The sequence below is a fragment of the Coloeus monedula genome (genome assembly GCF_965178545.1).
Source record: "Coloeus monedula genome assembly, chromosome: 10".
Lineage (NCBI taxonomy): Eukaryota > Metazoa > Chordata > Aves > Passeriformes > Corvidae > Coloeus > Coloeus monedula.
Genome location: NC_138790.1, coordinates 19,682,337 through 19,825,078, shown reverse-complemented (window position 1 = coordinate 19,825,078; position 142,742 = coordinate 19,682,337). Strand labels below are relative to the sequence as shown.

Sequence of the window (142,742 nt, the reverse complement as noted above, 5' to 3'; positions counted from 1 at the left end):
AGAACAAACACACACACCTTTTGAGTTTGTCTACAATTAAAAAGTTGCTTAACAAGTTTCTTGAATACTTCCATGTGGCCAAAAAGCTGTTACTCAAACAACCATCACCCCTAACATTTAAATCCTACATAACTTTGGATTTTTTGATGGTCCCTAGAACAGTCAAGTTCACATCAAGGAATGGAATTAAAACCCATCCTGAGATGGAAAAAGAAAGAGAAGGGAAAAGTCATCCAATATTGGTAGCTCTAGTTCAAAGGAGCATTTCATCTTTGCTCTATAAACACCCATGAGGCTTTGCCCAGGGAATGGCATGGCAGTGGGACACACCAATATCTGCTACCACAGTCCAGGCAGACCTGTTCTTCCAAGCAAGGGCTGCAGCCCAGAGACCAACGCTTGCTCTCTTCTATATCAATATGCAAGGAAATTACAGCTGACAGCTCCTTCCATCTATTCTCAACCTGACTCAGTCTAAGGCATAATCAGAGCACAGCACATCTCACCTGAGCAGGTTTGCTTTCCAGTTCATTTCATTAAGCCACTGAGATCCCCAGAGACTCTCTTCAGGGAGATGAGCTACACCCATGGTATATTAAGGTGTCCAGGCAACAATATCAAGAGCAGAACAGTATTTCTGAATGGGGCTAATCAGCTGAAATCCATGTCAGATGTTCAGAATGGAATCTGCACTGCAGAGGAAGCAGTAAGAGGCAAGACCCTCCAAGGAGGAGGGGTATGCACAGCCTTTCTACATGGATGTGGGAAGAACCTACTCTGGACTGTAATGGGGGCCAGAAGCAGCAAAGTGTGGACAAGTACACCACCTAATTCACACATCCACAGGCCCTGCTCCTGCCCCTCTTTTACAAGCTGCCATGAGATTCAGTCTGCTGTAGGGAGGCATTCTGGAGCACTGCTCTGTGGTGTGCTAAGAGGGGAGTGGGCTTTGCACATGGTCCACCCATGTGGTAGAACCACAGAAGTTCCCAGCACTTCTTGGGCTTTGCATATTCATGCAGAAGGCTGGGGAGAAGACACAGTTCCTCCCCGCCACTCAACACAATGAAGAGCCTTAGATAATTAGCAAACAAACACCAAAAACACTTCATGTCCTGCACAGCGTCATCCTGCCGACTATGACAGAAAAAAAATCTAACCATACCAGTAAGTTTGCAGGTGTTACATGTACAGCTCGAGAGCATACTCCTACCCAATGGAGCACAAAGCAGGGCATGTGGCAAACAGCAGGCGAGAGACAAGCTGCTCTAGTTGCAAACTACTACCGAGGGTGGCGCGTCATTGGACATAGCCCAGGTTCTCCATCTCGCTCCTGTACCGCTGCTCGGACACTTTGCTCTTGTGCTGTTTGCTCTCCAGGTGCTGCCTGAACTCCATCTCCTCGCTGGCGCCCGCGTTGCACATGGAGCAGTAGAACTGGCCGCTGGGCGTCACACACATGGCCAGGTCACGGGGGATCCTCTGGCGTGAGCGGGGGTTGAAGTAGGGACCTGGGGAGTCAACACAAAAGCCTGGTTTATCTGGAAGAAATCAAAGCTTCAGGCAGCTCAGTGACAATGCCTAAGTCCAATGAACGACTGAAAAGCAGACAAAGATTTGCTTCTTTATCTGCTTATAGTCAACCCTTATTCTCCCCACAACTGCTCTGCTGATTTCCAGATTTACAGAGGTGCAGCACACAGGGCAGCACTTGGAATTTTACAAAGTAGTAGAGTGGGCTTAGTGACCCAGTCTTATTGAAAATCCGGAGTTTAATCATTTAAGTAATGAATCAATTCTTTTTTTTTTCTTAACAATCTAATTCCAGAATTTGAACAGTCTTTTGATTAGAATAAGCTGCCTCAGTTTAAAACTCACAAGATGATATATAATAGAACTTCAGAAGATTTATCTTTTCCACATGACAGTGATCAGAATGACATGATTAAACCAAGCTTCACCAGGAATCAGGGTTTCAGCTAATGTGTGCTTGTAAAACAACTTAAAATGAAAAAGAGAAATAGATGCCTGGCTGTAGACTGCAATACACTCTTTAAATCATAGTAAAGAGGCAAAGTTAGTATCTAACACCTGAGGAAGGACTCTATGCTAGGAACAGATGGTCTTAGAGGGAGGCTAACATGCTCTCTCATTCTGGTCATGAGAATGCAAGTGCAGGTTGATGTGCCACAGTAGGAGTCAAAGCACCTGGCCACCTGCCAAGAAAATAAAGCAGGAAAATTGTCACCACTTAGGGCAGCCTTAGAGACAGGCAGATGGTAAATTAAGTTACAAACTGAGAAAAAGAACTAACAAGCAGGCTGACAAAACAAAGCAACTTTAGCAGCTGAGAAAAAAACCATGCAGACATGAAGGATCAGCAGAGCTTGGACCAGCTCCTTTCACAACCTGACTGTGATAAAACAGACCTCAGAAACAGAAGAAAAACAAGTCTGTTTATTATTAATTACTATTCCAACTACAGAATAGATGCAAGCTCCAAGTTACCTGTGTTGTTCTGAACCGTATACGTGTTTCTCCTGTTCTGCATCATCTTATATTCATTCCCTTCTTTCCTTGCCCTTCGTTTGCCCAGTTCTGATGCATCCCTGCAGATTAAACAAATATGAACAGCTGCAATTCAGAGTTTTCTGACAAAAGGACTGCCAGAGACACTGCCACACGCTTTCAGCCTGAGCATGAGGTTGAACAATACCTACGAGAATGAGTTATTCTGTGCCTCTGCAAGACGCAGCCGCTTGGCGTGATTTTTCCCTTGGTAGTGAGCCTGTGCCACAGCCGGAGAACTAAATGAGGCATCACAAAGCTTGCAGTAATCATTCTCTGTAGCCAAGATCACTCGGCCACCTGGTTTACTGGATCCCATCTAGCAGCAAAGGGAGAGACAGCATGTGAAACACAGGAAGGTTATATCGCTGAAGTATTTCAGTCACAGGGACTGAGACCAGTGTCATCCTCATCAGACAGCAGGAGAGCTGGAATTAAAGTGCATGGATTAGGACACTCTCAAGTTCTCCCCAAACTGTTCCTACAAGAACTTCATTTTTCCTGCCTCAGCCTCCAGGAGAGCCTGCAAGTTCCTGGTCTGAGGTGGAGAGAAAAGCAATCTGAACAAACAGCTCTGCAAGAGCCACAGAGGCTTGTTTACATCACAGCAATGATTTACTCGTCCTGACTGCTGGGAGCTGATGAAGAGTGACTTTCACACTGATGAAAACCCACTGAAAGGTAGAGGTGCTTCTCTCTCCTATTTACAGTCCACCTAATCTCTCCACAGTACCCTGTCTTTACACAGCTCCCTGACCACAGCAAGAAGAAAAAAAAAGCCAGCAGTGAAGCTGCCAAATCTCTGATCCTTAACCTTCAGGTAGGAGGACACCTGGATGCAGACTTCAAAGGAAGGAGCCACTCTCACATGAGTAGCTCCTGCTATACGAAGGACACCTTGTCTGTGGAATCAGACCACATACAGTGACCCAGGCAGGAATCATGCCTCCTCAACATCCAGGGAACAGTGTTTTGTAAACAGTGCAGCACCAGTGATTCATGCAGCCATGTCACTGCAGCACTTGACAAGCCGACTTCCTTTCACATCTCCTTTGATACTGCTCAGACTTAAGAGACACTCGTACACAATTCTGACTTCTAGCTTACAACATGAACGCTCACGTGGCCCCAGAGTGGTATTTTTATTGCCGTGGGCCGTTTCTCCATTAAAAACCACACCATCAGATACCCCAGCAGGTACAGCAGCCACGTCCCAGTGCCCCGGGCTGGACCCCACCCCATCCCAGTTCACATCCCTGAGCTGCAAAGCCAGTTCACACAGGGCCGAGTCTCCCTCTGGCGGCTCCGGCAGCCCCTGGAAACATTTGCCACTCCGCAAATTCTCTCTGCTTCCCTACAGACAACACAGGCTTATGTTGTGGGAACTGACAGGCACAGCTTCAATCCCTGTGGCCCAGCTGTGCTTCCCTGAACAGTCACAGGCAAAAGCCAGGTTAGCTGTCACATCCCATGACAAACCCAAGGGATGAATTCTGGAAGGAGAAAGCAAAAACCATCTCTTTTGCCTCTAACATGCCCAAAACAGAATTAATCTGGATCACTGAGGGAACAATCCATTCACTCTGCACACAGGAATGAGCACTTCAAAAGAAGCAACAAAAGAGGAATTAGCTAACAGCCCTGGGCAATGGGTGTAGGAGCACCAAAGCACTTTTTCCATGTAGGCTTCCCTCACACAACAGAGGGATGAGTGTGCAGAGCGGATGCCACACCCTCACATTCAAATCCAGTTTCAGCAATGTTGTTTTATACCTGCCCTTAAACAGATATAATCAGCAGCAAATCGGACTTACCTAGGAATCAAAGTATTTGCCAGGCAGAAATAGAACATTTGAAGTCCAATATTGTGCTGCAAGGGCAGATCAATATCTGCATCTTCAAAGGAAAGCAAACAGCTCACAACAGGCCATTTCCACCATCCTGTGCCATCACAAGGAAAATTCTTTCCCAACTCCTGTGGTAATCCTCAAAGCCTGAGATCTGGTTATTCTTACTGGGGGTTAGGTGACAAGAAAGCATGATCTCAGTCCCCTTCCCATGCCTTACCTGAGTTGGAAGGGAGACAACCTGAGGTGGGGCAGGCTCAACAGAATTACTCATCCTGGCAGGTGCCGGACAGCTGTTGGCAGCATAGTAATTCCGCAGTTTCTTACTGTGGTTTTTACCCTGCAAAGATAACCCAGATTAATCACTGCCCTAATAACAGGATCTTACTCTGAAAGACAAAGGATCCAGAGACTGAAATGAGAAAATGCCCATGAAGGTGGCAGCTCAGGTAAAGGAGCTGTCACTCAGAAAATAACACCTCTGAATTTAAGAGATGCAGGCATTCCTCCCTTTCTCCCAAATGCTCATTACTTAGAATGACTGGGCCTAATCTTCAGCTGATTTTCTCAATAAGGTTACAGTTAGTTTCTCAATCTGTTGACCATTTCACTTAAAACCAGTATTTTGTATTTTAAGCTTATCAACTGCTTTGCAGTTTCTTGATAAGCCTGAGCACACACACACAGATTTAATGAGACTGCAAGCTTAAGTTAAAACATGTGATTGAACATAAAAACCCACTTCATATTTTATTTTCTCTTAAAAAACATATACCACAATTCTTTCTGGTGTTCTGAAAACCTCACAGAGCAATATGAGACTATGTATATGCATTGTGGATGCAAGTTATGTACAAATTCACTTTCTGTCCCCTCATGGCAGAAATTCTGCAGCACTAACATGTTAAAAATGTAACACCAATTCAACCTACCCCTTCACTAGCAGGATACCACTTTTTCAGGGCCAACAGCAATTCTGAAATCTGGGTCTGGTGCCCTGAGGATATGGACATCCACCCTTTTGCATTCACTGGTGGAGAAAGTCACTATCTCCAGTACTCAAGCACTAGGCAGAGAGGGTGTAGGAAAATGGGGTAATGCAAGACTGACGTGTTCTGTCTCTCAGCAAGAAGCACATGCAGAGAGTCCCTATGCAATTTCAGACAAGTCAACAAAATCAGCTCAAACAAAATTAACTTGATCTGAGCAAACCCAGCTGATGAGAGAGTTTGCATAAAAGGCCCCACCAGATCAGTGGTGTGCATAGTGTCAGAAAGGAGACCCTGATAAACACATGGCAGCAGCCCCTGTCTTAATGGCACAGCTGGATCCAGCAGAAAACATCTATCAAGGCCTCACAAAATCATGTCTGGAATCAGGTCAGGTTTCCTGAACTAGTGTAGATGTGAAATACAGGTTGTATAAAACAAAGGAAAAAAATCACAAGTGTCTGCTTTTTCACCCATGGCACCACTTCTCTGTCCCTTTGGACAGAGTTTTTGCAAAAAGCTCCAGTAATAACATCTTAAATGAAAGTACTGCAGCATGTCTGGACAACCAGAAAATCCAAGCAGGGTGAAGACATGTCTACAGAGCAGTTCCAGTCCATGAGGTGGTGCAGAGGTAGCTCCAGATGAGCAACTCAAATGCTACTGCTGGTGTGCAGCACCCAAAACCCCCTCGAGAAGCTGAGTTAGTCCTTCTGCATTAGCCCACACTTCCCTCTGTGCTACCACAGCAACGCTGCTGGCAGTGCTCATGCTGGCACGGGAATGTCTCCACAAGCTGCAGATGCAGCAGCCCCAAAAGCTGAGCCTCCTGCTGCTCTCCTTACCTGGTAATGAGCCTGGGCTTGCTGGGCCGAATTCAGAGTGACATTGCAAAGCTTACAGCACAGGGGCTTACATAGTTCCTCCAGCATAGGGTCCTGCTCCACCACCTTGGCAAGTTCCTCTTCTTGAGAGTGATGAAAGGAAGGCCCCAGTCCAAGAGACTTTGGTGGGGACAGTGGTGAGCTGGCTCTTGGCCTTGTAGCCACTGACATAGGAAGGGATGAAGGCTTCTCAGGATGAGGAAGAAGTCCTGCTTGCTGTAGAAGAATCATTGGCCGCAAAGACTGTGGGCATGCTACTGCTGAAGGAGTCTTCTTCTTCAGATCTAGACCAGAAAGACACAAATGTTGAAACAAGCAACAGGAACAGGAACATCAAGGATGCAGGGGCAACTCCTGTAACTCCACTGCCTCTACTTCACGCCTTTTCAAAATGCCATGTGGGATAAAGTCAGTTTGCAACACTTTACCGCCCACAGGAACGGCAGCATCCCAGACAACCAGGGCCAGATTACAAGACACTTATATAAGAAGTGGGTGCCCTGACACCCTCCTGCAGGTGAAGATTCCTAACCACCCACAGCACCTGACAACACCACACACTCCCCACTGCTCTATGACCATGAGAAGTGGGGACATACAACATGCACAGCACACAAAGCTGTGTCAGTGGGGGGATACGACCTCTATCCACATCCTACTTTGTCCAAGGACAAGCTCACTTTCCAAGACCTAAACAAATATTACAGTGGATTACTGCAATGAACACTTAAAAAGAATCCAAATACTTCAGAGGAGATTTATTGTATATAGGTAGATACAAAATATACAAAGACATCTATCCCTCAAATACTCACAAAGACTTTCCTGAGGAAAAGCTTTTCTCCAGTGAGTCAACGAAAGACAAAGAGTGGGACTGAGCTGGAGCACACCTTGTTGTACACAGTCAGCTCCCAAGGGCTCTCTCCCATGGTCTTTTTGAATGACCTTGAGCTATTTTTCACATTTCCATTACTAACTACAACCAATGCAACATTTAAAACTACATCTTCTTCTGCAAAATGGAGAACTTATCTCATATTAACCTTTATTCAATTATTTCTCAGTTAATTCATGTTATTAGAACTAGCCTTACATTTCCAACAAGAGGTTCTGAGAGATTTATTTAATTAAAGTTTATAAATCACATCTACAGCCCAGATGAACATCCCTAGAATAATGCAGAGTAGTCGCCTTATGAATTAAGGCACAGCTACTTTTGTTAATGTCTTATTAGCTTCTTATCATAACAAATCCTGTTCAGTGCCACACTGGGATCAAGAGAAGCATTATCTTGGCCTTTGCAGATCATTCCCAGCTAGGGCTGCTTTGGTAGCAACCATGTTTATGCTCTGGGCTTTGTTCATTTGTTTAAGCAAATAATGAGACACATCTGCATTTTAAAACAACACTTGTGGAAAATTAGGGAAAAGTAAATGAAATGCCACCAAGGAATTTTGTTCCCAAGTCACTTTTGAAAATAGGGACTTCAAAGGCATTTAGGAACCTGGAGAAGCAGATAGCATTTATCTGTGATAACTTCCGGGATTTTCTATCTGCTAAAATTAGCTGAAGATAAATACCTTCTACACTCAACCTGGAAAATCCCAGTTGATGCCTGCAATTTTAGGTACTGTATTACCTTTGGATCACTCTTCCCAGAGAGATCTATGTTCTGTTAGGAAAAATAAAATATAATTTAAAAAAAAAAAAAGAAAGCCAGCAGGACTAAGCATTCAAGTGACAAAAACATTTCTGAAATGCTTATCTCAAACCCAAACTTACACTAATACAAGATTGGAGGCAGCTCAGTTATTTCTAGTAACTACAGGTAAAAAAAAAATTAAAAATTATTTTAAAAAAAGAACAGCATGGACTGGCTTGGGCACAATGTTTTGAGGCAGTAACAGAGCCACCAGGAGTTTTCATGTTTATAATAGTCCTCCAACACCAAGGCTCTGCAAAATTTCAGAGCTGGAATCCACCACAAAGAAGGAAGAGAACACACAGGAATGGTGCTGCAAATCATCCATCAGCAGTGTAAATTCTGTAGTGTTACCTAACCCCTCTCCTACTTTCAGCACACATGACCCTGGTTAAACAGAACAGAAGACAACTTTTTTATCTTTATTTTCCTCAACTAGGACTCTGCAGACAGTCTAATTAATTTCTGTGGGACTACAGATGGAACAAGTTCACATTCATGTTGCTTAAATACATCATAACACGGGCCTATCAAGGCAGTTTAAATCAACTATGCAAGCAGGTAAGCATGCCAGCTAATTTCAGAGTTTTATTACACGAGTATAATGGGCCTCTTACCTTAAAATGAGAGTAAATTATAGCCAAATACTTCACAGAGCAACATAAAGAGATGTACAGTAAACAGCAATTGAGATTCATCTGCTTAATTTTGCATGAGTGTTTGTTGCATCACATTTTCTTGCAACTGTCACAAATGGGATTTGTCATATAAGAGGACAGTGCTTACAGGATCTGTATCTACAGGAGAAAAGCTATAATGTAATATCCTTAGAAAATCTTTAATTGTAAGATCATTTAGTGTTTCTTAAAGTAAGCAGTTGTCTGAAGATAAAATTAAGGCTGCATGGGTAATTTCAATAGTAGGACTTCTTGATTTGGCTTATGCAATATATGTAATACTGATCTTCCTCTGACAGTGATCTTTAATCATTGAAATTGCTCAAAGTATGTTCATTTCTCTCTTACTGATATTATTTATAGGAAAAAAGAAATCACTCTTATTCAGCTTATTTACAGGTCCCTTTAATCCTCCACTGCTGGTTGTTACAGCTACCCTCCCCAGGAGAAGGAAAAAGGACATTTTTAACTCCTCCTCTCCCTTCACATGAGAAGCTGTAAAATCTTCACCCTACGACACAGCAAAGGAACAAGGCACATCCATCACCAAGGACCCCAAACAGCACAGCCTGAGGCTGGGTAAGAACCTGCAGCTCTCCAGGGTGAGCTGAGGAGCCAGTCTGCCTCAAGACAGCACCTCTCAGAGCTCAGCCCTACCTCCTCTGACATCCTAGGATACACTTCCATCCCATGCCAGTCGTCCTTGAGTGGATGAAAGCGGGACAGGCGCACAGCCCTTCTCCCTCCTTTCAGCTGGGGCATCCCAAGGGCAGCACTGAAGGGAGAGACCCAGGCTCCATGCCCCGAGTACCACAGCCTGGTACTGCCCAGGAAACAGGGAGCAACCTCCCCATCTGACAACAGCACAGTGCTGGGAAAGGAGCTGGTCCGGCCTCAAATCTAGGGATGGCGAAGGCACAGTGTGACTTTCCTTGGTGAAAAGCATAAGCCACAGCAAGAAATCTACGTGTTCTCGCCAGAATTGGTTTTTTAAATGCAGCTGAAGCAACTAATAACAGTGATGAAATCTGTAGAAATAATGAACAAGCTGTGAGCTTCACTGCTCTGTCTTCAAGACAGGAAGCGTTTCTTCTCAAGTTCACCTGTCTATCAATACATGGACATCCCTTAATGAAATTGTGCCAGAAAGTTTCCTTTGGCCACAGACTGGGCCTACACCCTTCAACCTGAAAGGCAGGTTGTTTTGTAACGCTGCAGGGACTGAAGGCAGCACCTAACAAACACACATCACGCACAGCTCTACCTTAAGGTGCACTGACCCTCCGCTGAACAGGATACACATTTAGCAACTCAGAACCATCCCTTACGTCAACGGGGGGTATCAGAAACCACGGTGTAAATCCCGACTCCTCGCAGGCATTCCTGCGAAGCTGCTTGCCTTGCAGTCTGGGGGATGGAGAACAAGGAAAAAAAAGCAAGCCCTGCTACCTTACTGCCTGGGAATCACCGCAACCTCACGGCACCACCGCACCATTCCGGGAAGGCAGAGACCACAGCGGAGAGGCAGGGACAGGCATCCGCATCTCCCGAGAGGCTGGGAATGCGGCGGCGGCACCAGGGCGAGATCCCCAGCACCGCCCCGACCCCGCGGCGGCCCCAGCCCTGCCAGACCCCCACGCACATCCCCGCATACCCCACACCTACCGCGGCCCCGGGGCGAGCGCAGGGCCGGGCCCGGGCTCGGGGCTCGGGCTCCCACTCAGCTGCGGGAAGTGACGGCGGCCGGGGGCGGGACGGGGCTGCGCCCGCCGGGCCGGGGCGGGGCCGCCGCCGCTCCAAACAGCCCCGCACGAACGCGCTCCTGGGCATCGCCGGGGAAAACACCCTTGAGGAGTTGCTTCAAATAGTCTGCAGTCCTAGCCCGTGGTTCTGCACAAGGCCATTTAGTATTTTTTTTTCTTTTTTTTTTAATATAATTATCTTTTTTTTTTTCCTACAGCAGACGTTACAATGAACCTGATTTGCATATATAAACATCTTCTTATTCATGCTGCTCGTAGCCAAAATGAGTAATGATTTCCCCTCGAGCTATCAAGGCCTCACCCGCGTGGTTGGGCCACCCCGTTTCAAAGCGTATGGAGTTTCTGTTGATTTTTCTCCCCTTTTGTTAGAACAGGAAAAGTGCTGAGAAGACACTATAGGCTGAAACCATCACCCAGATTTTACAGTAGCCATCAGCCAACCCACTTGGCAATCCACTGGTTAGACACACTGATTGTTACTAATTTTTGTTAGATCTTAAAAAAACCCCAAACATTAATCAGATTCATAGAATCATAGAACAGTTTGGGTTGGAAGAGACCTTAAAGATCATCTCATTCCAATCCCCCTGCCGTGGGCAGGGATGCCTCCCACTATCCCAGGTTGCTTCAAGCCCGGCCCAACCTGGCCTTGAACAATTCCAGGGATGGGGCAGCCACAGCTTCTCTGGGCAACCTGTGCTAGTGTCTCACCACCCTCACAGTCAAAAATTTCTTCCTAATATCTGAACTAAACCTGCCCTCTGTCAGTTTAAAGCCATTCCCCACTGTCCTATCACTACATGTCCTTGTCAAAAGTCCCTCTCTGTCTCTCTTGTAGGCTCCCTTTGGGAACGATGCTACAGGTCGGAATCACGAGCTGTGGAGCAGAAGCAGCAAAGGGACAGCTCACCACCAGAAATGCTCACAGAGACTGCTCTGCCCTGTGTTTGCTGGGTGCGTTCTGCCATGCCCTGCAAGACTGGTGCTCTCACCTATTGCAGTGTCACCTGCAGCATCTCAGCCTGGCCACGGCTGTGAACATGGTCCCACGCTGGACCCTGGGGCTTGGAGAAGTGTTCCAAGGAAGAGAATTCACCAACGCCCTCAATATGTTCACACCTGGCTCCAAAACTTGCTTATGCCATCTCTCCTGATGAAAGGATAAATATCCCTTGACAGTAGAGTGATTTGCCAAAACGCCTTAACAATTAATCACCCGGGTTTCCCCAGTCCCTCCTCCCCATCACCGTCTCAATGCCACCCTCACTTGTTGCATCTTGTTGGCTCTCACCAAGGCACCCCAGCCCGGCGCTCTCACTTCAGACCCTGAAAATCCACACCACTTGGGAGTGAGTATTTACAATGTTATTTTTCTTCGACCTCTAATTTGTACGGGCATTCACTTGGCGGGCCACTCTTTCAACAAAACACCGGACTCACGTACAGCGACTTGATCCCAGTGGCAGCTGGTTGTAAAGAAACCTGGTGATCCAACTGGGAAAAGGGTCAAGACTGGGTCAGACGCGCTGCGATGTGCGCGGAGCGCGGCGCGACCGCGGGCACGAGGGTGTCAATGACTTCACGGCAACAACCGGGGCAGGACGAGCCCGTGATTCCCCAGCACACCGCGTTCCCCGCGCCCGCTCCCCGCCACCGCCGGGCCCGCGCCCGCCTCCCCCCGCCGCGGTTCCCGTTCCGGCGGGCGGTGCCTTCCCCATCCGGGGTCAGCCCCGCTCCCTTCCTGTTATTCCCGTGCGGGAGGCGGCGGCTCTCGGGAGCGGCTGCCGGCGCCGCTGCCGCCCGCGCCCGGGGCACAGGCACCGGCCCAGGCGAGCGGGGCGGCCGCAGCGGCGGGAGGCGGCGGGCGCGGCCCGGGGCGCGGCGGGCGCGGGCCGGCCCGGGGAGGCCGCGGCCGGTGAGTGAGGCGAGCGCGGCGGGGGTCGCGGGGACCGTTCCCGGAGCGCCGCTCGCTGAGGGGGCTCCGGCAGCAGCGCGGGGCTGAGGGGCCGCGGGGCTGCGCTCGGCCGGGAGAGCTCCGCCACCGCCGCATCCCGCGTTCTGGGTGCTCGCGGGGAAGTGACCTGGGAGAGGAAGAATAGCGGCTTGTTGTTTTCCAGTGTGGGTGCCTCCACCCCTGGAGTGGAGCTGTTCGCTGTAAATGTGCTCCAGCAGTCCTGGGGATGGGGCTGGTTGATGCCGCTGGGAGCAGAGCCTCTCCCGATGGGCGTGTGTGTGGATCCTGGCACCCAACCTCCTGCTTCCAGATGCACTCGGCTGACAGTAGCAGTGTCTCATCCCTGCTACCTGTAAAACCTTCTTTCCTATTTCTTGCTACCCAGAGATCGGTTTGTACTGATGTTAAGTATGAAACTGCTATTTCTTACCAGTATTTGTGTCTTTTCTGGTAGACTCTATATTAGCAAAACTTTGGCTAAACTAACACAAACTGCCTGTTTGTTTTTCTTTGCACGTTTTGTGGCTCTTTTGAGTATTCCTTAAATTATTAAGATATCAAGCCAATTACTTCTGTTGCTATTATGGATGTGTCTCTAATTTTTTTTTTGTCTGTATTTCTTTTCTTGTTGACCAAAGATCTGATTGAACAAAGGTTTCTTTATAAGCGGTGCCTATTCAGAACAAGCAGGAGGCAAGTATATATACTTAAAAAGTAGACAGTAGGGAGTATGAAGCTTTCTTCATTTAATTCTGCAGCAAAGTTGTAAAGGAGTGGTGAATTGGGTTCTGAGTCTGGATTTTGTGGAACTTAATAGAAAACATCTATTCTGTTCTGTTAGTTATTTGTACCTTCACATCCCTGCTTTGAGCTATACCAGGAGTTCGGATTTATCGCATTGGATAAAGTTAGAAACTTTCCCATCGTGATGTGACTCATTCTTTAGTTTCTTCCACATCACAGTTAGTTTATAGGGGTGTACTCATACTTGTTGCTTCCATGCTGCAATTCTGTAATGCAGTATAATAAACAAAGTCCACTTCTTGTGTGGGAACTTTGTTAGTTCCTAGGAATATTCCAGTACTCAGGGTGATGGGATTTAATGGTTTGTCTGCTACGAGGAACTGACTGGATAAGCTGTTCTATAATCAAGCCCCATGTGAACTTAAAGCTTCACAATAAATAACTTTATTCTCAAAACAATAGCATTGGAAAACTTTTTCAGAGTTGTTACTTATTTAGAGGCATATTTTAGCCAATGTAGACAAACCACACATCAACCAAGCTCACAGTGTTCACAGAGGAATTTATGAAACCACGCAATTCCTATGGGATCCGTGAAATAGTCCACTTTTTCTTTAGGACAGTAAATGCAGCAAATCCAGAGCTGCAGTTGGAATTTGACTGGTGAGATGCCTTGCATTTCCTAGGTGTTAACTTAGTGCCATTCTTAGCAACCTGGAGACAGCATTTCGTGTTTTTTCAGGGCAGGCGAATCCCAGCCTACAAATCCATGCCAAAGTGTTTTAATTGTTTGGCTGCTCCAAATTGTCATTCTTTATCAATGACAAATTTGTTCTGTTTCTTGTTGAAGTTTACTGTGTGAATGATGGCTCTGAGAGTGTTTTTTTGCTTTTTTTTTCCCCCTTCTTTCTCGAGTATTCTCTGGGAAAGGGGGTGTAGCTGATTTGTTTACAAAGCAATTGTGCTTTATTGGAAGTCATAAAGTGGTTCAATACTTAGTTAACTGTTTCTCTGTTAATCAGGCTATTCCTGCTTTCTGTGAGCAAATGAAGGATACTTTTTCCTGGATAACTCACTTTTTTAGAAGTTGCTGAAAGCTTTAGAATATGAATTTCTGCAACCAGCAAGGAGTTCATGCTTTACCCTCATGCTGTCTCACAAGACCAATTAAGTAACCTCACAAGAGGTTTCCAGTTAATGGAAGAAAATCTCACCTTTAAAAGGTGGTGTGATACAAGGAATGGACTTCCTGATCCACAGATCCTCAGATTTTACTGTGTGGTGTGCTTTTTAATGGCTTGCTCATGCATAATACAACTTTGAACAACCTTGATGATCATCATAACTTTAATTTCTTTCTGAATTAAAACTATCAGTAAATGACTAGACAACAAGCCTAAGGCTCACATGCAGTCTGCAAAAACTGCTTTCTTATGTTTTGTACATAAAAAGTCAACTTCTTATGGAATCTTTGAGATTTCTGGTGCAGATTCTTCGGGTGTCAGAAATATCCTAAACATCTTGCAAATATCAGTCACTTCCAAATAGAAGACTGTTGCTATTGGTTTTGTTTGCCTGCTTGGGGGGAGAGGAAATTGGAATGATGATACACTAGTTCCAAATCATGGAAGAAATAATAGCACCTCTAGATTGGTATCATGTAGCTTTGCTTTGTTGAGTACATTAATGAAGGTTAACAAAGACTGTAGTTAATAGGACATTTGAGGAGTGTTGTGTTTGCATGAGGGGAAGCTAAGATGCTTTGTTTTGACTTCAATATTGATGCAGGACCTGATTTTGTTATTTATACCTGGACAAGAATAGTACTGCAAAACCAGTCTTTCCAGTTTAGTCTTCAAATACCATTCTAAAACTAAGTTTTGTCTTACTACTTACTGGTTTGTAATTACTGAAAAATATGCGAGATCTAGTAAATCCTCCCCACTGAGAAAGAGGGGGCCATATGTGCATTTTTTGTGTGTGTGATGCAGTTGGAGGGAAAGGATAAGAGTTTGGACTCTGGCTAACTGGAGAACAAATGTGGCTTCTAGTGTGAGCTAAGGTTTGGGGGGTTTGCAGCTTTTTATGCATTACATTCCTTTCTTGTGGGAGTTTTGTCTCATCCTTTTAAAAAGCCAGACATCCAGCTGCTCCAAGGGGATGATGCCTGTCTGTAGCTATGACTAAAAGAGGCCACAAAAATATTTTCACTAAAACTGGATGGGAATTTTCATTTGCTCTTGAAGTTGAATGTGTCATAGCAAAGAATTCTGTTACAATTGTCTCTTTGTAGTATCCTAATCCAAATGGGAGCAGTGGAGAGAATACATTTGTTTCTCTCTGTATTTAATTGGACAACAAATGTATGTGATTTGTTTTGATTACAGAGTTGGTCATGATAACCTCCAGAGGTTCCTCCCAACTGAATTTCTACAGATCTGTTTCTGAATGGTTAATGAAGTGTTAAATGAACCAGAAATAATACTCTGAGTATTAACTGCTGGGGTTGTTTTTTTTATTTTTCCTCTTGCAGCACTGGTATAGTATTAACTTTAACAAAATCAAAACAAACAAACCCACGCAATCAATCTAACAAACAAACAAACAAAAAACCCAGCACAAAATCAAGCCCAGCTAGGGGGTAGAAGGAATTAAATTGGTTTAAAAAAAGAAAAATAAGCATCTTTCTAAATCCTGTATGTTAACTTGTATTCATATGGAAATGCAGCAGTCAGTGCAGTTTGTGTAACTCTGGGTCTGACTTCTCGGTCTAAGCAATGCTTATTGGTTTTGCAGCACATATGTTGTTTTATATGGCATGTATCTACACTTGAATTCTAGAAAAGTATTTTTCTAGTTAATTCTGGGCACAGATTTTGTGCAAGGCAGTCTAAGATGCCTGTGTATTTCAAAGAAGAAATGTGAGGGACAGTAGACATCATCACTTGTTCTCTATTTCCAGTATTCTTAAAACCAGCAAAGCAGGGGATAAAAGCACTTGGTCAGTTGTGCCTGCTAAGTAAACTCCTTGGGAATAGGAGTTTATAGTTTATAGTCTGTCTTTTGAAAACAGTGCTCACATACCTGAGCTTCAGAAATGTAAAAACTAAATTCTAAGAGGCCAGCTTACCTTTGTCAAGTTGAACGGGAGAAGTGATGGAGCGCTGGTGAAACTTTTGCTTGACTCGCAGCAATAGAAGTTGCTACTTCAGTCTAGTTTAAGAACAAGCAGTTGTGCCCAACAGACAACTTTAGGTTCAGTGATCTCTGGTTTCATGGCCTGTTGCTTTTTACCAGTAGAGAGTTAGATGAATCCCAGAGACTGGGTTTTGTTGTTTGGGGCTTTTGTCTACTCGTTAACACATTTCCTTTCATTAACTTACCTTCATGGATTTTTATGCAGAAAAAACCTTGCCTATACCTTCTGATTAAACAAACATTTGCAAATGTAGCTTTTGAGGGTTGTGAACCACAAAGCTTGTTTGTTGAACACAGGAGACTTATTGAATTGACTAAGACTGACTGTAAATTCCCTGAAACTTTGAGACAGCTGAGTCACACTTATTGACTGTATATTCTGACCCTTTTCTAAGGCAAAGAAATGTAGAGAAGCATCCCTTGGGTTATTTTCTCTCCAATAGAAAGGAGAGAAAGCTGGATGGTTGCCTCCTAGATTGTACAACATGCCAAAAAACTTATCTGTCATTAAGACTTCACTGTTTTTCTTTTTTCCGTACTCGTTATTCAGTCTTTTGCCAATACTTAATCTAGCAGTTAATGGTGATGAATGACTCTTGCCCAATATGTTCCAAGACTGTTCCTGATTTTTAACTCTTGCTGTTAAATTGGGTCATGCTTCTTGCATGGAATTTCTGCTGAAATGGCATTTGTTGTCGTGGAAAAGTGTCTTAAACTGTCAGCTCCTTGCAGAGGACGCTAAATTGGTGAACGAAAAATTACTCCTTGTTGCAACCTTATTCCTTCTCTTAGCTATTAGCAGTCAACAAAGAAACAAATTCTTGAATGTCCTCGAAATGCAAGAAACTTTGAACATTACTGAAAGGAAAATAGTCAAGATTCAGCATTTCATCTGAGACTAATCAGCCATAAGTAGAAATACATGCCTGTTACGTGATGTGAATCTAATAGAACAAAATTTCCAGTGCCTTGAGACTTTGACATCTGACTTGCTGGAAAAGCGAGGAGATTGATTTCTGCAAAGACGTTGGCAAACTAAATGCGGAATGCTTGGAAATACAAGTGCAAAAGAGGGAGAACGAGCAAGAGGGTAAAGGCTTGTTTACCAGGCAAGCAGAGTGGAGAGGAATTGTTTGTTTCTCAAACTCAATAAATGTGCTTTCTGTGATGAGGAATGTTATGATCCATATTTGGTGCTTGTGCCATTAAGATACTTTTCATTAACGCTGGAAAACACTTAACTTGACTCTTGACTACAGGAGCAGTTTGAAAGATGGAAATTAATATTGCTAACATAAGCTTCTAGATAGAGCTAACTTCCTTTGTGAAAAGGAAAGTCAAAACTATCAGTCCAAATACTCCAAAATATGCCTGTGATGTCTTTAAACTACTTAGACTATAAAAATACCACTTATTCTTTATTTTTTTAATTTATATTCCCAGCTCTTAACAGAATAACCAGGAAATGCTGTGACTGGATTATAAAAGTGGAAGTGATACTAATAACACTGAAAATTGTTCTTCTGCCTTTGTGGATGTTGAACAACCAGTTCCACTTACCAGTTTATCAAGGCAGTCTCCACTGATGGGAGGGAAGTGATTAAAATATTGTATTTTATCTTCTTGCAGTTTCATGCTGTCACCTCTGAAATCTTCAATTTTAAGGTATTAAGTACTGTAAAAGAGAAGTTGTCCCAAGAATGCCTCTGGTGTTTAAGAGCTAGTTTTTAAGCAACAACTAGACATCTGGAATAGTCATGATTGTGGTGTATAATTGAGGATATGCCTGTGAGTTCCACTGCCAGTGTAGCAAGTTTTTTTGTGAAGATTGATTTATGATAAATTACATTTGTATTTTGGTTTAAAATGGTAATACGTGAAATTGTAAGGCAGTCATTGGAGAGGATAAACTTATACAGTTGCATAAAGTTTTGGATAAGAGATTGCTAGTTAAAAGAAAGGGCTCAAATTGGTTTTAACATTTGATTTGAGAAGGTAGAGATTAACTCTTTTGCTCGAGTTCAACCAAGGTTGAACATGTAAGATTCTAATAACTTGCCTTCCTCCTCATCTTGCTCTGAAATGGAGGATAAAGCACCGATGTTGTTATCACTGCTCAGCAGCACTCCTTTGATCTTAGATAGCTCCAGCTTGGAATGTTTTGACGGTTGGGGAGCGATGGCAAAACTACCACCAAAAGATAAAGGTGGAAACAGAAGCCAACAAGCAATAAAACGGCTGAGTTTATACATGAAGAAAAGGATAGCAAAACCTATTCCTGACTATGGAAACTCTTCTTAAATATGTTGTCAAATTGCTTTGTAATCCAGCTCTTCAACTCTTCTTTCATCACCTCTTTTCCAAGCTTTTCATTGTACATCAGCAGTTAGCACAGTATCACAAACAGCTTCAGGGGGATATGAGAAGTGTAACCATGGCTATAGATTCTAATCTCTTATTGTCCTGGTATGTGAGCAAGTTATTTTTTTAAACAACAAAAAAGATGCTTTGCAAAATAGATACGCTTCCCTAATGGTGCTTTTTAATGAGTGCTAATTAAATCCAAAACATTTGAACTTTTGTGGTCTTCTGGTCTATTCCAGGGTTAAACTTCACCAGGCTGAAAACTGATTTCAGTCTTTTTGAATATAGACACCTCTGAAAACACTAATGAAATGTTTCCAAAGAACCATCCATACATTTAAAAAATACTTCATTTTTTGTACAGTTGTGTAAAATTCTCTCAATAGCAGTGACTGATTACTACCAGTATCTTTTTGGCTTTTTAAAAATAAAGGCCTTTCAATTTAATATATCCCTCTTACAGAGCTCTGTAGTAGTAGGCTGCATGTGCCTTAGTCTCAAACCATTTAGTCTTGTTATGAAAGTGACTTTCTAAACTGGGAAGCTGGGAAATCCTGTAGTAACTACTGCAGAGATGTGACTGATAGTCACTGCTTAAATACCTGTGAGCTTATGTCACTTCTTTGGGAAGTTCATGTTCACTACAAACATTATCTATTTAGACAAACACTAGCCATTTCTTTCTGATGCATCAACCACAAATTGCTGGTACCTTGGCCTTGTCAGAGAAACAATTTGGGTTACAGCTTGAAGTGGAGGAAAGGGAGATGCACAGCACACAGCTTCATCTCAGTAGCCCCACGCTTACCATGCTTGTGTTGCATAACATGGTTTGCAAAGCAGATGCTGTAAGGAAAGAGTTAATAACATTTGCAGCATCTGGCTTAAACACTTGCTCAGTGGTGTAGCTTTTTGCAGGAACACCAGAGCTGCCCTGCAGAGGCCACAAAAAGGAACATTTTCAGTTCTGACCAAACGTGATGCTTTTCACAGCAACGCTCCATTGTGGTGTGTTACAGAACAAGTGTGTAACTGCACAAGCCAAGGAGGGGGGTCACAAAGAGGACACTTGGTTTGGGGGGGATGTGTGCCTTGTACGACCCCCAGAGCAGACCCTTAGTGACCACCACAATGAGACCTGACCATGTGTAATGGTGAGGCCACGCCCACTCTGACATCTCATGCTAATGAGGGACCAAAAACCCCTCCCACTCTGCCTTATGCTAATGAGGATCTGGAAAACCACTCCCACTCTCACATCCCATGCTAATGAGGAACCAATAACCCATCCTACTCACGCTTCTCATGCTAATGAGGGATGGTATAAAAGTGACTCGGAGTGAACCAAGCGGGATTCTGCCACCACTGCAAGGAAGCCCAGGGCACTGAAGGACCACCAGGACACCACAGGATCCATGGTGGTGACTATCTCCTGCTTGCACTCTCTTCTCTTTCCCTTATATGCTTAATGTGGCAGAATAATGTTGGTGCTGTTGAACAGGCATTTGATCTCATTTGCAGCCTAATTTGTGCAGAGGACTTTAACATCAAATCATAACAGCTGCTTCTAACAGTCATGTACTGGAATGATGAACATTTGATTAAAGACTGAAGAACCATGTCCCAGTTTACCAGAGCTGGTTTTCTGCTTCAGGCTGGAGCATGCAGGGCCTACTGACACACAGAGTCACAGTGAATCATGTTTGTTTCCACTTGTTGAACACAAATGCAAATGTATTGATGTCTTGAGCATCATGATTGTGATATCCAACCTGTAAGGGCAGAGAAAAGTGCTGTTCAACCAGGGCCACCAGCTAGAACAAGAATAAACACTTCTTAAAGTTTCAGAGAATCTTTGTTTTCTTTGTAACTTACATGAAGCAGTCAGATAAGTTTACAAAATCGGGATTTTAGTCTTGCAGTGTTGTTTCAAATAGAAGGCCCAGTTTTCCTATATGCTTAGGTGCAATGCATCCAATGTGATCTGTGACCTTTAGGGAGATGAAGCCTGATGGGAGCAATTAGTGGTGCCAAATTCTTTGCAGATGAGTATTATCCCCACTTGGTGGGGGGGGGGGGGGGGTTGGCAGGACAGTCTTGGTCTTTAGAAAATATTTTATGGAAAACTGTTGCTGTTTACCTCTCAGCAGGGTTATCATCTACTGCTAAATAAATATTTCGTTAATCACCATTGACGGTATCACAAACAAGTGATAGAGTAGGGCTTCATTTCTGACTGACCCTTTCCTGTTGTGATTGTAGCTGGTGTGGAAGTAGACAACAGCTTCCACAGGGCAGGGAACTGGCTTTGTTTGCTGCTATCTTACTCCATGTGTCTTTGTATAGGATAACCTGCTAGGAACTGTGTGAGTTTCAGCTGTTTATAGGACAAGTGGACTTAGCTGCAGAATTGAATTTTTTCATTACAGTGGCTGTGCCTTTGTGTTAACTCTGCCACAAACTTCCTTCTCTCAACAAATGGTTTTGGAAAGGGAGTTGAGGAGTAGCTCAGTGGAGAAAGCATTGTTTAAGTTTTTCAGTTTAGGACTTTAAACAAAGAGAAAAATAAAACAACCTACTTCCATGGCTTTTGCTGAGGCTTGTGGTTCCTTACTAGTCCTCTAACAAAAATGAAGTTGAATGCTATCCTCTGTTTGCCAGTAAATAAAAGATAATGATTCCTGCTAACTGAATTCAGTAAGTCCATGCAGACTAAACCCATACTCCTGTTAAGTGCTATTTGGCTACAGAAGTCAGTTAAGATAGAATAAATGGAAAGCTAATTTATATTTGGATTACAGAACTGAAACTTCAGTTTCCAGGCTTGCTATTAAAAATCTGTGGAGATGCAAGAACGGTGCTATCCACTGCCACTCCAAAAGCTTTCTCTGGTTTTATGCATTAGTTGCTTTCAGGGTCTGGAGTAACTTCGTACAACAGAAACATTTGATCTCAATTTAAAGTTGCTTCCAGACTGCATCCTAAGAAATGTTACATGGGAAGTAAACAAGATACTGTAAGTCAGAGTCTGATGTCTTTTTCAGCTGCTTCTTAGTAAAGAACGGGCTCACAGGGTGACTATTTGTGTAAAGATGAATGTAAATTAATAATTGAACCCTCTTGATACTGCTGCTTGTGGCAGAGAGGCAAGTGTAGCTGTGTGAGGTCTGCTGGACCTTCGGAGTTTTATTGCAGTTCTTTCCCTGCCTTTCTGAGTAGGGACAGTGGGAGAGGAAATCTTTGTTCCTCAACGCAACTGGAGGTTCATCGTGCTGCAGCAGTTGCTTCTAAAAGCCAAGGTGACAAATCTGGGGAGATCAGCACTGGGAAAGGCCCTGGATCTGAGTTACAGGTCTGCTACACAGCTGCTCCTGTTGGGTGGGGATTCAGACTAGAAGGGAGCTCAGAACACCTGGATTAACTCTGCTCTGGTTCCTTGTCTGTGTGCCAGCACTTCCTGTTTTTAAAGATCCTGTTTACTGTCTGCATTCCAAATATCCCAGGAAGGTGGGAGGATGGGAAGAAACATGGAAAGAAAAATAAACAGCATTATTTAAGGTGGAATTTTTATATATTTTTAATTATATAACCAGCATTTGTTACTTTTCAAACCTGGTTTCATTAGCTACATTCTAATGCAAGCTTTTGTTTACATCATCTTGCACTAATTTCCAAAAGCAGAACTGCATGGGAAAGCTGACATTGAAACCATTAATATTTGCAGAAAGGAGCAGAGTAAGACTTTGTGGTGTGCTTTGGCTTTGTGCTCTTCCTGATGTTCACATAAATCAGTATTTGTCAGCCATATGAAACGGAGTATTAAACAAAAGTATGTAATCAGAGGAACACCTTATTTCTATGGGTACAAAATGGCGTGTTGCTCTGATTTTGTTGCCAAACTTTAAAGCTCTGGATTTAACCAGCTTGAAAGAATTTGGGTGCTGCTCACTGACCTTCAGAGCTCACAGCCTACTGTGTAGGAACAGCTCTGACCAGCACAGAGCCAGGTGGGAAGGTAGTTCTCATTCTGCTGCACTACAAGCCAAGCTAATTGCTGAAATAATGAGTAAGCAGATATGTGAAGTGTAAATAGGTGATATGTTGCTTTTCTAATTCTTTGTTGTGCTTTATGACTACTAGTTCTGTATAAACAACAAAATCCTGTCCTTTGAGATAGAGCTAGAGATGGAATTACTGAATGATTTTGGACTAAAAAGGAAAATTTAATTCCAGGCTTTCCTTTGTTTAACAAACAGACAAAATTCTGCCTTTAGCTGGAAGAAAATGTACTAGGACAGATATTCTGCCTTCGCTATGTCATGGGATCCCTAGGGAAAAGGCACAGTCGTAGTGGGAGTTCTGGAGGTCACCAGCAACTTGAAAATGCTTCTTTCTCGTGATCCTGTTTTCATGGCTCCCAGACAGTGAGGGAAGCTGTAAACACTATGCCTGCATGGATGGGGGAGGGCGAGCAAGGGGATTTGAAAATAAGTATTCACAAAGGTCTTTTGGGTTCACTTGGAGAGGAAAAAATACTCCAGCAATAGTAAATCTTTTTAAACTGATCATCTTGGGTTTGTTTCAGCTGTTTGATCCTGTGGTTTTTTCAGCAACATAACACAGTTCTTCTTGGGCAATACTTTGTAGTGAGTTCTTCTTTTTTTCAGGATGACCTCACTATTAATTTTATTCATAGTATCTGAAAGTCACTAGGAGAGTATTGTATTCTGGAAAAAAAATCTGGACGTAAGATAACTTAAAAGAGAACAGCTCTGAAATGTAGCTGCCCCATATTCTCATATCTAAGTAAAGTGAAACTGCTTTTCACTAATTTCTAGTGAGGTTTTGCATTCACAGGAAATAATGATCTTGTATTTCTGCTGTGCTATTATTCTACAGATGTTGCCAATAATTTTAGGGGGCTTTAGCTCTGTCTAGAACAAGGCGAATGTACTCAGTGCTGTTTTTGAAGGGTGGGAGGAGTAGGTAACTACAAATAAAATTGGTAGTGTTTGGAAATACTTGCGTGTTTCAGAAGGAAACTAAATGCCAAGATGATTTTGACAGTGTTAAATCCTCCTGTTTGTTTCCCTTGGGCTGCTGTTTGTGATCAGATAAGGAGTTCCGGGTATCTGCACATTTTCTGGGAAATAAGAACGAAAGCAATACATATGAAATAAGACACGACTGCAATGCAACAGTCTGCTGTTTTCTATTCTGAACAAAGCAATATTTTTACCAATTAAATCTGTGTATAATAATTTTTTCATGGAGGACAGTTTCAGACATCTTTGTACTTGTCTTCCTGGATTCTGGAAGAGTGCCAGCTTGGCAAACAGGAAGAACAAAAGGACAGTACTGAACATATCTAGTCTGGGGCAGTCTTACTGTCACCACACAGCAGGTTTGGACAGCAGCAAAATTAGACAGACTACTCTGCCCAGTTCTCTTCATGTTTTAGAGTTCCTGATTTGTCTGATGGTGAGAGTAAAACATTTTGGCATTTAGAAAGGTTGAAATGTCTCTTCCATTTTGAAAAGTGTTGTTCCAGGAACTCATTTATTTGTAGAAATTCACAGCTTCTGTTTTGGGGATTCCACAGTACTTTATAAAAGGGGTCATACCTGTAATGGATACTTCTGCCAGTGTGATAGAGAATCAGGAGAATCATTTAACCTACATGTGAGTGCACAGTAAATCAAAATCATAAACAGTTGGATTATTTAATGAATAGAAGGCAGTGCTAGTAGTCTAGAGGAAACTTGTACCTGGAAAAGAAATCAATCCAGTCACAAATCTTAATGAGCAGCTCTCTGATACCAAAGATGCCACAAATTATTATAAAACATTGCTACATCCTGTCTATAAAAACAGTGTAATGGAGTTTGTCTTGTGACTGGAAAAACTAATGGACTTCAATTAAAGTGTAGCAGTTTACTGAATGACTCATTCAATTTCAAATGTGGGCTGATAAAATTGTATCGAGTGTTTAGTCTGTCCTTTTGAATGGGTTTTGAAACACTGGCTGATGTGTATAGCAGTGCAGATTATTCAGTTCTCAGTCACTGGGATGTGTGTACCTCTTTGCATAAGCATCCCATACTTTATACTTCAATGCAGTATTCCAGCACAGTGCTCTTCTTGCTTCCTTGTATGCTTGCTCCATTTCTTGCTGGTTGGTACTTTAGTGATGGAAGAACTTCCTTGCAGAGGCTGAAGAGTAACTGTAGGTGCTCGTGCTGATGACAGACAGGCTTAACTATAAGTCTGCTAAAGTGAACAATAATATTTTTTTCCCTTAGATTGCCCCCCTGGCATGCAGAGTGTGTCTTCATCTGTGAGGCGATAAAACTGTCATAGTTTACTGAAACCAAATTTTCTAAACTTGGAATCTCATATTCTTAATAAGGGACTATATCAGCTATGTCAGATGATAGCTAATTTCTATCCTACAAGAAAATAGGTTATATAAATTAGAATTCATATGGTATCTGGGAGCAAGTAGAAATCTGTATTATGGAAGGTATGTTGTTTATCTTCCTGCTGTCTTCCCTCATGTATGTTTATTCTTTTGGAATGGAATCTCAAAACCAGAGATTGTTTTGCACTAGTCCAGGTGTCCCAAAGCTTTTGGCAGGGAAAAATGTTTAAGGTGCTTTAGAAAGGTCAGGGATTGCAGGTGTGTCCATTTGAAGTGTTGGCATATCCCCTTAGTTTCATTTAAATGACATGTCTCTAGAATTCCCTTAAAATTACAGTCCTTTTACTGTCGAAGAACATAATTGATTCTATTTATTCCAGGCAACCTTCCAGATTTGAAAGTGTACACAGAAACACAAGCTGCCAGCTATACTTCAAAACTGTTTCTGTTTACATTCTTGCTTTCCAAATCCAAACCCTGGAGGCGTGCTTACATGTGCAAGTGAAATGAATGTGCACACAGAGAGACTGCATGCACTGTTCCAGCACATGCCTGTATCCCAGTTTAAAACAAAACCTGCTGTCTTGGTGCAGTTGCTCTAAAAATTGTAGATTTTGGGATGTCACATTGGACTGTTTGCAAGATTTTAAAGAAGAGATATTGAGTCGTCATTTAATGTTTGAATTCTTTAAGAAAGCCAAGGTTGATGTTTATTTTGAAGAGATGCTTGGCTAAAAAGATTTACATTTTTGATGTATGTGTGTCCCCCACTCCTGCCTCTGTTTCTGTGTTGGCAGTTGCTGGTGGGGAGGGAGGAAAGCTTGCAGTGGAACGAGGCACCGTCCTTGCAGCTGCTCTTGCCCAGCACTGCTGCAGTCAGGCAGCCCCCAGTGCTGACTCCATGGGGATCTCAGGAAGGAGCTAAAGCAGCAGAAGGCAGCACAAGAAAGGGAAAGTGAGTTGTTCTCTGCCTCTTTCATCCATCTGACCCGTAACCAGCTGGCTCAGGGAGCCCCAGTGCCAGCAGGGTGAGGAGTGAGAACACATGCCTTGGGCAGGGCAAAAATGGGCTCTCACAGTTCAGAGGAGCCTCAGCAGGATGGTGGAACTGAAATTAAAACACTGCTGGTATAAACTCAGTCTGTGTTGTGAATATTTAATTTGGTTGTGGTCCATCTATACTATCATTGTGTGTGTGTGGACAGGAAGCTGATATGACTGCATATTCTTGTTTGTTTGGGGGCTTTGTGCTGGTTTGTGCTGTGACAGTGATGTGCTTCTGCCTGTGTTTGCAGTTAAGAAATGTAAATAGGCATGTGATTCAGTGATATGGAGGGAGCCTCGTTCATGCTTTGCCTGATAAAAAAGATGCCATATAATTAGTGTATTTCTTTTTATCTGTGAGCTGAGGACAGTTAACGGTGGTTTGGAACCCTCCAAGTTATTCTAAATGGTGTTATTTGGGTTCACTGGTAATGTTTTGTAATTGGTAAGCTTCCCAAGTTTGTCTCTGTAAATACACTGTGTGTGCTGAGAACTTTCCATTTCAGCATCCGCTTGCTGAGGCTATTACAATGATGAGGGAAATGAAACAGCTTCTTTAAGCTCTTTCTTAAAAAGAAGTCAGTTGCAGTTGCAGAGCGTTTCTAAGTATGCATGAGGTGTTAGTGGGAAAGCATTTTTCTAAATCTGCAGTGGCACTTCAGTACTTTCGTGGATATTTTTAAAAACCCAAACTACAACTACAAAGGAGGGATTAAAAAAGACAACCCTATTGCTACTCAGAGTTGCTTAGGAAGCAGTGGATTTGGGAAAACATCATTTTCATTCTAATGTTTCTTTGTAAGAACTGATGTGTGGCAAAAGCAGGTACTGGATGTACTTGGAAGAAAACCTTTTAGAAAAGAAATGCTAGTGCATGAGGGAGGATCACTTTATTTTTTTACTTATATATAAAATATTGTATATTAATTTTATATATACATAATTTAGTTAATATATACAGAAATATATTTTTATATAAGTACATATTTTTAAAATTTGCTGAGCAAAGGGCAAGCATAGCATCCATTGCTTTTCCACAGTGAGAGCTTTCAGAAAGTTGATCCAATGGAAGAGAGGTGAAGCTGTTGGCTTGTGGGTTTCCCTTCCTTTCTGTTGTTAGAAAAACTGAGATACAGGGGCAGTCCTAAGAGGGTTTGTGACTGTAGTGGTAGAACAAGGAGTACTGGGTACAAACAGAACAAGGATAAATTTAGGGTAGGCAGATATGAGGAAGAAATTCTTGACTGTGAGGAAGGTGAGGCCCTGGCACAAGCTGCCCAGAGAAGCTGTGGCTGCCCCTTCCTTGAAGTGTCTAAGGCCAGGCTGGGCAGGGCTTGGAACAACCTGGGATAGTGGAGGGTGTCCCTGCCTCTGGCAGGGGAGCTGGAATGAGATGGTCTTTAAGGTCCCTTCCAACCCTTAACATTCTGTGGTTCTGTGATGGATCTCTTCAAAATTAAGAGCAATGAATGCACAGATGAACAACTTTGTTTCATTACAAAAAGAATCCAGGATACTGGCTGAAAGTATCAGACTTCCAGTAAAATGATGCCATGCACCGTAAGGATCCTTATTAAACACTGTGGTAAAAACCCCTTTTTCCATTAACCGTGTCTGGCTCTTAATTTTAAGACCAGGAAAAGGTATCAGAAGAAGACCAAATATTTTCTAACTTGAAGTGTTCTTCAGTCTTGTCACAGGATGCCAACAGTTTGTATGTGAAAACATTCTGAACAAACTGGATTTCTTTTGCAAATACACAAATATTGCCTCTGGTTAAGGAAATTAAAAATAGGTAGGGATTGGGAGTGTTTATTGGTGAAGTATCACTGTGTGCCTGCCATGTAGTTCTGCTCTCTTTTGTGGCGTCTCCCCTCTCCCACTGGGCTAAAAAACATCTCTGCTCTGTCCAGATTCTGGTTTTCTCTGTCTCATTCTCATTTTCTCTCTTTGTCATACTCATTTCCTCTGCTCTAAGATGGCATGAGCAGCACAGATAGGAGGTCACACGTGTTCCCCTCCTTTCCTTTGGCTTGGCAGAGACATTCATGCAGCTGCCAAAGGGAACTGGAACAGGGCATTGGCACTAAATAAAATGAGCCCAACTGCAAAGTGTTAGTGGGGCTCAATTCTTCTGTCCCATTCATGGAAAAAAGGGTTTGTTTTTGATGTAAATAGCTTACACTGATCTGAAACAGCTACGGCTAAATCTTACATGTAAATGGATTCTTAAAATCAAGTTTAGAGGTTTTAGTAAACATTTATAACTATTATGTAAGTGTTGTTTGAATATTTTAGAGGTTTGAGATGAGAAAAAACAAATACATTTTGGAAGCATTGGTTTAGCTAAACGTAAAAGAGCTGATGGTTTGTATCATCATTAAAACTGTGGAGAACTTGGCTTGAGATTTGGTTAAAAATTTCTGTAATAATTTGAGTATTAGATATTTTCATACCCCTGCTACTGGAGGGTTCTACTCATGAGTTATAGAGTTCAGATAAAAAAACCCCTCTGCTTTTAGACTATATGTATACTGGCATTTTTTCCAAATTAGTGTGATTCTATTAACTGTTTTGTTTGAGTAGATATTTAGATTCAAATACAAGTTCTCAGGCTTAGTTTTATCAAGTCTTTTTTATGAATGTAAAATATAGCTATGAATATTCATCTACAATTATAAGTGGCGTTTGAACCATTTTATCTGGAATTCCTGGTGATGTTTGTATTTTAAATTTTGACATTTAAATTTCTGATTTTTACTCAGGTTCACACGCACGAATCACTGCTTGAAAAGCTTGAAGTACAAAGTTATCCCAAGACTTAAAAATGCCTCCGCGGCCATCATCTGGTGAACTATGGGGCATCCACTTGATGCCCCCCAGGATCCTGGTGGAGTGTCTTCTCCCAAATGGAATGATAGTGACTCTAGAATGCCTCCGTGAGGCCACCTTACTGACTATTAAACATGAACTCTTTAAAGAAGCAAGGAAGTACCCTCTCTATCAGCTCCTTCAAGATGAATCTTCTTACATTTTTGTAAGTGTCACACAAGAAGCAGAAAGAGAAGAGTTTTTTGATGAAACACGGAGACTTTGTGACCTGCGACTGTTTCAGCCTTTCCTAAAAGTTATTGAACCAGTAGGTAACAGAGAAGAAAAGATTCTTAATAGAGAAATAGGTGAGATTATATATTTTTTTTTAAAACTGATTATCCTCCTCAAATACAAAGAATTGAAATGGGTCATATTTGTCACCTGTATCTGCCATGTTTCATAACTGCCAGTTGTTGCATCAAATCTCCAAAGGTGCTGATCATAGTAAAGCCAATATTTATAAACAGTGAGTTAAACTTGTTTTTTCTGGTCTGTTTCATTCACCTTGCCTTTGTGAAATGTATTTGTAGTTGCCTGTGGCTTAGAGGGTATCTTTTTGCTCATCTCTTATTAGCAGGATTTCATATTAGTACAGAGCAACACCTGTTCTATTGTTTGGGAAGTCAGTTTTAATTTATTTTGAAGTTTATAGAATTGTAAATTCTAGGTTTAACTACAAATTTTAAATTATATTTGTGGACACACATTTTAATACTGCTCTAACTTGCTTAGAAAGTCAAATTTCAGAAATGAGGTTTTTTTCAGCTGTCCCCTTCCCCCTTCTGACAAAAGAGCATAGGGAGAGGAGGCAAAAAAACACCTGAGGTTGGAGATGTGGAGGGGAGACAAATTGTGATGTTTTGAATTATCTCTGGAGTAGCTTATCATTTTCTGTGATCCATTGAGGAAGCACAGGGAATCTGGCATTTTTTCCAACATTTTGGTGAAGTATTAAATTGAGGCAGTACAAACATACCACTCCTGTTTCATTGCTAACAAATGTGAACTGCAGTGGCAGAGACTTGTCAACTGGAAATACTTGTTCTGATGTACTACTAATTGTTAAATGATTTAATTGTGATGAATGCATCATAAGTAAATGACTTCTGTTTTGTAAAGCTCAACGTGTTCAGGACTTGGAGAGAGCAGTGGTTAGGTAACCGTGCAACACGACAATTGAAAGTTTCCATTTGAACACTCATGCATAAATGATGATTTATCCAAGTAATCTCATTAAAGGGAATTACATCTGAGACTGAGGACCTGAAAGAAATGCACTGTTATATGAATCTGTGTTAAAGAGCTTAAGTTCAGTGTCTCTTGGAGTGCTTGCTGCAGTTCTTAAATAATGCAGGTCATTAAAAAAAAATTAATAGCTGTCATTCAGTTGTAAGCAAAGTTGATTATGGTCCTAATAGCTACCAATAATTCTGGCAGGGTTTGAGAAAAAAATCAGATTTCACAGCTTCTCTGGTCCCCTTAGGAAACTCTGTGCTGACTTCAAAGGAAGTTTAGTCCTGGTCCCTTTCCTTCAGGAGGAATGTTGACTGTGAGAGTGGTGATTTAAGGCTTCCAGGATCTTCAGAGAATGTACACCTGTTTTCTAACCTTTCCTGTGTCTGCTTGGTGCACTTAACTTCAGAACTGTGTAGTTCTTGAATGATATAAAACAGTTATGTGTACAAGTATGTTGGGGTTTAACACGGTTTGCTAAACCACCACAAAGTAGAAGCCAGCAAATATTTTAGGCTGTGTTTTGCTTAAAGTCGGCTTTTTATGTGACTGATTGAAGAAATCTTTAGCTCTACTTGTTAGTTATGATTATTTCCTCATCTGCTCCAATGCTGTAGGTTTTGCTATTGGCATGCCTGTCTGTGAGTTTGACATGGTCAAGGATCCAGAAGTACAAGACTTCAGAAGAAACATTCTTAATGTCTGTAAAGAAGCCGTGGATCTGCGAGATGCCAATGCACCGCACAGCAGAGCACTGTATGTCTATCCTCCAAATGTAGAGTCCTCAGCTGAACTCCCCAAACACATATACAACAAACTAGACAAAGGTAAGGGCAATATTTACAGCAGAAACATAATATATTTTCAGTGTTTGAAATCAAAGAGTACAGCTGTTGACTTAGGCAAATCACTATCTTACACCTTAAATTATTCAGAATAATTTTCTCGATGGACTGTACATTCAAAAGGATATTTAAAATTGTGCTATTCTAACTGAATCTTGAAATATAACTTGGTAAATAGAGGTGACTTTTTTAGTGGGTGGGAACAGCTTGTTGGCTTTGCAGTTTTCTATGGCATTCAGATATCTGGAATTAAATGATGCTGAATCACTGAGTTACCTTGCAGCCCTCAAATATGAAAGAGTTACTGCTGTTTCCTTGAAGGCCAAATCGTCAGTAGTCTTCAGTTACTGAAAATATTCTTAACCTCAGGGCTAAAAGTTTGAGTTTACACTAGAGTCAAAAATAAACTTAATGCATCTAGTTCCATGCAGAAGTTATAAACCCTCTCTCAGTTTGGGCTATGAATCTTGTTTGCATCTTCCTTTAATACTAAAAATGAATCTTTGTGTTGGGGAGGCATGGGAGTTGTTTGGTTTGGGGGTTATTTTGGGTTTGTGCTTTTTGTTTGGAAACTGTATTGGAAAGGATAAGCCTAACATTATTTTACATGTATTCCAGGGCAAATTATAGTGGTGATCTGGGTAATAGTCTCACCAAACAATGATAAGCAGAAATACACCCTAAAAATCAATCATGACTGCGTGCCTGAGCAAGTTATTGCTGAAGCAATCAGGAAGAAAACTCGAAGTATGTTGCTATCTTCTGAACAACTGAAACTTTGTGTCTTGGAGTACCAGGGCAAATATATTTTAAAAGTATGTGGCTGTGATGAATACTTGCTAGAAAAATGTCCACTGAGCCAGTATAAGGTGAGTAACATAAAGGATTTCTTTTGAACTACACTAAAATAATCTAAATTTGTGGGGGAGAAAAATGATCAGTATTAAGTCTGGCTTTTTCATTGAATTAATCCAAAACACTGGAAGTGACAGTGTCTGCACCTTTAAACAAATTGGCTAATCCATGTGCTTCAAAAGGGAGAGGGGGGAGAAAAGGTGGTTTGAACTGGGATTTGTATCACTAGTGTCATTTTTCTTCTTTGAATGTTTCCCTCTAACGTTAGTGCTAAATCAGAGGTAGGTACTTTCAGAAATCTCCTAGATTTTGATGGCAAGAGATGAACTACATTTGCATGGTGCTGATGTAATAAAACAGGAAATTTGATTAGATAGTAAATTGTGAAACAACCATTGCTACTGTAAATCCTGTCCCAAAGGTGTGGTAAAAGAGAAAATTGTTTTCCTGTTACACCTTTGTCGTTACTTTAATAAGATAAAAAATGTAGACTTCCAGCACTGCAGAAATCATTGCTGAGCCTTCCTTGTGTCTGTCTGTCCTTCACTGCCTGGGTTTGGTAGTGCTGGGAGTGTGAGGCAGAACATGATGGGAAAGAAGAGCATCTGAGCAGCTCTCTCTGGAGCAGACAATGTTACCCAGTCGACTTCCTGGCAGGCTGCTGCTGCTTCCTCTTGGAGGAATGTATTGTTGTAATAAACTGCTCCCATCCCTTTGGCTAAAATGGTTGACAATCTGATCTTCAGAGCAGTGGAGGAGAGAAGGAGGGGTGGGGGATCCTGAATAATGGGAAAAGTATCTCTATACTCTGGGAGCTGGGGAACAAGTGCAGGCATACATGAATAATTTTGCAGAGTCATCTGAAGATCAAACAGCAGATGTATTTGATCTAGCGTGGTTTCTTCAGAAGCATCTGGTCTGCCTTTGCTGTGCCCTGGCAGAGCTTACTCATTAACTCCAGGGCTGGACCTGTCCTAACACACTGTATTTTGTGGTAGTGTTGCCAGACTAAATGCTCTCAGCACTCAGACCTGAATGGACAGGTGAAGTGTGTCAGGATCAGTGCTGGGTGTAAGGTGGTGAGCACAACTGAACCGAAAATGAGCATGAGTGCTGCTTACCTTGTGCTCCCTGCCTGGGACTGGCAGTATCAGTCACCTGTGCTGCACTGCAGGCTGGTACAGCCCTTGCTGTTCCAAAACAGCTCAATTGCTTCCAGGAACAGTTCAGATCTATCTGCCCTGTGCTGCACTGTGCCGGGGCTAAGGAGCTCTACAAGAAACCTGGCTGGTGTTTTTGTCAGCTCCCTTCTCTCTCTCCAGTTCAGCCTCCCTCAAAATCTGCATGAGTGCAGCTGTGACCCTACCCAGCAATGTCTGCTGGATGCTGTACCTGTTATCAGTGTACAGGGTGTGCATGCATAATAAACTCTCTTAGTATGCTTTCACTTTTGTATCTTCCTGAGTATCTCTAGGTTTACATTCCCAAGAGTGTAGGCTTTGAAAAGACACAGCATCTTGGTTGTGTTTCCCTGCAGTACATAAGGAGCTGTATCATGCTTGGCCGCATGCCCAACCTGATGCTGATGGCAAAGGAGAGCCTGTACACCCAGCTGCCCCTGGACACCTTCACCATGCCATCCTACTCCAGGCGCATCTCCACAGCCACGCCCTACATGAATGGAGAAGCTACAACCAAATCCCTCTGGACTATAAACAGTGCTCTCAGAATAAGGATCCTCTGTGCCACCTATGTAAATGTGAACATTCGAGACATAGACAAGGTATGGCATCACACATGGCTTTTCAGCAACTCGTGGTTTCCTTCCTGAGTGTTCTGTTCTGTGTTGACATTGGAAAAGAATTGTTATTTAACACGTTAGAAAATGATACCACTCTTTACTTAAATTGGAGTGTTTATTTCTAAAGAACATACCCACGTTTTAGCATCGGGAAACTTTTGTATACTGCTTAAAAAGTGTGAGTTGTGGTAATTAGCTAAATACTCTGCCTGGTAGGAGCAGGAATCAGTTTGCATTGTACTTCAGCAGAGTATGTAATGGATAGAAAAAGAAAACCCATGTTGTTTTCTGTCTTTTAAGTGATTATGTTTAAGAATGTATTACAGTAATTGAGAGTGCTTTTGATGAGGGGGTGCTGTCTTTGTTTATGAAAATAAAGGTGTGGGGTGGTAAGGGGCAAAAGGCAGGTGTAGGGTTCAATCCCATTGAAGACACCTACAACCCTGGCTCTCTTTCCTCAGAAATTCTTTCACAATACCTTGGCACGGGAAGAATTGAGACTAAATTACAGGGGGTTTTCATAGTGTTCATTTCAAGTTTGTTACTGTATTTTTTAAGAACTAGTTTTGCAGTTAATGAGGCGAAAGACAAAAGCACTTTTTCTGGAAGGATATGCTTATAAACTGTGCTTCACACCTGACAAGGCATGAATTAATTTGGGCTGGGGAGTGGTGGGGCTGTTAGGTTTTCAGTTTCGTTTTTGTTTCTCGCTTGCTGAAACTGAAAGGATAATATGTTGTAATCATGGTATGTGTTGATTGCAATGAAAAAATGTGTTTATAGTAACATTTCAAAGACTAATATGGATGTTGTTTTCAGATCTATGTTAGAACAGGTATCTACCATGGAGGGGAACCTTTGTGTGACAATGTGAATACTCAGAGGGTACCTTGTTCTAATCCCAGGTAAGATGAATACCTGAGTGACTGTAGAGAACCTGACTTTAAGGGCATCATAAATGATAGCACTGAAGGAGCAAAAGCTCAAATTAGCCATTACTCAGGTAGAGCTCCTTGCTGGGAATCCTTTACCTTAAGTTTTGTAAAAATATATTACATAACCCTATATATATAAATAGCATTAATTTAATTCAAACACAAGCATTTTGTCTTGCACATAATAGTAACATTTCTTTACTGAACAGATCTGTTCTACACGTGCATTTACATTGCTGAAACACAAATATAATTCATATATATATAAATATAACTTATCATTCACACATGAGTACTGGGAAATCAGCAGAGCTCTAGGCAAGTGAACTCTGGTTTTGTCTGTGAACCAACAGCAGTTGTTCCAGTTGCAGGTCCAGATTTCACTTCCAGCATGAGGCAGTGTGATGTCCTGGAACCTGCAGATTGGTTTTGGTGGGGTTCCTTCTAAAGGAGAACCACTGAATGTGGAGAGAGGGTCTCACCTGCTAGCATGGAAATGACTGCCAGATCTGGACTGATTATTTTCAGGATTTTTGACAAACCATCAATATTACCTGGAAAAATAAATGACTTGAACCTATAAGTGCAACAAGAAGTTTTATATGAGCATATAAAAACATTGGGGACATCTTTTATCCACCTGTTCTCATGACTTGAACTAATGAAGAGGTGTGAAATTTCAGCACCTGCTAAGATAGATGCAAGGGATGTATGCAGAAGTAATTCTTTGCTTGCATTTTCTGACTTCATGTCTTCTATAATAATTTTTGAAATTCATTTTTTTATCTGTATGTTTTCTATTAATATGATTAGGTTTTATAATTAAAGGACTAATAATATACATAGTTGGTGAAAAATAGGCTCTCCTTCTGAGTTGCCCTGAATACAGCTGTACTTGAACTGATAGTTTAAACTATTTTAGAGAGAAAATATTGGAAAGGTGGTGAAGGTTATGCCTGGAAATCATGGATATAATCACACAGATCTGTATTATATGAAATGAACGCATAAGAAAAGTGAATAAAAGTTTATCTGCCAATTTCCTTATTCTTAGAGAAGGGCTTTCACAGTTATTTCTTTGTAAAATTGCTTTCAGTTGCTACACTGAAAAATTAATGCTGTCCTTGGAAGCTGCTGCCTCTTTCAACTGAGAAAATTCTGTACGACAATCCGCTTAGGGGAAGAAACTGGATTCAGAAGTTCCTCTTCAAAAGCACAGTTCTACCAGCTGAGAGCTAAATTCTACTTAGATGAGTTCATGAAAACAAAATTGAAGTATCCCTGTAGAACCAATCTGTGCTATTATTACTACAGTAAATAGAAAAATATTTGACTTAGGAATATTGCTTTGGGTTTCCACATTCTGTCCCCATCTTGCGGTTATCTTTTTATGTTCCAACAGTTCAAGTTTAGTTTGGTTTTCAAAGCTCTTTTTCCCAGTTGCTTTTTTCCCCTGAAGGGAAAAGTGTTTCACAAGCTAAACCTTACATCAGTGTAGCAGATATGCAAATCCATTATCTTCAGGTTCCAGGAATTGAACCTAACATGACTTTTTAAACAGTGTTTGGGCTAGAAGGCTGTTGGGGAAGTTTCCATTCCCAAAAGCAGTGAATGTGGTCAAATGCATGTATGGAAACCCTTTTTCAGTAAAAAAGTGTGTTCAAACTGTGTAAGCAAATACACAGTTTAGGAATATAACAAATGCCTTTTGGTTGAGTGAATGATGTTGGCTCCGTGCTCTCCTTTAACCTGGTTTAATTCTGCCTTTTGAATCTTTCAGGTGGAATGAATGGCTGTTGTATGACATGTACATTCCTGATCTCCCACGTGCTGCTCGGCTCTGCCTTTCCATCTGCTCTGTTAAAGGCAGGAAGGGTGCTAAGGAGGTAAAACACCTCATGGATTTATTACACTAATGAGCCAAAGCTACTTAAATCAAGTTTGGGAAGATATTTGGTAAATGCTGTCCTGGCAATGAGTCTTAGTGCAATGTTTGATTAAAATAGGGGTTTTTCTCTACTTGTGTTTTTTTTTTTGTTTGGAAATTAAACAACACAGAAAAAAGCTTATCAGTTCAGCACTGTAAATCATGTCCATGCTGCATTGCCAGACACGAAGACCAATGTTAGTGTTTTGAGGTGGAAGTGCTTTTAAAATTAATTTTCTAAACCCATGTTACTAACCTGTTTATTTTTAAAGGGCAGGGTTTTTACCTTTAGAGTTGAATTTTCAAGTAAAGAAAATCTGTATTCCTTTAGCATTTGATGCAAGATCTCAAACAGTAATTTTTAAGAATCTACATGCAACATTTAATTTTAGCCAGAAGAGCATCATTGCATTCTGGGTTTGAGTGTGTGTCACAGGTAATACATAGGGGGTTTGTCTATGAGCAGGTTTATGAACCTCACAGAATGATTTGGGTTAGAAGGGATCTTTAAAGATCATCCAGTTCCACCCCCCTTCTGCTAGCCTAGGTTGCTCCAAGCCCCATCCAACCTGGCCTTGAACCAGGGATGGGGCAGCCACAGCTTCTCTGGGTATCTTGTGCCAGTGCCTGACTACCCTTATCATAAAAAAATCTAATTCTTTTGTGCTATCTAAAAATATTGTCTTTAAGTTTAAAACTCTTGGCCCTTGTTCTGTCACTGCAGGCCTTGGTAAAAAATCTCTTTGTCAAAAAAACTTCTTCTGTCCTCTTGACTTACCCTGGTGTGAAGAAGATGTGTACATGTGTTTACAGTTCTTTTGGTATTATTTTGTAAAAGGACTGCCATGACAGCCATTCATAGAAAATTATGGTACAACTTCCACAACCTGCTTTCTGCTAATCTGGGAATGTAACTTGATCTGGGGTGAAAGTGCTGTTTCTCCTGACTTGCTCTTCAGTAATCCATAGATGACACTGAAAAAATCATGTTTTAATCTCTTTAAGGAGCACTGTCCATTGGCTTGGGGAAATATAAACATGTTCGATTACACAGACACTCTTGTATCTGGGAAAATGGCTTTGAATCTTTGGGCAGTACCTCATGGGCTGGAGGATTTGTTGAATCCTATTGGTGTTACTGGATCAAATCCAAATAAGGTATTTGCATGCCAGCTTCCCCCTTAAGAGTGCATTTTCAAAATATGCTGTATTCTGGTTGCTATCATTCAGCAGAAAAAGTAATTTGAATTCCCTTTACCTAGGAAACTCCATGCTTAGAGCTGGAATTTGATTGGTTTAGCAACCCTATAAAGTTCCCAGATATGACAGTTATTGAAGAACATGCAAACTGGACAATTTCACGGGAGCTGGGATTCAACTACAGCTATGCAGGGCAGGTAAGGCAAACTCCCCCTCCAGGATTAGCTATTCAAATATGAAAGTGTTATTTATTGCTTTATTTTACTCAGTATGTCAGTAGCAAAACTTATTTTTTTACATCCTCATTTAATGTAAAATCAAGAAATCAGTGTTTTGTTGCGTGTTTAGTAAAATGGGCAATATATTCATTCTGCTTTCTTTATATTACCAGTGAAGAAATGGTCTAATACTTCACTGACCAACCAAAACATTCCAAAGAGAAACTGTTTTACTGTGTTTTTGACATTTTGTATCACTAATTCGGGTGTTAACCTACTTAGTTTAACTTTTCAAAACCTGTAATTCTTCAATGATACTGTTTTTCTTTGTTGCAGTTTCATGCTTATTGGTAGCCTTTCTTGTGTAACCCAAAGCTGCTTAGAACACTTTCCTGGCTGTTTTATGGGCTAGTTATGACCACAAGTACAGGGAATTTTAAGGGAATTGGTGGACATACACATGGGTGTAGTCCTTTATCTCCCTTTTTCCACAAACAGAACTTGTGCATTACAACTGGCTTTTTGGTGAAGCTTGGAGCTTTCTTCAAAGCACTTGTTTGGATGATCAAAAGAAGTAAAAACAGAAAAGCAGTAAAGCTAAGAACGCTCTGTATTTACAGCCAAGGCTGTGAAATTGGTTGGTGTGTTTTACATTTTCTTCTGGAGGGTGGTTCAAAGCCTTGGGTTGCCCAAGAGAGCTCCGTGGTCTGTGTGAAGAAAAGCCTTGTGGTGGGAGTTTCGCTGTGCCGGAGAGCGCGTAGGTGGCAGTGAGCTTCCAGTTTGGGAATTCTGGGGTTATTTGTAGCAGTCCTGTGCCAGTGTGTCCTGAACAATGGCTTGTGGGCACTCGATTTGGCACTCAGCAGGAAGTCCACCATAGAGTAGCATTTCTGCTGTTTATGTTGGGACTGAGCAAGGCTCTTAATAAATGCTTAAGGACAGCTGTTTTCTTGGTAAATAGCATTCCCCAGCCTCTTACCTGGGCTTCTGTATGCTCAGCTCATTGTTTTGTTCCATCTGGCAAAAATAAAAAATGGTGAGGAGGATAAACTCACTTCACTGACAACGTAGTGATCTTTACAATTTAATAAAAAAAAAAAAAAAAGCAGAGGTAGAATAAGGTCTCAAATTATTATCTTGTCTTTTTTTTAGAATAAGGTCAGTAGTTAAATATGGAAAAGCTTGTTTACATCAGTGATGATGTTGGCAGGGAAACAAACTATATATCACTGCTTTGGTCTCACTCTCCCGTTGTTTATGCTGCTTTTCTTTCAGCCCTGCCTTGTTATCTGCCAAAATCCTCTTTTTACTTACCCTTTTGCAAATCATAGTTCATTAAATGTGTGCTCAGTTTGAACATCACTAGTTTTCTCTTACTGCTGTATTTGTCCCCTTTGTCTGTCACTGTGGGGTATGTTCAGGTCTGAAGCCAAGTTTTCTGTGTTCAGGTACCACACATATTTATAACTGTTTGTAATAATAGCTGTATCTAGGGAGTTAAAAGGCAACGTGTTAATTCAAAAATTGGATACCAGCTTGCTGTGTATCATTTCCCATGTCTGAAAGAGTTGAAAATTCCTCGTTTGAAATGGCCAAAATCAGCAAAGCAGTCACAGAGATTCAGTTTTGATATAATGTTTTTGTTATGATACAAAGAGCATAACTTGTTATTAATCTCGAAAAGCATAACACTGCATTTGAAATCAATCAATACATAAGACATAATTTATAGGTCTATAAACATCTCAAATATGAAAAAATTTACAAATATTAAATCCAATTTATTATCCTACAATCCCACAATTCATAGAATTCCAAGTTTTTGGTATTGACCACAGGATAAATGCATTTTCCCTCTCGGCTTGATTTAAACTATAATCTTTCTTTCTGTACAGGTGTATTTTTTTTACTTCTTTGACTTTCACTTACTATTTAGGATGACTCTTTCATATTCAAGATGAATGTGTACAACTAATCACTTGTTCCATATGAACTATTTGACCATATGTCAGGAGGAGGGTGAATAGAAAATAATTTATCCAATTATTCACTTGCAGAATGACTCTGGCTTTGCTACCTGCACTGTATCCAGTACCCAAATATTTAAGAATGTGCTAAAAAAATTTTTCTGTGCCACACGGAGAGCAGTTCTGAATAATTTCCCCTCACTTTGATGTGGAGTCCATGTGCTTTAGAAGAGATCACACTATCACACTGCCAACAGGGAAAGGCACTAAAAATCCTGTGAGGTGGTTGATTCATACCTCAATGGTAGATGTGAGCTTGAAGGTCAGAACATTCTTGTCCCATGTAGTAGTGAATCCATCATGAGAACCCATAATCTATGTAATTAGAGGTAATGTAAAACAGAGGACTTTGAAGTAGATATCATATCATGTGGTAAAACCTGGTAACTGTTTCTATAGTTGTGCATATTCTTAGAAATACGCCACATTTTAAAGGGTGCCTTGATCACCTACCTGGATATTTCTGATTGTTGTTTTCTTCAGCCTTTTTTTCTGTCAACAAAACTGGCAGACAAAGCTCAGTTCATTTTTGCTTATTATCTTATTTCATGTGCTCAGTAGAAATTGCCCAGGGAAAGAGAGAACAAGAGAGCAAATACTGTACTTCTGCAGTTGAAACATTTTGAAATTTGAGAAGAGTGGTCTTACTTTATTGTAGTAGTAGGTATCATACAGATGTGAAAATAGGAATTCAGTATAAAAATGCTGTTCAACTCCTTTAGAATATTTGAGATAGCTTCATCTTAACTGCTAATTGCAGTTGTATTTTAGACTAAAGTCAGTAATACAAGGTGATTAAGATTTCTCTTTTTTTGCAGTGCAATTGATTCTGTATGGAAAGCCTCAGAAACTGCCTCTTTTCATATGTTGCTTTGTGAAAAACATATTAAGCAAACTAAGAAATGGAAAGTGTAGGAACAAAAATGACCTTGGCACATGAGCTGTGAAAAATTGAGTAGTTTCAATACCTCTGCCATTGTTCTAAACTGCCTTTAGTAAATGAAGTCTTAAACAAAATTAATTTTTGCTTGTAGCAGTTCTGTTTTCTGTGCTCTTTGGGGAATGTCTTACACTAATTGTGATTTAATATCTTCCAGTCTTCCTGTTACTCAGGCTTTCCTACAGCATTCTACCCCTTATTTACCTATTTTCATCCCCCATGTTCTGCTTTTTCAGTTCTGAATTTTTCTCACTCTTGCAGCAGCTCTCAGCAATCTCATGCTAGGGTCAGAAATGACCAGTTTCACATTGTGTCGTTCATCAGATGTCAACTGCTGCTATTTCTCCACACAGCTGATTTATTTGAAATGTACTACTTCTTGTCCCAGTAGTGACTAAAAGCAGTTGTAGAGATCAAAGGCCTAGTCTTTCATCTCTCTTTCTAAATTTTAAGCTCTCAGTTACACCAAGTGGATACAAGAAGATAGTATTGCATGCCATAGGCTGTAGTGGTTGCTGTGCTGTTAAAATACCATATTTCATGTGTGTGGTTTGGCAACAGAAGGAGTTGTGTGGAGGGCTAATGTGCCACTGTCTCTGCAGAGTAACAGAATAGCTCGGGATAGTGAATTAACAGAGAGTGACAAGGAGCAACTGCGAGCCATATGTACCCGAGACCCTTTGTCTGAAATCACTGAGCAAGAGAAGGACTTCCTCTGGAGACACAGGTACTGCAAATCAAAAACCAAACCACAGAGAAACCCTTCTTGGAGTTATCAGACTTCACCCCATTCACTTCAAATTTGTCATGGGTTTTGCTCCCAGTTCTTCCGTGTTGTGGAATTGGTGTTTTGGACGAGACTTGTAAAGCATTTTGCATTGTGTGATTTGGTTATAATCCTGTGGAGAAAAGTAAGTTGTTGAATGAGTTCCCATTTTCCTTATTATTGCAGTTTTACCTGCATGGATGGATCCTGACAGCACCTTCCTGACAAAAGTAAAAGGTGCAAGGCTGTGGGGATGTGGCTGATGGTTATCAAAGCAAAAGTGATGTTTTGAACGTGCAACTTTCTCCTCTTTTGCAGACACTATTGTGTGAATACTCCAGAAATTCTACCCAAATTACTTTTGTCTGTCAAGTGGAATTCCAGAGATGAAGTGGCCCAGGTAATATAAAACACTGAAGCAGTTTTAAGTTTTGAAGAATCTTTAAAATACACTATTTTAAAGAAAACTTCTGGAAGTTAAAAACATGTTATGTGTGCATGATACATTGATTGAGTACTTGGAGTTGCCACTATGACTGACAGGTGTCTCTGGTCCATAGTTCTTGTTCTTTAGCTCAGTCTGGGTCTTAAGATTTAAATGCTGGCATTACTTAAATCCCTTTTACGTTGCCAATTTGTCAATTACAGTTAAATGTGAAGTTTTATTTTCATTCTTTTTAGAGTGGATAAAACAACAAAGTCAACTGGCAACTAATACCAGATTGTTGATTGAGAGGACCAGCAAGTAAACAGCTTCTACTCAGATGTAGTTTGTGTCTGACAATACCTTCTAATGGCTGTGTGTTACAGCTTCCTCCTAACCAGTGCAAAGGTGTAACCTGCTTGGACTTCTTGCCCACAGATGTACTGTTTGGTAAAGGACTGGCCCTCAATCAAGCCAGAGCAAGCCATGGAGCTCCTGGACTGCAATTACCCAGACCCAATGGTGCGAGCTTTTGCAGTTCGGTGTCTGGAGAAGTCCTTGACAGATGACAAACTGTCTCAGTATCTAATCCAGCTGGTACAGGTACAGAACATATTTTGGCATGTTTGTTGTCTTGTGTGTATTCAATGTTCACAGAGGCTTAAAACACAGCAAAAGTTAAGGTGTTGTGAAAAAGAGGTCATCAAAAGAATGTTTGCTTTGCGGATTATTTAGGAGGAGATGAAATGTTAATTTTTCTGTAATGCTGTGGTTTTGCTTGTTGGTACTAAATGCCAGGATTCTGCAGAGATGCAAAACTGTTCTACCAACTGGAACAGGCAGCTATTTCAGCTGTCCTAACATATGGGAAAGGATGAGCAGAAGCATCTTCTCAAAATTTTGAGCAAATTGAGGCTAAAATATTTGGTAACAGTAAAGCAAGCATCAGATGGTAAGTTCCTGAAATAGAGGCAGCCAGTGCACAGTTGGCATATATTGTTCAAAGCCTAGCACATGCAAGTATTAATACCAAGATCAGTAATTTCAGGAAAAAAAAATGTAAAACATAGATGGCTTTTTATTTGACTGCCTTTAGTCTGTACATTGTTCATAGAAATAATAACTGCATCTGATTTTTTAAAATTTTGTCTTTATCCTTAACTAGGTTCTGAAATATGAGCAATATTTAGATAATCAGCTTGTGAGATTTTTACTCAAGAAGGCACTGACCAATCAAAGGATAGGACACTTCTTCTTTTGGCATTTAAAGTAAGCGTAATATCATGTTAAGGGGTGGTGGGCTTCCTATGAGCTGTAAACAATTAGTTGTTCTAAAGGTTTGACATACTAAATGTCCTTCTTTAGAAAAATATTACCACTTAAAATAAAGATTGGGTTATATTGGTTAAGAGTTTGAATACATGGTTTGGTGATAGAAATCATGCCTGGCAGTTTCAAAAACTACTTAACAGTACTAAGACTTGTACTTCATTTTATGATGATTATTCTAAAAACAGGATTGTCTGAGATTGCTGAAGGGCTCCCATATTGTTAGCTGCCTAATTCCCCATCAGGTTTTCCATAAAGCTTTACAAACATATGAGGCCTAAAGAAAGCCACCCAATTAAAGTAAAGCTTTGAAAAAGACTAGTAAAAACTTAATTTTTACTTTCTTATTAAAGGCTTGTTATAGAGCTTGATAGCTCAGTGTACAACATTTTGGGTTGTAGCTAGAGGTCACCTAAAAATTCTGTTCTAAGCTGGTATAATCAGACACAGAAATAGAAGCAAAGCATCTTTGTTGTGCTCTCAGTTTTCTGCTTGCCTTGGTGTCATCAAGGATAAGGGAGGGGATTGTTTGAGGGGATGTATTTTAGGACTGTATGAAGATGTCACAAGTATAGCTTCATTTTTGGCACCTCTAAGTGGTCTTGTCTCTAAGCTGTAACTGTTCTTCCTCCCTGTGTAGATCTGAAATGCACAACAAAACTGTCAGTCAGAGGTTTGGTTTGCTTCTGGAGTCCTACTGCCGAGCGTGTGGAATGTACCTGAAACATCTGAGCAGGCAGGTGGAGGCTATGGAGAAGCTGATTAACCTCACAGATATTCTCAAGCAGGAAAAGAAGGATGAGACCCAGAAGGTATCAAAAGCTGTCCTTAAATCAAAACTGTTGCTGTTGAGTCACAGGAATTACTTAGAACTGTTCTATTTGATTAACTAGGAAAGTGTTAATGCTGATTTCAGTAGGTGGTGTGTTGTCCTAGGAGCTGCAGTGTTTTCTGTGCAATACCATTGTCCAGCTCTCAAGGCAGTACAACTAAAGATTTCAATTTGTGTAATATGTAGCTGAGCAAAGTTACTTACATTAGAACTGTGCAAAACCATGCTTGAAAACCAAAGCTAAAATCTGATACCTTCCTTTACATGTAAATAGTGTTCTCAAGACCTGAATGTGTGTATTTATCAGGTGCAGATGAAGTTTCTTGTTGAACAAATGAGACGGCCAGATTTTATGGATGCCTTGCAAGGTTTTATCTCTCCTCTTAATCCTGCACATCAACTGGGAAACCTTCGGTATTGTATCCAGTTTTGAAGTTTGTCTAGATACTTAAGTAAATGTTTAGTAATGGTAACAATAACAGTGTTGAGGTTGAGTGTTAACTTACTAAATGTTAGTATCTTCAAAGTTCACCGAATAGAATTTGTAGCAGAGTAATCCATAAAGAATACATCATTTCAATCTAATGATTTAACAAATCAGGGGGCAACATGACCTTTGGCTGTTCCTTTAAGGTGCCAGGAACTGCAGTCCTTTTCCCAGTTGTCAGGAGCTCATACTGCCAAAGGAATATTTACAATATTCCCTTAAACACAACTCTTCTGTTGGTCTTAGCAAATAGTTAACATACCACTTGCTAATTTAAGTTTGAGTCTGAAAAAATGGTGGATTGTCAGCTAACTTTGCATCTTTAATTTGGTGCTAGTTCAGAGTTTGCCCAAAACTGGGAGAACTTAGCAGTATTAGAGAAACATGGTATAAGAATCAAGTTATGCCTATTTCATAGAAATCTTATCTCTTTTAGGCTTGAGGAGTGCAGAATAATGTCATCAGCAAAAAGGCCGCTGTGGTTGAACTGGGAAAACCCAGATATTATGTCTGAATTGTTATTTCAGAACAACGAGATAATATTTAAAAATGGAGATGGTAAGGAAAGATAAGTGTAATTCAAAAGCTACATACCTGTTTATTTTCCTAACCTTTTACTTAGTGTTTTTTATAAGCATATAAAGTACATAAATTAAAAAAAAAAAATCAGCTGAGCAAAGCCATTTTCTTTTCCAGAAAAATTAAGCATAGACAAATAAGTATTTATCTCAGCCAAGTGCAAATTTTGTATGTTCTAAGATGCTCAGTCTGCCAAGGTGGAACATGATACTATTTAATATTTGTTCTTTTTACTTGAAAATATCTTCAAGATATTACACATGTGTAAACTGCGATTCCATTGTCCTGGTTTTAGTATTTGTTTTTAAAATCACCAGCACAAGTTTATATTAATTTTTACTATTTAAAACCTGCTTTTTTCTGCTGAGGGAACAAAACCTGCACTAAACTATGCAAATCTCATTACCTTTAGATGTATTTAGACACAGTTTTGGGGGGAAAAGTAAAGTAAGGTCTAACTAAGGGTTCTGGTGTTATGAAATTAGCAATCTTTATGTATTTGACTATTTCAGACTTGCGTCAGGACATGCTGACACTTCAGATAATTCGAATTATGGAAAACATCTGGCAAAATCAGGGTCTCGATCTTCGGTAAGCATTAGAGGTCATTCTCAAGCAATGCTGATCTTAATGGTTTTGGCATTGGTTTGTTCCCAGAGATTGCTTCTGTTTTCCCAAGGGTAATAAATGAAATGCTATAAATAGATGTTTTTGTGCATGTTAGAGCAATATTTAATTTTTTTAGTTAACTACTGAATTTTATAAACATAAGATCATATTTGAAAAATACTTAAGTCTCATTCAAGTGGGTCTGAGTGAGCTATGTACCAGGAATGGATACAAGAGCTAAGGTGCAGTAGCCACACTCTGGCCAAGTGAGTGTGTCTGTAGGTTTGGCTTTGAACAAGGTGCCAAACCCTCAGTCCTGCTGAGCAGTGACTCTTTGTAGTTGGTATCTTCACTTCAGTCCACATAGTAGGTATTGCCCGTTCTGCATGAGCTTCTCCACCTCCAGACAGTCTGTGGGTGCAGCAGCTTCTGCAGGGCATTCAGGGTAAACTGTTCTGCTTCTGGAAAACTGATCCTAGGCAGGTTACACCTTCGAATTTGTGATTGCTGTGTGGTACATTTTTAGGTGGGGACAAAGGAGCTGCCTTTGCACTGTCAAGAAACCCCCAGTTTTCATTTCCTAATCTAGACAAAAGGACCTGTTGGTCTATGCTGTCTCTCATGGGTCACAGTTTTGTCTCCAGTACTGTAATGAGTGGCAGAATTATGCCTTTGTCCAAGAATGGTTTGGAGAGTTACAGCTGCCCATGTCTTAAAGGGTAGCCAGATACAGGAACCTGCAAAAATACATCCTCTCCCACCTCTTGCCACCATTCTCTGTAAAGGAAGAAAAAAAAACCAATGAACCTTTGTCTTTCAGGATGCTGCCTTATGGTTGTTTGTCCATTGGTGACTGTGTGGGGCTCATCGAGGTCGTGAGGAGCTCTCACACCATCATGCAGATTCAGTGCAAAGGAGGCTTAAAAGGAGCACTGCAGTTCAACAGCCATACATTGCATCAGTGGCTCAAGGACAAGAACAAAGGAGACATGTGAGATTTCCTGTCCCTTGTTTTTTTTGTCCATGTGGTTCTTCTTGATGGAAACTTCAAGAGAACTGAAGTTCATCAAGTGGGAGATTATATCCATAATTATGTCCATCTGGTTTTGGTTTTGTTTTCTTTTTTACCTGTCCTTGTTTGCCTGGTAGCTTTTTTGCAAAAGAAAAACTTGCACTTCTGTGTCATTAGAATATCTGAGGAAAGTGTCTCCTTTTTTGTTTGAATAGGTATGATGCAGCTATTGACCTGTTTACACGTTCTTGTGCTGGCTACTGTGTTGCCACCTTTATCCTGGGCATTGGTGATCGCCACAACAGTAACATCATGGTCAAAGATGATGGACAAGTAAGAGATGTTTTTCTGAAACCGTATCCTAAGGTCATCCTCGCTTTGGTATAAGTTTGTTTTGGGGGAAAAAAAAATCTATCGGAACTATAAATGATCAATTTTACTGTGACTTCATTTAAACAAGGAGTTATTAATCTTAAAATACCTTTCTGTCTTTCCAAGCTGTTTCACATTGACTTTGGGCACTTCCTTGATCACAAGAAGAAAAAATTTGGTTACAAAAGAGAGCGTGTGCCATTTGTCTTAACACAAGACTTCTTAATAGTGATTAGTAAAGGAGCCCAAGAATGTACCAAAACAAGGGAGTTTGAAAGGTGAGCTTTCTTTTAAGCATTTAACCTCCAGAGTGTTTTGTACCTAAAATGAACTTTACTACTGGTGACTTTTAACAATTAGACCTTTTAACTGAAAAGTAGTATTTTAAGTGGCTTGCAGTGGCTATGTTCTAGTTCTTCAGTTGAAGATCAGCCATGCACTTGTAAATCAGTGGGGAATCTTAGCACTTACATGACCTTTGGTCCATGAAATCTCACTTGAGATTTGCAGGGTCAGCATACATGTGAATAGAGATGGTAATTTTTCAAACATCTAAAATTTCTTTGACTTAACACTTAAAATCCTCTGGAGACAGCAAAACTGCAGCTACTGAGAATTCTTAAATGTTGTGTGCGTCAGAGCATGCTGGTCATTCAGCCATACTTTTCTCTCCTATAGCTGCTCTGATATCAGCTCTTCAGCTGTCCTGTGTAGTTTGTGACAATGGCCAGAACCTGCTGAGAAAGAACTTTAAAATAATAACAGTAAAGAAATAAATCTCTTGCTGTAGTCATTCTTAATATCTCTTTCCAGCAATCCAGTCATTGAGAGGTTTCAATTTTAATCTTAATTTCATTATGTTGACAGCAAGAGAAGACAGATTTTGTATTATAATGTCTGTCTGAATGCTGCAGTGAAGCTTTTTTGCATTTTTTTCCTTAACCTGGGTATTTCTTATCCAGTGTGATACAGCAAATGCCCGTGTTTTCGATAACATTCTTCAGAGTATCTAAGGAGCAACAGCTGCTGCCCTCATAAAACTACAGGAGAAAGGCAACTCTAATAACCAGTAAAACACTGATTTTAGCAATGTATCAGGAAATATCTTTTGAAATCTGAAATGTCAGTAGCAGTGACAAAAATGGCTCTGTGAACTGACATAAATTTGTGTTGAACAGTTGCATGAACTGCAAAAGGGATTTAAGACCAGAAAGCCTGTCTTTGGACGTTGTGTTAGTCTGACCACTACTAATTCTTACACCAGTGAAGATAAACTAAGTAGGGAAATGAGTGCATCTTCTCAGCAACATTATGGTGTTCTTACTAGACTAAGACTGTCCATTTTTTTAGTGTCTGGTTACCTGTAAAACTGTTCTGGAAGCAGTAATATGCATCCAGTAGAGAAATACACTGAGCTTTTTCCCCCTGGTCTCTTCCAGGTTTCAGGAGATGTGTTATAAGGCTTACCTAGCAATTCGGCAGCATGCCAATCTCTTCATCAATCTTTTCTCCATGATGCTTGGCTCAGGAATGCCAGAACTGCAGTCCTTTGATGATATTGCATACATTCGAAAGACCCTTGCATTGGACAAAACTGAGCAGGAGGCTCTTGAGTACTTCATGAAGCAAATGAATGATGCTCACCATGGTGGCTGGACAACAAAAATGGACTGGATCTTCCACACAATAAAGCAACACGCTTTGAACTGAACTGACAGCAAAGAAAACAAGAACTGATACCCTGCTTTGTGGGTACTGCACTGTTAATACCTGTTAGCAGCAAAGACTGGTTGCATAGGAATTGCACAAACCATGAACAACATTAGAATTTATGGCAAGAAAAGAGATGAATTGTTCAGACAACTGTTGGAAAATAATGTAAAACAGGGTTTCAGATAGCACGAAAATTATACACTTCAAAAATTAAGCTTTAGTACGATGTGTGCAGAGAGACCTCAACAGATTAGAGAGATGGGCAACCACCAAGTGTATGAAGTTTATCAAGGGCAAGTGCCAGATTCTGCACCTGGAACGGGGCAATCCTGGTTGTGCGTATGGACTGGGGAGTGAGAGGCTGGACAGTAGCTGCAGAAAGGGACCTGGGGGTGCTGGTTGATGGCACGTGGAACATGAGCCAGCAGTGCCTTGCAGCCAGGAGGGCCAGCCCTGTCCTGGGGGCATCAGGCACAGCATTGACAGCCTGGCAAGGGAGGGCATTGTCCCGCTCTGCTCTGCACTGGGGTGGCCTCACCTTGAATATTGTGGGCAGTTTTGGGTGCCACAATATTAAAAAAAAATCAGCTATTAGAGAGTGTCCAAAGGAGGGCCACAAGGATGGTGAAGGGTCTGGAGGGGAAGCCGTATGAGGAGCAGCTGAGGTCACTTGGTCTGCTCAGCCTGGAGAAGAGGAGACTGAGGTCAGACCTCACTGGGGTCTGCAGCTTCCTCATGAGGGGAAGTGGAGGGGCAGGTACCGATCTCTGCTCTCTGGTGACCGGTGACAGGATTTGAGGGGATGGCATGGAGCTGAGTCAGGGGAGGTTTAGGTTGGATATCAGGAAAAGGTTCTTAAAAGGTTCTTCACCCAGAGGGTGGTTGGCACTGAACAAGCTCCCAGGGAAGTGGTCAGAGCCCCAAGCCTGTGAACAGAGTTCAAGGATTGTTTGGACAAGGCTCTCAGGCACATGGTGAGATTCTTGGGGTGTCCTGTGCAGGGCCAGGAGTTGGACTCTGTGATCCTTGTGGGTCCCTTCCAACTCAGCATATTCTATGATTTGATGATTCGTGTTATGCCTTAAGCTCAAAAGGGTAAACTTGGAAGAATGTTTCCTTTTCTCATTCGATAGGATAAATTAGAAGGAAAGAGAAAATAGCACTAGCATGAACGTAAGAGTCCATCACGTATTACCTTAGATCTGGTACAGCAGGTAGACACTATGCTGGATTGTGAAGAGTGGAAAGAGAATTCAAGTGATAGCAAATACTTAATGGCAGCATAGTTTAAAAGGAAGGAGTTTGAAGCTCAAATATCGAAAAACAATAGTGAAAGGACAGTGCCTTTTAAATGTGCTCGGAGGCATTAACATTTGCGGGGTTTGGGTGACCCTTCGATTTCTGGGTCCGTCATCTGCACAGTTTCTGAAAGCAGTAGGAAATAGGCCCACTCAGTATGGTGTTTCTTCTGCTCAGCATTTCTAGGGGTGCAATTCATACTTTCACAAAGAAACTCCCTATCATCCCCAAAAACTGACTAACCTGGAAATTGAATGGTCAGAATTGGGTTTAGTGCAACAGAGAGCTGTAGTGTTCATCTTAGGTTTGCTTTAATCTAACTTGAACTGAATAGATTTTTTTCATACATGTTTTCCAGAACCTAAAGAAAGGTGAGTTATTAAAATTATTGAAAGATTATTTTTTTATAAAGGCTATTTATATAATAGGAACTATTATTAATATATATTCTTTATTTACATGATTTGTCCAATATTAACTCTCTTAATTTTGCAACCCAGTTCTATCTGTCCAAGACTCCCATTTTCATTAACGTCACTGAAGGTGACCAGCCATACTCCTAGGACCAAATTCAGCCCTAGTGAAAGAGGACACAAGTACCAGTGAAGTTGTGGAGATATACCCACTAGAGCCAGAGGTGAACTTGGCCTAAGTCTCTAAAAATATTTTGGGAATCACTCTTCACATTACTTAAGTGATATGCTGGCTATTCCAAGAACACTCATTTAAACCCTCAAAATTTGGGTCTACTATTTCTCCTCTTTCTTCCTCCTTTGGAAGTGGTTGTTGAATCCAGTAAGATACACCAGAAATAGCAATTTAGATTTTCAATATGATCAATAATTAGCAGTTCAAGAGACAGATATGTTGGCTAGCTCAAAGCATGTGGAGTTACCAAACATTTTATAGCTTTGTCTGTTTTGTGCGTGTGTGTAATATATATTTGTAAATGTAGTTGTTGTCCTTTAACACGATTACAATGTGTGCAATCAATGAAATTGGCACCAGGTTTTGAGACTGTTCAGAGTACTGAGGATTTCAGATTGCCCTTATGCATAACTTCAGGTAGGACTGTTTTTCTAATTCTTAAACAGGTTTAAGTTAGTAAAGCCCATAATAGTTCTGCAGATGATGTTCACCTTAACATTTTAAACTTGCTAGATTGGCAGCACTTGAATTCCAAAGGTTTGGGGCTTTTGGGGGTTCAGCTTGTTCACTTGCAAACATGCACCGAGGTGCCACTCAGAAAGTGCAATACCACATGTAATATAAAATATGCTGACAGTTGGTGTTAGATTAGAGTGTAAGCATATAAATAAACTGTACTTTGTGCAGGCTGTACTGATGAGGTAATGAGTGGTTGGCTTCATTTAGCAAATTGTAATATATTAAAAATGTGCAATCCATTACGTTATGAAAGACTTTGGGGATTGTAAAGCCAAGGTTTTGGTGTTTCAAGACACTTTTAAAGTCAGGATCCTGCAGCTGATTACTGCATGCATGGATACTTGATGTTGTGGGGGGAAACCTGGTTTTGTGAACACTACAGAAGCTCCGAGAATAGTATGGGAAATGTGAAGTTTTATTTCCTTAGTTCTATGAAATATTGGAGTGGTCCAACAGACTTCCCATTGCTCTTTTTATTGACTGTTACATATTTCTTTTTGTTCATATGAATATTTTAACTCCTGCTAAGCTTGGTTGTACTTTCTAGAGAAAAGTTACCCTTGTATCTATTACTTTGCAGTCAACACACGCTGATGGTTTAGCTCTTAAAATGGGTTAGTTTCAGTTTAAGTTTAGATCACAAAATCTGAAACCCTGTTGGCTATAATTCTTAATTTAACTGAGTAAAACTGTTGCACAAACATCACATTAGGTGCTATGTTATCCATATTTATCTGGTGTTGAAACAATGCTTTACCTCATTTATCCAAGAAATGGTCAGCCCTTTCCAGCCTGGGTGAAAAGATCAACTCAAATTTATTGGATGTTATGATCCCAAATTTGTTTGTACTTTGTCCCTTCCTAGCCCTTCTGTAAATATGAGTATAAATGTCTTTCACTTCAAGCACAGTGTTCTGCACCCTTTTTGCCCAGACAGACGTATGAGGAATCGGGCTCTGTTTCCAGAATTTACTGCAATGAAATGTTGTGCATAAGCTGTAGAAGTTATTATGAGAATCAAATACTAAAAGAAACGTCAGAGTGGTACAGGCATAATACAGTTTGGGGTAATTGTAGCCTTTAAAAAAATTTTTTTTAAAGTAGGAGAAGCTCCTGGGCTTTAAGCAGTTCTTTGCATAACCAGGATGGGCATTTGAAAAACATTCTGCCAGTGTTTCACAAAAAACAAAAATCCTTTTCTCAGCTTCAAAGCGTTGAACCCTAATTACTGCATCCTGTCACGGCAGTTCTGCGCTGATGTAACTTCACTGAGGATAGAGGAGGTACTGTTTGCTTCCCCTGTTGGAAATGAGAGGATGTCATCTGCTCTCTGTATGAGAAAGAAGATTTGCTTACAGACCATGAGAGCACTTGTAACTGAGTCCTAGATTTTTACAGAAGTAGCTTGGAATTTGGCTTATTTTTAACTATTCCCAGTTCACGGAGATTTGAAAATAATTTGGGAATCAGCTGCACAAAACACTAAGGTAGTTTATTTTGAGCTTGAATTGAATCTGGACACCTTGCTCCTGCAGAACTTCTTGTAAGACTGCCAGAGCAAGGAGCCCAGGACTCAGCCATGTGTTTTATCACAAAGCATTAAGAAATGGTGTTTTAGTGAAACAAAATTTAAAACCAGTAACTTTTTCAACTGTGAAACTGTGTTGGATTTAATGACAGAACAGGCGGCTGCTGCTGCTGCTTAGTTTTACTTAGAATTACATTCATTGCTTTCCTAAAGGTAGCAGAAAAAGTACCTGTACTGACTTTATATATGCATACTTCTCTGTCTGAAAGGGTGCATTAGTAGTTTCTTCATAGGTGAAACAGACTTTCAGTGTAAGTTTTAAAAATTTTTTAAGAAAGGCTTTTAAATAAAACCAAAATTGTAAGTGGTTTGACATCTTGTGGAAAAGATAAGAACCTGCATATTAAGGACAATATAGAAATTACCAGGTTTGTAAGAACTTTGTATGTGATGACCCTGCTGTTGGTGGTTTGGTGAGTTGTTTGTGGGTTTTTATGCCAACTTTCCTTTTTCTGTAAAGTATTAAATGCCCTTCAGTGGTCAGTAGCCCATGCTTGTTGACAATTTGAAGGTATTGTCTTTGCTTTGTCATTATATAAGTGGCATGTTCAAACGTCTGTTCTTAACAGTAATTATGAATTCCTCCTGTTCTGCATGTCTGTACAGGTTGCAGACCTGGGCTGGACCCATTCAAAAAACAAGTATCAGAAAAGCCACTTGAAATTATTATTTTCGATGATGTCTTTGACATCTTGAAAATACTTCAAGTTAATGAAAATGGTGTGGTATTACAGAAAGAATTGTAACTTGCTGCTTCTAGGATTTTTTTTTTTTAACTTCTTTCTCTTGTTTTAGTTTTACTTGAATGGATGAACCACACTTGTTTTTTAAAAACATTATATAGCTGTGGATGTTGTTGCAGATTGTTGAATCCCAATTTAATTTTGCAATACATGTTTCATACAAATAATGAATTTGCATCTTCTTATTTTGTGCTGGAAGTTGTCTCAGTTTAGGTAAGGCTCTATCTGTGCAAAATGATGTGTAGCTCACCACCCCTACAGCTGGTGTTGGGGTTGAGGTTTTTTTCAACTCTTTGTTGAGTTTTACTTTCTTTTTACATCTGTGTTAATGAAGGGAAGCCAACTGGAAACTGGCTATAGAAGTTCTCTATTTGCATACACTAACCAGACCTACAGGTGCTTTGCTCTTTGAGAAATTCTGATTTCACTTTATGCTGATACAGCACTAACTTCATCAGAATTGCTCTGGATTCATGAGAGTATATGAAATCAGAATTAGGCTATATGTATATCAAAGTTCCAGATTATTTATTCCTATGATTCAGTATGAAAGGTTCTCATAAGGAGAGGAATGTTTACTAGCAGCCCAATTAAACACTTAATAATTTTACTTTGAAATAATCTTTATTAACGAAGTAGCCTTTTCAGCTCTCCAAAAGTACAGTAATCTCGTCTACAGTTTGCTTCATTCTTGAGACTTCCAATACTTTTGTTGCTTGCTAGCTTAAATGTTTCCTCTTCCTACTCTTTTGTAGCGTACAGACTTGTTGAACCCACACTCAGGAAAAATCCGTGTTCTTCATTTGCCATACAGTGTTCTGGACTTCTGAGCTTTATGGGATAGACTGAAAAGTCTGAGGTCTTGCTGTGTTCGTGCTCCTGACTCTAGGCCAGAGGTGAATCCCTCTCTCTCTCTTCTCTCTCCAACACCTCTCTGGGACATGCCCAGAGCAGAAGAACATCATCAAATATTTGTAAGAGAAGATCAACTGAAGCAATGTTCTGCCTGTACTTTGAAGTTACTGTCCCCCCTGGTTTGTGTAAGTGTGTTTTAAGTGTCCTTACTGTCACTTCTGTATGTGATGCCATATTCCTGCAGCAGAAGGAAGGCAAAAAATACACTATTCTGTCTTGATTCTTCTTGAAATTCTGGTGCCTGGTTCCCAGTAGTTATTAAACAGCTTCAGGAGCCATTCAGTTCAGTGTAACTGCATCCATTTTGTTAGGCTCCTGTTCCTGTTGCAGTAATAAAATTAATCACAGCTAAACCTGACTTAATTGTATTGCTGAAGTTACTGAAAGCCTAATTCAGGCAGAAGCTGTTTCTTTCAAGAGTCTTTATGTCTGTTGTAGTTAATTCTTGTGAGCCAAAATATGGATATTCATAGTTGGAATCTCATTCTGCCTTGTTTCTTTAACTATTTTATATCTGTTTTGAGGCTTTATTAATAGTGTTCTATATCCTGAATTATCAACTGCCCCAGGCTGTCCAAAGTTGTCTTACTGTTTCATTTGGGGCTGGGAAAAGAAAAGGAATAGATTAATCTTCTTGTCTTACAGCAGCTGTGTTCCAAATTCTTTTCTCTTGTGAAGATAAATGTATAATTCATTATCTGGGAATATCATCCGTTCTCTTTGCCCCCTTGCACCTCTTCAAGTTTTAACTGTGAATATCCACTACACTATCAAAATCTACTTCCCTGGTGGAGAAAAGGGCTTTAAATATATATGGCTGCAGTCTGATGTCCTGGATTCTTGGGTTTGAAATTTTGTTAAGTGGTGTTGTCATTGTAAATGGCAACACAGCTGCAGAATTTTCACAGAACCATTGGGGCTGGCAAAGACCTTTGGAGATCATATGGCCCAGACACCCTGTTCTAAGCAGGGTCAGCAACAGAACAGGATGCCCAGGACATTGTCCAGCTGGATTTCGAGTCTGTCTGAGAAAGAGGAATCCACAGTCAATTTTTTTTTTTTTTGTAATGTTTATATGAAATATCTTCTATTTCATTGCCTGATGTCCTTTCAGTGGGCAGCACTGAGAAAAGCCTTGTCTGTCTTTATTCCTCCCTATCAAGTATTTATGTACATTGACCACATGCCCCCTGGGCTTGCTCTTTGACCAGGATAACAATCCCAGCTCTCTCAGCCTCCTCTCCTATCCATCACCTTTATAGCCCTTCATGGACCCATTCCAGTACCTCCACATTAGGTTTGTACTGGGAACCCCAGTGCTCCAGGCGTGGCCTCACCAGTGCTGAGCAGAGGGGCAGGGTGAAGGCTCACCTCCCTTGACCTGCTCTTCCTAAGGCAGCCCAGGATCCTGTTGGTATTTTGGGGAAATAGAGCCCAGGAGGGTGTCAGTTCCCGAGGCCTCTGTGTAGCTTCATTGAAGCTGGGAGCAGCTACTGTCTGCATCAAAGGGAGAGTATAAACACCCACCAGTGCTTCAAATGTCTTTCAAAAATGAGACAATTACCTTTGAAATAACCACTACTGGGGCGGGGGGGATGTTGCCATATGTGTGTCATTCTGTGATAAAGGTCTGTGGTAAAGTAGGTAGAAAGCAAGACATTTTTAGTCATAATGGGCCAAAAAGTATTTAAGATGCAGCAAGATGCATGTGTTGTCATACTGAGAATAGTCTTGCAGTACTTTAAATAAAAAAACCCCACAACCCCTTTTTTAACCCTTCTGCTGTGCTACTCAAGTAACAAAAGTTTGACCTATGATACTTATTGTAGTTCATGTTCATGGGAAACTGTAAAAAGTCTGCTTTTTATTTATCTTCGCGGTCTGTATCATGCTGTTTATTAAAAAAAATACTTTTGTTTGGTTTTTATCACACTTTTGAGTGTTAATGTATATACTAACAACTAAATTAAAATGATATGGTTGGTACACTTGTGAATTCTGAAGTGAGAATTTAAGGAATATTCAGTCTTGGGGTGTGATTTGGTGTTGCAGCTCTGCCTTCATAAAAAGCTAGAAGAAAGGAGATGGAAATCGCATACCTCAGTTAATTTGTGGGGAACAGAAATAGAATTGCATTATTTATGGGTGAAAAGTCCAAGATGCATGTGGCATTTGTTCTTGTAAGCGCTGATCCTCAAAATAAGTAATTTTATTTTAGTTTTAGACGTGGGCTGTAAAAAGCTGTGACAAGAGAGATGATGTTATTGAAGAGTTTCAGCTGGATGGTTTACAGTCCCTGGTAAATCAATCTGGTTTTGAAAAATATGCTTTCATTACCAAAATTATGTTTTAAAAAAACAAACAAACAAAGTTATATTTTTGTATCTAATAATAATTTTGAAAGAGTGACAAACACATTTGGGGAAATTACTGGCAGTATAAGAGCATGAGGCTGCAAAGGAATTTCTTCTTTGGACATGTTGGCCTACTTTGGACTCCAGTTATTAACAAACTGTGAGGGATTTGAGTTCTCTTGCTGGGGATTTCACTTTTTTTTGGAGTGATGAGCAAGTGTCAGGGTTTTTAATCAGGCTCCTTCAAAACACTTCTGTCCCCAGTCAGCTCTGAACTTTGTACACTGGTCAGTTCTGTTTCAGGTCACACTGCCCAGCTTTGAGAAGGGCTGTGTTCCAGCAGGTGCTCAGTCTGTGCTGGATCAACTCCGTAATAAAAAATGGGAATCATCATCCTTATATTGAAGCTTCAGCAGAGCTGTGGCCTGAAAAGTATGGCTAGGGGTTTGGAAGTAGCTACTTCAATAACCTGAACTAACAGGTTAAACTTGTGTTTATTATACATAAGGTGAGTTTTACCTTTCCTAATAACTATGAAACGGCTGTGAGTGGCTACAACTGTGTGTTAATCGCACAGGGTGGTTCAGGAAAAGGTGATCATCAGCTCTTGTTCAAATACAGATTTTAGACTTTACTGCCATTTAGTGCCAGGGTGTGATTTTTGTGGTAGTTCTAAGTCTAAACATGAAAAATTACCAGAAAATTTGCAAAAATAATACTGGTGAAACAGAAGAAAGATTTGCAATGTGGGCAGTTTGCTTTAGCACGGGACTCTCAGTGAGCCCTCCTGATTTTATGCTCAGAAGTCAGTCTGTTTTCCAGCCTGCCTTGGAAAGACTCGATCTAGTCTGAACCCATGTAAAAAAAGAGCAAAGAACCTGATTCTGGACAAGATATCTCAGACAACCTCCTACATGTCCTTTTAAACACTAAAGAATCTACCTCTAGTGAAGGTTATCCTCATGAGCTATGCTAACTGCTTTCATTGTAGAAAGCATTTACCCCATGCTTATTTTGGTCAGGATACATCCCCACTAATTGAAATGAGCATCATCAATGTTGCCCATTTAAACAAGAATGTGGATATCGCATGGGCTTTTCTGTATTTCCAGCTGGAGTCTGTTCTGAGTGATTAAAACCTCACCCAGAGCTGTCTCAACATCCCAAGCACATGGTGGTTTAGAAAACAAGACTCATTTAGGCTTTTCTGTCTAAAGCATTGATAGCTCTGTTTGATGCGTGTGCCTTTGAACTGGATCTGCAGCTTCAAAGGGGATCCTCCTCAGATGTTTTTCTTTCACTTAAAGCCTTGTCTTTTTATCTGACAATAAGTGGTGTTGGGCTGTGCTGCTTTGGGTGGAGAATAAATCACTCAAAAGGTACAGAAGTTGCTTTGGTCCGTCTGAGTTTGCTTCACAAGCAGGAGTGAATTCAAAGCAAAAGCTTGGGCTTGGGTTTGGCTTTTTTTCCTCTCCCTTGGCAAAGTGTGGATTTTTACGTTCTCATCACTGCCCTCCGCTGGGAACTGGGGAAAGTGCTTTTCTGGAACACTTGCATGGACAACATTTTGGTGAATAGGGGGAGAAGTACGTGGTTATCCACCCATTTGGATGGCTGTAGCCAATTTCTGAGAGCTTTAACACAAGCCGTCCTGGGGAAACCTCAGCAACCATGGCTGGAATAAAAAGCAGAGAACAAAATGAACTGGGAGACAGGGTCTTGTTCGATTGGTAACTCAGCGCAGAAGATCATAGACATACATTTAATTTCTGAGGGCTCAGCAGTGTGCCAGCAAAAGGACACCTTTAGTTCTGTTTTGCTTCTTACCACCAAAACTCCTGCGTGATCACAGGATGAAGCTCTTTCCATCTGGCTCTAAGCAAATCACATTACCCTAAAGGCATGTTTCCAGCCTCAGGACAAAGGCTAAAGGTAGGATTTTATTGACAGAGTAAGCCCAGTTTCATCTGTCGGCTAATGATTAAAACTAAGGCCAGAAAAAGAATCTCATTTTTACTAATCAGTGGAGCAACACCATTAGGGATATTGTGGGTTCTCTGCTAATTCAAAACTTTTTCTTAGAACTAGGTAAATTCAGGCTAAGCCAGACCAAAATAATTCAATGAATGAAATGCTTAGCAAAATTCATATGCCGTTTTAAGTCATAGAAATAAGGGACTGTAGTGGCCTCCCTCATGTCTTCAAAGTTAATGAGGAATTTTTCAAAATAATAAGATGCTGTTTGAAATGTTCTGCTTTGTGAACCAATACAACTTGGTGCTTTTTCCTGTAGCATGATAAAAAGTGAAGATGAAATCAGCAAAAAGGGATGTGATTATAAATTTGGAAAAGGGAGAGTCACTTATTTTAATTTTCAAACCCTTATTTATACATGCATATTTCACAGAATCATGGAATTGTTCGTTTTTGAAGGGGCCTCTGCAGATCACCCAGTCCAAGTCATGGTCACCTGGAGCAGGTAACACAGGAACACATCCAGGTGGGTTTGGAATGTCTCCAGAGAGGGAGAATCCATGACCTCCTTGGGCAGCTGTTCAGTGCTCTGCCACCCTCAGTGTGAAGTTTTTCCTCACATAAACTTACTGTGTTTTAGTTTATGGTCATTGTTTCTTTTGCTGTTGCTGGGAACCACCAAAAAGAGTCTGGCACCATCTTCTGGCCCCTGCCTTTGAAATATTCGTGTGCATTGATAAGATCCCCTGTCAGTCTTCTCTTTTCCAGGCCCAGTCCCAATGTCTCTCCTCACAAGAGATGCTTCAGAGCCCTCCTCACTTTGTGCCTCCACTGGACACTCTCCAATAGCTCCTTGTCTTGTATGTATGTATTTCTTTCTTGTACTGTATATATTGATAATACACTTTATATTGATTCTCCTATACAGTAGCTGTAAGGGACAGCTTCTACATTGGCACAAAAAGTAAAGTTGAGCTTTATGAGGTTCCAGCTTTGACATCACCCTCTCATTTGTGTAAAATCTGAACATCTGTGTGCTGACACTGCTCTGAAGCCGGCTTACATGCTGCCAGCTGCCTTACAGCCCCTGGACGAGGCCTGTAGATGAAAACGTGCGCTGTGCTGCCGGTATCGGGTACGGATGAAATGTAGATTAAAGGTTTATTTAGGCCCCCTCGCCGTTGCTATGGCGACGGGCGGGGTGCGGAGGCGGCCGTGGCCGGCAGGGGGCGCTGCGGGAGGCGGCCGCTCGCGCCTTTCCCGCCCCTTGCCCGCCGGGCCCGGGCTGAGCGGGGCGGGCGGAGCGGCCGCGCCGGGCCCCGGAGCGGCGGAGCGGCGCTGGCGGTCGGCAGGTGAGTCCCGGCGGCAGCGCCCGGGGAGCCGCGGGGCGGGAGCCGCCCCTGCCCCGACCCCGCCAGAGAGGTGAGCTGTGACTCACGGCCTGCCCCGCGGCTCTCCCGGTGCGGCCACGGGCCGGGCCCTCTCCCGCCGCCCAGCGGGGTCGCGGCCTCGCCCCTGCCCGCGGTCCGCGGCTGCCGCCGGGGCGGAACGGTGCCTTTGCCGCGCTCCCGTCAGAGGTTTCCCGTGCGGCCTCCGCGCAGGCCGCGCCGCCCCGGGGCCGATCGGGATCCCGATTCTCGGGGCCCAGATCCCGCTTTTCAGGGCCAGGGAGAGCCGCTGGAATAGAACAACCTGCCTTGCTGCCCCGCGGCCCGATCCGTGGAGAAAAGGTTGAGCTTTTCAAGTGCGTTACCTGGAGTGAGACTTGAGGTGTCAGTGCTCTGTAGGTTCTTCGCTTGCAGTCACAGAAAACGGTGAGGGTACTGATCCTTCTAGATCATGATGTAATGTTAAAATCAATGATTTTTCCGTCCCTTGAAATAAAATTATAGTTCAGAAAAATATTTAATCTCAGGAGAACACAGTTGATTTGATCAGGGCCCCCTTTTTCCCCCTCCTTTCACCTCTGGGGCATGGCACTGACTGCAGAAGATCCTGGGCCCGCAAGTGCTCTTCAATTATGGCAACCCACATCACATTCCTTGTTTGCAGCCTTTTCTTCTTCAAGACTGTTTGTCCCATATATAGCTCAAGTGTTTTTGTTTTGTTTCCAGATATTTTTGTGCTCTCAGGAGCTGCCAAGTGCAGTGAAAGCCAACTAGCCTGAGACAAAAGAAAAAGAAATACACCCATGCATCCACCTTACTAATTTTGATGCTCTAAACCGAAATTAATATCAACTTCTTATGTTGCTTTCTAGCTTCAATTTCCATAGATTCTTCTTTGCAGTACTTGAATCACTTGTATCCGATTCTGTGTTTTTTCTATTTTGTGCTAAAGTTTTAAGTGGTTTAAAGTGCTGTCACTCCATAGGTGAAAATCTTCTTGAGCTGATGCATTCACTACGTTTTCAAGCTGTACAGCCATCAGCTTCTTAGCTGCTCTGCTCCTGATACTGAAGAGTCTAGGATTTTTGGTAAGAAAGCATGACTGTGCTAGTATTTTAAACACTAAAACTTGTTTCTGAAGGGCTCTGCCTCAGAATGTCCTGTCTCTGACAAAAAGGGTGCGGGAGAACAGGCTTGTATATGACGCTGACAGCTGCAATACCTGGAGTTCTGACTTGGCTGTCTTTATGGTGAACCTTCTTTTGCTCCAGGGCAGGAATGCAAAACTGGACTTGAGCAGTTGTGTGCACTTAGTGGGTTCTTAACTGTATCAAAATGGGCTGGGGGGCAAGAAGGGGGAGTAGGAAAAAACTTTTGTATTTGATATGCAGGTTTTCAAAATGCTTGTATTGTTCCATAAGGTCCTGAAAGATAAACCAGATTCCAACAAGTCTTAATTCTTTAATATTTTTACTTTATAGTTCATTGAGACTGTTCAAAATGAACGAACATCCTAAAAAGAGGAAAAGGAAGACTCTGCATCCTTCTCGTTACTCAGGTCAGTCTAGAGCTTGAGTTATGTACACTTTAGTAAGTTAATCTTTTTTCTCAGAATAATAACTTTACAAGAAGGGACCACATGTGCCAATACATGGAAAAGCAGTGACATAAAGGGTGGTATAAGAAATCTTGGCTCGAATGGGCAGCACCCACTCTGCAGGCTCCCTTGCTGGGCCACTTTGAGCCAATGCACCTGAACAGTTTGTTCTGTCCTCCCTGCACATGGAAGAACTGGCTGAAGCTGCAAATGAAGGTGATTCTGCTTCCACAGAGGAGAGAAATTCTGTAAAAGTTGGGATGGGGGTAGACAGAAGTGTTCAGCACTGAATGGACGATGCACTTGTCAATGTCCTCAGTGGGAGCGGAGACCTGATACTCCAAACATCAGGGCAGCAGCTAGAAGGTGTAAATCACAACAGGAATGCTCCCAAAACAACAAGCAGAAATGTGAAAAGAATTTTGATGAACATGAAATATGTCTGTAGCTACACCAAGACATTAGTATATAAACTTTTTTTGTTGATATTTTGGTTTAGATTCTTCAGGTGCAAGCAGATACATAGACAACAGTGGAATTTTTTCTGACCACTGCTATAGCGTCTGTTCCATGAGACAGCCAGATATGAACAGAGGTAAGACTATGTTTTGGGGTCTTGTTCTGCAATTCTTTAATGTGTCGTGTTCCTATTCATAGAAGGAAACATATAGAGGGTGATTCCTGAGCATCCTTGTGATCTGATGGGCCTTAGATTGGTGGAAGGTTGTTTCAGTTGTTACAATTGAAATACAGTTTTCAAAGTAGAAACAATGACAACAAAAAGATCCTTCAATTTTACATCTATAATGGTGATTAAACGACTTCAAATAGTCACTACCTAGGTAACAAAGTTGATGAGTTCAGATGGAAATTACCAGCAGTTGCATTGAATTGTACTTGTACCTGGGAAAACAAAATGCCTTTTTATAAAACATCCAATAGTGGGTGGAAAGTTAGCAAAGCAAATGTGATGGTGGATTTTTAGTCTTATTTATTTTTCTTTTCACTTTAATAACTTCACCAACAAGTCTGCAGAAGTCTTAGAAAGTATAATATTTTAAAATGCACTGTCCAGAAATATTGAAGAATATTTTTTAAAGTTGTGTCTTTTAAATGTAACATTTCATTTAAGGATTTTAAGTTTTTTTCAGTATAATCAGCTGACTATTTTCTGCTGAAATCTTAAAGACAGAGTTGCTACTTTTTGAATTCTTTTGTTTTCCTATGCATGTATGAAAATAATTTTTAAGGAATTTATTGTTACTTTTTTTAAATGTAGGCTATGACGTGCTTAGTATATAAAGATAAATTTATGCAAGTAGAATAAATAAATAGTAAATAAGACCTATGACTAAATCAGAGAATCAGGATCATGGACAAATGATGACAAGGAACTGCTTCCCTTCCCCTTGCAGGTAGATTCCACAGTCCTGTGCAGAGCCTGGACACAGATGATGATGGGAGTCCGGTGCATGCCGGGAGCTCTCACTGGAGCGGGGCACATTCAAATGCTGGGATGCACTGTACAGACCCTAAAAAGAAGGATAAAGGTAAAGGTCAGTGTGTTTGCAGCTCAGGGGCTGGGAGGTTGGAGAGCACAGCTGCTGCTGGCTTTTCGTGTAACTTCCTTGCTTTGATAGAAGAGGTGAAGGATTTATAGTTTCTGATATTGCTTTGTTAGCTGAAAATACAGCATAGTCTGGCAGGGGAAAAATAACTGGTTTTTGTATTTGAAAGCTGCTGCAGGCGACTGAAAAGTTAAAAATCGGCCCAGGTGTTTTGTAGTGGTTTTTTTTAAAACCTTCTATGCTGTATTTCCTCCTGCAGATAAAGGTACTAACAATGGAATGTGCAGAGACTTATGTGACTCACCTATATTCAGTGACAGCCCCACAGAAGAAGAGAAACCTCTAGATATCCAAACTGTAGAAATTTCTACAACAGAAGTGAATGCTGTAGAAGTTCACGATATAGAAACACAGACTGTGTCACCTGAGAAGCTGGAAGCTGAGGACCTGGAGGAAATCCCTCTGGAGACCTGTAAAATCTTTGAGAAGAACCAGGCTTTGAATATCACAGCTCAACAGAAATGGCCCTTGCTGAGAGCCAACAGCAGTGGCTTGTACAAGTGTGAGCTCTGTGAGTTCAACAGCAAGTACTTCTCTGATCTAAAGCAGCACATGATCCTGAAGCATAAGACATGTACAGACACTCACGTCTGTAAAGTTTGCAAAGAAAGCTTCTCCAGCAAAGTGCAGCTCATTGAACACGTCAAACTACACGAGGAGGATCCATACATCTGTAAATACTGCGATTACAAAACGGTGATTTTTGAGAATCTGAGTCAGCACATAGCAGACACTCACTTCAACGACCACCTTTACTGGTGTGAGCAGTGTGATGTGCAGTTCTCCTCCAGCAGTGAGCTGTACCTGCACTTCCAGGAGCACAGCTGTGACGAGCAGTACCTGTGTCAGTTCTGTGAGCATGAGACAAACGACCCTGAGGATCTGCACAGCCACGTGGTCAACGAGCACGCGTGCCGGCTCATCGAGCTGAGCGACAGCTACAACAACAAGGAGCGTGGCCAGTACAGCCTCATCAACAAAATCAGTTTTGACAAATGCAAAAACTTCTTTGTGTGCCAGGTGTGCGGCTTTAGGAGCAGGCTGCATACAAATGTCAACAGGCACGTAGCTATTGAGCACACCAAAATATTCCCTCATGTTTGTGATGACTGTGGGAAGGGATTTTCAGGTATGTTGGAATATTGCAAGCACTTAAGCTCTCATTTATCTGAAGGGATTTACTTGTGTCAATACTGTGAATATTCAACGGGACAGATTGAAGACCTTAAAACTCATTTGGATTTCAGGCATTCAGCAGATTTGCCTCATAAATGTACTGATTGTTTAATGAGGTTTGGGAATGAAAAAGATCTTTTAAGTCATCTTCAGATACATGAGACAGTGTGATTGCTTTCTTTCCCTATAATCAATTTGTTAGAAATGGAATTAATTTCTAGTCACTGGAATGTGATATTAAATACAATTTTAACAGCAATTGTACATTTCTAATGTTTTCATCTTTATATCAGCATAGCATGTGTAGCACTTGGTGGTGTGAACTTCCTTGTCTAGGGGTTTCAGTAGGAATAATCACATTTTCAGTGTGATTATTTTCAGATTTTGGGGGGAGGGACAGTGGGAGTAATTGCATGTTGTGATACCAGTTCTGATGGTCATCCCGCTCTTTATGTCTAGTGTACAGGACCAGCTCTCTTGAGTTTAAAAAGGCACAAAAACAAAGCAAATATCTAATTGCATGCTTAAATAACCCAATACTGGTCTCAGTTCCACATCCAGCTGACGTTACCCTCTGGCAGCAGGTCGTTGCACTGGTGTTTAGCAATAGCACTGGCCTGCCAAAGATAAGGGTGTTCCAAAAATTCCCAGGCATGGACATCTCCAAATTCACATACCAGCCTTCATTTCCCACCTCATGCTCCTGATAAGCTTTTTAAATTGTCCTGTTTTTCTCTTGGGGTACCTTTCTGACCTTATTGTTCACTTTGTTCCAAGTTTAAATCCCATCTCTGGGACTGTCCAACACATGTACAACATACTCTTCCACACATGTACTACATGACTCCCACATGATACTCACTTTATTTACCTTCAGTTCTTGTCTTTTAATGCACTGAGGAGACACTCATTGCTTGGGTTTAGATTGGATCATGCTCTAAAGAGTAATTGCAAAATGAATTTGTAGTGATCCTGCTGAGAATGTACAAAATTAATTTCTTACATAAAATCCTAATTTATATCTCACTGATATTATGTATGTCACCAACCTTTGACTAGAGCAAACCTCTAGTATCCTATATTATTGTAATAATTCTGTATATTTATAATTAGCTTTCCACCACTAGTAACTTGAGGAATGTTATTTGAACTCTGTAAATTTTAAACTTTTATATACAGGCTTAAAACACCACAGTACATTACAAAATTTTTACTAATGACTCTGAAATTATTTCACACATTTGCTTATATTATATATAGCACTGTCCTGCCATTGGAATCATTGGAAGTGAATTTTTACAGTTCATTATGTAGCTCTTATTTCCAAGCAGATACTTGGACAGAGAAAAACAAGAGTGGGGTCACTTCGATTATGCTAGATATCATGGTGAAAATACCCATAAATTGCTGGTGGAGTTTACATTTCTTTGTGCATTGATTGTAAATTTGTAATGTAAGATTGTCTAATGCAAGGTTTATATAGAGATAATTAATGTATCAAACATTTCTTGATCAGTGAGATTTGCTGTTATCAGCTTCAAGGCATGCAAGGGTCTTTGGATTTGAATCTTAAAGCTAAGGATAAAACTTGGCTGAATGTTACCAATTGATGGAAGTTCTGATTTCCAGAGAAGTATTTCTGGCAAGAGTATGAACCCATTAGTGTATATTTTGTTGTAGAAGGCAAGACCATTTCTGTCACTTTGAAATGCTGATGTACTACTAAATCTTGTGTTTTGTCGTTGAAAAGGACAACCTGAGGGTGTCCTGCTGTATTTTATTAGTCCCTTGTACAGTATCTGTGGTAGAATTCCTGATTTCCTATTTTGAACCCATTGATCCTGGCTGGCTTTAAATGGTAGCAATAATACAGTTAACAAAACACTAAGATGAATTATTTTTATATATGGAAAGTTAATTTTGTTCATATATCTGAAAGGGGGAATGCTGGTTCTCTGAAAACTCTGCTCCTGCTGATGGGTGGAATGGCACAGCTGAGCTCTGGAGAGAAAGCTGCTCCAGGAGACAGTGACAAGAAGTGGAAAAAGGCATTTTGAAAAGCCCCAAAATAAATAAGGGGGCTTAAGAAGTGTGTATATTTGTGTAGACCAGCATTGTGTCCCTTGCAGGAAAGGTGGTGTCCTGTGCCAGCACAGAGCCCTGTGACACCACAAACTTGCTTGTTGACATGAATAACTTCATGGCTTACACGTGTGAGTTATTTCTAATCTCTAAACTGGGAATCAAAACAATACCCCACAGGAATGTTGTGAAACCAAATCATTCCAAACTAAAATGCAGTGTCTAAACAGGAAATGTATCCACGGTTGTTTTAAGTTGGATTTTATAAATGAGGGACTAATGTTAGTATTTTCTTTTTAATATCTATCAGGGAGTAAATGGAAGTGTACAGGGGTAGCATATCTCATTTTAAAATTTTAAAAGGGAACACAAGTACACTGCTGGCTTCCATATGATCTGCATGTTAAAGCAAGAAAGTTACTAAGTAGTAGGAAAGCTAGATAATGAGCCTGCCTAGAATCTGGAAGGCTGAAAGGCATGGCTGAGCATGCCAAGGACAGCGTGGTGTTCCCAGCAAAGGGAAGACTTTTGGGTTATTGTGTGAAGCGCGTAAGTGGAAGGTGAGTGCTCTGACCTGAGTGCAGCAGCTCTGGTACTGCCACACATCTGCCACCCTGGAGCCTGAGCAGCTCATCTCGGGCTGGAATGGCAGAAACGAACTGTAGGAACCAGGATTGTGCCAGTATTTATTATTTTTCTCCAAAGCAGTAAGTATCAAATTCTGGTTGTTCACTGGTACCTGCAAGGTTCAGCTGTTTCAGGAACAGCATTGCAAGCAGAAGCTATGCAAAATCATGAGATTGGTTTTGGTAGTGTCCTGTACTTGTGAGAAATGTGTATTTGATTCTTTGCTTTTCAGACATTTGAACCCTTAGTTTCCATGTGTAACTCGAATTTAGGGGTATTTTCCAACCTTAACAAATCTCTTGTGTGTCAGATGCCTGGCACATGTTTCTTATTGAGAAAAAGAACTTTTTTTATGTGAAAGATTGTTGACTTGAAAACAAAGTTTACATCTCACACATTCATGCAAGATCTTAAAATACAGTGGATTAGTAATCCTCAACGTGTTCTCGAGAATGCTGTTGTCGCCGATTTTCACTAATTTCCTAATGCTCCTGTATCAAATGCATGAGGTATCAGTGCGCTTTAACTCCTGAGAGTCCCCAGCGCTGTCACTTTGGCAGGCTTTGGTGAGACCGCGGTGCTGTGGATGAATCCCTGGATGATGATTCCTGGATGATGAAGCCCTGGATCATGATCCCGCTGTTTCCCCAGCTCCGCTCGGCTCCATTTCGCGACCTGCCCGCGCTCAAGATGGCGGCGGCCGCCCTCAGCCCGCACTGAACATGGCGGTGCCCGGGCGGGCGCCGAGCGGGGTCACGGGAGGAGGAAAGGGAAGTGACGCCCCCCCCGTCCCGGCGGCGGCGGTGACGGGCACGGCCGGAGTCAGCGGGGCTCCGTGAGGGACCGGGGCTGAGCCGGGGCTTCATGCGGGACCGGGGCCGAGCCAGAGTTCCGTGAGGGAGCACGGCTGAGTGAAGCTCCGTAAGAGACCGAGGCAGCCGCGGTCCCTCGGCCTGACCCCGCCGAGACGGGGCTCCATGAGGGAGTGGGGTCCGTCCTCGCTGGCCGGCGGGACAGCCCTGACCTGCGGGCGGTGGGGAGGCGGGAGCCGCGTTTGATGAGGGGAAAATCTCGTGTTTCCGGGACAGATAGCACCAGATCGGTTCGAACCTGTCTCCGAGTTTCGCCGGCCGCCCTTGGCGCCTGTGGTGAGGGGACGAGATCAGAGTAAACAGCGCAAACTGAGCTTACTGCCCTTTGGAGTTTGGAGCTTTGGCTTGGGGCTTTGGACGCTTTTGTTTTGTTTAGCTTTTTAAGGGATGCGTGAGCAGTGTATGAATTTTAGTTAGCTGGGTGTACCGAGTGTTTGGTCACTTTTATGTACCTTCCCTTGCAGCTGCAGCATGGCAGAAGCCTCTGTCTCTCCACTGAAGCACTTTGTGCTGGCCAAAAAGACCATCACTGCCATCTTCGACCAGCTGCTGGACTATGTCACCGAGGGAGCAGCGTTTGTGGAAGGTGAGCTTTCCCCTTACACACAAGGGTCTCCTGTCCTTTGCTTTGAGTATGTTTTATAGCAGCGTAATGTATGTTATATCTGTTACTGTGCTGTTTGTACAAATATGGACCTTCAGAAATAGTCACATTCTTCATTTGACACTGAGGTTTTTTTTCAGCTTATGCTGGAAGGAATGCCTGGCATGGCCACATACCTGAAGCTGATTAAGTCACTTGGATTGGCAGCCTGGCTTCCTTTCCATAAGGGTGAACGCTTAACCACTCTGGCCTTGTAGTTCTGTGGTGGTTTCTTTTGCACAGAAGGAAGGACAAACAGGTTCTCCCAATTTTCAGCAGAAAGGTGCATTAGTGATGTAATTCAAGGATCCACTGGTCACGCCCTCAGAGGTTTTAGCAGCGTGGAATGTGTGTTGAGAAGGTGCAGAGTTGGTTGCTCATCACCCTGCTGAGCTCTGCAGGGGGAAGACAGCCCAGCTTCGCTGGTGTATCCAGGAGAGGTCCTGGCTTTCCTTTCTGAAGGTGTCCCGAGGAGCTGGGCAGGTGAGCCCAGCAGGCCGTGTTCACAGGGTTAGTGGATCAGCAGTTGGATTAGCGATTGATCTGAAGTGATTTATGTCATGATTTCACCAGTGCTTGTGGCAGAGCTGTCAAATGATAAGGCCTGGTATCAGTGTCTGTAGTGGGGTTTTGCTTGTTTAATTTTACCACTGTAATTAAAATTTGCAGTTGGCATGTTAAGTACTGATTACTTACACCTTGTATCATGGAGCACATTCTCTGTATGTGATTGCTTTTATGCTTTTCATTTCTGTATTTAGCCACATACAAGAATCCAGAGCTTGAACATGTAGCTACAGAAGATGAACTAGCAAAAATACAAGCATATAAAAACAAGTTGGCAGTCATTGGAGAGGTGCTCTCACGGAGGCACATGAAAGTGGCATTTTTTGGCAGGTAATGAATGAAATTACCAGTACTTAATTTCTTTTTTTTTTTTATCTTGGGAAGGTCTGAAGTTGTCATCTTCTCCAGAATGGCTTTTTCTTTTTTTTTTTTTTTTTAAGATGGTGGTTTTGTTTGTTTAATATATTTTTTACTGTTCCTACTGAGGACTTTTTTTTGTGTTTGGTCAGAAGTACTGAAGAGCTAAACTTGGAGCTGTTCATATTTCTGTCTATAAGCAGCTGAAGAGAAACAGATGGTTGCCTGTTTGGTTGTAACATCAGTCTGATAGATCTGTGTGATGATTTTAAGGATAGCAGTAACAATGTGGTCTGCTAGTCCACTTTGCTTAAGGGAGATTGATTTTTCTGTGCTTACATTTAAACATGTGGTTACATATTTTTGGAGTATGAATCTTCACTGTTGAGTTCTAAAAATTATGTAATAGTATTGGAAAAAATGTGTACAATGGTGATCTTGCCTTCATTTTGCTAAAACTAGTTTAGTTCTTTAAAGAAAAACTATCAAAGGTTCTGGAATAAAGAAATTATAGGGTTATATCTCACCCTTGATGTTTCAAGAAGTTAGAAGTTGAATACAAGCTGTGATGTGTAAAGTTTCTTTTACAAATGGAAAAAGCAGGGAAAAGAGAACTCAACTCTCCCTCTAGCATTTTGAGTAAATTTGTGAACTATTGTACAGTGAGCACTGAACTTTTTCTGGAAGTAGCTCAAAAATGAGTTACAGTCTACGTAACTTCATGCTGTTGTGTAATAGTTAAACCTCAAATATTTATGTGTGAGGGGTAGAGGGTTAGTGCAAAGTAGGACACTGCTGAGAATGTGGAGTTGGTGGCCCATTCCTCTGAATGAGCACTCCCCACTCTCTTCTGGCTGCAGCTTTGTCCCCAAAACAGCTTGTGCTCTGTGGAGCTGATGCACTCCAATGGGGGTGCATTCAGTTCAGCACAAAGATGTGTTTAATGCTGCTGTGCTCTGCTCAAAGTGCTTTTATTTTCTATCCCTCTAGAACAAGCAGTGGGAAAAGTTCAGTCATTAATGCAATGCTGTGGGATAAGGTACTTCCCAGTGGGATTGGCCATACAACAAACTGCTTCCTCAGTGTGGAAGGGACTGATGGAGATAAGGCTTATCTTATGACAGAAGGATCAGATGAAAAGAAGAGTGTCAAGGTACTTTTCTTGGATGACTTCATGCCAGTTTTCACAGGAACTGATTCTAAAAGGGTCTCTTTTTTAGCAACGTTTTCAAGTCCAACAAAAGTATAAGGCTCCTTCATTCTGCGTTTTTAAGTTCTTACTGAGGAGGGAAGAAGAAACTAATGAAAGTGCTCTGCTCTGCAATTTTTCTTGGCTGTTTCAGAGAAGCGACTAACATGCGTCTCATTGTAGCATAGCATATGTTGAGTACTTTATAGGACTGAGCAAGTTGTGTTACTGATTAAGGATTTGGAGTGTGCCCCTCATTTGGACTTACGGTGCTCAGCTTATTGAGCTGCTTACATTGACATGTTTAACCTCTGAGGCAAATCCATGATGATGCTCAGTATCAGTAGCACGCAGTCCAGCCTTTTAGGAAACATTTGTGGCTTGAAAGAAACTCTTGTCTGAGTTTCAAGGCACAGCTTGTTCTTTAGATGCTGGTGAGTTGAAGAGCTTAAAAAAAAAAATCACAGCTATTCACCAGAACAAAGTATGAACTCTGTTACCCTCTACAAGATAGATTCTGTCCAAGTTTGAGAACTGAATTATACTGGTTTACAGACTTGTTTGAGGTGCATATTCATGTTTGTCTTCTCTTTATGCTCTCCCTAGACAGTCAATCAGCTGGCTCATGCACTTCACATGGATAAAGATTTGAAGGCTGGCTGTCTCGTCCATGTCTTTTGGCCCAAGTCAAAGTGTGCCCTGCTGAGAGATGATTTGGTTTTAGTGGACAGGTATCTTTTCTGTTTTAGTAAATGTTTTCCTAAGGATACGAGCCATTACAATGTTTAGAAAAGAGATTGGTTTAGATTCAAAATTATTGAAAGGCTTTTTTGTTTGAAAGGACAGAGTTTGTTCTTATATACTGCTAGTCATCACCCTCCTGATTCTGTCCTTGTAGCAGTTGGAACAGACAAGTGTCTTGTGACTGAGCTGAATAAGGGAATAACTTCTGGCTGAGGATACTCTACCTTTAAAACAAACAGTATGGAAGTGTGAGTAGGGTTGTTGCAGCAACAGCCTTTTGCCCATTTCCTTTCTTGAAATGCTTCAGACTGATCATGTGAAGTATAAACAATGTGGACTTCATTTTTAAAAGCTTCTGATAAGAGTTGCAGTGCCTACATGCCAAAGTAATGGCTGACCTCAAAATGTAGTTGTGACTCTGTCAGCTGTGTGTGCTCTGTGTTAGGCTGACATTTCCTACGTGTTGGTGTGTTTAAAGGATGCTGGAAGTGGTTGCTTTGTCCATGCCAAATGCCCTTATTTCTGGCCACTGCAGTATAACCTCTTAATAGCTTTTCAGACTTCCAGGTGATCTGTACCTAACGTGTAAATCAATAAATACTGAATTTGAAAGTAATTCACACAGGTGTCAGTAAATTTTTAAGTATGATTTCTTCAACAAAACAACACTCAGAGTGTGTTCTAATAAATTGTAGTGGTTTTTGTTCCATCTTTGTCTTGTACTTTGAAATCACTGGGAGTTTGTCATTTTCTACAGTGCGTTTGATCTACACAGCCTCAGTTGCTAAAGGTAAAAAGTAAAGGGAAAATAAAAGAGCATAGATTCTGAGAGAGCAGGTACTTGAAAAGAGCAAATCATCCTTTTACTGTTAAATAGAGAAAATTTGTACTAGCAATAATTTAGGTGTTGCAAACATGACTTAATGCTCATATTCCACTTTATGGTTTTTTTTAAACTGACGGCCCTATAGTTTTAGCTTCATTTTCACTTCCTATTAAACCTATGCACAGCTTGTGTAGCATATTGCTTTAAACTTGGACTTTATTAATGAAAAAAATATTTTATGAACAACTCTCTCTCTTCTGATTCAAATTACAGTCCAAGAAGGGAAACCATTGTGTGAGCCTGTCTGGGTTTCTGATGGATGGCCTGTCACTTCACTTGGCAATTACTTACTAATCAGAAATTTCATTTTGAATGAGTAGATGGTCTAATGATCAAGTGACTGATAAATTCTAGATGGTAACTGGTTTTTGCAGTGTTTACCTTAAGTTTGAGGTAGGCATCAGCCTCAAGATACAAACCTCTGTAACTTCTTGCGAGGCCCTTAGGCATTTCCAGTCTATTTTTATCAGTTTCTAAAAATCAACTAGTTCTTTGGTGTGTAAATAGGAGTTTGTGTTTTTTTGTTCTCGACAGCCCTGGCACAGATGTCACTACAGAACTGGACAGCTGGATTGACAAGTTTTGCTTAGATGCTGATGTGTTTGTCTTGGTTGCCAATTCTGAATCAACTCTCATGAACACGGTATGATGTGCAATGTTTTTATGCTACTTCTTCATTTAAATATTCAGCAGTTCCATAACCAGAATAGCTGAGACCTTTACAGATGGTGAATCACTGCACTTAGATCTTGTGAATAGGATTTGGGGGTGGGAGGCAAGAAATAATGTATATCCCTCACTAGGAAAAGGAGAATGAAATTCAGATTTCTTACTGGCTTGGCTTTCTCTGCCTTGAGCGTCATAATTGTCCTTTCCATTTCAGTTGGTTTTTCAATAAATGGATGATGGAGTGCTTGTCTTGCCATGCAATTTGTGGGTATTTGTCACCTGAAGACACTTGTATTACCAAAGAAATTACAGAGTATTTCATATCCAGAAGTTTAGTAGAATACACAAAATAGGTGAAGGAAGTTGAGTTCCTGTCTTGTTCCTCTCTGAGGAGAGAGTTAATTCCCTTGATACACCTTGTGTTGAGGATGAGTGCTGCAGGTTCCCTTCAGTGGGCTGTGTTTCTTCTGAAGAATGTGTTAGCAATAAGCATTCATGTTGCAGGGTTCTGTGCAGTGTGGAGAGCTGAAGATATTTTAATGTCTTTGTTCTGTAAAGCTCTGTTTCAGGAGAGAGAAGAGTTCTCTGTACCTTGCAGCCTAAATATTGTATGACTTGTAAGAGGAGAACATTTAAGGTGGCCAGAGGAGCTGTTGCAATAATCAAAATACAAGACCAGAAATTTGGTGTAATTTTGTAGTGATCTCCAGTTTCAACTAAACTAAGTATTGTGGATGCAGGCCATAAAAGGTTTCTAAGTTATTAGGAGTGTGACTGCCAGAATGCAGAGTAATGCTACTGAGAAGATTCCTGATGACTTTTATTAAACCTGCTATAGACAAATAATATGCCCAGGTTGTTCTGAGCATAGTTCTGACCTGAAAGGTCTGAACTTTCTAAATACTGAGACAATTTTTAATACAATAAGAAACTGAGTGTGCAAAGACAGTATTTGTTTGCATTCTGTCAAATTAGAATAGTTTGGTAGAAGTCTGAGAAGAATGTGAGTTTAAAGACATGGCATTCCATCTTCTGAGCTGAGTACACAGAGAGTTAAATACAAGGGATGTGATTTAGAGGAAAAAGAAAATTCTTAAAACATTCAAGGCAAAAAGGATTTGGCACCAATGTGGCCATATCTTCTCTATTATGTCACATGAGTGACACTTTTTGGCTTTTAGTATGGATAAAATCTAGAGTTGTTTACATTATGTGTATAACACAGTTGTTGGGGTCTGTTAATTAAAGGAAAAAGAAAAAAATTATTTCTGTGAATGTCTCATTGCTATATAGAATAACATAAATTATCCTGCAGATAAAGCATATGACTTCTATGTTCTCATCCTCCTTAAGCATTGTTTTTGCCTCTTGCCATAACAGGTTTGAGAATACTTGGCATTATTCTGCCACACTACCTGGGATTTTTCTACTATTCCCTCATAAATTATCCTCAGACAAAGTTCTAATTTCTGCAGCAGTGATCTTGTTTGCACATGCTTATTCCCAGCTGATGGGGAATCATGGATCTCCAGTGCTGTGTCCAGGATATGTCGTGGTGTCCTGCTGCAGTCTGGAAAAGTTTATAGCAGCACAGAGATCTCTTCTGCTTCAGCTGTGCTGAGTGGGGACTCACTCCATCACGACTTACCCATTATGACTCTGTAAACAGCAATAATGGGTGGTAGGTGCAGGGAAGAGACCTAAATACACTTGATTTTGTTAAATTAAGACATTCATCAATGACTTTTTTTTCTGTGTCTCAACCATTTGTCCTCATGCAGGAAATGTTACTTCTCTGTAGTTCAAGCTGTTATCGCCTAGCTGAAGAATAGTTAGATCATGTGTTTTGTGAATATAAAACCAGATTTGACAAGGTTAGCAAGAGCAACTTGGTAGTTCAGATAAGAGAGACTTCATTGCTTTCATCGACATTAGTGTTTTTTGAACTAGCTTTTTTTTCTGTTTTCTTAGTTTGTATTTGTACCAAGTTTTAGAGGAAGTTGCTGTGTCTTTGACTTTTAGCACTCGCATCAGTTTTAAGACATCTGATGACTTTTGAACTACCCTAAGCCTGTTATGTGCTGGATATCTGTGGGTTTTAGTACTGATGAATTCTTGATAATAAACTTTTAAAAAGCTGGATAAACTTCATAATCTGTTACAGAAGAATGTGAGACTCTGGTTTGGATGTCTGGGGAGTTTTCTGTTTGTGTTTTAATTCTTAGGAGAAACATTTTTTCCATAAAGTGAACGAACGACTTTCCAAGCCAAACATCTTCATCCTGAATAATAGATGGGATGCCTCTGCATCAGAACCAGAGTACATGGAAGATGTGAGTGAATTGATGGCTTTTATATGTGTTGACAGTTAATTAATATGTATTAATATGGAAACACTAGCTTTGTTTTATTAATAAAAGGCTAAGTTACATGGTCAGGAAATGGAAATAACCTATTCCTTGTTACAAGCAAAAAGCAAACCACAATTCAAATGACAATATATGCAAGCAAGTAATAAAACAGGAAGCTTCTTTAGAACCTTTTTCCTCCACAGTTAAGCTTGTTTTTTAATCTTGTATTACCTTTTGTTTCTGCAGTGATAGTGCAGCCTGAGGGCACAGTTTATACATTTATACCTGCACAGAGTAGCTGGTAAAGTGCAGTGTTAGATGGGAATAGTTTGGATCTTCTGATCTTCCCAACAGCAGCCAGCTTGCAGTGAGAATTTTTTCTCTGTGTATGGGGAATGAAGTGTTTACCCCAGTGACTAGCTGAGATCTTTCACTTACATAAATACAGTTGTAAAGGGAAGTATTGTTGTGTACCAGGTCTCTTTAAAGGAGTGAAAGCAGCTGCTGCGTCTGTGGGATTGACAGGCATCTGCTGTCAGAGGGGTGGTTCAGCATCTGTTTCTGACTCTGATGTTGTGATTTGTTGACAGCTCAATTTTTGCCTTTTTTTCATGAGCTTTTTACCTTTTCCTTAGGTGCGTAGGCAGCACATGGAGCGCTGTCTGACTTTCCTGGTCGATGAGCTCAAAGTTATTGATCCTGTAGAAGCAAGGAATCGCATCTTTTTTGTTTCAGCAAAAGAAGTTCTGAGTGCCAGGAGACAAAAGGCCCAAGGAATGCCAGAGGGTGGTGTGTAGGAACTCCCGCTTTTCCTCAAATACAGAAAAACACTATAAAACCCGATAACTATATTTAAGATGCAGTCCCTGCTGTGAGGTACTGCTGTCTCCCTTATGGTCTGTTGTTTCACAGGTGGAGCACTTGCTGAAGGATTTCAAACAAGATTACAGGAATTTCAACATTTTGAGCAGATATTTGAGGTATTTATGATGGTCTTTTTAGACTGCCTGATTTTTATTGCAAAGGTAGCTTTTTCTCTTATGCTTAGCTTAAATTTACGGAGCATTACCCACATTAGCAAGTGGAGGAGTGTAAGGTATTTAAACCATCTGCAGCTTTGCCTTTTCTATGGGTTCTGTTCATACCTTCTCAGCTTGAGTAGCAGATAGTTGGAAAGGAGTATTATTTAGTGAGGGAAGGGACCCCAACTCTTAGCTCGTGTTTTGAGATGTCAATACCAACATAGTCTGTGTAAGAAGAAATTATGGTCTTGAAATGTGTGTATCACTTACAGCCATGTGCTGGTGAATGTTTGCAGTAAGAAATTTGGTTTCATCAATATAAATCTAAAAATTTCCTTTCATTTCTAAAGCCAGAGTTTTGAATTTATCACCATTATGTACCTTTTAGCTCTGTTACTGTGAGCATTAACACTCTCCTTGCATCCTTTGTGCTGTACAGAATCCACTCCTTCACCTCAGTTTATTCATATTCGTAGTTGGAGTTCACAGTTTCTACAGAAGTAGGGCTGGCTAGACAGTTGAGTGGTTTCTTTGTGATAGGATCCATTTGACTTGCTTAGTTTGATAACTTTAATTAATTATAGCCATTCTTGGATATGTTAAGGAGTCCTCTTGGGTATCCCTCAGTGGTTTTGTGTATGAGTATTAAAAAAAAAAATCAAACTGCCTCTGAAAAGTATTTGTTCTTGCATTACAAACAAACCCATTTAACCTTAGCAAAACTGCATTATGTAATGATGTGTGTATATCAGAAAGGTTTTAAAGTAATAGCTTGATTCGGTCTTGCATAAGCAAGAAAATGTCAGGCTAAATTTAATCCTTATCCACACTCTTACGATAGGTGATTGAACTGTTGAAACAAAGGGTTCAGGGTGCTGGCAGGGCCTGGCTCCATGAGACATGACATTTCTAGTGTTACTAGCTGTAGTCAAACATGCATGTTTGTTTGCAGTTTTTGTCCTCAGAACTATAGTAGACTTTGAGCCAGCAAGTAAAAAGTGAAAATTGGGCTTCCAGATCAGTTATTGTTCTTTAATGTATTCTGCCATCTGCTGTACTCAAAGCTTTTTTGACAAAATATTTTATCATTACAGTTAGGCACTCAATGCTTAGAATATTTCAATATGAAGATGGATGATGATCTATTAAATGATGGATGCAGTGCTGTGAGTGCTCAGCACATCTGTAAATCAGATGTCACAGACTCAAGTTGGCCACCACAGTGAGAAGTATCTGTCACAGGGTCACAACCATGACGAGTTTCTATGGCAGAGGCTGGGACAAGGAACAATTCTGTGACAGCACTGCATGGCCTTAAATCAACCTTTTTTCTTCTTTTACATTGTGTTATATTTGCTGCACACCTGACTCCAACAGTGAGGGTGGATTCTGTAGTGTTTTTCCCTGCTCAGCTGTGATTCATCCTAAAATCTTTATTAATGGCTTTGAATAGGAGTGTGATCCCATCATTTAAAGAGAATGACAACTGTGCTGAATTAAGATTGCCAAAGCAATTTAAATTTTGAGCTGTTGCAGCCTCTTTCACATTTAGGTTTTGTGGCAATTTCCTAAATTACAGTGGCAGTTTATGTGCTTTTGAAGCAAGGCTGAGACTAAATAGTTCACCAGGTCTGGAGTCTTCAGACCTAACACTCAAATTATTGTCACCTGAGCTGATAATGTAGTTGACATCAGCATGCTGTTGTCATCAGTTCTGCTTGCCATCTCTAGGCTCTGTATTAATGAAGAATATCATACTGCAGGGAGAACTTTCTGTGTGAAATCCTCACTGATACTGTGCCTTGTGCACTGGCAGACCAAACTCAGATGCTCTACAGCCTAAGCAGTTCTGCCTAAAGCACTTTGCATTTGCTCTGTTTCCTGACAGAGGAGCTGCAAGTCCCAAGACTCTTGGATTACACTCCAGTGTGTGAAAAGGAAGGGATGAGAGCACAGATGCTCTGTCTTCATCAGACACTGCCTCCTCCCCTGCCTTAGTCTGTCTTGCCTTTAGCTCCTTGTCCCTGTAGAGGTGCCCTGCTCAGACTTCCCAAACTTCTCTCACTTTTTTGTCCAGCTCACATCTCTAAGTAAGCTGCCACCTCACTTACGGACCTGTCCACATGTGCCTTGTTCCCCCTGGCTATATCTGCTGGGTTTGCTCCTCCTGGATTCTCTCACCCTGCTTTTGTCTTGACTAAAATTGGACAGCTTTTTCCTCTTTTCCATATGGGCTGAGAAGAGGAACTGTTACTTCTCCAGTACTTCCACATTCCTGATTTTAGTATCAGTTCCCTGATGGGAAAGCCTGTTCATTCCTGAGGACTGATATGAGCTCATTATAGCTAGAATCTTAAAAAAAAAAAAAAATCTAGACCCACCAGTGCTGGTTAGTTGTGATACGAGAAAAATTTGGACTATTTTTGAAGGGCTTGTATGATTTATGTAGACTTTTGTGTGAGGGTAAAAATCTTTCCAAAACTAGATGAAGCATGTTTGCAAAGCGCAGGGTGGTTGAAGTTGCTAAAAGAAAAACTGGTGCAGGCATTACTTGAAACACTTGCAGGCAGTGGGAAATTAAGATTTTAGAGATTCATGTAGTAGCTTTAAAAAATGATGCTACTATGTATGTGAGCTGTATTACAACAAAGGAAAAGGAGGGAGGCAGTCTTAAAGCATTGAATTCTTGGATCAATTCTGAATTTTTATGTTGGGGAATAACAGAAAGTAGTTGGTGTATTTCCTGAAGTTGTACAGTGAGATACATAGAATGCCTTACTAAAATACCAAAGAAATGCCTGCACCCTGCACTGTGTGCAGTAGTGCTTAGTGGATATCCTACATAAAACCAACCCCACTGTGCCTTAGGTTATGGTACTTCTCAAGTTTCTTAAAAATACTGGCAGCAGAAGTGTTGTGGGAAGTGGTGGAGGAGGGAGGCAGGGTGGAAGAGTACTCCTGGCTGTAAATGGGAGCGAAGGCAGAGCCAGAATGAGGCAGCTGCTGCCGAGCCCTTCCCCAGCACTGCCCGGGGATGGAGTACGGAACCCGCTGAGCATCTGACGACTGTCCTGTGATACCGGCAGTGGGCTGGAAGGTGACTGGTTTGGGTTAGGCTATTGAAACATACTTTAATCTTTGTTTCACTAAATACTTACGTACAGACTAACGGCAAAACTGCTGCTGCCCCCTCTTACCTTTCACTGTCATTTAACTAACCTTTGTGTTTTTCCTAGTGCTCTAACTTGGATTTTCTGATTGTGTTGTGAGTGACTGTCATCCTTTTACCTACCACATACTAACGTTGGGAAGACTCTGCTCTGTACCTAGTCTGGCTCTTACAATGTGCTGATATTTAAGAAACTCTGGCTTTTCATTGCTGATTTCTAGATCTGCTTCATCGAGGAACAGGGACAGTTTTACCCATTTTTTTAATTTTGTTTTCATCTATTATTTTTACATAGCTGAAATTTGTTATTACAGCATACGCTAAGGTCATAGGCAGGTCTTCTAAAAGTAATCCAAACCTGTGCCATGAAAGGTAAATCCACAGATGAAGAACAATTTAAAAATCCCATAGATCTGATTTAAGGAAATCAGCTGCTTGCTTTCTTCCCCTCAAACACAAGATCTCTTCAGTTACTGTCCTGTATTTCTGAATTTCTGTTCAATATTGAAGATTGATTAGAAATTATATCATTAGAGCATTTCCTACCTACTCATTTAAGACTTCAATAATATACAAACAAGCTGATATTTTAAGGACTACTTAACTTTTGTTTATCCCATGAGAAAACCCTTGTTTGTTATTCCTAATTGTGTATTTTGTTCCTGGATGATCAGTATTGATGTGAGAATGCCACATTTTATTGACAATTACCTCTTGAAACTAGGTGTAGTGCAACAGAGAAAACTCAAGCCAGGCCACATTGCCAGCATTCATATTTGACATTTGTAATTCCAAAAATAGATGGTTTTGAAAATTTCCTGAAGAGATAGATTTATGTATTCATCTGAGTTTTCTTTTTCTTTACATTATTCATTTATTTTAAAAGAATGAATACCTATGCACATTACTGTGAGTGGACATGAAGGCAGATTTGCTGCTATAGACTCATTTGATATTTCAGTTTCTATTGTCTTTTAATTTCTTTATACTTTCTTCCTTTTTACTTCCCACTGGTTTAAGTTCATGGTAAAATTGGCAGCATGTGCTTTCTGACAGTGAAATTCCTGATTGTGTTGGCATGGAATTGCAGTAATGTGTTGTGGCTTGGGCCCCTCGCAGGAGTGTATCTCGCAGTCAGCCGTGAAAACCAAGTTTGAACAGCACACTATCAGAGCTAAACAGATAATAGATACTGTGAAAAACATTATGGACACCATAAACGTGGCAGCAGCAGAGAAAAGGTAGGTGGGTCAGAGGGCTGGTTGGCTTTGGTTTTTCCAGATGATCTGAGGAGCCATTTCTGCGCTGGTGATTTTCTTGGGCCATTATGGACTTTAAAATTCCCTTTTCTGCTGGGTAAGAAACAGACAATTTCCCTGGTGTGTCCAAATGTCAGTCTTACCATTGTTCATGTGCCCACTCAGTTGTGTTCTTGGTCTGTGACTTCTGTACAGGGATCTTGGTTTGCTTTGTTGTTCTTCATTACTGACTTGCAATCCGTGTGTTTTCAAATGAAATATCTAAAATTTTAAGGTTTTTGAGCTGTACCCAGCATTTCAGAGGTGATGTTTGGGCCTGCTTTACTTTCATTACAGTCACACTGAAGGAAAAAAATGGAAGGATGTAGATGCTTTAATTTGCAAGTGATTAGAATACTGTAAGGAATGAAATGAGCCCAAGCTCACAGAGGCTTGGCCTCTGGCCCTTTCCAGATTGCATCCTTAAATATCTTTATTCTCTCTTTGCTCATGGAATCCTTTAGTGCTAATGATAGCAGCTCATCTGCTGTGTCTGGTAGTTTCATGTATCCTTTGAGGTTTGCATATGTGTGCAGTTTTTTCCTCACTTGTGTTGCCACCTTGTCTCTTGAACACAGTGAACTTGCTGTCACGATTAATCCTTCCCATCCATCTCCTTACTGCCTGTCAATAATGTGTCTTTGTGTTTCAACAGACTTCACTGTGCTGTCAAACACACTCATCCCCCTGAATATGTCAGCTTTTACAGACTGCCTGTTTACATACTGACTTGTCTCACATTGTCAGATCCCATGAAAACATGCTGTGAAATGTTTGAAAATATTCTGATACTCCTTTCTGTCAATGGATTTAACCAGAATGTCTGTGGTGACCCCTCTTAGCCTGAATTGCTGTTTGTTGTTTCTGCTGGCCCTTCAAGATGAAATTGCTCTAGATTTTCAGGAATTTTTGCTTAAGTGATAGGTCAAGGAATTCTAAGGATACTTGTTTGTGACAAGGTTGGTTTCTGCCATGTCCCCTTTCCTTTGTAGGGTCATCAGATCCATGTCACTTTTAAGGAGTAGTTGAGTGCTGTTTGTGAGCAGCAGTTTGGTCAGATTTTCCCTTTTTCTAAATCAGGGTAGACGAGTTATTAAAGGCCTATGATTACCCACACCTTTTTTAGTTGTAATGATGTGATAATACAGTGATAACAATTCTGACTTGAAATGCTGGTTTTGAGTTGTGTTTGCTCAGCACTTCTGGAGCAGTGCCTCTGCTTTGGGTAGCCAGTGGCCCTCGGAATACCCTCTGGCTGCTCGGAAACCATCAGCTGGATGATCCAGGCCTGGTTAAGGCCTTGTTTCCTTCTTGGGAGAATACATGGTAGTGATGGTGATTTCCTTTCTGCTGGGTTAGAGTCCATTCCATGGAGGAGCGAGAAGATCATAAGGACAGGCTGGACTTTGTTCGAAATCAGCTGAACATTCTGACAGAAGATACCAAGGAAAAAATCAAACGCGTTACTGAGGAAGTCGAAAGTAAAGTAAGTAAAGGCAGTGGGAACAACCTCCCAAATCCAAATGTTCCCTCCTCTCTCAGGCAGCTCCTTTTGGAGCCCACCCATCTCAGGAACTATGTTTGAAATATCTAGAATGTTCCTTTTTCAATACAAACAAAAAAAGAAAAAACAGAAGCTTGAAATGGCAACGTTTCCTGGCTGTCAGGTGATTGAATCATTTCTTGGGACAGTTCATGCAGTAGTCTATTCTCACTCTGTCTGGAAAAGGCAGCAGAAATATTTTATGCATTTCCTGTGTTCTTACAGGTGTCCTCTGCCATGACTGATGAGATTTGCCGGCTTTCCGTTTTAGTTGATGAATTTTATTCTGATTTTCACCCTTCTCCTCAAGTATTGAAGCTCTATAAGACAGTAAGTTTTTTTAAATGGTTTGAAGCCAGGCTCTTTCTTTCCCTTAATTTCTGCTTCTGTATTTTCATAAATTGCATAGATTTTATGTGACTTTGTCTGAACATTCCAGGATTTTTGCTTGCTGACGTGCATATCTGTACCCAAAACAGAAAATGGTTGAAAATATTTTCTGCTTTGTTTTTGGAAAGAAATTAATTTTTGTTTCAACCATCATTTTAGGAGTAGAGTGGTTCCTAATTTCTAGTCTTCACTTCCAGTAAATAAGATTTTGCATAAATAATTTTCACTACTCCTAACATTAAATAGATCCAAAAATAAAATGAGCTTGCAAATACTCAACACTTTTAATAAAAACTGGTTTGGCTTTTTTTAACTTCTATAAATTCCTCCTTAAACTTAGTGCTTTAAATTAAGGCATGTATACCTGTGTTGGCCTCTTATGCTCAGACTGTGCTGCTGACGATGACTGCCATAGCTCCCCCTGTAATCACAGAATGTTCTGAGTTGGAAGGGACCCACAAGGATCACTGAGTCCAGCTCTTAAACAAAGGCCCATATGGGGATCGAGCCCCCAACCTTGGTGTTGACAGCACCATGCTCCAACTGCTCGAGCTCCTCTCAGGCTCTTCCAGCCTGGTTGATCCCCTGGGAGTGCTGCATTTTCAGGACAATCTGTGCTGTTTCACCTCGACGGAGTATCCTGAGCAGGCCCCATGGGAGTTGGTGGGATGGCTTTATCCCTGTGCAGAGCAGTGGAATTGGCTCCCATCAAATGACACAGGAAGGGCTTTGCAGGGCAGTAGGTATTGGTTTGCTTTTCACTGTCACAGATTATTGAAAGTAAAGACTTTTCTATATGGCTTTTAATGATTACAGTCCTTGGGAAATCTTTCCTGTGTCACTTCAGTTATGTTTTCAGTCCCAGCATGCAGTTGGAAAGCATGGTATTTCCATGGAAACATGCTTTTCTTCCCACTGTAAGTAACAGTGCTTGGTGTGTAACATATTCCTGCTCCATATAATGTAACTGATTAGCTAAATACAAATTGATGAGCTTGTGTTCTTTATAACACTTGAGGAACTGAACAAACATATAGAAGACGGTTTGGGAAAGAACCTGGCTGAGCGCTGCTCCAGTGAAGTCAACCAGTCAATGCACCAGTCCCAGCAGGAGATTATTGGTAAGAGGAAGTAGGAGGAATGTTAACACTTTACATTTAAAGGAAGAAAATTTAAGAAAATTCAGTTTCAAAATAATTTTCTTTCTGATCGTGCTTAGCATTGATGCTATAAATGATTAAGGAAAAGCCATGATAGACCAGGACTGAGTGTTCAGCTCAGTCACCTGTTTCTGATACTAGCCAGTAACAGATGCTGGGGGAGAAGAATAATGAACCAGGGTAAATATAGCAATCCCTCTCCATTTTAGGGACTTCTGAGCTGATACACTGCATCTGGATTAATGTCTTAAGCAAGTAGTAATGGACCTGTCCTCTAGAAACTCATCTAATCCTTTTATAAACCCATTTAAAATTTGGCTTCCACAAGAGATATGCCAAATACACTAATTACTAGAAAATGTTTCTGCAGTATAATGCTCTCCCTAGGTCCCTCTAGACCCAGAATGCAAAACAGTTCATTTCATAAAGAATTTGTGCACTCCCCCCTTTTTTTTTCTTTATAAGTAGTAACTTTATTGCTCATCCATCTCTATTGATCTGTTCCTGGTAATAAAACATTCAGAGAATGATCATGAAATTATGTGAACCCTTCCATCCTCTTATGTAATCATGTTGCTGTTCCTGTGTGGCACCACAGAACTGATGGGTAAATCAGTTTTTTTTCTTACTCCATCCTTATCTGTTGACCACTGATAGAGGTCTTTCAGTTAACTTGCATCTTTTTTCCAGCAGTGCTTCCTTGGTGAGTTGATTTTCATGACTGTTTTCTTGTATCAGAGCAATAAATTCCCTGCTCTGTTAGGGTCAATCCTGCTGAAATGCCATTGATTTTACAAATAAATAAATAATGTACTGGTCAGTTTAGATTCTCTAAATTGACAAAGTTGGCCAGCAGTGCAGGGATACTGCTTGTGAATAAGCTGTTCTTCTAATGTTAACTCATCTTTACTGTTTGTTCTTATTTCTAGAAAATCTGAAACCATTGTTGCCTTCTAGTGCTCAGGATCAGCTCCACCTGCTAATTCCATGCAGGAAGTTTGACCTTAGCTATGATCTAAATTGTCATAGCCTGTGTGCAGATTTTCAAGAGGATATCATGTTCCACTTTTCTTTGGGATGGACTTCTCTTGTAAACCGTTTCTTGGGTCCTAAACAAGCTCAGAAGGTACTCCTGGGATTAGCAGATCCAAACCTACATGTGAGTCCTTCGGAGCTTACACTGCCATTGAGTGCCTTGTTTTACCTTGATGAGAATATACTGATTTTTACTCTTTGCCAGTGCTATTTGCATGCCTCCTGCTAAGTTTCCCTAGACCCATTGTGTGAAATATTTCTGGTGAGGGTTGTTTTTATTGGATTATATTCAGGATTAGAACGGAACTAAAAACGTCTCCTGAACTTTCTGCAGCTGTTACACAAGTTGGTTTTCCTTTGGATTGAACCCTTTGGGTAGCCTGTTCCATTTGTAACATTTGGATCCTTAGTTTGGAACCAGCCCTATGCAGACGCTTATTCTCTGTTGGAGGAACTGTCAAAGCCTCCACTGCTCCTCAGGAGTCTTGTTCAGATTTCTCTGCTGAAGGGTTTCCTTCAAGTAAATCAAAGCCTGAATATATGAAAATAAAACCCATCTGTGTAGTTCCTTAATGCTTTTGAAGACTCAGGCTGCCATGTTCCCATCTTCTAGATCCCTGGTCCTTTAGCCAGCACCCCGTCTGCCGCCAGCCTTCCCGCCATAACTCCCGAGAACGTGCCCCAGGATGACTTTATGGTTCCTTTGGTGTTGAGTTTAGCCTCGCTGACATCCCGGACCTCCATGAGCATCATCGTTGTTGGTGGAATGGCAAGTAGCACTGGCAGCATTCCCTGCTGGAAGGGATGGCAGAGGCTGAGCTGCTCTGTCCTGCTTGGGGTGTAAAACAGAGTGTGCCATGGATTTGACACTGGGCCAGATGAGCACATGCAGTGCCCTGGATACCCACAGTCATCATGAGAAACCAGGCTAATCGCTCTGAGGATAGCTGGGCATATTCTCTGTGCCATAAGTCTGTGTTCAATGCCTGAATTAAATGGTGATCTAATGGTACCTCCTTCAGTTTGAATTTAGTTGGAGCTCTGGTCCTTCTCTCATGAAAGAGCAGGAAGGCTTCTGTAACCTGCACGTTCTTTGTGCCATTGGGGACCTGCTCCTGTGAGTGTAGCTGTATTGCTCCGCAGTAGTATTATGGAAAAAATTCATTTTCTTAAATAAATCCAGTGGAAGGGCTGTGGAGATGATTTTAAAAAAGATGAGTGGAATTACATTTTACTCTGTAGGGCAACTTATTTAAGCTAACAAAGATTTTCTTTATCAGATCTGGAAAACCGTAGGCTGGAAACTGATCTCGTTCTCCCTGAGCATGTACGGGCTGCTGTACCTGTACGAGAGGCTGAGCTGGACCACTCGGGCCAAGGAGAGAGCCTTCAAGCAGCAGTTTGTGAACTACGCCACCGAGAAGCTGCAGATGATCGTCAGCCTCACCAGCGCCAACTGCAGCCACCAGGTGCAGCAGTAAGTGTCACACAGGCCGGCCCCTCACTGGGCAGGCCACTGGCACTGGCCCTGCACGATGTGGGAAGGCACCTGTAGTGTCCCTTGGCACATTTCAAACTCTCTCACTTGAAGAGAGTTTAAAATACCCACCTGAAAAGGCCAATACCTGCATGTGTGGGTGGCTGATTGAGGTGCTCTGAAGATGGTGGCTCTCTGTCCAGTGCCACGTGAGAGGTCATTCTAGTGGAGGCCAAGTTGCTCTGCCCTTGGAGTCCCTGTAAGGATGAGCAGAGCTGCTGCCCCAAGGGCTGTTACGGGCAAGTTCTGAGCAGCCAGTGCTGGCTCTTCTGCACTGCAGGAGATGAATTTCAGAGCCTTTCTGAATGAGCTACACGGGAGAGGTGTTCTGCACCCTGGGGGCTAGAGGGCGCATTAGCAGGCCTAATTTTCCGAAATAATAGTTTAATCAAAACATGTATTTTCAACAAGAGGCTAAGGAAGACAATCAGCTGGACATTGCTTAGCAGAGACAGGTGGGAAAGTGTTTTGGAAAGAGAACAGAAAAAAAGTGGAATAGTAAAAAGTTAAGCTTCAGTAGAGGAAAGAGATCCATCTCTGTGTCCAGCAGCTCTGTGAGGACATGGTAGAGTTGGACTCAAACCAATGCTCCAGTAGAGAGGAGAGGGTGCTTCCTCTCCTGCTGAGAGCTTGGATGCTGGCCCGGGCTGGTAACTGGGTTTGTTTTCCCTTTGTGTAAGGATGAGTTTTGCAACTGGGGTTGGAGCATGTGGCTAAGGAGGGACATAGGATGGGGTGCCCCAGGGGGCAGGTCTGGGGCACTCCTCACCCTGCACAGGACTCACATTCATGTGAGCAGGGCGTTGCATGTGGCACAGGGCACTGAGCTTGGGGGTGTGGGGCTGCTCTAGCACCTCCTGCCACAGCCAGAGCCCCATCTCAGACTTGTCCCTGTTAGTGTTCTATGAAAATGGCCAGGCACGATGTTGGCATAGACTGAGGTGTGTTTGGTGTGTTGAGGGTTTTGTTTTCTAATTTAAAAAGTACCCAATTTTCCTGCTTTCTGCTATTCTGTAATCCCATAACAGCTGGAGGCTTTGATTGCTCTGTTCTGCACACTGCAATGCTATGAGATTTTATTTCTTACCTTTTTTTTTTAGCATCAACTCCTGTAAATCGTGATTGTAAACTTGTTTTCACTTTAGGGAAATGGCCACTACCTTTGCTCGACTCTGTCAGCAGGTGGATATTACTGAGAAAAACCTAGAAAAAGAAATAGCTAGGCTTTCCAAAGAAATAGATCAGCTGGAGAACATACAGAGCAGCTCCAAGCAGCTGAGGTAAGTCTTGGTGTGACTGGCCACAAGCAGCTCTTAGCTCTGCTGACTTCAGAGTGATCAGTGCCTCCTATTACTCTGGAGTCGAACTAGGTTAGCTCAGGTGCAGAAGGGGATGCAAAGATACCCTGAACAGCTCAGGGTAAGTTAAATAAATGTATGCTGTTGCCTCAGTGAATTAACTAACCTCCAGAAATACTATTTTTTAGATAATTTTTACCCTATCTCTCTTTAGTGTATGAGAGAGAGGCCTTTGATGAGAATTGTAGTCTCCGGTCGGTAACTTGAGGGTGGCACCTTCCCAAAGCCCCATCCCCAGAGCAGAGCAGGAGAGCAGCTGTGCTGTGTCGAGTCACCCAGTGCAGTACTGGTGGTGCAGTAGTAGGGGTAGGCAGAGGAGGAACTTCCAGCAGTTGGTGGATCAGGGACTTGGCAGCAGCCTCAGCTGTAGTTTCCTGTTCTTTCCCCCTGCTGAAAGGCTGCCCTGGCTCTGGGCTGTTGCCTTCTGGCCTTGGGCATCCACCACCACTGTCAGGTGAATATCTGCCCCCCACAAACCTCTTCTAAAAACCTGCTTTTAGGTTTTATTAGTGCTGGGGGGTCTCAGTAGAGGAATAGAAATGAAACAGTGATGTCAGTCCTGCCTTTGGGATGTTCCCAGCACTGAAGTAAATGCCTTGCTTTTGTTTGTTTTACAGAAATAAAGCCATTCACCTTGAGAACGAACTAGATCGCTTCACAAAACATTTTCTTCAAAAGAGTAAATAAAATGTCATTGTGGAATGTTCCTGGTGCTCCTTTGTAGGGCAAAGTAGAAATTTTACAGGTGACACTTCTGCTCTGTGGAGTCACTTGAAATAATTTACATTTTTAATGTTACTCTGGGTGGCATTTTTTGTTGTAAAACTTGGACTCTGATGGTGAACCAAACTGAAGAGCTGTGGTACTCTTGAGTGTTATGTTTGTTTTGCAGATTTTGGGTTAAAAATTACCTTTAAACACTGAATTTTTTTGGGCACTTGACAATAAAACCCCAAATCCGTGCTAGTTTTCCTGAGTATGTAGCAGTGGCAAGTCTCGCTTCCTGGCATCCAGGACTTCAGGCAGGGAGAGAGCTTAGCCCAGTCTCCTGCTTTCACCTGCTAACGAATTGTCCAGGGATGGAGAATGCTTGTTTTCCATGTGGGTTTGATTTTGTTTAGTGAAGGGAAGTACAAACTCTGGCATGGGACAGGACTCCGGCAAGTTTGGAAAGCAGGTGCCAGTGTGTCAGGCAGCAGTTCCGCGTCTTTAAAGCATAGCGAAAGATGGGGGTGAACTGCACTAAGGAGATGCAGTGGGCCACCTCCTTGAGCCAAGAGGGCACTGGTTAAGTAAAAGTGGACCTATTTCTTGCAGTTGGTAGCGCAGTGAAGTGGTCCTTTGCCTGTGAGCACAGGGCTAGAGCCATGGTCCAGTGAGCTCAGGTGTGTCACCACCCCGAGCTCACAGCCAGGCACAGCAGGCTTTGCTGAGATGGTCTGGACAGGATTGGTGCAGGTTGGGTAGGGAAGCTCAGGGTGGCAGGACGGACCTGGAGCTCCTGCTGCTGGCTTCAGGGAGCAGGACATGGGGAAACCCCATCACTCCCTGACCAGTGCAGCTGTAGGGGGTTCTGCTGTAGAACAGGTCTCCTTTAGGTCAGACTCCAGGCAGCTGTGCTGGAGTCCTTTCTTGCTCACCTGCAGCAAAGCCTCTTTAAAAAGCTTCTGTTGTTGCTGTCTGCAGTCATTCAACATCTACTTTTTTCTAAACTAGACTTTTTAAAATTATTTTAAAAGAAAAGCCTTTTCAGAGTATTTATATATTTTTATGGCAGTGTTAACATTGACTAAATTAAAGATTCAGCTCTAAGGGATAGGAACTTGCTATGTTCCAGTAACTAAGGGCTATCTCATCAAGAAAGAGATGTAAGATGTAATGCTAGAGGCGTTAAGGGAAGACAGCAGTTCCAGTGTGTTCAGGTGTTTGTTTGTTCTGACTGTGCATGGGGAGTCCTGGGGGTTTGAAGAAAACTCTGGCATCCACCAGTGAGTTAACAGCCCAGCTTTGATGTGGGTGAGGGCACAGCTGTATCAGTGCTCTGTTTGTGGAGCATTTGTATTGACATTGTATCAAGATAAAACTTTCAATGCATGTGTTCTACAGTTATTTATTAAAAAAAAGTACTACCCCTGTGCTCTGGTAAGTTCTTTGGCAGCTCTGCCCCAGGTGAGGACCTGCACATCATTCCCACACCCGGCTGCTGCTGTGTGGCTGCTCCATCCCCATCCCAGGGACACCTGCAGGCCAAGGGCTGCTCTAACCCAACACTGACAACTGACCCAGGCTGGTTAAAAGCACTTGTTTATTGGTTACAATATCAACTCATGGCAACATCTTTCACTGAGCCACTGTACAAATACAAAGAAAAGGATCCATCGTGGAAAAAAAAAAAAGCTATAAACAAAGTTCATAGCAAGTGATTTTTTTTGTCACAGGGAAGTCTTTTTACAACAGCACTGTTAAAGAACAAATGGCACAAGTCCCTGGTTTTTTAATAGCTTAAATAAAAGCTTTAAGACTGTTTCTGAATACATACACAATCCAAAGGCAGTGCAGAATCACTTCATAATTGGTAACATTACCAAAGTTTTCCAAAGTAGTCAGCAACAAGTAAAAACAAAACAAAAAAAGCTGATGAGAGATGCTGGGAACTAAAAGCAAAGTAAAATTAAGCATGTTTAGAAGCACTTTGTTTTGGACTCCTTTGGATGTAATATGTACTACAAGTGTTCAGATGCTTTTATTTAAAAAAAAAAAAGAAAACACAAAGAGAGCACCATTGTGTAAGTAAAACAAAGGCTTGAAATACCTAAGACTATTCCACCGAAGTCCATATTAGTTAAAACCTAAACATACTGTGTGGTATAAGAATGTCAGGCACATGTAATCTGTTATCAGTTATATCAATTAGTAACACTGTTCACACATTTACCATAACAACACTGCATTAACATTCTGCATGTATTTTACATAACCAGCAATTGGATAAAAGGCTCTGGTGCCTCTGAAGTGTAGGAGGAGTGTGACCAGCATGCATGCCAGAGTACTGGATACACAGTGCACCATCAACCCATGCTAAGTACTTGTACAGGAAATGCTATCTCAAAACCAGCCATTCTGCTACACAACCATTGATACCAACTAGTCCAATTAGCCAAAACTCTCACCAACATCTTAAAGCACAGCACTAAACCTAGTGGAGGTGACAGTGTCCCCAGAGAGGACAGACTACAACTCTTGGAATGTTTTCACAATGTTTTCATTCCACCTTGAAGTAATTAATGTGAACTTCATTGTGGGACAAGCAGTTACACAACTGAAGTAAGGAGTCAGCTACTTCCAACCCATGCATTACAGTAAGGACACACTGGGACCTGCTGCTGCTCCAGCTCAGCTTTGCCAAGGCAAGGTCAGGCCCTGTCCTGCGGCAGGAAAAGCCTCTTTAATCCATGTTCCCTTTGGAATGGTACAAATCCTGTCACTACATGGAGCTGTCAGCTCTGCCAGCACTGCCATGGATCTGCAGTTCAGCACAGCAGAGGACAGCAGTGTTTGGAAGGAAAAAGGCTGGAGACAGATGGAACCAGGCCACATTACTGAAGTACACAAGCAAACATCAGCACGAAGCCACAGCAGCTTTCTGTGGTTTCCAGAATCTCAACCGCTTTCTCCACCAATAAATAGCCATCCAAGGCTAGATGGGAACACACCCAGGCTGGGCACTTGCCTGAAGGGAGAACTCTATTGCCAAGTCAAATCACATTAAAAAATGCTGACAAACTACCAGAATAAAGTAAATCTTGTTACACCAAGCACGTGGTTCTGCTTCCCAAGCCATAACCGATTGCCTTCAGAAGAGAGGCTGGGCAAGAGTTACTCTGCCACTGTTTGGCACAATGCTCTTGGTTACTCCAGTTCTGTAATGACACAACTTATTTGAAATTCAGCTAAGGATGAAGTTTGGCTGCAAACTTTTAAAGCCAGTGAAGATGTGCCCACTCATGCTGCAAGACCTGCTGTGAGTTTGCTGTCACAGTGCAGAGTCAGAAGTCACACAAGCTGCATACATGGGCCCACAACAACTGCAGGCACACACCAGTTTCTTTGAAATTCAAAGCTGGGGTAAAACCTTTTAAGTAAAACCTATCAAGGGTCATTTTATTTCCTTCCTTCTTTTAGGAGGAGTTTGAGCTTCTACCATAAAAGCCACCTCCACTTTAGCTGGGGCATCAACCTCAAGAGGTCCCTGCCAGCCGTTTGAAAACGGGAATGCCACAGCCTCACACATTCCGTGGCATCACCCAGTATCTGTGGTACTGTAATCTGCTTGAAAAATAACCCACAGCCAGGGCAGTACTGGAACAGCAAACGTCACCGGGGCAGGATCTATCACAGGCTTCCTACAAGCTCCAAGGACACACCAGACGCCGTTTCCCCCGTTGTGCTCAGGCTGCTCCAGGTCTCGCGTGTACCGACACCAGAGACCCTCAGACCTGGGGTGACCGAGGAGCAGGGGCAGGCAGAGCTCTGTGATGCCGTTGGACACCTCAGCAAGTAGTTGGCATTCCTTAGTAATTATTTTAAAAGCAGCTGAATCCAAGAGACAAAAGCCATCCAACAATGACAGTGAAGTTATTGGCAGTAATACCTGTACAAGAGCCACTATCACTGTGACAGGCTACCTGAACTGGTAAGAAAAGTTATATACAGCTGTAAAATTGGTTTTGGAGTTTCACAAGTAGAAACCAGTTTTAATACCAGAATGTAAAAATGGCACCGGTCTTGGCAAAGGTGTTGACTAGGAAATTGGTTCAAAACACACTTCTACGGAAAAAAATTTTTTTAGAAAAAGAATATTTTCTTAAAATTCCTTAGTAACAAATTTCCAGAATGATTCACTCAAGGCAGCTGTGAGTTTAAAAAAAAAAAAAAAAAAAAAAATCAAGTGCACCACTAAAAAATAAACTGAGTCTGCAAGATCCCAAAGAGCTGCTCACTTAAGAGAGTTACAAGAATTCCATAATAGTTCTGTTAATGCAGAGAGATCACAAAGCAAAATGCTGAGGAATTCCTGTGAGACACAATACAGTGGGATTTTGGTCCTACACCACAGGCTGCTGTTAGGAAATGTTCCTTCTCCAGTATAAGAAGCGCCTTTTTTCTTATTTTAAAAGTGAATTTACCGTGATTGACTGGTACATTTTATTGGCACCTTCACCATTATAGACATGGCAAGTTTACAGGCACAGTCTGGAAGTACTGAAATTTAGGATTAAAAAAATACCAGAAACTTGACAAAAGTCATCTCAGCCAGAAATCCATTTGGATATACTACAGGATTCTGGGCCCTTCTCTTTACTACCTGACCCAGAGACACCCAGACTCCCCATCAGTTCCAATGAATGATGACTAATACCATCTTCCAACCTGGTGATTTAAAATTCACGTTATTTTTAAAATAAGTCACTTAAGAGAAGCCAATAGACTTAATCCCCCATTCCAAAATAGCCACAGACGTTCAGATTCCCAAGGGAACATCCACTGTGAGTGCAGACATGCTGCCAGGCACCAAAAAGTGAAGCAACCTCCCTGGGCAGTTTCAAATGGGCATCAGTCACTTGATTTTCCTGTCTCTGCACTGAACTACACTTGATCAGATTTCTCACCAACTGACATCAAAATCAGAATCAAATCAGCAAAGGAGCAGAAATGGCTATTTACAGTGTCGGAGCTGCAGGACAGCTGGCATCTAGAAACACCCATGGCACAGCCCTCAGGGACCACACAGAACAAGCACACCCTTAAGGTTATCCTGGGCAGTTTTCAGGGGTCACACAGGTGCAGTTAAGTTACACAATTCCTCTGGTAATTCACACTGCACAGAACTGACAACAAGCACTTTGGCTGTGGTGTGCTTTGGCAACCCCTGAATTTGGAGGGGAATTACAAGCAATTAACTGCACAGTTAAATCCTCTTTAGGAATTTAAGCAAAGTCCTCCTGAAATTCTCAGTTGGTGTGGAATGAACAAGCTCTGCAGAGACACTGCTCTGGGCTCTGAGCAGCAGCCAAGTCACTGAGTGCAGATCAGCTGGAGCTTGTGAAGGGCCAAGCCCACCCATTTGGCCAGCACTGAGCTGGCCAAAGGGAAAGCACTCAGCATTTGGCTTCTGTACCCACAGACTGCGTGGAGTAACTGATCAAAATCCTGCAGGGAGGAAGCTAAAACTTCTGCATTTATTTTATTTTCCAATTATTTCTGCTGTTGGTGCAAGTCTACCTGGCATTAACTCCTTGGTGTTTGGAGGTCATGACTGCCAATGGATGAACCAGGAACCACTGGCTTGAAAGAAGAACCCCCCTGATCAAAAACAGGCAAGCAGGTCAAGAAGTGAGTGAGTAAGGCGGTAGGTATTAACTGGGAGTCTCCAGGGCCTTTAAAAAAAATTCAAATGCCTTCCATTATAAAAAACACATACATACCATTGGCTTCACTTTATCTACAGTAAATTCACAAAAACATTTAAAACAGCAATCTAGTTCACCCACTACAAAACTCAGAAGTGACATCTCGGGTTAAAAGCAAAGCTATAAATGTAGTTCCTTAAAAAACGCAAACATATTTCTTTACATACAGACAAATGTTACATGATTGGCTGCTATAATGTGTATATTCTGTTATGTACAAAAAAAAGTACAGGATTAGCAGACTGAGCACAAGCAAAAACCCTTCAAGGACAATCTAACCAAACCACCAAAAACAAAAAGACTGGCTCTTAGTTTGTCGGTCACCATGATTATGTGTGCTGGCCCCTTTTAAAAAGTCAGTGATTTCTTCCCCCCTCCCCTATTTCTTCACTTGATTTTTTTTCTAGTTTACAGAAAGCCTTTTTGTGTAATAATCAGTGAATAGAAAAACTTCACCTGCAAATACAAGGTAGAAATGTTATTTCACAGCTATAGGCTGCAGCATTGATCTCTCCAGATCTCAAATGGAGAATGTACATGTTTGGCTCCCAGTTAATTCCAGATTCTGAGAAAACTGTCCCAAGACCCTGTAGCTACAGCCATGCCGTCATCAGTAACACCTAAACAGCTGACACGGTTGTCATGGCCAGCCAGGACACCTGGAAAAGAAGAAGCAATGGAAGTTTAGTGTCTGCAGGATATTAAGGACTTCAGTTGTTACTCTCCTCTCCCAAGCAAGTCTTAAATTTACTGAAAAAGATGCAATGCAAGATCTTAATCCTCCTTTTTGTTTTTACCCTGAAGAACCATATAGACTGTAACAGCCTTATCAAGAAACCCAACAATAAGGGATGTAAAAATATGTACACACAATATTGCCTCCATTTTTCTCTCTGCCCTTATGACTACTCCTTCCTGTCCCAAAGATGTCCTCCTCCCTAATCAGGCTCTCTACCGATTTTCCCCCCTTTTCTGCCATGCTGTCCACAATTTCAGCCATCAAGCACTTCCAAAATCGAATGTGATGTCTCCTGACAAAGCCCTGGATACATTAACTGCCTTGAGTTTCCTAAGTTTTGCAATCCCTAGGGATTGCAAATCCCCCATATATGTGACAAAGAGAAGAGCAGCATCATCCTGCCTCCTTCCTGCTTTGGTTCTGCTTTCCCTCTACCCCTTCTTGCCCTTGTCTGCTCTCCCAAGGTTGCCCATCCCGGTCTCACAGAACTAAGGAAAAGGATCTATTTTCAGTCTGAACAGCAGAACTGATGTTCAGAACAGAACCAGGCCCCAGCATTTAAGTTACTGTATGAAATGAGAAAGAAATAGCTGTGCTATAAACATGCTGTGTCCTGACCAGTAACTAATTCAAGGACCAGAAGTTTCCACTTCCCCTCTTTCCCAACAGCAGGGTTTGCAAAGCAAAAAGACTCCTGTAGCTACATGTGAATTACTGCCACTCATGGGTGCAAAAGTCAATGCAAACATGTAATTTTGCACTACTTAATTCCATAAATTTCAGTGAAGTACTTTTTCTGTAGATGCAGTTTTGGAGGGCATTCCTCAGCCTCAAGAACTGGCATCTCCCAGCACACAGATCTGTAAAGCCCTAGAACAGGCCTGTTCTCCTGACTCATTTACTGCTCACGCCACGGAGATGAACTGGAAGCAGTGTAACTTCTGGAAGATACAACGAAATGCAATAAAGGATGCCATTCCAAGAGCGTTCAGAGGAATCAAGCAGATTCCACACCATCAGCACCAGCACTGGCAATGCCCCGGCTCTGCATTCTGCACAGATTTTGGCTATGCAGGCCCTGGAAGAGCTGCCAGCAGTCGGGTCCTCACCTGCCCTCTCCCCTTTGAGGGTGTCCCACACGTTGCAGTTGAAGTCGTCGTAACCCGCGAGCAGGAGGCGGCCGCTCTTGGAGAAGGCGACCGAGGTGATCCCGCAGATGATGTTGTCGTGGGAATACATCATCAGCTCCTGGTCGGCGCGCAGGTCGAACAGCCGGCACGTGGCGTCGTCAGAGCCGGTGGCAAACGCGTGTCCGTTGGGGAAAAACTGCCAGGTGGAATGGAGAGACAAGGCTTTGACAGCAGAAAAACACACTGGTCATGGGTTAGTTTAGCAACACCACAGGATTATTTTACCAGGGTGACCAAAGGCAGGATGTTTTATTTTGAAGAAATATCCGCATGTTAAAAAATGCATGTACACAGCTATGCAAGGGAGCACCTCTGGAACAGCACTGGGGACGCCTGAGTGACTGGAATTGTACCCAGTTCCTGCGTGTGCTGTAACAGGAGTCACAGGGGATGCCACTGACTCCTACAAAATGGAGCAAACCCCAGTTTTGCACATCCTGGCTGAAGTGGAACACAATGTTCCATCCTGAGCTGGCCAGCCAGGTTGGCTGAGCCAAGACAGAAGACTGCAAACAAGCAATCCAATTTCCTAAAAAATCTACTCCAAATCTGAGTTATTCTCTCAACAGCGATATTGATTGAAATGGGAATAGAGAGAGCCCAGCACATCTCAGGGTCCAGGTCTAAGTATAGGAACTGCATTTTTGTACTGGTCATGTGTTTGGTATTTTCTCAGCCTTAACAATTTTTCATGTTTATCAAAAACAGATGCAGCTTCGACTTAGATTTCTTTCCCTATTTTCCAGAGCTTGGACCTTGCAGATCAGAACATAGTGTTACTATGACAGAGAGGAAATATAATGCAGTTTCTAAATATTACCAAATTATTCCAGGGAATATCCAACATCAATACTGATTTTAACTTTGCCTTCCAGAATATTTCACTGGAAGCTCTTTTTGTTCAACAAAAATCTTTAAGATGAGGATGGCTTGGCTGTGTTGCACCCTCTCAGTATATTGCATTTATCTACAATTTTCAGTTTTTAACACACTGCCATGCTTCAAAAAGTTTCCCTAGTCCATTCTTCTTAAAAAACAGTGATGTCTCAGTTACTGAATAAAAACACAGGTGAAACTATTCCTGGAACAGCGCAGTACATCACAGACAATGGCAATAATAATTCAGTTAAAAAGTAAGATTTTAAATTATTACACAACCTTCTCCATTACATACATTTTAACATTCTCTATCCTAACTAATTGATTTTAAATCAAGGTAGCTCAGTAGAGTCTAAGCTGAATTCATGCAAATGTAGCCTTTATCTTCCCCCTTTCTTCCCACGTGGAAACAGGAGGATCACTTACACAAACTGCATTAATGTCTGACACGTGCCCTGTGAATGACTGCCTGCACATTCCATCGCGGATATCCCAAAGCTTCGAGGAGGCATCGCAGGCGCCCGAAACAAAAGTCCTCATGTCTGGACTTAGAGAGAGGCTCATCACATCTCCAGTGTGCCCAGTGAACGTGGTGGTCTGCTGGCCAGTTTCAATATCCCACAAAGCACTGTAAATGAAGTGACACCGTTAACACAGTGTCCCTCATTATCTCAGAGTTCGAGAGAAAAAAAGAAGAAAGAAGGGGTGAGGAAAGGCCAAGAGAGCTCAAAAACTCACCAAGTGGTGTCTCCTGAGCTAGTGACAATTTGGTTGTCATCTAGGAAGCGACAACAGGACAAGTATCCTAAAAACAAAACACTTAAATAAGGTTTTCATCCAAGAGCAACGACTGAAGGTTAAAATGCAAGAACAGCATCCAAGTTCTCCCACAGCCAGTCCATAACCACCACAAGCATTGCCCGCCCAAAGCAGGACTGTATCCTTTGGTGCAGTACCACCCCCAGGTGAAGCAAGAGCACAGCCCTACCTGTGTGCCCCGGCAGCTCCCGGCTCACTCGGACATTGCCCTCCCTGGTTTTCAGGTTGTAGATGGAGCAGATGTTGTCCAAGCCTCCACAGGCCACGTAGTTGCCGGAGGGAGCATAGGCACAGGTCATCACCCAGGAGGACCTCAGGGGGATGGCGTGCATCTGCAGAGACACAGCTCGTCAGCAGGGCACGAACGCGGGCCGTGGGGCAGAGCACACAAACACCGCGGGCACAGGACAGCCCCAGAGCCAGCAGTTGTTTGGGTTTACAATGTCTTACATACAACTCATTTACACATCCTCGGGCTACAGATACCAGTAGTATCTGCAGGGTACATACACAAAGCTTCAGTACATTACTTCATAGCAAAGCTATTGTAAACTTCAGCATTTGCAACATTTGTTCATTCTAGTTAGATTTCTCTGTCCAACTTTTTTACATCTTTGAACTATAGGTTGTAAGACAGGATGGCTGTCCCCATGGAGACTGGACAGTGTACAGAAGCACAGCTCCACTCCACACTACCTAAGGTTTCCCCCAACAGCTGTTTTTCTTCCTTCTCTTATCTCTGCCCTCAAATCCAAAGCACTCTTGTAAATTCTAAGGTTGTGTATTTCTACAGCTCAAAACCAAGTTAGTTTCAGAAACAATACCACACAGGCAGAGAGCTACAGCTATTGCCCCAGCAAAGTCAGTGACAATGTTACATATTACTGTGTAATTAACTATTGCTTCAGACACAACAGACCTACAACATACCACTAGTGCTCAGCTAGCCATGAAAGGAACAAAAAGAGATTATGAATGAGAAAGACTGCTTTTGATTTTTCACTTGCAACCACAGGAAAAAATAGACACAAGCCCACTCAAACACACAACTTATACATGAATTATTGATAAGGATTATAAATACCTTATTTGTTGTATAACTATCCCAAATAATTAATTTTCCATCTTGAGAAGCACTGACTAATAGCCTAAATATGAACACAAAATAAAATATGTTAATATAAAACAAACAAAAAAATCTCAAAATAGATATACATCATGCATGAGTATCAAGTGAGTCAGAAGTTTCATAATTTTTTACCCTCTGCTTTTTCATTTTTATTGGAGGGGTGCATTTGTTGGAAAAAGTCTGCAAAGATCTAGATCTCCATATTACCTGACAGGAATCACATGGAGACTCATGATTAGAAATGAATACAAGCAAACAACTTGCTGAAAACACATTTTATGAACTCTCTCCACAACTGCTTTCATTATTCATGTAACTACGCAGTTACACAAAAGCAAATAAGGATTTAGGTGCAAATAAATCTTGGGAGCAGATTCTAGGAGAAGGCAAAATATCTATAGCAAGGACAAGCAAAATACCTCTTCTCTCAACCCCCCACCAGTGGTGGTCTGTGATCCCCTGCAAGGGCACCAACACCACTCCACAAGGCTCCCAGGACCTGACATTAACCTCAAGGTGCCAATCTCATCTCCAGCCCTTGACTGGCAGGTTCCAGGCTCCCCTGTACAAACCTGGAGTCAGATCCCCAGTGCATGGCATAGATTTTGGCTAAGTGACCTCTGAGCGTGCGCCGGGTTCGCATTTGGATTCGACCCACCGAGTCCAGACTTGTTGTGATCTAAAAATAAATAAAACAAACCCCTGAGATACTGGGAACTATTTTTAATGTACAAGATAACAAAAATACATTTGAACTTTGATAGAACATTATCTATCTTGGCACACAACAAAAACCATAAAAAAATAGGATACTGGTGTACACCCAGCAACACCGACACAAACAGATTTTACAGACAGACACAACACACTTCACAGAGTCTACAATGAACTTCAGGAAGCTCTTTTAAAATACTTCTACATTATACTAAGACTATTTCAGATTATTAAATCTGAAAGTTTGCAATTTAAACCAATGAAAGAAAATGCTCCAGTATTTACTGCACTGTTACTTTTTAAAGCATGGCAGAACTTTACATGCAAAATAATTCTGTTTCAAAAACACTGCTAAAAATGTTTATTTAAGTCTTTCTAAATATGTTTAACACAATAAACATACTCTACTTGAAAGGTAAACTGGAAGCAGGATCCATTAAGATGGTGGGGGGGGTTGACTAGTTGGGGTTTTTTGCTGTTTTGTTTATTTGGGTTTTTTTTGGTGGGGCTTTGTTTGGTTTTAAATAATTGTATAAATACACATCCATTTCCAAAGGTTTCTTTCACTTTATTCTTTCAGTTACTGAACAGGAACATGCTACAGTCACAAATGGCTATTTTTATTTTTTTCTCTCTCAAGTAACAGCCTACATAAAGAACAGGAACATACCTGAGCGAGAGTTGTGTCACTACATGCTTTCCTGGCATCCTGAAACAAAACAATGAAACAAGCTGAATTGGAAAGGCAACACTGAGCATCAGCTGAGAAGGACTAAAGGAAAAGTAACTCTTGAGCTAAATTTCAACACAGTCAAAGCCACACACCAACACCAACTGACATGCCAATATTCCTTTTGTCACCCTAATTTGTTTTATTGTTCAAGGAATCTAAAAAGCAATGGCACACAAGGGGTAGTGGAGGAAGAGGGACTTAGCAAGGGCCATGCCCCAGCAGCCTTTGAATCTCCCTTTCTACAGACTATGGGATTCAAAGGCATTTGGAGCTGTTCTGAAGTCCCAATGCCTACCCTTTTCCCTGTATTCCTTCCCTGGGGTGGATGTGCTTGCTCAGGGTGTGCTGAGCACAAAGGAAGAACTGATCCACCTGGAAAAGCAACCACATATTACACAGGGTTAGCAAGCTCTGTGCCACACAAGGCTCTTGCACAAATTAACTTCCTTGCTGGTTGGGAGAGGCAGGGTGAAAATCAACAGGCAGGATCCAGGGAGCAGGACAGACAGCAGGATCACCAAAGCTTGAAGTGATGATGTATTTGATACAAATGGGAGGGAAAAAAATGGCCCAGTAACACCCTCACCCATTTCACGGAATGGGTGGCGCTCAGATATCCACACTCCATGGTTTTCTCCTTATCTCAGACTCTGGACACAGGACTTGTTTCCTGCATATGATTCAACCTGACCTAGAAAACAGACTTGACTTTCATTTGCATAATCAAGAGTTCCAGACTGAACCTCTGACACAGGTGAGATTCACTGAGCCTCACCTGCAACACTCTGATTGTGCAAGACCTGGTTTTAGTCACAGCTGTGACTGCAGCGCTCTCCTGCAGCTCAGGCCCCATCTGCAGAAACAGCCCTCTGGTCAGCAACTCCTTCTGAGAAACATGGTTTAAACTGCCTTAAAATTAGACAGGAAGTGTGCAGCACAAGTTAAACGTGGTTTAAACTTGCTTAAAATTAGACAGGAACTGAGCAGCATAAGCTGAAGTTAAAGCTACCAACAGCTGTACTGAAAGATCAAGCACAGAACCCTCTCAAGTCCTGGCAATTTCTCCAACTTGTGCTACCACTGAAGCAGGCACTCAACAGTGATGGTGCCTCTTCAGCAGCACTTCGTGTTCAGTCTGTGTAGGAATGGCAAGGTCCCCTTTGAGAGCAGGAACAGAAATATTTGCTCTCACATTTTGGAGCTGCCTCAACGCATTCAGGACAGGATCTTCAATTTTCTTCCAAGCTCTTGCTTGAGAGTTACTTGACACTGCAACTTCAACATTTTTTAAGTGCATGTTTATTTTGCCCACCCTTTGTAGCTCTCCTCCCAAAAAGCAAGCCTGAGAGTGGATTAAGTCATCTCAACTTATTTTTATAATGTCTGAACTGTAGAAATATTTATAAAATGTTGACGTCTGGAATCAGGAGGGGTTTAAAATACCAGAGCAGCAAATCCCTTAGAACTCACGACTTATTTCATCCACAGGAAGAAGCACACTGGATTTTAAATGACTATTTGTTTGATTTTCCTGAAATACTTGAAGATGTTCAACATAAAATGAATTCTGAATGCCGTCTGAATGAAACAAAGCATTTTCCCTCTTTAAGAGCAAGCTCTTAGCAACTCCTATATTTGAGGCTGCCTAATATTTGTCATACAACTGGCAAAATTGCAGAAAAAGGAGAGTTTCAACAGGCTATTAGGCTATTTTAATTCTTACATTGAAACTGTATTTCTACATATGCACCATCAAAACAGAATCATTATTGTCAGAACATAAAAAAGCTCCTCTATGTAACTGCAGATTTTTCTCAGTTCATGCTGCAGACAATGCAAAATTTTTGAGAAAAATCTAACTGCTTGATTAGTGTGCAGGCCCCAGACTTTCCTAGCACACACTTCAGATTGCAGTTTTTTCCCCAAACTACATGTATTTTTTTTAATACAGTGTGTTATTTGTCCAAAATGTTTGAATGACACTGTGCCAAGTAAGCAACACTTCTAAAAATCATTATCCTCAATTTCAGTTCTCACAGTGAGGACACACATATCACATGGGAACTTCTTCATAGACAGAACTAGGAATTAACTTTAACCATCAAGTCATCTGACAGATATCTGACAATTCCTTGTTCAGTGTTCCAACTTCCTGCACTAAAAGTTCCTGCAGGCTGATGCTGTACATTGTCCGTGCACAGACCAGAGCTTCGGCTGCAGTAACTTCATGGGGAGACACAGGTAACCCCATCACCTAGATACTGCAAAAATAAAATTAAGAGTCATGAAACACTTCTAAAATATTGCAGGCTGAAGTCCATTGGGGAATCAAAAGCTCTGCATTGCGGTTTCTACACCTTAGGAAGCCGTTAGGTACAATCTTATCTGGACCTCACGTCTAGGCACAAAGCTGATTTTTTGGGATTATAATGTTAGAGGAAACAATCAGACAAAACCCAAGAGTTGTCAACAACTAAGACAGCAAAATGCTAGCTATACATAAAACATCAAATGCTGTTAGTGACCTCATCTCTTTTTAGGACTGCATCAAAAATAATTCCTGAAAATTACCAGTGCAGTAGATCTTCTCAACACTTAAAACTCCTGTTTTTCAGATCCTGGATCTATCTTCTCACCCATCCCAAACAAACAGAAAATGTACAATGATTTAGTAAGCAAGGTAAGTAGTCATCTCTGCAAATATGAAATTGAATTATTTGGTCAGAAGTTTCATGGACATTAAGTCATCAGGGGCATTTTTAACTGCCTAACTATCTGAAGTTAGAATTAAGCACAAGGTATCCAAGCCTGCACTCAGATCCCAAGAAGCAATCACCAGTTGCCACTGCTGAGCCAGGGGACTCCAAAGGCAATATAACCATGGTTACTCAGCTACATCTGACAGATCCAGTTACAAGTTTGGGTGGTCGAGTAAAAAGGAAATGTTAGATCAACCTAAAGCCACAAAATGGAGTCATTAACAAAGGGCCAATCAGATTTTTATGCTCCAAAATTTAAAAAAGAAGCAAACATTCCTGCAGCACAGTGTAGCCCTCTAATGTGCCTGGTAGCTCTTTCTTCACACAATTTTGCATGAAACCAGACTCACTGATTACCAAGACTGAACAAAGACTTAACTGGCTCCCCTGGACATAACATAATGACAAAGTCTTTACACAGCATGCAGAGAAAGAACTGAAAGATTATGCACCCCTTTTAGCACCGCAGTTCTGTAACAAAGCTTAACTTGGAAAAAAAAAAAAAAAGAAGTTTTTTAAGCTAAAAATGATTTGTATCCACTACAGAGCTGGTGAAAGGGGCACCCAGTGCCACAGCACCACCTGATCCCCACACTGTCTTTCCACAGTGTATTAAGTGAGAACAGGACACAGAGCTCTCCTTGGATGGCACTGAATGAGCAGCATTTGCCCCCAGCACAAGTCCTGACACATGAAGTGTGTTCAGCACATGGCTGACACCACCAAGCAGCCTCACACCTCACAGGAGACACCACAAAACAACTGCTGCCAGCAGATGCCACGCTAAAAAAAGCTTGTGTGCATGCAACATATTCCAAGAAACCTGTACTGTTCACTGATAGGAATGTTTGCAAATAAGGCATTCCCATATAAATCAGATTTATGAATGCTTCATGCTTTGAAAATGTTGATGAAAAATAAACAGACTTTGAAGATCCTTATTATACTTTACTGAAAACTGCATCACTGAAACATAAACGCATGTTGCAAAAGATTCCTGGAAAACTGACTTTGGGCATGACAGCTCATACTTGGCTTATCTTCGCTGACTAAATACAACAAAAAAATAGCATGTATGGGGGCATCAGCATTTAATAAAAATTAAGCCAAGAAACAGTGCTTGTTGAAAATGACATCCACCCTGGAAGGCTCTCTTACACTCCCTGCTTTGACCTCAGTCTTCTCAGGGGTCACTTTTAGCCCAGGACCAAGCCTTTCTAAGACCCTTAAGCCCAACTTGACATGCCTAGGTTCTAGAAGTTTGCTGCTCCCTTCTGTTTTTAAAAACCCAGAACATAAAACCTGTAGAAACACATACAACCCTAGCACCAAAACTCAGCAAACTTCAACTGGAAATAAAACATTTTGTTCAACAAATATTACAAATTTACTTCATTATACCAATGGCTTTTCTGATTTTTAACCAAATATTCTGAAAATATTTCAAGTTCTGCACAAGTGAAACAGGAACAACTGAGAGATCTTTACAGTTTATTCCCTTAAAGGAGGAACTTTATCATGGAAAACAAGCAATTCACAATTCTTACTCTGATTTGGTTTCGCAGCTGCTCTGCCTCCTGCCGCAACTGCTCCAGCTCACTCATCTTCTTCAGCCTCTATTTCTCACACTCCACTGGTGAAGAAAACCTGCCAATAAGAGGGAAGAAAGAGATACTGAAAGTTATTTTTCTTCTCTTTAAAAAACAGAACAAAAAACCTGAGAACCTGAGTATATATATGTTTTTATTCTTTTAGAAAGGCTTCCAAATAGACATTCCCTTTAGTATACCATGCTAATGAATTTGGCAAAACCTAAGTGATTTCAATTCCTGAATTACCACGAAAAGCAGAATTAAGTAAAGTCTATTTTGAATATAAAAGCAACTGTCAACAGAACCACCCACTGTACTTTATAAACCTGTTTTGTAGCAGCTCCCTCCTGCTACCCTGCCCAGAAATCTCAGTCAGTCTGTGCCCCAGGATGGCAACACAGAGCAGAGGCTGTAGGTCCCCCCAGTATTTACAGGCACCTTGCACAGGACATCCGGGGGCAGACTTGGTTTTAATTAAAGATGAAATTTTTTAATCCTAGACTACATCAGATTTTCTCCACCTTTTTCTCAGGCAAGGCACAATGATCCTGTCATTTCAAAAGCACCCACGAAGTGAGAAAGGACAGCAAAGACCAAACCATCCCTAAAAGCATCCTTGTGTTGATACAGCCCTCAGCTTCCGAAAGCAGCTGTCATCTGAACAAGGACTCAAAGCAAACTTAATAAAAAGATAATTAACAGTAAGACTGCATGAAGGCACACTTTCAGGTTAGTCATTTTTTTTTTCAAATCAGATTTTTGCATCTGATTTTTTCAGTGTGTTGAACAAAGTTTCCTCAGATCAATTTTCAATTTTTTTATCCCCAGCATAGCAGTGCAGCCAAACACCACTAGAGACCTCTTAAGCCTATTCACACACATGGAGATTTCAATATCCTTGCAATGAAAGCAACATCAGCAAGTAAATTGCTCACAAACAAGCCAGGCACTTATTTGTAATTTTTTCATGACAGAAAAAGCACACCAGAAAAGTGATGATTGTGGTCCCATGACATTATCTAAAAAGCCAAAACACTTCTAGCTTATAGCAGAAGACAGACTACTACTCACAAAATAAAAATTGAGGAAGGAAGGAAAAGAAGCAGGAAGAACCTATTCAAAACGTTAGTCTATGCTTCCTATTTAGTCCACTGAAAAATGGCCAAAAAACAGAGGAAAAAAGGTCACAGTTTGTCTGGTAAGTTGTAGACCTCTAGGGAAACCTTTTTCTTTGGTCTGGCTACTGGTTCTCTGCAGTTCAGTAGTGATGTGCTCTAAAAGACTGACTCTGGAAAGCTTTCTTCCATCTGTAAAATACGACACTCTAAAGGAGTGAGAAGCTTTGGTTCAAAGCAATTTGTAATACAATAATCATCTTTGGACTAATAGTGTATACAAGTGTTTGAGAGCTACAAAGTTTATTGCTGCTCAAGAAGAAAACTATCTTCACTAATTATCCATCTACTTCCTTTCAATCTCAACCTCTGTGCTACCCACAGGTATCTGTGAAATGGACTTCAAGTCCATTTCAGAAGCAACTTACAAACATACACACGTAAGTTGGATCATCTCCAAATCAAAATACATCCCCATCAGTAAGAGGGATGGTGACTCAGCTCTTAACTAGTATTTCCAGCTATGTGTAAGCAAACTGGGAGGTTCACACCTTTCCCTTCCTTAAACCTGTGCTCTGTTCACTACAAAGATGTTGTAATTCATATGGGAATTCTCTAGGAGACTACTCCATTTCCTACTGTGTTCCTTTTTCTGAAGCCCAGATTATTTAACACTGCTTAATGCACAGCAGGCATAACATACAAGTCATCAACACTGGTGTCCAATTTTAAAAACTAAGTATTAAAAACATGACTTTAGTACACACATTAATCACATACCTTTATAGGCTATCAACTTTAATTACAACCTTAACACCTTTAATGGGGATATCTCCATGAAATACAGCCCCACTTTCAGTTCTGACAGTGTCAAATTAACCTTTTCAGTATGATTTTCCTTTTTTATTCCAGAACCTACTCAAAGGTAACACAGACAGAACAATGGTCTCAAAGGTCTAAAGCCAGCCAGCCATGCTGTCTGCCAATGTTCGGTAGTCTTGTGTGCTATTTTTAACAGGAGATAAAGATTCCTAGCAGAGAAGTTGATGTATCTCTAATTTTGTGAGAAGGGAAGTCAGCTTCTGCCCTGTGATGTGCCACACACTTCAGTGCTCTCTAGACAGTCACTTCAAATTCTCACAGAGAACTACTGATCATTAAGAAAGTGAAATTACTCACAACTGGAAGCATGCATGGCCAGTCACAAGCACCCAAAGTTAAGGCATTTTTCTGTTCATAGGTAAAGCTGTGAGCAGATTTGAGAATGAGCTGTAGCACTGCACTGGCATTCAAAGATCATCAATGACCACTCTGCACATAAAGTTAATCTTAATTAATATCACTCCTATCATCACTGTTCACCCACTAATGCCATTTCTGTACCAAGCTGCACCAGCAGCTTCACAGCTGTTAAACTTCACAGCTTTAAATCGTGTTACACTTCTCCAAGTTCCTACATGGACAAACTCCAGAAGCCTTCTCACTCACCCACATGTATTTAGTTTAAAAATAATTCTGAAGTGAATAAAAGGACAATGATCCTTCATATTTTTGAAAGAATGTATTTTTTAGTAGTGGAAAAGCCCTAGCAGCACGAGCATGTTCTAAATCTGCAAAGCCTTAAGCATCACTGCTCAGTAAAAATGTGTCAGTGGTCCAAGGTCAAGCTATACCTCAATGAGCAGAACTGCCTTCAAACCAGCACACGCTTCCACAAAATCCAGGGTCACTTTAGAACTGGATCACTATAGCTTTAAGCATTGAATTCCTTTCCAGTACATAGCATTTGAACAGCAAACTCTGAAATATTAAGCTGTGTATAAACACCAAGATACTACAGTAAACAAACTAAGTGCAGTTCAACTATTAAATTGAAGTGTATCCAACAGTGTTGCACTGCCTGGCAGCGGCTCCCGATGTGAAGGCCTGTGTGTTCAGATCATCATCCGCCACTAAGTATCTAGCAGAACTGGGAGAAAGATGCTTCCACTTGGGATTTTTACTTTTTTTCCAAGCACTGTTTTCATGTGCCCACAGGAAGTTACAGAAACTGAGTGGGTAGGGAAGGAAGCTCTACAGATGCATTTCCAGATTCACACTAACTCCGCAAGCAGCATCTCTGAACTCCTGTCAAACTCCTGTGGGAGCATCTTAGTGATGTCACCAGACTCACGGCAGCAACACAGGAAGATAAGCACATGCTTGGAAGCTTGGAACCCGTGGATGCATCTGTGTCTGTTTTAGTACTTCTGATGCTACAGCAGTATGATTAAAGAGAAGTAGCTTTGTGCAAAGACCATTACCCAGGTTAGATTTACTTGCTGTAATACTGTTTCTAAGCCTATCAGTGAGGTGACCAGTGAAGCACAGAAGAACACAGAAATGAGATGCTTGGCAGCACTGGCAAAGCAGAGGCTGCATCCTACAAACCTGTCCTCAGTGCAGAGAAGACACCACCACAACCTTGAAGTGTGCTACCATGCATCAGGTAAACAACTCTGGTTTTATCAGATTAAATGCCAGGACTGCTTTGGCAGGGCTTACAAGGATTGCCAAGAACAGAGGTGCTCTCTGTTCTTGCAGATTTTTCCTCATACAAATTACTGAAAACCTCAGTGGATTCAACACCAACCCATACTAGGTTACAAAGGACACACAATGCCTGTTCACTTTCCCCTCCAAGGTCAAAACACTACAGCCAGGAAGGAGCGCAGCTTCACAGCCCAGGAAAATCTTTCTTCCTAACACGAATTTCCCCAGGAGCCCAGCTGTACCATGCTCAGCCATATACACAGCAAAGCCATCAGCTCTTGCACCTGTATGGGCAGAAAGAGTGTGTGAGGATTCCTCCTGCAGCTCAGGAGACTGGGGTAACATGATGCTTACTTCCCTGACTTAGATGTATTTTTAATAATGTTGAATCAGAAAAAAATATTTTTGAGTTCACTCAGATGCAGAATACTTGTGGTATCTGCTTTTCAGCATCCAGAGGTGGCACCTCTGATGAAAGAGGTCAGATGCTTCTCCTCAAACGCAACTCATGATGTGCACCATGCACTATGAACAATTTCACCTGCTGAGGCCTCGAGGGGAAGAGCAACAGGACAAGGAAGAACTTTTCAGTACCTTTGGTAGCCAAGGGTGTGCCACTGCAAGACACCCAAAGCAGAAGGAAATGGGGTCAAAGATACAAGATGCTTCCATCAGCAGCAACAGCACAGGGAGCTCACTGTGCGTGTTGACTTTGTGTAGCCAGGGAGGCACATCCTTGCCCTCTGTCATTTGTAGGCTGAACTGCACTTCACTGCAATTTCTCCTCAGTGGACTTGTACAAGTGAATTTACTGATATCAAAATAAAGTGCCTCCCAAGGCAAAATAATTAACTAAGTCAGATTCCACAGTATATCTAGTGCCAAGAAAGCCACAGGCAGGCTTGAGTGCTCCACAGATAAATCACTCCTTACACTATTCCTGATTCAGTAGCAACATCATTTGCTAAGGGTTTAGTTCTTCATTATACAGGCAGGCAGTGATAAATTATCCCAAGGTCTTGTCTCCAAAGTACTCTCTCTGCAACCTGTGGACTGAAAACTTTGTGGCTGGAAAAACACCCTTTCCTCTGCAAGAGTTACTAGAGATGTGTAAATATGCCCCTCCCCACAACAAAGCATTGCTATTTTTGTGCCAAATATATAGAGATTAAAGGGACCGCAGAAAGAACAGTCTGCTTGACTGGATTCTTAAGAGCTATCACCCAGAGAATTATTTAGGTAAAAATTCCATTTTGTGTCAAAAAATCAGTCCTTTAGAACGGAAATAAGTGCTTATCAACACTTGCCAACTTCAGGTTTTCAGCTCCTATGCAGCAAGATCTCAAAGTGATCAACAGACAGCTGGAGAAAGGAAGTTCCATGGCTTTCATATGATCATCCCTACTAGTGATCACACAGGTGGCTAAATGTAAGGAATGCTAACCATAGCACTTTACTAAATATAGGGGAAAGACACCAAGAAATACTCCAACTCTCTCAAGGGAGATACACTGGTAACTCAGACACTCAGGCTGTGGACAATGGGTTCTGGCTCTGAAGCTGAGCCCTGCCAGCACACACAGACCAACACTTTACAGGATGTGCCAGAGAAGATTTTGATAAAACATTTCTTCATTTAGGGACAGTAAACAAGACTTTGGCAGCTTTGCCCAGCCATTTATGTCTCCCCAAAGCGATGAATAGAGAAGAATAGAGAGAGGTTTTATTTCTTACAGCCTGAAGAGAATGGATTCAACATATTCAAAATCTACAAACTTAGACATGGTGGTCAAAGCCTTACGTTAAGTGAAATCTCTGCCTGCACAACAGTCATTTAAAGTAAGTGCATTAATGCTGTGCTGCAGTTACATACCTTCATATATAAAAGGTATTTCAGCTGGAATTTTACATAATGTATTTCCTATGGTAGAGCTGTTTGAGAAGCACACATACACTCAGCTCTCCACTGAGGAAAATTAAACACTTAATGGCTTTTTTTACTATACCTTGGCCCTATGCTGCCTCTCCTTTGCTTCTCAGAGACCTTTCCAGCTATCCATTCTCCCAAGCCTTCTTTGTTCTGACCTGTAGCAGTACAGCATCAATAAACAAAGACAACAAAGCAAGGAGCTTTTATCATGGTCAACTAATACTTGAATCCCAGGAGAATAATGCTGGTTTAAGTTGAAATAACAGTATCTAAGGGCTGTAATTGCCCCATTATGTACCTTGGTCTTTCTCTCTCCTCTCAAACCTCTTCAGTCCATCTCCATCCCTTCTTTATCTCTAATGTATACTTTTGAGGAGTGCACTAACTGCAGAACATCTACCACACATCAGTTAAGTAAGAGAATAATGGTTATTCCCTCAAAAAATGGTTACCACTTAGAAAATAAGACTGGAAATCCTAACTGAATCTTTTCCTTAAGATTTTAAAATGTTCATTTTGTCAGAAGTAATTAATTGCCACTCTGATTTCCGATCCCCAGGCAGATGTAAAGGAGAGTTCTCCCATGCTCAGGGCTTCTGGTCTCCCCAAGAAGAAAACAGGAAGCAGCCTGGGTGTGACCCCACTCGCTGAGGTCAGTGCTATTGTTGCACTTCTGCACATTTTGGAAGTGTTTTAAAGTGATATGTCTCCATTATAGCTTTGGTACAAAAACAGGAAATAATCAACCAACGCCTCTCAAGAGGAAGGGTATGAGCAGAACTTACTTGAACACCCATTCCTCTAAGAGATACCATCCCCAGTTTTAAGGGACCGATGAACGTGTGTGCTCAAAACTGCATGGACAGCTGGAAAGGAGACATCACAAGAAAGGCTGAAGCAAACCTCAAATGAGTGGGATTCAAGACTTGCCTCTAGGTGTGCCCACATGCCACGAGCAGTTACATCAGGGACACAACCCCACCCACCAACAGGGTGGCACAAGCAGTTTCAAGGCAACAATACTGCTCCTTCCTCCCTTCGCCAAAACACCTCAGACCTACTCATCATAAAGAACAGAAATATGTGCCATTTTATACACACGTACACACTCAGCCGGGGATTTTTAATAGGACTTTGAAATAAAGCCTGCCACATCAAAACACTTCTATTTACCACAGTAACTACTTGGAGTTATGAAGAGAATATAAACCTCTGTGTTCACCTTCAGACTTGAGCACTGTAAACATCACCCTTGAGTATTCTTCAGCCACAGAGGGGAGCAGAGGAAGCAGCAGCTCGAGCATGTCCTGCGGTGCTGCCGCATCTCAAAGCCATCACTCGGCTCACAGAGAATGAACCCACACAGGCCAGGCTGGAACTGGGTCATCTTCAAGGTCCCCTTCCAGCCCAAACCACTCTGTGATCCCACAGGGACCAGCCCCAACACACCAGGGCACAGCCCACGTTGGGTTTGGTGACTGGTTTCATTGCGGTTTCCATGGAGGACAAACAGACCAACAAACACTGACCTTGTTGACAGCAGTAACACAACAGCCAAAGGAAATCGGTTTACAAATTAAAGTGAAGTGATTCTTAAGTTTACTAGTAAAAAAACAAATCACTGACTTTAGACTGTTACCCTTCATTTGGCTGACAGCTCATGAGACTGGTGTCTTAAGCTCGGAGATAAGAGAGTTTATTTCTAAGACCCAGCTAAAGTCTAAGCCAAGTACATTCATAAAACACATACAGAAAGGCCTTACTCTTCTTAGCCCACACACACTAGATTCTAGAAAAAAAGCCTCAAGAAATTCAGTGTTAAGCATAAGGCTGAGAAAAGCACAGGAAGGAAGGAATTTTTTCAAGTCATAAATATTTCACAGTCCAACAGTGATTTTTCCAAAATTAACATTCTTGCATTTTATATTCATTATGTTCATTTCCAGGTCAAAATGTTTTGGTACATAAGCACAGATTTATTTTTATCACATACCCTGCAAACAGAACCTAATGTAAAATTCAAATTACCTTGTCTTTAGTGACTATAATAATGATTCCCCAGTAAAAACTTGGTTCACCAACCCCGGGACACTCCATCACTGAACAAATTATTATTGGTTTTGCAATTCAAAACATGTAAGAAATGGCAAGAAAGATCTTAATGAAGCAGAAAGATATAACCCTAAGTAAGAAGACAGAAATGGTTCCAGTCCAATTTCTTCCTTAGGGACAGACAGGTGGACACACATATGGAATAAGCTGAGGGCTTTTGTCTCTTCAAACACCCAGCCATACCCAGAAGCTATTCTAACATTTTACTAGGAAAAGTGTACTGCAGAGTGACAATTCAAAGTCATTTTGAAAGACCCTCATTTACATTTAAATCCATCTCTAAGCAAGTTTGACTTTGGTTTTTTTTTAAGGGGCTAATGCATTGGTATTTACTGAAGTGGCATCATGTAAGGCCAAGCAGCGCTATGCATATAAAATCTGGTCTGGCACCTACAGGCACAAAAGATTACTGAAGCAGCCTCCTGTTATCTGAGAGCAAGCAGACTGCACAGTGTGCATAAAAAGCACCAAGTGCACAGAACATTTCAGGTTTAAAGTCAGCGGAGAAGATACACATTAAGAGAAACTATAGCATCTACAGGGAAAGTACCTACATTCAGCTCAGATGACTGTTCACTCAACTGCACTAATTCCTGGCTGACAGTTTCTGAAAGTGGAGCATTCTCACAGTGTTGAGGAGCAGAAAGCCCAGCAGTACCAGTTACACACACACACACTGCATCCTTTCAAATGCACCATCAGCTCGGGAGAAGCCATGCATTCGATGTATACATGGTCCCCAGCACCCTGCCCTCCTCCCCATCCAGCACCACACGCACTCCCTTGGTACCGGAGTCACAGCGAGGCATTATGTCCTGCACATCCCCACACAGCTGAGCACAGCTTACAGCTGCACCCTTTCACAAGAAAACAAGGCAGTATAAACATTTGTGCTTTTTTTAATACCAATTATCCAAAGGTCAGATAAAACTACTGCCCTCAGGTCTAATTTTAATTTTGCTTTTGGTTCACAATGCATTTCTGGTCAATTACTTGTGATTTGAAGCCACAAAAATTAAGTTCTCTTCCAGACTAGAGTTCAGGCTACTTTAGTAGGCTTTTCTAAAAAAAAAAAAAAAAATCGGGTTTTTTTCTGAGATTCACATTTATGAGATGCATATACTTTAAAAAAATCTATTCAAAACCTCACACTACAGAACGATCTGCAATCCAATGCTGGACAGTAAAAACCCTATGTACTGTTTTTCATCCCTACTAATGCAAGTATGGGATTAAGAGTACATGGGCTACGTAGCTACTTCTGGTACCACTTGTGATGAGGTTGATATATCCAATCTATACTCCTTGGAATTGCTTCTGATGTTTCTCAAGCAGTAATGCCCATTTTCAGAGAGTCGCTTATTAAAGAGGACACTACATCCAATATCTAAGAAAGAAGTTATGTTAAGGAAATCAGTAGCGCTGTGTAACTGTCTCCACAGTTGGAGGGTTCTCAAAATAAAGGCTGTCTTTGTACAAGTAATTTTTAACTGGTCAAAAGTCAGAAATTACCTATCTGCTTAGAAAGAAAATGGCCCTAGATAAAGTTTCCAACAGAAGAGGATAAAAGAGAAACAAACTGCTGCTGCAAAGAAGTACAATATTCCCACCTGTAGCAGTCTTCCACCAAGTATAATTTTTTTATATGAAAACTTTTTTAGGAACACATGCTCTCTAGGTTATAAATAGCAGAATTCCCCTGTGGAAACAAAGCCTGAGGTTATAGACAGGAATAATCAGTAATGGCCAGGAGAGAGCCCATGGCTGCACAACCTGCTTTGCTCAAGGGTCTTTCCAATCCACTGGAACTTCTGTTCCTGTAAATGCTCCCTACATGTCTCAGTCACAGTGAGCCAGGACAGCAGCTCAGCTAAATCCCTGTCTGTTCTAGCCCTCACCACAGAGAGGACACTTCTCTTGGAAATCTTTTGGGTTTAATGTTTGAGATATGCATTCCACCATTTGAGTTCTCCTCAGCAGTGGTGACTGACAGATTTGTAAAAATGGCTAAAGATTCTTCAGCTCCTGCTTCCAGAAGCTGCAGGCAAAGCACGGGGATGCCTGACTCAATGAGAAGGCAAACACAGTCCCAGCTCTGAAACTGCAGCAATTTAACTGTTTGCTAAGGTTGTTGGCCTTTCAGCTCTCATCCTGTCACAGTTACCAAAGCCCTACGATTCAGGGTCATGAGGTTTCTGTAGAGATTGAGAACAGAGCATTCCTCAAGCTTGTGAAGCAGCACCGCCAGGAAAAGTCAACTTTCTTCACCCCTTTTCAAAGTGCATGTTTAGCTTTTGATGCCCATCTATCTGCATTTGTAAGAAAGTAACAGATGAGCAGGAGAAAAAAAGCCTTAATGACTTCCTATCTCCAGCTACCTGACCTTCCAAATTAGCTGCTTTTTCCTAAAGTGTGGGCGACTGCAGTGAAGCGCTCACATCATTAAATACTCATTTACAGGACATTTACTTTGGACTAGTATTTTATTTTTATTCTTCTGTATAAAAATAAATAAATATTCCAGCTCCCTCTTCTGGGATGCTTCCCAGACAAAAGAGGAGTTTCCCTTTTTCTGGTGCATATCTGAGAAATTAAAGTTGTGTTTGTAGCACCAAAACCATAGTTTTACTTCTGGGCCACCTCATTCTCCATACTTTCAATTAGTTTTGTACTTAGACACCTTGTATTAAAACTACTTGAAAAAGCAATGAAGAAGTTTCTTGTCCAACAAGTGTCAGTCAGTGAGACTGAAAACAGGCATTCACTGTCCTACAAAAAGCTGTAACACTTCCCTGTGGACCACTACTCTCCTCCCCTGAGATGTCAGGAGCACCCAACCCCCCTGCTATGTCCTTCCTACCCTACCATTGAATGGAAGGAAAATGGTACTAACGTCATGATTAATTTCTTGAAATTCTAGGGCATCTGGACTTAATGCTGTCATGGAAACTTTGCTGTGCTACTTTTTTAACTCTGCCTAATGTTGAGATTACAACAGAACTTGATCAGATCTTCTCATCAGCACCACGCACAAGCAAAGGAAAGGGCTCCAGTCTGCCTTCTCAATAGCAACACAAGATAAAACCATGGTCCTAAACCTAACTCAAATTTTTCTGGGGAAGGGGGGGAAAGCTTTTATAGAATTTAACTAGCTATGTCCTAGTGTACTCCAATTTACTTATTTTTAGTACCGTAACATTACATTGCGCTGTCAAAATCTTAAAGTCAAATCATCAAAACTGATCAAAATCACTAGGTACACACTAAATTTAGTGTGTGAAATCAGAGTTTGACAAGCATAACATCTATACATGGAATCTGAATACTTCTTTCAGCTCAGTAACAACTAAGCTCAACTCAAATCAAGAATCTGAAAGAAGAAAAACGTCTTCCTTTTCCAAACTAGGAATAAAACTGGTTTACATGAACGATCACCTAAAGCAATCAATTATGACACAAGGGGTAGCCAGAAAAATACTGAGATAAAATATTTCTTTTAAAGAGAGCAATTTTAAATATCACATTTCAACAACAGATTGTAAATGACCATCTTTAATTTTAATGCAAGATATCAAATGCACACAAATACCACACTAATTGCATTTCAATATATAAACAAACTTACACAAGTGCAATTTATGTTAGAAACAGTTACTACACTGAAAGATAAATATATATATATATAGGGCAGGAAAAACATATACAAAAAATAATCCAACAAGATTAAATCATCAAGTTATTCTGAAACTGCCTGGATGCTCTGTGCTAGACTAGATGCTGACCACCTGAATTAATACGTGCATGATGAAAACAAACCAGGCAGGTCCAAGAGTTCCCACTGCTGATTGCAATGAGGTGACTTGTTCTTGTAAAGCTGCCAAGCCAGTCACTGAGAGCAGCTCCAAGAGTTTCAATCTCATTTAAGAAACACATTCAATCCTGGGATTGATTTGATGATTTCATTTTGTCCCCCTCCCCACCCCATTTGAAAATTAAAACCTTATAAAATAATTTAAATCTTAACATTACTCAGCTTTTTTAATGTTGCAAAACACTGGGATTCACAATGACTCAAACATTTGGCTTACACTGAAAATCCATATGATTAATATTTGTCTGAGATCTAACGTAAGGAGGAAGAAAATAGTTCATGCAAATTGTCAAGCCTGTTTTGCCAAAACCAGCTAACTTTATGTAATAGGTGGGACTTGAGAGTGCCTTCTGCTCTACAATACAATCAGGCACTTTCATCTTCCCCTTCTTTCCAGTTTAAGCCCTTTGAGAAGGCAAGAGATTGCAAGAGTTACAGTAAGTGAATCAAAATTTGGCTTAGTGCATGTCAGCACTTCACAAACTTTTGGGAGCTGAGACATCTTAAAGGAAATGAAACTGTCTTCAATGAACTGCATGCATTACTATTTGCCAGCCAATGTCCCTCTATACTTGCATTAATTCTGGTTTTTATAAACCCTCAGCCCAGCTCTCACTGCAGCACTGCTCCACAGTAACTACAGCGACTCACAATGATCAGCACATCGAGTATCACTGGTGGCATCCAAGCTGACATTCACTCAAAGCATTCAGAAGTTCCCCTCTTGCTCTTCTGTTTCACTCTCTGCAAAGACAATTCTGTTGTTCAAACACTGCTAAAGACATGACCCCAAGCCTGAACAGTGCCATCCTTTTAATTAAAGCTGCAGCTTTGTCCAGCCCTGCCTCCTGTTATCCAGAAAGCTCCATGAAGCCTTCTGCACTGGTGTCAGGTACCAAACCACAGCCTCAAGAGAACAGCACACATTCTGTGTTTTTCAGGAGCATTTGCTTTAGTTCTGTTTCAGATCTTTCACGTAAATTCTATTACAAAACTCTGGGTTGCAAAACACAGAAGTTTCATACAAGAACGAAACAATAACAACTAAATTTAATTACACACTTCAGAAGATGAACTAAGTGACAGGTCTGCATCCAATTAGAGAGGAGAAAAATTTTGGTGGAACTTAAAAAATATTTTCTTGATTAGCAATACTATGCATACTTTCTAAACAGCCGGTTCCAGGCACTTGGGAGCTGCATTAATCTGAGCATTGATATTTCCAGACAGTATTAAGTACAAAACACAATCACTGCATTATCACTGTCCCGAAGTATTTACATTCCAGGACCATGCACTGCACGTCAAGCACAGAGATTCTGAATTTCTAACTACTTTGATAAGACATTTCAAAGTGACTTCTGAGACATAAAAATACATAAATTACTGCCTTCGGTAACAAAACAGTCATAAATTAAAGACTGGCAGAAAAGAGAGATCACTTCTCTATATACTGTGGGGATTTATTTATTTATAGCTCTTATTCACCTTCAGAATCTTGTATTTATAAATTTTGTGCCTTTTTTTTAAAGTTCCATAGTGGTCCAGGAGAGAAACACTCAGTTCTGTATTCAAAAATATTTTTTCCAAGATTTTCTAGTGAGGTTTTTAAATCCCACATTTTTCTTTAGAAAGTGGAAAATTAGAATAGCTGGACAAAGTAAACACTAGATGTATTAATTCTCAAGTAAGCAACATGATACAGTTGAAACTTTATTATCCAACATAACACATTACATTTGTAGCCAGAAATTTTTTTACTTAATATTTAAATGACCTGAGCAATTAATCAAGACCAACTTTCCAAGCATTCAGGAAAGGGCTGAAGTAGAGATAGAGCAGCAGCTATTTGCTGTAACATTTTAACAATACAGAAGAGAGAAAAAGACACCTCTGTAACCTGAAACTCAATTTTTTTTATGATTAAGAGACGAAAGGTGTTAGTATATACTATTATAACCTTAGTTCTCAGCCTATTAGATCTGCATAACCCATCTACCTTATTCACTGTAAGAACTGCTCATTTTAGAGAAATAATAATTCAAACTATAGTTTTCCACAGTAGACACACAGCAAGACATATCCATCTATTTACAATCTCCCTCATTTCCCTAGCCCCCTTCTTCCAAGATAACATCAGTCTGTTCTTTGGAAGCACAAATTAACTTCACCACAGCTATCGTGCTTGAGAATCACAAACAAACACTGCAAAAAACCACTGAAGATTCCCATCCCATTAAGAGACTTCCAGGACAGTGTGCGCTTGTCATGTGGTTTGTTTCATCTTAATTTGTTGATACAGTTATTATTCCTGTTAGCATGGCTTCAGACTTCCCCCAGCTCTAACCAGCGATTACATCTCCTATAGCTGACACTTCATTGTCAGGTTAGTGACCATCTTTTACATCACTTCCCATATTTCTAACAGAAATCAGGAAGCAGCTTCAGGTTTTCCTCTGAACACTCCCATGACTTTGCAGACTCATGTCTCTGCTATTCCCACAGGAACCGTTTTCATCTCTCCCAGCGCTTTCACAGCGGGTTTTAGAGGCTGGTACCTGTCTCCTCTCTCTGCACCATTTTCTCATTCTTTCCCCTTCCCTTCCCAGTACTCTCCACCCAGCAGAGAGCAACTACTCCTTTGTTTCTTCAGAAACTGATTATACCTAATTAAATTAAGGACCTTTTTCCTCAGCTCATACTTAGCCTTGAGACTTATCCTGCTTCTATTTCAGAACTGAAAACCATCCCGGAAAATCATGTACTTTCCAAGCTACAATAACCAGTCTAATAAAAGACAACATTCTCAACTGTGTAATTAACAGGAGGGAACAGATCAGAGGCTTATTTTGAATTAGTTCAGATAATATTACAGCATAAACTAAACTTGTCTACCACATCTATAGCTGTTAGCAATTTGGATGTTTTTCACAATTTCCAACAGAAATCAAATTAAAAATTAAAGGACGTGATAACCTCAGCAACAAGTGCAAAAATAAAAAAAAACAGACTCAAAAAAATAAAATAAATCTGGATGGGAAAACCAGCAATACCTACAAAATATGACACGAAAAGCACCTAATGACTTTGCACTTTTCCTAAAGACGGGGAGCACCTTCCGATTCACCTTTGCCACAACAGTCACGCAAGGCATGCAAGTCACAGCCCCTCGCCACAAAGCCGACATACGGAATGCTGAAACCCAAACGAGGGTTGGGCTGCTCTAGCCAGGTACAGAACCGAGAGCCGGAGCTTCCGCAGCTGTTCCACAAGCCCGGGAGCCGCCTGTTGCTGCCCGCCGTACAGACCTGGACCCCAAGCGCCGGTCCAGCTGATGCTGCTGGGGTGGCCGGAGCGCTCTGCACGCCCCGCGCTCCGGCCGGCACGGCGCACCCCGGCTTCCCCCTGACGACCCCCAGCAGCTCCTTCCCCGGCCACAGGGACCCCGCGGCGCCCCGCATCCCCGCCGGACCGGACCCGGCGGCACCGGGGGTCTCTGCCCGCGCCCCGCCCGCTCCCCGCCTCCCAGCCCAGGGTACCGAGCCTCTCCCTCCCTTCCGCAGCCCCTCGTCTCCGGCACCACCTCGGGGAACCCTCCGCGGCCCTGCCCCGGCCCCTCCCTTCCCCGCGGAGCCCGGGCGTTGTGCCCGCGCCGTGCCAGCGCTCCGGGGCGGGTGGGACGGCACCGGGTGATGCCGCCCGCACACCCCGCCTCTCCCGGCGGACCCCGGGACCGCGCCCTTGTCCTGCGGCTGCCCCGGCCCCTCTCCCGCGGGGCTCTCCTTACCGGGGGCTTCACTTGCCGGGGTCTCAAGGCGCTGGGGCCGCTGCCGGCGGCGCCGCCCGAGCACTGCCTCCCTCCCGCCCCCCGCCGGCGCTGCGGTGGTGCCGCCCATGCCCCCCCCCCCCCCCCCCCCCAGCGCCGCGGATGGGGCCGCCCAAGGGGCGGGGCGGGCGCGGCGCTCCCGGGCGGCCCCGCGGGGGCAGCGCCGGACGCGGCACCGGGACCTCCCCGGCACCGGCGAGCCCGAGCCCGCCCCGCTGGGGCCGAGCCCGCCCCAGGGCTCCGCGGCCCGGGCGGAAAGCGCGCTGGAGCTGCCCTCCCGCCCGCAGCCCCGCGGGAGCGGCCGGCGCTGCCGCCCCGCCGGGAAGCGCGGCCCGTGGCCCCACGCGGCCCCGCCCGGCCGAGGCTCCCCGGCCCCGGCGCGGTGAGCGGAGCCGCGGGGGGACCGGGCACCGCCCTGAGGCGGCCGCGCGGAGCCGCGGGGGACGGGCAGAGCCCGGCCGCGGGGGCATCCCCCGGGCGGAGGTACCTGCGGTGTCCGGGCGGCCGCGGAGCGCGGTGTCACCGAGCCGCCGCCATGGCGCTGCTGGGGCGGGAGCGGCTCCGCCCCGCCCGCATGGACCGGACAACGTGACGGGCCGTTGCCATGGCAGCGCCGCGTGACGTCAGAGCGCTCACGGGGCCACGCCCCCTGCGGGCGGCGCTTCTGTCACCCCGCGTGTGACAACCGTGAGAGAGCGGAGCCGCGCGGGGGACACGGGCGACACGGGGGACACGGGGGACACGGGGGACACGGGGGACACGGGGGACACGGGCGACACGGGCCTGTGCGCCACAGCCCTGGGTGGTGGTGGGACCCCAGCGCATGGGGACCCAAAGGATGTGGAGACCCAGAGATTTCACCTGAAGTTAGGATCCCTGGGGATGGGGACTTGGGGGTGGGGACACTGGGGGGCATCAGTGACACGGAGATGGGGGTCCAGGGAGCGGGACATGGGTGATGGGGACCTGTGGGGACGAAGGGTGAGAATGGGGTTGTGGAGGTGGGATGTGGGGACCCCGTGGAGCCAAGGGGAGCACTGCCTTCCATGAAGCCTTCGACTTCCCGAGCACCCACAGGGCAGGCGGCCCCTCTCCTGCCCCCAGTATTCCATGGCTGATGCTCCGCTGGAGCGGCCTGGGGAGGGAGCTGGGGGGGCTCAGCCTGGGGAAAAGTAGGCTCAGGGGGGACCTGATCGCTCTCTGCAACTCCCTGGTAGGAGGGTGCAGCTGGGTGGGGTCAGGCTCTGCTCCCAGGGAACCGGCGGTCGGATGAGAGTACACAGTCTCAAGCCACGGGATGTTTAGGTTGGACATTAGAAGGAATTTCTTCAAAGAAAGGGATTGGAATGGATTCCCCAGCGAGGTCGTGGAGTCACTATCCCTGGAGGTGTTTAAGGAAAGACTAGAAGCGGCACTCGGTGCTATGGTCTGGTTGACACGGTGGTGTTCAGTCACAGGTTGGACTTGATGATTCTGAGATCTTTCCAAACCTAACTGATTCTGTGATCAATTGAAGTCCTCTATCCCCCTCAGCACGCAGCAGGGTGTGGTGCTTCTCTTTGGTTAGTAGCGAGAACTGACTCCACTGAACTTTGCAGATCAGTAATGTGGGGGGAAAAAAAAGTGAAGTGTTGAATGGGTACTCAAATCCTGTGTATTCCTCACAAAGCTGCAATCCCACATCCCATAAAGGTGCAGCCCTCCTTACAACGGCATGTGGAAAGCAGACAGACCACGGGAGGCTGACTGCCAGGGGTTTGTCAGTTGTGTTGTGGATCTGTCTGGCCATTCCACAGCTGATGCTCCTATTGCAATCAAATTGCCAAACTACAACCACAGCCAACAAGTGACCTGGGAACATATGGGATAGGTGATTTGTGGGATGCTCTGGCCACACCTTGGAGTTTCTCCTGCTCCACTGACCCTGATGCCACAGGGACACCTCTGCAGAAGTCAGAGCCTCAGCACAGTCAGCCTAAGGCAGCCCTGCTCAGCCCTCCAGCACCAACCATGGGACTCTTAGCGTCATCCATCTTGTTAGCACGGGTCTGACACACCCTCAGCAACACACATTGTCAAATTTTTGCAAAATATTTTACATGAGTATCATAACTTCTGTGAGTAAAGCAATCTTTGAGCTATTAGCATGTTACTGATAAAGGGCTCAGTAATAATGACAGCACATGCTGGAACATACAATCCATACTGTAATGAAACAGCTCATTGCTTACCCTAAATCAGTCTTTTAAAAAGTGCACATCCCCTAACTGATTCAAGCCAATTATTTTAATGGCTCTGTCCTGGTTGCAAAGTCTGTGTTGTGCTTCCCTGCACTGCCATACATCTGTCTTCTGTTTATCCAAAGGACAGATGCCATTCAGCAATGTGTTTACTTTGCATTTAATGAGTGATCACACAGCAAAAATCAACAAGGGGTGGGTTTGATTTTGTTGGACCACACTTGAGGAAAATACACTTCCCTCAGAGTCACCGTATCACCATACAAGTAACTTAAATTTTTATGAAGGGGAGAAACTGGCACAAGGATAGTTCTCCCTTAAAATATGCTTGTTCTCTTACATTTTTCCTCGTACAATCTTCAGATCCCTGAATAGTGATTACTGACAAGATACCATCCCAGAATGAGCACACCATTTCTCATCTGTTTTCAAACAACTCTGGAAAATAACAGGCAGCAAGGAAAGCCCTAGAAAAGTTCAGATGGTATTTGGGTAGTTACATATTATTCAATTATCAGGTTTTGTCCTTCCAGTGCTAATTAAAACATTTAAAATTACATAATTTATCCTTATGACTCATTTGGGAGACGGGGAAGATTTCAGTTGCAGGCTGTGAAAATGAAGCACACAGGACAGGATTCTCCACAGGGGAACTCATCCTGCAGGGGTGGCATTGCTGTTGCTGTGGTGGTCCAAGGCAAATAGGAATATCTTGTCCTGGACCAACCAATACGGATAACAGAAACTGCCCCTCCTTAGAAAACTCATCTCACCCACTGTGTAGTCAGTTTAGTCATTTATTAGATGATGTTACAAATTCCTAATGAAATAGAAATCCCCAGTTCTCCTGCTGGCAGTGTTTTACCACCAGCTTTTATCCAGTTCTGCTTCTGATCACTGGTTTCACATGCCAAACCCCACTCTGCAAAAGCAGAGTTACCCCTAATGGAGCCATTCTTACGCCAGTTCTGCAATATGCTTTGTATTATTTTAGAATTTATATAAGGAATCAATTTGTTCTGCAGTGAAAGAGAAATCTTGGGACACAGTGCCAGATTAGTTTTTAAAATCAATACCCAGATCAGTTTCTCTAACATGTTCCCTTTGAATTATGAGCTACTATAGCCAATGCAGCAACTTTGGTTTCTGATAGATTAAATGCTACTGGAGGCCTACGGTGCTTGGATTCCTGCCCAGTGAGTCTGAAACACCTCCAAAGGGAAGGCAGAGGAAGGGAACCTGTTTGGAGATTGTGCTGATTCAGCTGTAACTGAAAACCTCAGCCAGGACTGCTCCAGCAGCACCCTAAACACCCTTTGGATGGAAATTTGTGAAACACCATGCTAGAACAGTGAACAGGTATGAGGAAGCAATGAGACATTTTCTAAAAAACTTCCCAGTCTTGGCAGAGCTGAGGCCAAAAGGCACAAAGATGGACAGGGACATGTATAATCTAAATGACTAAAAATACCACCAGAGTCTCTGCATGTCTTTTCTTGGTTCCAGAGAAAGGCAGGGTTCACTGTCAGCCTGGTACTTTCCAGGGCTACCAGAAAGCCCCCACATTTCATTAGCCCATTATCTAATTGCTTCCCAAAACACTTCATTCAAATAAATGAAGGAGTCATGTTTGCTCAGGAGACAAGACAAAGGAAAAAAAAAAAAAAATCCCAACCCATAGCTAAGAGACATAGAACCAGAGGGAATCCCCTGCACTGGTGTGACTGAATCACACAACCCCTTTGACTGATTTCAGGAAAACAAAAGAAAAATAAATTGCTCATTCAGGCTTCAGAATTAATTTATCAAAGGAGCAATCCACTTCCTCGACACCTCTACAGTGACAAGGCTGGTTTCCTTTCAGGGTTGTTTGTGTCACTGGTTAAATCAGGCCACCCCACAGCTGGACCATTGCTTTTTGCTTTGTCTTCATTCTTTGTTAATGTCTGACAGCTCTTCTGCCACTGCAGTCTGCAGCTCTTCAGGTGAGATGTGCTAATCTACATCTCTTCTCCCTCACTTTGCATCTTTTTTTCCAGATCTAGGAACTAAAATGGCACTTAACCCCTTATTAATAAGTGAGCAATCTCACTTCATTTTATTCAAGCCTTATGGAGAGCACGAGACTTAAAAGCTCACTTAATTTACTGATTTAATTACTCTGTTAAGCAAGATTACATATATTATCTTTGTATTCTATATATACATGATGGAAAACATATCCCCCTTCAGATATCCCTTCCTCAGTTCATTCCTAAATATGACAGCAAAGGTTTTACTGCTTTACCTTCAATCTCCTGGTTTTACTCTCACTGGAGTCTAACATTCACTCCTTCCTTCCTTCCTTCCAGACCCCTCTGCTTGTTCAGGGCACAGCTGGAGTGTGACAGATCCTCTCCTGTCACTCTGTCAGTGGCTCTGCTGATGTAGGGTGGCCTTTCACAGCACCAGGGAGTGGTGATCTCTCTGCACACCAGGTGATGCTCCACATGAAAAGCATCTGAGGTGGCAGTTCAGTTCACATTGTGGCCATGTCTCTCTAGAATTCCCAGAAGGAATGTGTAAGGCACCTGCACTGGCTGCTCACCACCAGCTCTGGTCCATGGATCGCTGTTTAACGGGCAGGTGGAGGGAAATGTCCTTGCTGTGTGTCCCCATGCTACCAAGAAACAGGGAACCTCAATTTCTAGGGCTGCCAATCCAGCAGATCCTCTTCTATCCTCATGCTAATTCTCTAACATTTAATTCAAATAAAAAATTAAGGAAAAATAATATAAGTACAAACCAAAATAATGACAGTGGATGCCAGTGTATTTACTTGTTAAGGTCCAGTAAAATAACTGATCAAGCTACACAGTTGGATCATTGTGCAGCTACAGGTGACTCATCCTTTCAAGAGAACTGAGCAATCACTAAACACTATTTAAATAGAAGAAAGGGGAGTGGGCATATATGGATAGATGCTTTACGTGCAGCCTATATATATGCATGTATTTCTGAATATATTAATATTTCTTTCAGATAAAATGATGAAGGATACTCGTGGAACTGCTGAAAGTGCTCATTGTAAAAGAGCAGCGGCAGAAATCAAAGGGGCTGAAAAAGCCATTTGATCTGTAGTGTTCCCTTCTAAGATCAGTTTGACACTGGGATCAGTCGTGGGCTTCATGTGCTCACTGTAATTTGCAGGGTATTTCACTGATGTAATTTGCAGGGTATTTCACCGGTGTCTGAGATGACTCGGTGAGGCAAAGGCAAAGCTCATCCCAGTCACGGTGCTTCTGCACGTTCTCTGCTGCTGCAGCCCAGCCCACTGGCAAGGCTGGCGTGTGAGGGCTGAGGAAACTCCACAGCGTGTTTTAGAAATCCTCTTATTCCTTCTGTAGGGGGAGAGGAGTAAGCAAGCAGAGGAAAGGGAATCTGCATTTTAAGCCTACACAGAAAAATGTAAGAGTCTGCCTACAAATGCCAGACTCAGGGAAAGAAGCCTCCCATCAGCTGTACTCTGGCAGCACCTTTGCTTGCCCTGGCCCGGGAGAAGGCTCCTTTCTACCGTGGGTGTGGGTGTGGCATTGTAATAGACACTTCCATAAAGTGCTGTCCGCTCAAATGTCACAATGTTGGCTTTCTGCCCCATTTTCAGCTGCAGAGAACAGCAGATGGGAGGGGCAGAAACAACGAAGATCCCTTTTTAACTCTCAGTTTGAAAAATTTCCCAGTCCTTTTCAGCCAAGTAGCTCTTCTCCCACCGATTCTGAGCATGGCATTTTCTACATCCTGCTTTGGAAATTACGTTTACTTTACCATATACCAAACCTCATCCTAACCCCCCAGAATTTTACGGTGTGTGCAGTAGGGAGCAAACAAGGACTAATGTGATCACTTTCTGTGAGTTTCCAGTTACTTCCTCAACAAATGAAGAGCATAATGGACATTAACATTGTGTGCCAGGTATAAAGTGGAATGAGTAGAGGCAAAAGAGAAAATTAATAGTCATGAAAGGAGCTTAACAAAGCATTCAGTAACTGACGTGTAGTGAAAGTGTGGAATTAGGAAGAGAGGAATATTAAAGAAGTATTATTTTGTTCAGTCTGTTCAGAAATTGTTTGGCCTTTTCATGAACAAGACAGGAAGCCAACTGAATAAGCATGATCAGGTCCATTAATTACCTTTAGAAATTCTTACAGATGTAAGCCACTTACTAATCACAACAAAACCAAACTGCTTTTCACATTTTTAATGAAAGATTCTCGCATTCCACTGCTACCCAATCTTAGGAAATCGCAGGTGTAATATTTTTCAGTACGTGTATTCACACAGTGCCACCCACAAGCACATTCACATCTGAAGCCCTGCTGCACATAACCTCAACACGGTCCCCTTGAGCACAGTTCCTGGCAGCTTCCTGCAGGCTGCAGAATACCAAGCTCCCAGGTGCCACTGGAAAATGCTTCAGTGAAGATCAGTAAAATGAAACAAGAATTTAACTCTGTGTGTTGCAGTTGCATTACAATACGGCAAATTCACTTTTGGAATCCAAGCTGACCCTTGGTTGCTGTGCAGCAAGAAATACTCACTGCAGTCAAGTGCTGAATTCAGAATAATTACAGATGTATTTCATCTTCCCCTGGACTTTGAGGCTGAGCTTACACCAAGCTGTCAGCAGTGGTACTCAAGCTTGTAGTTTTGAAGTTTTGCCATTTAAATTACAAAACTTTTGGTACCCAAAGGGGTTTTATGGTCATGAATGAGGACATCTGATACAAGAAGCTGGGTTTCCAGGTCAGCAAGGAGATAGAGGCCATTTTTAGGAAGCTTTTCAGCATAATGCTGCTGCTGGCTCTTTACCTCCATCAGCATCGACGGTGTTGCTCTGACCCCAGCCATTCCTGAGGGAAAAGGGGTTCCATTGTGAATCAATAATACTGGAAATGGCACCATGGAGGAACAAGGTAGAGGAACAACACTGTCTCTGGTGTTATCTACAACACTTTTATAGGGCTGTAAGTAATACAAAGTTATGTAACAAGTGTGCCCTTAACAAACTACTGTGTCCTGCTGGTGAACACTTTATCCAAATTAAACTGGGGAGGGAGGGAATAGAGAGAACATTAAAGCTTAAGGAGAGAGCAATCCATACCTTCTGCAGAGCCAGTGCAGATCTGTACTGTAGCCATGTCTCAGTAGTTACTAGGATTTGCTACTTGCATACCACACATGTTAAATGGGCTGAAGAATCCAGAACATTTGGGATTTTTTGCAGTTTGAAGGCTAAGATGTCTGTGGTGGTTTGGATGTGGGCATCAATGATGACGACTCAACATTTAGAACTAATTCAGTAAAGGAAAATGAAGAACAGAGGCTTACTGGGTTTAACTGACAGACATTTTAAGGAGCACATGGAATAAAATACCTGATTTTACATGTGTTTTTCTTCAGGAAATAGCACTAAGTAGTTGCACGGTTCTTTTTTGTCAAAGATTTTGAACTGTTCTTAAACTATGAATCTCTTTCTCTGGGAAAGTAAGGCACAGAGTGGTGTAAACAGCTTGCCAAGCAGCCAGTGGCAGAGCCAAAATCAGAATTCAGATTGCCTGCCCACCTGTTTCCCTCTATCCTTGCTGCTGAGCAAGTTACCCAACATGAAAGCTTTTCAGATGGAAGAACAAGAGAGCAAGCAAAGGAGAGAAATTAAATTTAAGCAGAGCGAAAATGACCAGTATGAGAGTCTAAGTAAGCAAACTGCAAAAAAGAAATAGTAAAAACATTGTAAAATAAAATTAGAGATTACAATAAAGAAGTATTTTCCATTTTAACGCATGAGAGCTAATGGCATCCTAATGATTTTCCTCATATACAGAGGGCATTGGTGCAAAACTCTGAATGAAACCATTCATGCTCTTCTGTGTATCTTTTACCAGAAGATATCCGTGCTCCTAACCCAAGATGCTCCTGATTTCTGTTCCTGTTGCCAGCCTGTTTTCACTGCGTGTCATTCCAGCGCTGGGGAAAGCATCAGCCTGACAGCTCCGCAGGCTGGAGTTCCCCCTCTGAGTGCAGGGAAGGATGTGAGGCAGGAGGCAGCTGGGCCCCCAGAGCCTTGGCTCTCCCCTGCCCCAAAACAGCCCTGGCTTGCAAGAGAGTCACTTGGGGACAAGGGCAGTGCTGGCTTTTGTGATGCTCCTGCTGCTGAAATTGGACTGAGGCACAGCTCACATCATCCATTAGGCTGGGCTGACACGGAAACAGCTCCTGGTCACTCGTGGCCTGGGCTGGGTTGGACTGGGCAACAGGCCATGAACAAAAAGCCTCTGTGAGCAATTCCCAGCTCCTCGGAGCCATCCAAGCCCCTGTAATGCAGCAAAAGAAGAGGCACTTTTTAAAATGAAGCTTCTCACAAGTGACAGGGAAGCAGTCGCCCCCACACACACCTTATTCACTCACTGCTCTGAATTGGCATTCCTTCAAGAGCTGGGAAGGGCCCAGAGCTGCTGATTCAAAGACACTTGGAATAAGAACTCAAGATTGGAAGGTTTTTGTTCCTTCCTGGCTTGTTGCTTCTTTCTATGGCCTGCTCTGCCTGCCCATGCTGAATGTCAATCAGCAGAGCAGTAGCACCTTTGCAAAGAAGCCCCAAGTATCTTGCCAAATACATTAACAAGCAAGTGGAAAAAACCCGAGGTTTCCATTACTCCAGAGGAGAAAAGGCTGGATTAGAGTGGTGGAGCTGAACGCTGGACAGGGACAAAGGGTCAGGAATCAATAAAGCTGTACATTCTTGTTTAAACTACAGCAGCCACAGAGGTGTCTTTTCCAGAAAAGATTTCTAAATTATCCTCATCCAGCATCCACAGCTGATTCTCAGAAACATTTGCATCAAATACTCCTGGAAAAATTCCCATAAGGAAACTGCCAGAATGAGTTGCTAATTGCACATGCAGAGAATCTTACGTCAAAGTGGCTGTGATCAACCCAAAGTATTTCTCAAAAAAGGCAGTTTCATTTTTATTCAAGTCTCTGCTACCTTATAATTGGCAGCTATTTGATGTTCTTGGAATGAGTAACAGCTCAGTTTATTATGAATTTCTTACAATCCTGCAGTTAGGACCAGCCTAAGTAAGCAAACAGAGAAAACTGATTTGAATTCAACAAATTCAAGTCTCCCTCTTTGATGGCCTGATGAAACTGGATCATCTTGATCTTTTGTTACTACTGAATAGCTGGGAATAGGTTTCTATTGCAACCTGTCAGTTTGACAGCTCCATTTAGAACAGGAGCTGTTTTCCTGATGATTTCCATGTGAAGCTCCAAGTGACTGAGCATTTCATTTTTTCATTTTAGCAAGCAAATGTTTTGTATTTACTATGTTTAACAACATTTTCAAGGTCAATACAACAGGATATTCCCTACAATTGTTTAAATTATTAATATAACATTTTGAATCTTAGAAATAAATACAATGGTTTTAAGGTGGTTGGCTAAATTCTGCAGCTCCCTTGATTAAAATCCTAAATAATTCCATTCATTTCACGAAATTCATTGCAGTTTCAAGCAACTGCAACAGGGAAGAAAATTTATCTAATCTTTTTGCAATGTTAAAAACCAGAAAGAACAAATGAGCACTCAGTAGTGCTAATATGAACCCTAACATTGTCTCCATTGGGATGTAACAAAAAGATATTTAAACTTTTAAGGCTAAATCATGTTCAACAGTGCCTATTACACAGGCAGGGTTGGCTTCTCAGAGCAAGTATGAGAAGAGGTTTGGCTATTGTTTGGATTTCTTCAAGTTTCCTGCAAGATCCCACTGCAACAAGGAAGTGGAGAGTTGAGAAATAGACCTGGCACAGTAACCTCATTGATCCCTCAATTATTTCTGCTAAAAGGAAGACAAATAAATACAGCAAGAGGAATTGGAGAAGGCAGGCCATGCTGGCTTGTGTGTGCACTGCAGAAATGAGTAGATAAGGCAGAAATGGGATAATGTCCCTGCATGATTATCTTCAGACTACCCTGATTAGTGACAAACAGTAGAGAGCTGGAGATCTATACAAATGTCATTAGACCGAGGGCTGTAATGTGATTTAGTGACGTGGCTGCAGTGATAGCTGGTTCCCTTGACACAGCAAAACAGGTGGTGCTTTAGCACTGTTGGTTCACCACTGTGCTAAAAAGCAAGAATCCAGCAGAAATGTGTGTCTGTGTGAGGAGGGAAGCAAGGGGTTGGTGCCTATTTGCATCACTGTGTATCAAACTGGTGACTTAAATTGGCTTGGGCAGAGTCAGGGCCTAAGACAAAAAACATCCTTCAAAACCCTGCACCAGTGCAATGGGGTCTGATCTCTTCAGCACACAAAGTCAAGAATATTTCCTTTTCCCACTGTTCCACTGCCCTTTTTTTCTCTCATTCCCATTCACTTTGCATCATCTTGGACTCCCACAGGCCAGGCTGTCACAGGCATCTTCAAGTGGCACCTGCCAGGGAAGCTCTGCAGCAGCTTCTGCTGCACAGTTTTGTTTCAGGGGCTCTCCAGTCCCAGTCCCACTGTCTGGGCTCCAGCCAGCCCTGCCCATGCTCAGACTGCTTTTCCTGGTGATCTATTGGGCAGTTGTCTTCCCATAAAAGGGCAATTTTTAACTCTTCTCTCAAGGGAACTAGCAAGAAATAAACTTTTTTTGGGATAATGAGAGAACGATCTTTGTAACCCCATAAAACTTTTGGGGTTGTTTTTATAATCTTAATTATATCCTAGTTAATTTAAACTGGTGGTCTCTGTGATATAGCAGCATCATCTACTTCAAGGCATCATACCAGGAGAGCAGAAGAAAGTCTGTAGGAAATTGCCCCACTCCTTTTCTACCCTTCAGCCACTTAAGAATGACAGAGACCCTCTCTGATGATTGGCAGAGTCTGGATATGCCCAGTGCAGCAACCTCAATGCATTCATAAGCAAATGGTTTTTGTCATTAAATGACAAAGTTTTAGGAATAACTGAATCTTAGTATATTTATTTCCAAACAGTTTCCACCCATGAAAAAAAAAACCAAAACCAAACCACAAACAAAAAACAAACCACACAACACAAAAAGACAGTGAACATATAGGACAGAAGGAAGTTAACTATTTGAAATCTTGGTTGTCCAATTCATATTGGCGATTAGGTTCTTTAAAGACTAATTGCAGCTGATCTAGTTTTTAGCATTTTATGCTATGTCTATCATCAATCTACACTGCATATGAATACGGTTTTCTGGTTTACAACCTTGATTTAATTCTGTTTGTAAACACTGGGAAACAAATGCAGCAATGTTGTGCAACCGATGAGCAAGGCCCTGAAACACAGCTCACAAAACCATATTCCCTCTCACTTCCATCCATCTTCTGGAGGACATAATGCAGTTACTGTTCATCTTCCTTCGTGGTCATACTGTTCATACCAGTGGGAGGACGCTCCCTCCCGACATATGACTGGGCAAAACATCAGTGTGCATTGAAAACATCCCCTGCCACACTGTTGAGGCACTCTGTGTCCAGGCGGAGATGGATGGAATGAAAATACCTCAAGATGGGAAAGGGAGGAGGTGGTTCACAGGCTTTGGCACTTCCTTGGAGCCTTGGCAAGGTAAACAGTAAATGATGTCACAGATATGCCTGAACTCCCTGACAAAGCAGGGAACCAAGTCCTCAGCGCTGAGGGATCTTCTAACACAGCTATTTCTGTGATCATTCTGTTTTACAACAGTATTTGTAAATTCACAGGGGAAGGAGAGGGATTATGCACAGAAGACGGTGCTGTGCTTTCTGTTTATTCTGGACACAGAATAATACCCAGAGCTTCCTCTGAAAGCCTGCAGAGGACATGGGCTACAAGAAAGCCTCTGAGAGGAAGTGCTGAAAAGTAAATAGGCAGCACAGGCAACGCTGCTGAGACACTGCAGAAGTCAGGCAGCGTATCAGAGTTTTGGTCTGCACCCTGAACGTAAACCTGGGAGACAGAAATTGCCATATAATTCTTTCTGCAACATATAATTACATTCTTAACCTCTTTGTCTTTTTTCCTTTTTTGATAAAGAGGAAATAATTCATTTCCAGGAATATAAGTGGCTTTAATTCACTTGGATCAAGCCTTTTTCTTTTTTCATTTTTCTTTTTCTTGTTTCTTTTTTCTTTTTTTCCAATTCAGTGCCTGACTCAGAACCATCATTCTTAACTGCTTCTGTCAGACTATCCCACATTTCCCAGTGGTTTTTACTACTGCAGTTTGGAAGCACTCTTTGTTCTTATAGTCCTAGTGCCTACCAAGGCTTTTCTTTTCATGTTCTTTGACGTTTATTCCCTAGGAGCCGGATCCTTGTGTCCTTACATGTGAGCCAAATCTCCCAATGAATTTGCAAACATGCAGGATCAGCAACTTAAACAGTTTATTTGTTCTTCAGGGTTTTCTGTGTTCACAGGAAAAAGGACGCCTATAGGCAAACACAGCATCACTAGGTTTCATCTACACAAAAGGGAAGCTTAGAGAGGAAGGAAGGCACAGCAGTGCAAAGTTAACGATTAAAAAACAAAAAACCAGCCTTCTTAGGTTTTTTTTCCTGAGAGGATGGTGGTGACAGATGCAGTTTCAGGACACTGAACTTAACATGTCTCTTGAAATACATCAAAAGACTCCTCTGCTGGGTTTGGCTCAGTGTCAGCTGATTCCAGTGTGTTGTCAGAATAATATAAATCTTTGGCTGTATTTTTGAGACACCTTTCAGCTTGGATATCTATACTACATTTACATTTAGGAACCTGCAATTTCCAATGGCCTGGCACCTCAGGCTGAGAACTGCCTGCTCCCATTTACTTCAGCTTTGGTGTTTGCATCAGAGCATTCTGGCCAGGCGCGTTAGAAAATGTAATGTATTCAGCTTATGTCCTACATATAAGTTGAGATCAGCATCAACGACCAGATCCAATCTGCAGCATTAATTCAAACAAACAGCATTGCTGACAACATGATTGCTATGGATAAGGACTCCATCTCACAAATTTATATATTAGAGAATCTTCAAATTTCACTTTAATACAGGTGTCCCTCTTCTGATGTCAGAAATTTTACGGCAAGTAGTCTTGGTGATGAGCCAAGATTTGACACAATCTAACTATCTAATTTTGTGAAAATTTGTGGTGAGACAAGACCATTAATATATTCTTCTGCAGTAGAATGAAAACCTTTTCTTGCTCTCTGTCTGCCGTGCACATACAGAACAGAGCTATTGCTATGCATCAGTGGATTTTCCAGCCAGAGAGATTATTCTGATCTCTCAGTCTGGCATTTTAGAGCAACAGTCAGCCATATTCCCCGAGAAGTTCATGCATCAGATCCCTTAACTTGCTGATGTTAATTCAGATTACATGTGTGTAGTCTTATGTGGACAAACCCTCAGTTTGCTGTGCATGTGAAACATCACGTTTCTCCTCCAGCTACGCCAGTGACCCACACCACTGGACACATATGCCTCATTTCCAGTCTGACTGTACCTGGACTCAGCTTCCTGCTATTTGATCTAAGTACATTCCAAGAATATATTTTGTTGAATTGTTCATAATTTCAACGGGATAGAGTTTGGGAGATGTAAAACTGATTAATATGTACTTCCACAGGTGTTTTACAAAGACTTTTACCCTAACTTTGTCGATTATTTAGGTCCACCATTCTCGCATTTTCTATAAAAATCAGGGGGATCCATTCACAGACATTTACACAGTTTTGTTTTCTACACTGCTTTGATTTCAGCTGAGATAATTTCCATACATGGCAGGTCCATTTGCACACAAAAAAGCAAAGGACAGGGGTCTGACTGCTCAGCTGAAATCAGAGGCCACGAGGCCCAGGTACTTCTACCTCTTGCTGAGAGTGTTTTGTGCACTTCTGTATTTAACCTTGAAAACAGAACATACGAGAGAGGGCCACCACCTATAGAAGTTTATGCCACATCGGCACTACTTTGCCAGCATTCTAACAGAAAAATCACATTTTGCAGAGCCTATTTTACTCTACTGACATTATAATTGGTGTCAAGGCCATCAGGGAAAGCATCAAGCAGACATAAAGTCTGCCATGAGATTTCAGCTGTTTGTGCTACTGCATGTGCCTTTATCCCTGATGGCATCCCCCAAACCAGAGAGAATCATCTTTCTATGAAAAAATTCTGATAAATCCATGCTAGAACAATGCAATGCTCTGGAACACTGAAACAGCTTGTGAATGTGAAAATCATTCACCAGTACAAAACCAGGGCGTTGCTGCATTGTCTGCAGGAGATAGCGACGTTCAGCCCTCGGGGGATACAGCAAGGAAAAACGAATGCAGCAGGAAATCTTTCTAAACAAGAAGTTGGCCACATGCTAAGAGCCATATGCACTTTATGCCATAAAAGCTTCCCATTTAAAGATGCTGCTCCTTCAGGCAAGAGTCACCTAAGCATAGTCCTCTTCCTAAAAGAAATAAAACTCAAAAACCCTTGAAATGAGGAAAAATTCTTCAGGTTTTTTTTCTTATTATATTATAGTTTACCCCTCTGGGCAATAACACTGAATATAGAATTTCTTACATCTTATTTTTTCTTTATTTTTTGGTGCTTGTTTCACAGACTGAAGAAAATGACTGTAAATCAGCTTGCATTCAAAACACCACACTTGCACCCAAAAGAACAGGATATTACACCATTAAAAATAAGATTCAGTATAATGGAAAAATTTTCTGACTGACAGCATAGCACCTTTTGAGTCATAAATTCTCATTTTTAAAGGACAAAAGGGACTATCACAATCACTGTCTGAATTCCTACATAACAGAGACAATGTAATTTTAGACAATAACTCCTATGTCTGTCCTGCCTTCTGATCTGCAAGAAAAACTTCTACTTTACATGTCACACCCTGCAAGCAGAATACCCAGGGATCCTTCATCTTTATCCATAACAATTATCAAACAGATTTACAAAAAAATGATAAGCAATAGGGCAGAATCAAATCCTGGTTCTAAACAATTTAACATAGATGAATCAGCACACAGAAATAATGATAGGATGGGAATATATTTTAGAGACATCATCTTTTACAGGATAAGCACAGGGTAAAATCAAACTATTTTATACTTCACAAAGTTCCTGTAATTGGATCTTGCAAAATGGCTAAATACTGTAATGGATCTGTTGCTTCATTAGCACACTCTGACATCCTGCAGCACCACATCCATCAAGCTCCTCGTTCCCTCTGGGAAAGGCTCCTGCAAGGGGCTGGCAGAGACTTGAGTCAGGCTCTGTAGGATCAGCAGACTGGTAGGTTTTGCTGTGCACTGGCTGCAAACCAGGGAGTCTGGGGCCAGGGTGCCAAATTCGGAGGGAGAACAGGTTGTTCTCCCTGCTAAGGGCACCAGTGATAGCTACAAGTGATTTCTGATGGTTTTGAATCACCATGAAGCTGTTGTGGGCGAGTACGAAGTGGTGAGACAAAGATTATACTTTGGCCAAGGGACCTCCAGGCCAATTTGTAACTTTGTGTTTGTCTGGAAGAGTCACAGCATGATATTTCTACCCCTGCCTGCCTTTATACAGTAAATTAAGAAGTGTAAAAATATCATTAGGAGTACCTCAGGTTAGAGGATCTCCTAAGAGCACTGATAAACCTAGTTGAACATTTCTGTTCATGGCCTAATTAGTATAAAAAAGCCAAGATGAGATTTTCAAAGGTTGTGAGACACCCAGTCCTATGTTAATCTTAACTTTCATCTTATATTGCTTCTGTATTTATATGTGTTTTTTTAAATTAGATCATCTTTAATTTGGAACAGTTTAATATCTGAAACACCTTATTCATATCACAGAAACACTAAACTGAAGTCTGCATTACAAAACTGGAAATAAGTTAAAACCTGAAAATGTGACCTCTGTCTTCAAGCCTGTCTTAGCTCATAAATCTGTAATCAAGGCCTAAAGGTTGTAACATTTATGCCAAATAGCCCCAAAACACAGGGTGAGCAGGGTACTTTCCTGAACTCGGAGACTGGAGGCACCACCTATGCCCACATGTAGTTTTCACTGTACATTATTTCGTAACCTTGAACACTTCATTTTGCAAAATTAGTATTGCTTTGTGTTTTATCTTTTAATAGAACTGTGATTATACTGGCAGTAACACTGACATGGTTCTTGTGCTGTGAATCCCATCGTTAGACTAAGGACTGGAAAACACAAATCACTCAGATCAGATAACCTAAACAGAGGGAAATAAACACAAAAAGCTCACTTACCATGACAGTTCTGGAATTGCACCAGGGATGAACTTGTCTCTGTGGGCTCTCCCAGCTCCCAAATCCTAAAGCATCACCTGCACCAGGGTGATGCCCAACCTTGTTGCCATTGCATTTAAACAGAAAGCCCCTCAGCTGAGCTCAAGCTCTTTGCCTTCCCATTCACTGGTGGTTTAAGCAGACATTTGATTTTTCTATTCTGTGTTTGCCTGTAACTATTCTTAGCAGCTAATAACTGACACCCTCGGGAGCGTGATGTCAGCACACTCCGCACTTACGGAGCTCTCCCAAGTCAAACCCAGATCTCAGCACAGTGAGCTGGCTCCTTAGGCAGGGCTGAGGGACTGACACCACCACAGCCCAAACAGACCAAACAGGAGCAAGTTCATCTCGTTAAAGAAATCTCTTTCTCTTGTAAGTAATCTGCAGTCAAGATTTGAAAAATGGTATTTGTTTTTTGAGGCTGCTGAGTACTTTTTGCAGGACTAATAAAAACACAGCCTTACTGGCCATCCTCTTGTCAGCGTCACACGCAAAATTTTTGTGGACTTTTGGAATTAACACCAGTCCACTACCCACATCACAAAGAAAGCTACTGAACAATCAACGAGTGGCAGCTTTTTTAGTGATCTCAGCAGAGGCTACAGTGATCACAGACACTGAACCTTTCCACTCACCAGTATTTGCTCCCAGTGTATTAAAAGATTCATCACCCTAGAAACTTCCATTTGGTTGGGTACAGGAGGCATTTCTAATTTCCCTTCAAAAGATGAAGTTCCATTCCCTTGCTCATCCTGTAGCTCTTCTTTATACCTCTCAGGGTTTAAGTTAATTTTTCTGAAAATAGCTACACGCAACTGTAGAAATACTCTAGAGAAGTTAACATTCATTGTAAGGTGGCACCAATATGTCCTCCAAATTGTTAAAAACTCTCACCTTCCAGGACTGCATTATCTTTTCTACCCCACCCAATTATACTCCAATGTTTTATCACATTCATCCTTCCACTGCTAAGTGCACTCAGGTTTGTTTCCATCTCTGCTACATACAGTTCACAAAGCCCCAGGTTATAGATGAGGTTATTATTGAACCCAATGTGTCTGGCTTGTACAGTATGAGATTTAATTATATGACATCACCAGCAAGCTGGTAAAAAATTTACCTTAATCCTTTTTGAACATCAACCCAGTCTTCCTCAACATTGGCAATGCCTCCCAACGTGTCTTACCTAAGAATTTCACCTCCCACAATGGTAAATATATTAAATAGACCAGGTCCCAGGACTAACCCCAGAGAAACATCACTAGCAACATTTCTCCAGCCTTGCCACTTTCTTTGGAATAGAACTTTAGCCAGCTCACAGTTCTTGTGTTCACCACCTTCACTTCCAAATTCAAGAACAACTTCCTGTGGGATATCATTTGCTGGAATCTAAATGGAGGAAGCTCACCCTGGATTATGTTTCCCCAGGTGCAAGAGCATACATTTGTTCTTGTTGAACTTCATAAGGAAGGAACAGTGGTTTCAGGTGTGGGGCAAGTGCCCACCATTGTGTGAGACCCAGAGCAGGCCCTGGGCTGGAGCCCTATGAGCAGTGCCCTCCTTATCCCTGTCCACAGCATTCCTGGTCACTTGTGCTCCCCAGCACAGCTGCAATCTCCCAAGGCTGCTCACGAGAGCTGCCAGAGCCCTCTGCTCTTCCTTGGGTTTCTCTGCCTCTGGGATGCCCTCTTGCACCTCAAGCCAGTGCTCGGCCACAGGAGGTGCCCCTGCCACAGCTGCCTCAACGAATGAGTATTTACACTGCCAACCGGATTTTAAATGTTGCACACACTTCCTGGTGACATTATCAGCTGAATTTGATCTCCTCTGTATAAAGGGCCACTTAATTGGAGGAGGAAGTTTCTTCTTACTGCTTTATTTAGGGATGGTGAATGCTGATGCAAGATCTGGTGATGAATGTCAGCCAATGTCAGCTTTCTTGTACCATGAAACATATTATTGTCATTGTTCCCCTGCTTCATTTGGTCTAAAAATAGCTTCCTATTATATTACACCAGATCAGGCTTTCTTATGGACATACATACAGGAAAAAAGCTGGTGCTTATATTTTTAATTCCCGGTTGCAGCACTAAGTAAAACATACAGTGAGTATCAGGATCAAATCATAGCATCTGTCTGTTAGGATGTGTTGGTATAGAGCTGTCACCCACACGGCTCCTTGTCTGGTATTAAACAAGACAAGTGCCACAGAGAAACATGAAAAGTGTTAATAGTGCTGCAAGTCAGCTCCAAAGAACTTCTGAAGCTAGGCCCTGGATGCAAAATTTTCAGCAATTAAAATGAAAACTGTATTTTAAATCATAAATTTAAAAAAAATAACTCTTTTTTGCGTTAAAAAAAACCTGTTTTAATGAAAACCCAAATTTTACATACCTTCCAAGTAAATAATGCTTTCTTATTAAATCTGATATGGCACGAAAACTATTGCTCTTGGTTTGGTTATGAACCTTGCTCTGCTCTTCGGAGATCTTATTGAACTAAACAACACAAGTTATGATTATGCCAAGGACTTTTATGAAAGTTTACCCTGATTGGAGAAATAACCTCCCATGTCTAGGTAGGAACATAGAGGAGTCTCTGACTTGGTTAAAAATGCAATGCACGGACCTAAGATTGACTCTGTCCTTCAGACAAATGATTCAGCCTCCACACACAAGATCTGTGTGTCATATACAGAACAGAAAGAGAATCCTGAGGGGAAAAGGGAAGTTTCCCAAGGAAAGAATATTATCAATCTTGGGTACAAAGTTGCCATTGCAGCGGCTCTGTATGGGCTGTGTTTAACACCAACCCAGGGGCTTAGGGCAGGCACTTTACCCAAGTCTCCTACAAAATCACTGAAGGGTGTCCAGCTCCTCCAGAGCTGCTTCAGAGCAGAAGCCATACTTGTGGACTCTGAATTACTTTCTGAAATAACATCCTCTGTATTTAATCTCTCAGTAATCCAGGAAAAATTGCCTTCCTTGTTTAGGCACCTGTGTTAGGCATGCAAGGTTAGGCAATAGGAATTGCTTCACACATCTCTTTCCCTGTGCCTCTGCACCCCATTTCTGTTACTATCAAATTTGGCTGAAGCTAAAGTAGCAGATTTTATCAGAGCAGTAACTGGTTCAACCACACTCTTCCTGCTCTGATACTTCTGGTTGTTTGCATGCCTAAACAGCATCTCAGTCTTTGATCCCCTCTCAGGAGCATGCGCTCTTAAATTTGACTATTTTTAGTTCCTCGTCTGTGACCATCTCCTTCAAGATGAAAGAGTATGGGATGATGATGCCTACATATGTTTGTGAACTGCTTTCATCCTGATTCGTGGAAATCCTTATACAGGAATAGCACACTGCTTTTTTATAGACCTACAGTGACTGTTGGTCTCCTGGACTTCACCTGAATATCAATTTATTTGCCTCTTGTAATTTGTCAGACTTTGATAAAATCATTTCCCATTTCTGAGAAGACAGCACACTGCTTAATAAAAACTCCAGTCTACTGCTTGTCCTCCCTGCATTTGTGGGCATAGAGCACATTGATACATTGTCCTGTAACAAGTGACATAGAGGAGATGGCTTAAACTTTTTGAACAGAAAAATTACGATAAAATTCTTAAGAAAAAGTCAGTACATTATGCATGTGATTGACCTTCATTATAAAACACATTGAGATCTGTGGATGAAAACTACTAAATAAAAATAATTATTATCATTTAGGTTGGAAAAGACCTGTAAGATCATGGAGTCCAACCTTTAACTTACCATTGCCAAGTCCACCACTAAACCATGTCCCCAGATGCCACATCTATACATATTTTAAATACCTCTGGGGTGGTGGCACATCCACTGGCCTGGGCAGCTGTGCCAGGGCTTGACAATCCTTTCCATGAAGAAACTCTTCCTAATACCCAGTTTAAACCTCCCCTGGTGCAACTTGAGGCCATTTCCTCTTTTATTATCACTTATTATTTGGGAGATGAGACCAACACCCACCTTGCTGCAACCTCCTTTTATGTCACTGAGTACATTACTGCTGCTCTGTGACAAATCTGAGCTTTACTTGAAACTCAAGGCTCTAAGTCCAGCCTTACCAAAGCCTCATCATCTGTGTGTTACCATATTTCTTCAAAGAAACTTGTTATTTAAGAGATTGAATGCCTGAAAATAGAATTACTATTTGGTCTCACACCAGTTGTTTTCCTCTGTACTACAAACTGAATGAAAACAAAGCAGACACAAATGGACAGTTTTATTTTCAGGCTGATTAGATTTTATAAAGCCATTCAGAAATTTATTTTGAGCATACCCTGTGTTTCTGTATGACCAAAAATATTGCCCTCAATTCTCTAAGATTTCAGCTTTTTCTTAACAACCCCCCTGCTCCTTTTGGATGGGTTTTAGTCTTTTTTTAAACCTCTTTAACAGGCAAACTGAATCCTGACTCTTGACAGCATACCAACATACCTAAAACAAGAAAGTGTATGTGCTGAATGCTTCCTTTGCTACAAGCTTCAGATCAAGTCTTTGATGAGAAAAACACATTCTCTTTTGAAAGCTGAAACACTTCAGCAAATACTGCTGCAATATATCTGCTTCACTGTAAAGAAAAGCCTCTTCAATAAAGGGCTGTGAATTCGCATTCCCAATCCAAACTGTGCATCACAGTCTGAATTTCCTACTAAAATGCCTCCCAGAGACTAAATTCAGCCTTAATTCAAGTTTGTGTGGCCAGCAGAGAATTAAGGAAACCCCACAGTAGAGTCTAATGGCTCTAACAGCTTCTGTGCTAACTCCCATATTCCCTCCACACAGAAAGGAGCATTCTTCAAAAACAAATGTTTCAGAGGAAGATGAAAGAATCCCCATCCAAAGTGGGCAATTCAGAAGAAGTCCAGCCTCTAAATGATATTTCCTTTTAGCCTCCATTGAACATTAATGTTTGTAACTCTAAATTTCGAACTTGTTTTACGATATTCTTTCTACACTACATCACACTACCCAGTGTATAAAAACAATGGCATGAAAGCCTCTAATTCTAGCTGTCATAAGTTAAAGAATAAATGGCAGCAGAAGCTTTCGCATATAATTGCAGGATTTTAGGTGACTACAGACAAAGTTCTCTTTTCTGTGCATGCACAAATGCTCAACCCTCCAAGCAAAATCTCAGGAACTGTATGAAGTTGTGTGTGCTTAGGAGTTAATGGTGAAGGTGTCACTATGCTCAGAAATAGAGCCAGCTTTCCCATGTCACATTCAGCTTATTAATAACCCCATTATTTCTGTT

General features: G+C 41.8%; 5 protein-coding genes across 13 annotated transcripts in view; 3 read left to right on the top strand and 2 right to left on the bottom strand.

Annotated features, from left to right (window-relative positions):
* ZMAT3 (zinc finger matrin-type 3) overlaps positions 1-11,924 on the bottom strand; it is a 15,622-nt gene extending 3,698 nt beyond the window's left edge. Inside the window, exons 1-6 of one of the 2 annotated variants that reach the window (XM_082288196.1) lie at positions 11,875-11,924; positions 6,250-6,572; positions 4,636-4,755; positions 2,721-2,887; positions 2,509-2,609; positions 1-1,511 (exon numbers count right to left, since the gene is read on the bottom strand). The exon at positions 1-1,511 is cut by the window's left edge and continues 3,698 nt beyond it. In XM_082288196.1, coding sequence (XP_082144322.1) covers positions 1,300-1,511; positions 2,509-2,609; positions 2,721-2,887; positions 4,636-4,755; positions 6,250-6,519 — 870 coding nt within the window. In that variant the 5' untranslated portion in view covers positions 6,520-6,572; positions 11,875-11,924 and the 3' untranslated portion in view covers positions 1-1,299. Of the gene's footprint in view, positions 1,512-2,508; positions 2,610-2,720; positions 2,888-4,635; positions 4,756-6,249; positions 6,573-11,422; positions 11,536-11,874 lie in introns of those variants that run through there. The other variant, XM_082288195.1, reaches the window with a different exon arrangement.
* A 17,013-nt stretch (positions 11,925-28,937) lies between these two features.
* PIK3CA (phosphatidylinositol-4,5-bisphosphate 3-kinase catalytic subunit alpha) lies at positions 28,938-56,739 on the top strand. 3 transcript variants are annotated; one of them, XM_082287764.1, is made up of 20 exons: positions 28,938-29,334; positions 30,880-31,089; positions 31,726-31,976; positions 33,500-33,745; positions 34,583-34,668; positions 36,479-36,584; positions 37,631-37,783; positions 37,888-38,022; positions 41,613-41,737; positions 42,095-42,176; positions 42,639-42,803; positions 43,366-43,469; positions 44,170-44,341; positions 44,669-44,775; positions 45,285-45,406; positions 45,940-46,018; positions 46,857-47,027; positions 47,264-47,381; positions 47,547-47,698; positions 48,860-56,739. In XM_082287764.1, the coding sequence occupies exons 1-20, from the start codon at positions 28,983-28,985 to the stop codon at positions 49,128-49,130; spliced, it is 3,207 nt and encodes a 1,068-aa protein (XP_082143890.1). In that variant the 5' UTR covers positions 28,938-28,982; the 3' UTR covers positions 49,131-56,739. The 3 variants fall into 3 exon arrangements, with proteins under 3 accessions (XP_082143890.1, XP_082143889.1, XP_082143891.1); XM_082287763.1 differs by having other exon boundaries at positions 33,437-33,745; XM_082287765.1 differs by having other exon boundaries at positions 29,065-29,192; positions 33,437-33,745.
* Positions 56,740-59,987: 3,248 nt separating this feature from the next.
* On the top strand, positions 59,988-65,221 carry ZNF639 (zinc finger protein 639). Of its 5 annotated transcripts, none has more exons than XM_082288128.1 (6): positions 59,988-60,033; positions 61,547-61,649; positions 62,043-62,119; positions 62,658-62,753; positions 63,574-63,714; positions 63,986-65,221. In XM_082288128.1, the coding sequence occupies exons 3-6, from the start codon at positions 62,062-62,064 to the stop codon at positions 65,131-65,133; spliced, it is 1,443 nt and encodes a 480-aa protein (XP_082144254.1). In that variant the 5' UTR covers positions 59,988-60,033; positions 61,547-61,649; positions 62,043-62,061; the 3' UTR covers positions 65,134-65,221. The 5 variants fall into 5 exon arrangements, with proteins under 5 accessions (XP_082144254.1, XP_082144252.1, XP_082144255.1 ...); XM_082288126.1 differs by lacking the exon at positions 59,988-60,033 and adding an exon at positions 60,440-60,525; XM_082288129.1 differs by lacking the exon at positions 59,988-60,033 and adding an exon at positions 60,469-60,987 and having other exon boundaries at positions 63,574-63,708.
* Positions 65,222-68,452: 3,231 nt separating this feature from the next.
* Positions 68,453-89,163, top strand: MFN1 (mitofusin 1). Of its 2 annotated transcripts, none has more exons than XM_082288123.1 (18): positions 68,453-68,592; positions 69,008-69,129; positions 69,948-70,083; positions 71,101-71,263; positions 71,906-72,030; positions 73,464-73,572; positions 75,824-75,931; positions 76,585-76,738; positions 76,862-76,929; positions 81,260-81,381; positions 82,798-82,924; positions 83,207-83,311; positions 84,390-84,492; positions 85,461-85,690; positions 86,180-86,335; positions 86,847-87,043; positions 88,249-88,383; positions 89,079-89,163. In XM_082288123.1, the coding sequence occupies exons 2-18, from the start codon at positions 69,015-69,017 to the stop codon at positions 89,146-89,148; spliced, it is 2,223 nt and encodes a 740-aa protein (XP_082144249.1). In that variant the 5' UTR covers positions 68,453-68,592; positions 69,008-69,014; the 3' UTR covers positions 89,149-89,163. The 2 variants fall into 2 exon arrangements, with proteins under 2 accessions (XP_082144249.1, XP_082144250.1); XM_082288124.1 differs by lacking the exon at positions 68,453-68,592 and adding an exon at positions 68,679-68,819.
* Positions 89,164-90,721: 1,558 nt separating this feature from the next.
* On the bottom strand, positions 90,722-121,445 carry GNB4 (G protein subunit beta 4). The gene is made up of 10 exons (XM_082288130.1): positions 121,359-121,445; positions 105,441-105,540; positions 101,072-101,110; positions 100,260-100,366; positions 99,643-99,706; positions 98,728-98,890; positions 98,478-98,544; positions 98,166-98,367; positions 96,780-96,996; positions 90,722-95,590 (listed from the first exon to the last, which is right to left on the bottom strand). The coding sequence occupies exons 2-10, from the start codon at positions 105,495-105,497 to the stop codon at positions 95,484-95,486; spliced, it is 1,023 nt and encodes a 340-aa protein (XP_082144256.1). The 5' UTR covers positions 105,498-105,540; positions 121,359-121,445; the 3' UTR covers positions 90,722-95,483.
* Positions 121,446-142,742: the final 21,297 nt, after the last annotated feature.

What these genes read in the sequence shown, in the direction of transcription:
- GNB4 (XM_082288130.1), bottom strand. Translation starts at nt 105,497, where the DNA reads ATGAGTGAGCTGGAGCAGTTGCGGCAGGAGGCAGAGCAGCTGCGAAAC. An exon ending in ATAGTTATACAACAAATAAG is followed by an intron (nt 98,891 to 99,642) that starts GTATTTATAATC and finishes GTGTCTCTGCAG; the next exon opens with ATGCACGCCATCCCCCTGAG. An exon ending in CAGACATTAATGCAGTTTGT is followed by an intron (nt 96,997 to 98,165) that starts GTAAGTGATCCT and finishes TCCACCTGGCAG; the next exon opens with TTTTTCCCCAACGGACACGC.
- ZNF639 (XM_082288128.1), top strand. Translation starts at nt 62,062, where the DNA reads ATGAACGAACATCCTAAAAAGAGGAAAAGGAAGACTCTGCATCCTTCT. An exon ending in GCATCCTTCTCGTTACTCAG is followed by an intron (nt 62,120 to 62,657) that starts GTCAGTCTAGAG and finishes ATTTTGGTTTAG; the next exon opens with ATTCTTCAGGTGCAAGCAGA. An exon ending in ACAGCCAGATATGAACAGAG is followed by an intron (nt 62,754 to 63,573) that starts GTAAGACTATGT and finishes TTCCCCTTGCAG; the next exon opens with GTAGATTCCACAGTCCTGTG.
- PIK3CA (XM_082287763.1), top strand. Translation starts at nt 28,983, where the DNA reads ATGCCTCCGCGGCCATCATCTGGTGAACTATGGGGCATCCACTTGATG. An exon ending in GTACCTTGTTCTAATCCCAG is followed by an intron (nt 34,669 to 36,478) that starts GTAAGATGAATA and finishes TGAATCTTTCAG; the next exon opens with GTGGAATGAATGGCTGTTGT. An exon ending in AAAACAAGGGAGTTTGAAAG is followed by an intron (nt 47,699 to 48,859) that starts GTGAGCTTTCTT and finishes GGTCTCTTCCAG; the next exon opens with GTTTCAGGAGATGTGTTATA.
- MFN1 (XM_082288123.1), top strand. Translation starts at nt 69,015, where the DNA reads ATGGCAGAAGCCTCTGTCTCTCCACTGAAGCACTTTGTGCTGGCCAAA. An exon ending in GGGAGCAGCGTTTGTGGAAG is followed by an intron (nt 69,130 to 69,947) that starts GTGAGCTTTCCC and finishes TTCTGTATTTAG; the next exon opens with CCACATACAAGAATCCAGAG. An exon ending in TGCAGCCACCAGGTGCAGCA is followed by an intron (nt 87,044 to 88,248) that starts GTAAGTGTCACA and finishes TTTTCACTTTAG; the next exon opens with GGAAATGGCCACTACCTTTG.